Source organism: Hevea brasiliensis, chromosome 4, assembly GCF_030052815.1.
Source record: "Hevea brasiliensis isolate MT/VB/25A 57/8 chromosome 4, ASM3005281v1, whole genome shotgun sequence".
Classification (NCBI taxonomy): Eukaryota; Viridiplantae; Streptophyta; class Magnoliopsida; order Malpighiales; family Euphorbiaceae; genus Hevea; species Hevea brasiliensis.
The window spans coordinates 81,460,106-81,604,284 of record NC_079496.1 but is presented as its reverse complement, the minus strand read 5'-3'; the positions used below and the strand labels follow the sequence as shown (position 1 = coordinate 81,604,284).

General features: G+C 35.6%; 1 protein-coding gene across 5 annotated transcripts; it reads right to left on the bottom strand.

Annotated features, from left to right (window-relative positions):
- Positions 1-31,897: 31,897 nt before the first annotated feature.
- LOC110653494 (uncharacterized) lies at positions 31,898-123,132 on the bottom strand. 5 transcript variants are annotated; one of them, XM_021809167.2, is made up of 17 exons: positions 122,898-123,124; positions 122,344-122,800; positions 122,164-122,249; positions 113,631-113,782; positions 111,346-111,410; positions 110,130-110,315; positions 109,991-110,045; positions 94,326-94,427; positions 64,956-65,198; positions 64,719-64,852; positions 36,914-37,103; positions 36,746-36,805; positions 36,330-36,584; positions 35,633-35,891; positions 35,348-35,553; positions 33,320-33,370; positions 31,898-32,735 (listed from the first exon to the last, which is right to left on the bottom strand). In XM_021809167.2, the coding sequence occupies exons 2-17, from the start codon at positions 122,517-122,519 to the stop codon at positions 32,445-32,447; spliced, it is 2,511 nt and encodes an 836-aa protein (XP_021664859.2). In that variant the 5' UTR covers positions 122,520-122,800; positions 122,898-123,124; the 3' UTR covers positions 31,898-32,444. The 5 variants fall into 5 exon arrangements, with proteins under 5 accessions (XP_021664859.2, XP_058001703.1, XP_021664860.2 ...); XM_058145720.1 differs by lacking the exon at positions 122,344-122,800; XM_021809168.2 differs by lacking the exon at positions 94,326-94,427 and having other exon boundaries at positions 122,898-123,122.
- Positions 123,133-144,179: the final 21,047 nt, after the last annotated feature.

Below are 144,179 nucleotides of genomic sequence, written 5' to 3'. Positions count from 1 at the left end.
TTTAAAAACTTTGCTCTGATACCACTAAAACATGTCACACCCTACCCCTCTGTAAGGCATAACATGATTCCGTAGTATACCTAATGAATTACCAACTTCGTCTACTGATAACCCATTAAATACACTACAAGGGATTTTAAAACTTTTCTTACTTCTTTTTACAGTGGTGAGCACTATTTACAGGTGTTAAAAAATTTTTTGAACTTAAGTGAAAGAGATAACACATTTGAATTATTAGGAATTTCTGTAAAAATTTTGGCGGAGTGCCCTCTGTATTTTGAATAAAACAGTTCTTCAGAAAACCTGTAAAAAGCGCTTCAAATATATTTCTCAATCTCAACTCCACAATAATTTTTCAGTATTTTCAAAGGATGAGATAAAAAAAATATAATACAAAATTTTACAAGTCAAAATAACTCATAATTTATTTTACAACTTCAATGTACAATTTTAATTTACAACTGCTCAAAATTAAGAACAATATATACATACAGTGAACATACATTACAATACAAAATGCAAAATGTGGTATACTCAATATACCTGATGATCTCTCACTGAATACACTGGTAGCCTAGTCTGTTGCCCTGTCCGTCTATCTACCTGCGACAGCAATGAAAAGCTATCGCTGAGACAATGTCTCAGTAGTGCACAACATTAACCAAATACAACTTTAAATCACAAATCATAAGTCATATAAATAGTGGATACTTAAACCATAGTTAAATTCAAGACAATGAATGTCATAAAGAATTTGAACTCCATTTCACAATATCACAATAAATCTCAATAGTCAAAACATGGTTAAATTCAAAAGACAGTGAATGTCAATAAGAATTTAAACTCTTTTTCACAAATTATCAAAGCTCATAATAACACAATTTTGTCAAATAATTTAAGAATACAGTGTTGCCAATTCATACACAACTTAAGCCATGACACAAATTTCCGATCAATGCCGTGTTGTATACCACGACAAAGCAATCTCAACCCCACTAATCGAAATCAATGAGGGAGAAAGCTAGCTATATAATGAGTACTCATCCGATCTCAACCTCAATTGGCAAGCCAGAGAGGGAGGAAATAAACGATCTCAACCGCATAAATGGAGGAGGAATAATGTGATACTATCATGCTAAGTGTGAACACAAAATCAATTCCAAACATTTTATTCAAATGATTCGTGAGAATCCAATAAATTTCGAAAGTCATAATTTCATTCACAAAATGACAACACAATTCATAATTAACTTCAATTTTCACAAATCACACTAAATAATTTTTTCCATAGTTTCAAATCATTTACAATGCTTTTCAAGCAATAAGTATCCATTCAAACACATTTCCATAATTGAAAACAATAATATACAAATAGTCATAATTTATTTCAATTGAAAAATTCAAAAGAAATAACTGTTGTGCACAAACCTTTGATAACTGTCTCCTGGCCTTGAGTCAGTGTTTCCTTCCCTTTCCCTGAGTCTTTCCTAACTGAGAAACACAATTTAAAGTGTTTCAGTACTCATTTAACTGTCTCTAGCGATAATGCTTGATAATTAATTCACTGAATTCTATTATTTGCTTAGTCAACCTAATATGTCGACCCTCGATGCATTCTAGGTAAATTAGGTTTTAATGTTACTAATATGTCACATTTGTAGCCTTTTAGGGTTAGTACATATTACCAAATTTATTTCCATGTATTTTGTATTTTATTGCAATTTGCTGGATTCCGGGATACTAGTTTGACCTAGCCGGACGACCTAGTTCCCTCGGTTTTCGAGTTTCGGTCAAAACTATAAATTTGTAAATCTATGTCTTATTGCACGTGGGCAAAATTTCAGGTCATTCTGAGTTATGTAGACCAAGTTATAGTCATTTTACTATTGCTGGTCAAAATGCATCAAAATTGGTCAGTTTAAGTCATTTTAGGTCATTTTAGGTTCGGCCAGTTTTTGGACCCGAACTTGTGCAAGCTGTTTGACTTGCTTATGGTCATTTCTGGGCTTTAGTGTCTCCATAAGACTTGTAGATATAGGTCTTAGCTATTCATGGTCAAAATTTTAGGTCAATTGGACCTGTTTTGAGTGAGTTATGGCAAAAAAACTAACTGCTGCCCAAATGGTCAATTTTCAGGCCTTAATTGCACTAATCCGGATTTGGTCATTTTTCAAGTTACCCTACAAGCAGAATTTTGGTAAGCTTCCTTCATGAAAGTTGGCACATTTTGTGCCCAGTTTCACCTCCAATTGGTCTCATACCAATTGGAGCCACACTCTTAAGGTTCTAGGCCCAAAACATAAACTGCCCTATTGCATTTTGTTCATTACTCATCAAAGGTCACTTTTAACACTTACCAAACCACAAATTCATGCCAATTCTAGTTTGTCTCCTAACCTAAACACATTTCACAACATATTGTTGGTCATTTTGGTAGCTTATAATCACACTCAACATGTACCATATAGTGCAGAATTTTTCAAGCTCAAATTATAACAATTCAATCACCTAACCTAGCTCATTTACATGTCCAACCTCACACCATCATACATATACCCAAGCTGTCATGACAACTACCACAATTCAAAATTAATATTCCATAAACCAAACATGAAATAACATTTTTATGGTTCACCAAATCAAGCTGCCGATTCATACATCACACTCCATTAGTTTCCAAGCTTCCAAATTCAAGTACACATTTACATATACTTAATATAAATCACCCAAATAAATTCCTATACACATAAACACAAAATCAACCCTTTAATCTACCATTTACAAGCAAGAATAAACTGCCCTTAAGGAGTTTCCATGGCTGCTAAAAATACACCTCTCCCTTTAAACATCAAACCTCAAAAATCTCTCCATAATTCAAGTACTCATAACATTCTTACTAACTTTAATGAAGCACTAACCAAAAACACAAACTTCCTACTTTGGAAACTATTCAAAATCTCTCCAAAACTTGGTCTTCTTGCTGCCTATCTACTGCCCAAGTGGTGTGGAACAGTTTTTGTGAAGGAAGCTAGTGAAAAATATGACTAAATCTTGGTTGCATGGAGCTTGGCCTTGGATGGCCATGGAGGTTCTTCAATGGAGCAATTCGGCTGGTTCTTGGAGAAGTGAGGAAGAAGATGATCTTCTGTCCAAATGAAGTGCTAGTGGTCCACTTAAATGAGTTAGTGGAGCACTATGTCAAAATTAACTATTAGTTTAATCTAAGATTTCATTTTCCCACATTAAGCTTCCCATTTTTGCTATTTACATTAGGTACCACAAATTTATTTTTTCATGACATTTTCCAAATGTAATATCATTTATTTTTAATGGACATTTAGGTGAAAAGACAACTCGAAATGTCAAGTGACCACAATGCCCCTGTTCGGGTTGCATTCCCGATTTTTCGGTAACACCGGGTTTTGTCCGTTTTTCGATTTCTCACTTTTTTTTGTACTAATTAATTTTTTTTTTATATTTCTAATGGTATTTATACTTCAATAGGTGTCTATTTAAGTCCTAAAAATATTTTTCAGGGTTCCTCGCGGTCCAGGACTAGTCAACGGTCCACGCCGCAACTTCCCGGTGTGGTCACCCATCGCTATGGTTCTTAGCTCATTTAACTTGGTTACATTTCTTTGCTATTATTTTCCTTTGTTTTTCTTGTATTTTCTTTTCTTTTATTTCATTATTTTATGTCTCCTCACTCATATCGAAGTGTAGTTCTAGGCATCCTAGTTGTCTGGACAACACTGGTCACCGGAACAGTAGAACGCACTACCGAACTTAGGGGTGTTACAAGAAAACCAAACCAAGTTGACCTAAAAATTGCCCAAATCCGGGTGACTTGCATTCTGCCTGGGCAAAATGACCAAATGAACAGTATCTATTCATTTGGTCATAACTCAATGTAAAAAGGTCCAATTGACCTGAAATGTTACTAGCAAAAAGCTGAGACATATACCTACAACTTTCATGAAGAACACAAATCCAAATTCTGACCATAACTTAGTCAAATTGCTAACCAAGCTTAGGTTACCAAATTTGGCAGAACCAGTTTTGCCCAGAATTTTGGATTCTGTCCAATCCGGCCAGTTATGGTGTTTAGGCCATAACTTGAGCTACAAAACTCCAAATGGAGTGATTCAAAAAAGGAAATCTAACTAAACAAAATAAGGAACAACTTTCATGAAGACAATTTTGCCAAATTCCTACTATACAAATGACCAATGGAACAGAAAATACGAGGCTTGAAATCTGAAAATTTTGGATAACTAATATTAAGCTTAGAAATGGTATTGGCAACCAATACCAACAACTTTAGAATGCAAAATGTGGTATGTTGGGAGTATTAGAATCAATGTACCTATTGTCTATGCAAAAGTCAATATTTTAGTTGACTAATGAAATGAATAGTAACACCTATACTTAAATTTCAAGAATTGTAAAGTTTAAAAGTGTAAAATGCCCTAGTACACCTAGCAAGATTGGTTTGGATAGGTTGGCATGCCAATAGGGTTCAGTTAGCAGTACTGCACATGGCATTATGTCATTTTGTGATTTCATGGCTTTTAGCCATTCTGATATTATGTTGATACTTGGCCTTGTGCCTAATGTTATTACAGCTTATTAGCTGTTCTGTTGCACACCGGGAGATACATATGTGACCGATGGTGTGACAACCCGAGGTACTTGATACCCAGTGCCAGTTTACCCATTTATTGTTAGTAGTATGCCCTAGAGCATATCATTTAGTATGTATCTTGTACATATTTTTATTAATAAAGGCATTTCCACTTTTCCGTTTACATAATATATTTATGTGTAACAGAAAAGGTCCATTGATATTTTGTTAGAAATATTATTCTTAAGTTGTTAAGAATATGAGTGACAATATTTCTAGCACGAAGTATCATAAATAGGTTCACAATCGAGGATACTTCATAATAAGGACATGACTTATCCAGAAAGATTGTATTCATGTTTGTTCCCAAGTTATTTATATGAGATATAAATAAGATGGAATGGTGAGTCTCATGCCATATAACAAACATGATAGGCACTTATAAATGATAAGTAGGCCGAACCAGTGACACTTATGACAAGCACATGGAGTTTACTCTTGTCAATGTTTTGTCATAAATCATATCAGTGCATATAATCTTTAGACCTGAGATAGCACAATTATCCTGTATATAGGTAGTTTGAGTTTGATACTGCTTTCATACTTGTACTATGTATGGGTATATGGGCATGTGTTGGCTCCTACTAGTTATATATGGAGGTAGGTGTTGATCAAGATGGATTCTGTTCCTCTAAGTAAATAGAGATAAAATCCTATGTTCATTTAATTGTTCTTGATGTTTCAAGTTCCTGGCCAGGACAGATAGATTTATTCTTAAAATAGTTTCGATGAGAAAATCTTTTAATGAAGAACTGGAATTAAAAGAGAACATAATATTCATAGCAAATGGAGTTTGACATAAACCATGACTCCAGCTTGAGTTGGGATTTTGTAACAGAGAGATTCTAGTGCATGGTAACATATGATTATAGGTTCATTTAAGGTAAACCTTATTACTTATTGGGTGGCCATGGCATGCTATGCTAGGTGTTAACCATGGTCTATGAGGTGCATAAAATGATTTTGAGAAATCATTTATGGTAAGAAAGAGTTCTGATGATATTAAGAGTTGATATCATGTCTCATTGCCAATTAGTGATGAGCCTAGTAAGTCACACACATACACAAGTTATCACGTAATTAAATATGATTTAATTAATTAATTAAAGAGTTTAATTGATTAATTAAATAGGTTTGGTTTGCAATTAGATTGCAAAGTCCCTAGCATGACTTGAAACCAAATCTAGATTATTGGATGTATAATATAAGTTAAATTTATATTTAAAGTGTTTAAATATGAATTTAATTAATGAGAAATTAATTAATAGAGATTAATTAATTAATTTATATTTGATATAAATTAATTAGAAGAAGAAAAATAATTATTTTGGGTTGAGAACTCAAAATTAAGACACAGGGGCATTTTGGTCATTTTGCAGTGTGACACGTGGCATCATGAGATGGTGACACATGGCATTACACATAAGCTTGCCAAATGTTTTTTAATCATGTAAGATGATTAAAATCAAGATTAAATATAGGTTTGACACTTGGCACAATTTGATTGGGTCACTTAAACCTAGAGCTAATCAAAAGGTGACATGTGGCTAGGGTTTAATGTGTTAACCTAGCTATTTAAGTGTGGTTATGAAAAGAAAAAAGAACCAGCAGCCTCTCCTCTCATTTGTCACGCCACTTTGAGCCTCTCCAGCTATTTGTCTTCATCTCTCATCAATTCAAAGAGATTAGCCATCAATCTCTTGAATTAAGAACACTAGAAATTGTTTCTAGTGTCCTGTTTACATCTCTAATCTCTTAAAAGGCAGAACTTGAATTTCTAATTAATAGAAAAAGCTTTAGAGGCTGTTCAAGGGCTGCCATAGGTGTTCTTGGTGTGGACAAGCTAGAGGGACAACATTTGGTGTCCTGAAGACGAATCTCAAAGGCGCAGACACGTTGCAGTGCATCAAGAGGTTAGTGTAATCGTTCTTGATTTAATCTAGGGTTCTAAAATTAATATGATTAATTTTAAAATTTTAAATGGCAAATACAGATCCAAAAACATATTAAAAGAGTTTTAATATGTTGTTTATCATTGAAATCAAATAGATAAAAATAAATCTTGCATGATGCATGTGACCCTAGGTGAAAATTTTTGAATTCAATGGTATAAACTTGTGTTTTTCACGCCTGCCTTCAATTGGTATCAGAGCCACTATTTGCCATTTAGATTGTTTATTATATGATTTAATTGTGTGATTTGATCATGAGATGATTGATCCATTGCTGGCTGGATCAAGAGGTGTGGCGGCACACATGGTGAAGCCACCATTGGTGGCGGCAACAATGGTTCCATGGGTGGTTCAAGGTTTGGCTTTTAATTCTGCAATTGTTGTATGATCTAAGGCCTATTCTTTGACTAATTAAAGTGTTTAATTAGTTGTTTTAATCACACAATTAAATTATGATTCAAATCAGAATTTTAAAAATTGTTTGAATGTGATTCAAATCTGAATTTTAAAAGTTGTTTGAATGTGATTCAAATCTGAATTTTTAAAGTTGTTTGAATCATATTTAAATCTGATTTTTTAAAATTGATTCAATAAAATTCAGATCTGATTTTTTAAAAAATATTTGAATGTGATTCAAATCTGATTTTTTTAAAAATGTTTGAATGTGATTCAAATCTGAATTTTTGAAGTTGTTTGAATGTGATTCAAATCTGAATTTTTAAATTTGTTTGAATGAGATTCAAATCTGAATTTTTAAATTTGTTTGAATGAGATTCAAATCTGAATTTTTAAATTTATTTGAATCATATTCAAATCTGGATTTTTAAGTTGAATATGAGATATTCAATTTAATTTAAGTATGTATGTTTTATTTAATTGTTAAATAGTGATATGCATGATGGATGATCATGAACTATAAAAGACCAATGTGATTGGATTTATTTCTTTTATATTTCTTTGGGATTGTAAATTAATTAATTTATTTTAATTTATTTTGGGCATGTATTATTAAGTTTGTAATAATTTTTGGGTTGTAATTTCATTTATTTAAGTTCTTGTAAATTCGCCTTGGTATGCCAAGGATTACTATGTAATATTGGATTGCAAGAAGTTCAAGGAGGTCAAGAGCATTGGTGGGACCAGTGGGAGGAATTCAAGATCAAGTGTCGATTATGTACTCCTTCAGCAACTCTTGTAAAATGAATGAATGAAATGCACCTAGGAATGCCCTGATTCAATTCTTGGTGGCTCAGAATTGAATCCCTTAGAAAGTCCATGATCATACCATATTTACTGCTTATCCATGAATGCATGAGATGTATGGGAATGTATGCAATTATATGATATATGCATGCTAAATGGATAATGTGCAAAGTGAGACCTTAATAGTAATTAGAATGACCATAAAATCTTCCAAACAAATGATTAAGTTGGATATGCTATAATTAAAGTAATTATAACATAGGCCCTCCATTGGGGCAATTATTTTAAGAAATTTTAAATAGTTGCATGAGATGCAATTAATTTAAGAGATTTTCTTAAGAATAATTGTTAAGCATGAGATGTTGTAAATATGTAAATGGTTTGGTGGCTAATATTGGATGTACCTGAGGACATTAAAATTATTTACATAATTACTGGCTCAATGGGATCAACTTAACTAATGCAAGATAAGTCAATAATGGATGTACCTGAGATTTTGAGCATTAGGGGCTAGGTAAAGGATTGAACCTCACATGAGATGTGATGGGCAAGGAGTTGCTCACTTATAGTTTATTGTAATTCCAATAATGGATGTACCTGAGGATGATCAATAGAATTATAAGAATTCAATCACCCACTAGAAATCCATCCAACTAGGATTTCCGTTTCCTACTTTGGAAGTGTAAGATTCGCTAAGTTAGTGGGAGGACCAATTTGATTAAAAGACCATAATCATTTTGGTTAATTACATGATACATTTACTAATTAATCTGGTTATTTTCTACAGTTAATTTTCTGATAATAATGAGCACAAAACAACCACCACCATCCAATATCCTTGCAAGCATACTTGATCACAATAGGTTGACAGGACCTAATCTGTCTGATTGGCTAAGAAATTTGAAACTTGTCCTGAACCTTGAACATATAGGATATGTTCTAGATTCAAATGTTCCTGGTCCCTTACCTCCAGAGGCCACACAAGAGGAACATGAAACTTTGGACAAGTGGAAGGAGCATGATATGAGAGCTAAGTGTTACATGCTTGCTTCCATGAGTAATGAGTTACAGAAGCAACATGAGAACATGTAGAGTGCGAGTGAGATCCTCCTTCACCTACAAGAGTTGTATGGTGAGCACAAAGAGAATGCTAGGTATGAGATATCTAGACAGCTATTCCGTATGAGGATGTCCGAGGGATGAATATTGGGGATCATGTCCACAAGATGATTCGATGATTGAGCAGCTTGGAACATCTTGACTTCAACATGGATTTCCAACTACAGCAGATTTGATCCTTCATCCCTTCCTCGAGTCTTTTGGAAATTTTGTGACAAATTTCCATATGACTAAACAGAATGCACCTTAGCCGGTTTACTCAACATGCTGGTTATTGCCCAAAAGAATATGCCGTGCAATAAAGGAAAAGAGGTAGCTTTGTTGCATCTTCTTCACTGGAAAGTCCAACAAGAAGAAGGGCAATAAGAAAAGAAACTTGATTCCTGGTCCTTCCAAGAAAATAGCTAAACGTAAAGGGAAGACCAAAGTCGACAAAGGCAAAGGAAAGTGTTTCCACCGCCAACAGAAAGTGTTTCCATTGCCGAAGAAAGTGTTTCCATCAGCAGAGTATAGCAATCTAAAAGAATGCAATGCCATGGTGAAAACCAACTCAAGTTCAAAATATATTTGGCACTTAAGGTTATGTCATGTTGCTGAAGATAGGATTGCAAAATTGGAGAAAATGGGGATTCTATCCTCATTGGGCTCTGAGCCTGCTCCAACTTGTGAATCTTGCCTTTAGGGCAAAATGACTAGATCACCCTTTGTTGGACAAGGGCTAAGAGCTGAAAATATTTTGGAGCTAATACATAGTGATGTATGTGGTCCATTTAAAGAAATGGCTAGAGGGGGCTTTCATTATTTTATTACCTTTACTGATGATAAATCATGATTTGGGTATTTGTATTTGATGAAATACAAACATGAATCCTTTGAAAAGTTCAAAGAATTTAAATCTAAAGTAGAAAATCAAACAGGAAAGAGTATTAAAGCTCTTCGATCAGATCGTGGAGGTGAATATTTGAGTACTAAATTTGATGAATACTTGAGAGAGCATGGCATTGTTTCTCAGCTGACTCCTCCAGGAATGCCACAACTGAATGGTGTATCTGAAAGGAGAAATCGTACCCTATTGGATATGGTACGTAGTATGATGAGCTATACTGATATGCCAATCTTCTTTTGGGGATTTGCATTAGAATCAGCTTTGTATATTCTGAATAGGATTCCATCAAAATCAGTTTCTTCCACACATTATGAGATATGGCATGGAAGAAAACCAAGTCTTAAGCATGTTAAGATTTGGGGTTGTCCAGCTTATATCAAAAAGCTGAACACTGATAAATTGGAGACCAGATCAGAAAAAGGTCGATTTGTTGGATATTCAAAAGATAGTTTTGGATATTATTTTTATTTGCCTACTTCACAAAAGGTTGTGATAAGTAGAGATGCCACATTTCTTGAACAACAGTTTGTTCAAGAAGGAGGCAAAGGAAGGCAAATAGAGTTAGAATTGGAGAATTCGACCAACCATCGCATCGATGGATATAAATCCATCTAGTCAACCTATACCCATTGATGAAACATCTACAGCTGTTCCTCGTAGAACAACCAGGGTATCTCACCCACCAGTGAGATATGGTTTTCTTCATGAAGAAGAACAAGAGTTGTCTACTCATGAAGAAGTAGATCATGGAGATAATCCACTTACCTATGAAGAAGCTATATCAGATATAGACTCTTCAAAATGGATTGATGCTATGAAATCCGAGATTGATTCCATGTATAAGAATCAAGTTTGGGATCTTGTTGACCCACCTGAAGGTATTGTACCTATAGGGAACAAATGGATTTTCAAGAAGAAAATTGGTTCTGATGGAAAGGTAGAGACCTATAAGGCAAGGCTAGTAGCGAAAGGGTTTCACCAAAGGCAAGGAATAGACTATGAGGAGACTTTCTCGCCTGTTGCCATGCTTAAATCAATTAGGATTTTATTAGCAATAGCTGCATACTATGATTATGAGATTTGGCAGATGGATGTCAAAACAGCTTTTCTCAATGGATACATTGAAGAAAACATTTTCATGGAACAACCTATGGGATTTGAATCCCAAGATGGTTCCAAGGTATGCAAGCTAAAGCGATCCATTTATGGGTTGAAACAAGCTTCGAGGAGTTGGAACATCCGTTTTGATGAAGCCATTAAATCCTTCGGTTTTATCAAAAAATGAGGATGAGCCATGTGTATATAAGAAGGTTAATGACAGTGTTATCACTTTCCTTGTCTTATATGTGGATGACATACTGTTGATGGGTAATGACACAGGTATGTTGACGACTATAAAGGTATGGTTGTCAAATACATTCTCCATGAAAGACTTAGGGGAGGCAACCTATATTCTTGGGATTCGCATCTATAGAGATAGAGCGAAAAGAATAATTGGTTTATCCCAAAGTCTATACTTGGAAAAGGTGTTAAAGAGGTTTAACATGCTTGATTCCAAGAGAAGATTGTTACCAGTGAGACATGGTATCCATCTTTCTAAAGAGATGTCTCCAAAGACACCTGAAGAAAGAGATAAGATGGCCAGGATTCCATATGCTTCGGCTATTGGAAGTTTAATGTATGCAATGTTGTGTACTAGGCCAGATATCGCATATGCTGTTAGTTTGACTAGCAGGTATCAATCCAATCCAGGTTTAGAAAACTGGATAGCAGTCAAGAATATCCTTAAGTACTTGAGAAGAACTAAGGATTTATTCTTGATTTATGGAGGTGGAGACTTGCAATTAGATGGTTATACTGATTCTGACTTCCAATCAAATATCGATGATAGAAAGTCTACCTCTGGATATGTGTTCATTTGTAATGGAGGTGCAGTCAGTTGGAAGAGTTCCAAACAGAGCACGACTGCAGATTCCACTACTGAGGCTGAGTATATTGCTGCATCAGATGCTGCAAAAGAAGTTGTTTGGATAAAGAAGTTCGTGACAGAACTTACAGTAGTTCCTTCCATTGAGTCAGCAGTTCCACTACACTGTGACAATAATGGAGCAGTCATACAGACTAAGGAACTAAGGTCTCACCAAAATCCAAACACATAAAAAGGCACTACCACATTATCAGATATATAGTTGGGCAAGGCGATATAGCCATGCAGAAAAATAACATCAGCTGAAAAATCCAGCTGATCCATTCACTAAGCCTATGTCACAGACTCAGTTAGACCGACATCTTGAGAAGATAGGTCTAAGATATTGTAATGAATGGCTCTAGTGCTAGTGGGAGATTGTTAGTAGTATGCCCTAGAGCATATCATTTAGTATGTATCTTGTACATATTTTTATTAATAAAGGCATTTCCACTTTTCCGTTTACATAATATATTTATGTGTAATAGAAAAGGTCCATTGATATTTTGTTAGAAATATTATTCTTAAGTTGTTAAGAATATGAGTGACAATATTTCTAGCACGAAGTATCATAAATAGGTTCACAATCGAGGATACTTCATAATAAGGACATGACTTATCCAAAAAGTTTGTATTCATGTTTGTTCCCAATTTATTTATATGAGATATAAATAAGATGGAATGGTGAGTCTCATACCATATGACAAACATGATAGGCACTTATAAATGATAAGTAGGTCGAACCAGTGACACTTATGACAACCACATAGAGTTTACTCTTGTCAATGTATTATCATAAATCATATCTGTCCATATAATCTTTAGACCTGAGATAGCACAGATATCCGGTAAATAGGTAGGTTGAGTTTCATACAGCTTTCATACTTGTACTATGTATGGGTATATGGGCATGTGTTGGCTCCTACTAGTTATATATGGAGGTAGGTGTTGATCAAGATGGATTCTGTTCCTCTAAGTAAATAGAGATAAAATCCTATGTTCATTTAATTGTTCTTGATGTTTCAAGTTCCTGGCCAGATGTATAGATTTATTCAGAAAAGAGTTTCTGATGAGAAAATCTTTTTAATCAAGAACTGAAATTAAAAGAGAACATAATATTCATAGCAAATGGAGTTTGACATAAAACATGACTCCAGCTTGAGTTGGGATTTTGTAACAGAGAGATTCTAGTGCATGGTAACATATGATTATAGGTTCATTTAAGGTAAACCTTATTACTTATTGGGTGGCCATGGCATGCTATGCTAGGTGTTAACCATGGTCTATGAGGTGCATAAAATGATTTTGAGAAATCATTTATGGTAAGAAAGAGTTCTGATGATATTAAGAGTTGATATCATGTCTCATTGCCAATTAGTGATGAGCCTAGTAAGTCACACACATACACAAGTTATCACGTAATTAAATATGATTTAATTAATTAATTAAAGAGTTTAATTGATTAATTAAATAGGTTTGGTTTGCAATTAGATTGCAAAGTCCCTAGCATGACTTGAAACCAAATCTAGATTATTGGATGTATAATATAAGTTAAATTTATATTTAAAGTGTTTAAATATGAATTTAATTAATGAGAAATTAATTAATAGAGATTAATTAATTAATTTATATTTGATATAAATTAATTAGAAGAAGAAAAATAATTATTTTGGGTTGAGAACTCAAAATTAAGACACAGGGGCATTTTGGTCATTTTGCAGTGTGACACGTGGCATCATGAGATGGTGACACATGGCATTACACATAAGCTTGCCAAATGTTTTTTAATCATGTAAGATGATTAAAATCAAGATTAAATATAGGTTTGACACTTGGCACAATTTGATTGGGTCACTTAAACCTAGAGCTAATCAAAAGGTGACATGTGGCTAGGGTTTAATGTGTTAACCTAGCTATTTAAGTGTGGTTATGAAAAGAAAAAAGAACCAGCAGCCTCTCCTCTCATTTGTCACGCCACTTTGAGCCTCTCCAGCTATTTGTCTTCATCTCTCATCAATTCAAAGAGATTAGCCATCAATCTCTTGAATTAAGAACACTAGAAATTGTTTCTAGTGTCCTGTTTACATCTCTAATCTCTTAAAAGGCAGAACTTGAATTTCTAATTAATAGAAAAAGCTTTAGAGGCTGGTCAAGGGCTGCCATAGGTGTTCTTGGTGTGGACAAGCTAGAGGGACAACATTTGGTGTCCTGAAGACGAATCTCAAAGGCGCAGACACGCTGCAGTGCATCAAGAGGTTAGTGTAATCGTTCTTGATTTAATCTAGGGTTCTAAAATTAATATGATTAATTTTAAAATCTTAAATGGCAAATACCGATCCAAAAACATATTAAAAGAGTTTTAATATGTTGTTTATCATTGAAATCAAATAGATAAAAATAAATCTTGCATGATGCATGTGACCCTAGGTGAAAATTTTTGAATTCAATGGTATAAACTTGTGTTTTTCACGCTTCCGTTCCTTCATTTATCCAATCCAGTCATCCAGTATAGATTACTTGGGTAACCAAAAATGAAAGTGGATAAATTTAATGAAATAATGAATATAACAAGTACAAAATAAATATGACTACAAATAATTATTGAAAAATTGTCTGCATAAGACATCAGAATATGCACTGCATATTTGCTTTCTATTATTTCTTTTTATTTTATTATTGGCACCACTAAGCATTATTGCTTAGCGCGTTACTTTTTGCCACGCGTAGGTTCTGGAGAGACCGACCGAGAGCCCAGCAAACCACAGACTGGCTGAGGACACAAATCTGCTTACAGTCAGAGTCACCTCTCTTCTACAGTGCATCAGTGGTAGGACCTTTAGGTCCTTTTTGAAATTATATTTTTTGCATTTTGTAATAGGTAGTAGTTTGAGATTTGTGAACTATGAACTCATGTAAACTTATGTAATGATATGTTGATGTACATATTTTGTAAAGATTTTGTTAATTAATATAATTTGAGAATAACTTCAAGAAATTTTAGTTGATTTTGAATTTAAATAAAATTGTGGATTAATGTTGAGAACTTGAGATGATTACTATTATTGAAAAATATTGAGATATTATTGATGAAATGGAGTTTGGGATTGATTGAAAATTTGGAAGTGTTTTTCACAGGTTCCGAAGAACTGTTTTCTCTATTTTTAGACCTCAAATAAATTTATAATTTTAATAAATGACTTAAATGAATTATATTTCACAAATTATGCTTCATAACTATGGAAAAAAAAATAAATTCAGGATGAATAAAAATGATTGGAATAAAATAGGGTGTTCCGGTACACTGTGTGGCATATCTTGCTCGGCTACACTATTGTCGAGTAAGAGGTGTCACAGGTTGAAGATGAATTCATCTTCTGTCCACTTTAGCTTTTAGGTGTCCAAATGTTGAGGTTAGTGGAGCACTAACTTAGATTAATGAATTAATTACTCCAATTTTTCCATAATTTGCATTTATGCCACCATACTTCCACTATTAATGTTATGTACCATAATTAATTTTTTTATGACATTTTCAGAGTTTAATATCATTTTTTTTAATGGATATTTAGGTCAAAAGGCAACTCGGGGTGTCAATTGACCAAAATGCCCCTATTCGGATTGTATTTCTGATTTTTCGGTAACACCGATTTTTATCGGTTTCTCAATTTCTCGTTTTTCTTTGTACTAATTAATTAATTTTTCTTTGACATTTCTAATGTCATTTATACTTCAATAGATGTTTATTTAAGTTTTAAAAATATTTTTCAGGGTTCCCCGCGGTCTACGGCTAGTCAACGGTCCTCGCCGCAACTTCCCGGTGCAATCACCTATCGCTACGGTTTTTGGCTCGTTTAACTTAATTACATTTCATTGCTCTTATTTTTCCTTTGTTTTTCTTGTATTTTCCTCTATTGTATTTCATTATTTCATGTCTTCTCATTAATATTTAAGTGTAGTTCCAGGCATTCTAACTGTCCGGACAAACACTGGTCACCAGAACAGTAGAATGCACTACCGAATATAGGGGTGTTATATGTTTTCATGCTGCTTCTGTAGCTTATTACTCATAGAAGCAAGCATGTAATATTTGGCTCTCATATCATGCTCCTTCCACTTATCCAAAGTATCATGTTCCTCTTGAGTTGCCTCTAGAGTTAAGGGACCAGGAACCTTTAAGTCTAGAACATATCCAATACGTTCTAGGTTCAGGACAAGTTTTAAATTTCTTAGCCAATCAGAAAGATTAGGTCCCGTCAACCTATTGTGATCAAGTATGCTCGCAAGGATATTGGATGGTGGTGGTTATTGTGTGCTCATTATTATTAGAAAATTAACTGCAAAAAATAACCAGATTAATTAGTAAATGTAACAAGTAATTAACCAAAATGATTATGGTCTTTTAATCAAATTGATCCTTCCACTAACTTAGCGAATCCTGCACTTCCAAAGTAGGAAACGAAAATCCTAGTTGGATGGATTTCTAGTAGGTAATTGAATTTTTATAGTCTTATTGATCATCCTCAGGCACATCCATTATTGGAATTACAATAAACTATAAGTGAGCAACTCCTTGCCCATCACATCTCATGTGAGGTTCAATTATTTATCTAGCTCCTAATGCTAAAAATCTCAGGCACATCCATTATTGATTCATCTTGCATTAGTTAAGTTGATCCCATTAAGCTAGTAAACATGCAAATAATTTTAATGTCCTTGGGCACATCCATTATTGGCCATCAACTATTTACATATTTACAACATCTCATGCTTAAAAATTATTCTTAAGAAAATCTCTTAAATTAAATACATCACATGCAAGTATTTAAAATTTCTTAAAATAATTGCCTCAATGGAGGGCCCATGATATAATTACTTTAATTATACCATTTCCAACTTAATTATTTGTTTGTAAGATTTTGTGGTCGACTTAATTACTATTATCGTCTCACTTTGCACATTATCCAATTGGCCTACATATATCATATAGTTGCATACATTCACATACATCTCATGCATACATGGATAAACAAATAATATGGTATGATCATGGACTTTCTAAGGGATTCAATTCTGAGCCACCAAGAATTGAATTAGAGCATTCCTAGGTGTATTTCATTTATTCAATTTACAAGAGTGGCTGAAGAAGTACATAATCAACCATTGATCTTGATTTCCTCCCACTGGTCCCACAAATTCTCTTGACCTCCTTGATCTTCTTATAATCCAATTACATTGTAATCCTTGGCATACCAAGGCAAATTTACAAGAATATGGACTTTAAAGTCCTCAAATAAATGAAATTACAACCCAAATTATTACAACACTTATAATATATGCCACTAAAATAAAATTAATTATTTTACAACCCAAAGAAAAATAAAAGAAATAAATCTAATCATATTGGTCTTTTATTGTCTATGATCATCCATCATGCATATTAAAATTTAACAATTAAATAAAATATACATACTAAAAAATTAAATTGAATATCACATATTCAATCAAAAAATTCAGATTTGAATCTCATTCAAACACATTAAATTTAGAAACCCTTTTCAAATTTAACTCTATGAAAATAATTTTCATAAATTAATTGTGTGATTAAAATTCCTAATAAAATAATTTAATTAGGTATGGGCCTAATTATGGGCCTTAAGATATACAACAATTGTATATAGAAGCCCAAAAACCCAAAACCATGCGCACCCTTGGGGTACTCAACCATGCCGCCACCTCTTAAAGCATAATCAACATACATGCCGCCACACATATGGCAACCAAACAGCTTTAGATCAATCCAAATTTGATCCAATCACACAATTAAATCTCATATTCAATCCTAATGGCAAATATAGTGGCTTTGATACCAATTGAAGGAGTAGAAGCATGATAATTGGTGCATTGGAGCATTTAATTTCAAAAATTTTCTTCTAGGGTTTCATGCATCATGCCACATCTCTTATGTACCTAATTAATTTCAATGCTCAATTGCATATAAAAACACTTTTAATATGTATTAGGATCTTCATTTGCCATTTAAGATTGTGAATTAACAAATTAATTCAATTAAACCCTAGTTTGAAAGAGGAGTTTGGGCACTAACCTCTTTGATGCACTATGGATGCAATTGACACCTTTAGGAAGCTCTTAGGACCCCAAGTGTTGTCCCTCTAGCTTGTCCACACCAAGATCACCAATGGGCAGCCCTTAATTTTGCTTCTCAAGCCTTGCCAACCAATTATAATTTAGGGTTTTCCTTTTAGAGAGGTTATATGTGTGTATAAGACACTAGAAATAATTTCTAGCAATTTTAATTCAAAGGGAATGAATGATTTCTCTTTGAATTGATGAAGAAAGCAAGACAAGAAGATGGGAGAGAGGTGCCACCACCTTTGAGACAAGAGAGAGTTGTGTGTTTCTTTTTTTTCCTTTCCATTTTATAATTAGGTCAAACAATCACTTAAACCCTTTACCACATGTCACCACCACATTACATCTTATTTTTAATTGACTTAATCACACTAAGCCAAGTGTCAAAGTTATACTTAATCTTGACTTTGATCACCTTGCATGATAGGAAGACAAATGGCAAGCTTATATGGTGCCATGTGTCACCATCTCATGCATGTGAAATGACCAAATTACCCTTATGTTTTAATTTTGAGTTCTCAATCCAAAATCATTATTTCTCCTCTTCTAATCAATTTATATCAAATATAAATTAATTAATTAATCTCCATTAATTAATTTCTCACAATTAAATTAATATTTAAACACTTTAAATATAAATTTAACTTATACTATACATCCAATAACCTAGATTTGGTTTCAAGCCATGCTAGGGACTTTGCAATCTTATTGCAAACCAAACTTAATTAATTAATTAATTAAACTCTTTAACTAATCAATTAAATCACATTTTACTTGACTGATTAACTTGTGTATGTGTGTGACTCAGTAGGCTCATCACTAATTGGCAATGAGATATGATATTAACTTTTAATATCATCAGAACTCTTTCTTACCCTAAATGATTTCTCTAAATCATTTTAGGCACCTCATAGACCATGGTTGATACCTAGCATAGCGTGCCATGGCCACCCAATCAGTAACAAGAAATACCTTAAATGAACCTATAATCATATGTTACTATGCACTAGAATCTCTCTGTTACAAAATCCCAATTCGAGCTGGAGTCATGGTTAATGTCAAACCCCATTTGCTATGAATATTATGTTCCCTTTTAATTTCAGTTCTTGATTAATTAGATTTTCTTGTCAGAAACTCTTTTCTGACTAAATCTATCTGTCCTGGTCAAGAACTTGAAACATTAAGAATAATTAAATGAACATTGGATTTTATTCCTGATAAGTGCATAATTTATTAATTTTACTCCCATCACATTTTGTGTTTCTAGTGTGTTTTTATGCCTAATTCAGTTGATTAAAGTATAATTATCAATTAGGCATATTTTTAGAGAGTTGTTGGAATAATTGTGTTAAATGGAGAAATTTTCAGCATTTGCAATAATTTGACTTTTGCTGTATTTTTCAGGTGTTTCTAAAGTTATGGGTTTCGAAATCTAATGTTGTTTAATTCATTGAAAAGCTAAGATAGAGCACTACAAATGACAAAAAGGACCAAAGCCCAAATCAGTCTCCAAGGTTGTTAAAATGAGCTATGGGTTTATTACAAAAGCCCACACATGATGTGTTATAACCAGTTTTGGGAATTATTTGATATCTGGAGCTTCGGAGGTCCAAATGAATCAAACCCAGGCCTAATTGAACCTTAAAAGCCACTTCTACAACTTTTATGAAGGGCTGGAAGAGAGATAAGGCAGTTTTAATGGTCAAAAATGGTAATGAAGTCGTCATTATAGGCTAGATACTCTGTCATAACCAGTCTCAATTTTTGGCCCATAACTTGGGCTGTAGACCTCAGATTTGGGCAAATGAGTACCCGTTGGAAAGCTAAGAAATAGGGCTACAACTTTCTTGAAGAAGGCAGAGACAGATTCAAAAGGGAAGTGGCTGAAAAACGGCTGTGATTGTAGAGTAAAAAATCTATCTTTTGAATTTCAAAACTTTTCCAAGTTTGGCTCTTATTTTTGGATTAGGTTTTTGAGTATAAAGACCATCTTTGGGCATCACCCAAAAGACACCATTCAGACCTCCAAACACCATAGAAGACCCTCATTCTCCATTCTCTTTTTAGATTTCTTTTTTATTTTTCTTCAGTTTTCTTTAAGCTATGAACATGAGTGGCTAAGTTCTAAATTTAGTTCAAGGGATTTAGTTCTTATGCATGATTTGTGAGACTAGGTTCTTAATTTAAATTATGCCTTTTTTAATATCTATTGTTTCCTGATTTAATTATTTTTTATCTATTGAATGATTTGCTAAAAAGGCCTATTAGTTAATTGTTTGATTTGATCAATTGCTAATTCATCTTCATAATCCATAATTATTGTGTAAGATTGAATGTGAGTAGCAATTAGGTTTTATTGATTATGATCCAAGTTTTCGATAATAACCTAAGAAAATAATAGGGTGAATTAAATGATTTATGCTTTATAAATTGTTGTTTAGCTTAACTACTTCCTATTCTTAAATCAGTTATTAGAGTCAACAAGTGTGCTTGGCTCGAATTGATGAGTATAGGGAAGTAAGGGGTTTTACCTCGCTATTTGGTAAATCTACGTTAAGTATTCAATAAGAGATAATTGTATTTCTTTTGTCTATGATCAAGTCATGCATTGGAATGCAAATCACCTTAGACTAAAGTTTGTTTAAATTGAGAGTTTCATATTTAAATTTAGTTCTTTAATTTCTGAACTTGATTTTGTGTTACAACCTCTTCTCCCCCCCCCCCCCCAACCCCCGAACCTTTATTCTTTTTCTGTTACACAAGTGCATGAAATTTAGTAACTCAGTCTCTAGGGTTCGATTGGGATTACCACTTACTGCAGAAAATATTTTATTACTGGTAATTTCAGTTAATTTAATTTTTGGTGGATTCAACAACCATCAATCCCTATTTACTTAGGGTAACATATTCCATCTTGATCAACACCTATCTCCATATATATAACTAGTAGGAGCCAACAAATGCCCATACACAGTACAAGTATGAAAGCAGTATCAAACTCAAACCACCTATATACAAGATAACTGTATTATCTCAAGTCTAAAGATTTTATGCACTGATATGATATAAGACAATGCATTGACAAGAGTAAACTCCATGTGCTTGTCATAAGCGTCACTGCTTCGGCCTACTTATCATGTATAAGTGCCTATCATGTTTGTTATGTGGCATGAGACTCACCACTCCATCTTATTCTTATCTCATATAAATACCTTGGGAACAAACATGATTACAATCTTTCTGGATAAGTCATGTCCTGTGTGAAGTATCCTCGATTTTAAACCAATTTATGATACTTTGTGCTAGAAATAATGTCACTCATATTCTTAACAACTTAAAAATAGAATTTCTAACAAAATATCAATGGACCTTTTCTATTACAACATAAATACATTACGTAAACGAAAAAGTGAAATTGCCTTTTATTAATAAAATATGTACAAGATACATATAAAATGATATGCTCTAGGGCATGCTACTAACAAATAAAACAAGTAAAATAGGAATTGGTTAAATGAGCGTAAGCCCCAGCGATGGGTAACCTCACTAGGAAGTGACTATGAGTCCGGTTGTCATAAATTCAAGTAGAACCCTATAAAACTCTTAATGAAGACTTAATTAAGGGCATTTCTATGAATTAATAAGTCAAGAAAATGAAAAGAAATAAGCATAAAGCAGAGGAAGATAAGGAGTTATCGAGTATTATAGAAAAAATGAACATTAACCGGGTAATAACAAAATTTGGTTAATTAAATTTAAAAGTCCAATATTGATAAAAAATGAGAGTTATTAATTGAATGAAGCTAGATTAATTTAATTAATTGAGATTATGGCAATTTAATATAATTATTAATAAAGTCAAATTTAATGATTATAAACTTCAAAATAATTACAAAATTATCATTCTACTTATTTACAAATTTTCCATTGAACATTAAATTAATATATAAATCAATACTTGAGCAAATTTTCAATAATCTTCTTCCTTTGTTTCCCGTCCATCCTTGCTCTCTCTCTCTCTCTCTTTCTTTCTTATATTTTCTTCCATTAACACACCAAATTAAGCTTGAAACCCTAGGTTTCTTCCATGATTTCTTTAGGAAATCAATTGAAACCACCAAATTCAACATTGAATTGAAGAAAACTCCTAAGAAATCACAAAAATTTGGGAGTTTAGAAAGCAAGGGAATTCAGCCAAGAAGTAGTTCAACAAGGGGAAGTGAAGTTTGAGTTAATTGAAGAGTGATTGAAGGTTGTTGGAACCTAAGGAACAAGGTTAATGCTATGATTTCTTCTTGATTTTGAAGTTCTAAGAAATTTAGCTAGGGTTTGGTATAATTAAGGATTATCTTATTTATGCTCTAATCGATGCAATCGAGTGTATATATAACTCTTGGATGTGTTAATTGTTGGAGTATGTTAAGAGGATATCAAATAGGTTAATGGAAAGGGGAGTTGTGTAGTGATGCAAATTCTGGACAGCTTGAGTCTAGTATGGTTAATTGGCCATAAGTTGAGCTACACGACACCAATTAAAGTGAAATTAAATCAAATTAAAGCTAAGACACATAGCTACAACTTTTGTGTTTTAATCCTAGGGCAAATGGGTCGAATTGCTAGGACAAGTGCTAAACACTAAAACTTGTATTTATTGAGATTCCAGCAAATTGCCATTTGACCTCCGTGTGATATTTAGGGCATAAATTTCAGTATATAACTCTAAATGAGATGATTTAAAATGATATGCAAACCTAAGACATAGGCCTACAACTTTATTCTAGAGACCTTGCTCAAATTCTGGGTGTAAGACACCTGAATATTAAGTGCAAAATTGACCTAAAAACCTAGAAACCTGGAAACTGCAGGAAATTGTATCCGTGAGTAAGGGTTGATCAATCAGCCATAACTCACTCTAAAAAACTGAATATTGAGTGATTCTTGAACTTGTGTAACCTTGAGACACAGGGGAACAATTCATATGAAGAACATGGAGTCAAATTATCACTGTAACCTATCCAAAATGGCTTGACAAACTAGTTCCAGAAACCTGCCATGTTCTAGACAGACTTGAAACCGAAATTGGTCATTGGACCAGTTTTGGTTAAATGGCAATAACTTGAGCTACAAAAATGCAAATTCAGTAATTCCAAAGCCAATTTAAACATAAGACATAAACCTACAACTTTCATGGAAAAAGCATGGCCAAATTGATTCTGCATCTTGGCCAAATTTATGGGGGAAGTTAAAGTACCAATTTTGAAAATTCATGAAACAGTCAAAAGTGACTTGAATTATAATTTATATGTAACATTAATGGTTTGATGAACATGTATACTATGTGAATATGTGATTGGGACTTATGTACCCACTATGATTGGAATGATACATGTGATGAGATAATAAGAACATTGATTGATTTAATATGTTAAATTGTCAATGTATACCTAGACATTTGCTTATGGGTTGGATAGATTGGTATGCCAAGAAGGGATGAGTTTAGCAGTACTGCCTATGGCTTTTAAGCTCGATTTTATTGCATACTTGATAAACATTTATATATCCAATGGTATGACGGCCCGAGGCACCGAGTGTCTAGTGCTTGTTATGAGCTTTCTACATCTGTGATTATTTTGGCTTATATGCCATTATATTGCATACCGGGTAGACACTATGTGACCGATGGTATGACTGCCCGAGGTACCGAGTACCCAGTGCTAGTAAAACTATCATATCCAGTCCAGTTAGTTCTGTTATAGGTTGCTTGTGCATTGAAAAGAGTTAAGAGGGTTGAATGATAAACAAATGAATGGAAAAGATCTCAAACAAAACTATTGCTTCTAAAGAGCAACAAAATGTGAAATAACTCATAATTAATTGAAATTGTATCTCTTTTATGTTACTACAAATATGAAATGTTTACTTTTGTTATATATTCTACTTTCATTATATTATTGCACCACTAAGCAGAAATGCTTAGCGCGATGAATTTTCCTTGCATAGGTACTAGAGATAAAGCACAGTAGAGTTGGACAGAGGTTATTGGAGCCTGATCTGCAGTAGTTGCTGTCACCTCCACTCACTATTTTGGTATAATGCAAGGGCCCTTACCTGCATGATTATGTACTTGTAATTAGATACATAGTTGTAAATTAAATTTTGAGTTGTAAATCAATATGTATTTTTGTAAATGAATTAAATGAATGTTTAATGATATAGATTGTGATGAAAATGGATATGGATGAACAAGAGATTATGAATTGAAATTATAGAAATTGTTGTGTTGAATTTTTAAATAGGTGAATATTTTAGCAGGTTAAATATCAATAAAACAGGAGAAACTCTGACAATTTCTCCGCTTAAAAATAATTTGATTTTAAATCAATGTGAACTTAAAATGGAAAATGAATGGAATAAGTTAAGAAAGGTGCTCCGACACAAAACGTGGCATTCCTTGCTTGACTACACTGTAGATCGGGTAAGGGGTGTTACAACAATACACTAAAAAGTTAATCTATGTTCTTTATTTTTCTTCAATCCACCCATTAGCCATTATTGTGCATCCTGTGACACTCCTTACCCATCTACAGTGTAGCCAAGCAAGACATGTTACACTCAGTGTCGGAGCACCCTATCTTATCTTACTTTATTCTTTTAATAATTTGTTCTCGTTATATTTTAATATTAATTATTTTTCTAAGGAGAAACCAGCGGAGTTTCCCCTGTTTCTATTACCATTTGGCGTATTTTACTATTCACCTGCTTGAAATTTTCGATAATATATTTACAATAATAATCTCATTATTCCATACATCATCTATGCTAAAATCACATAAGCAAAATTTTCAAATTTCATTAATTTACATAATTTATAAAATAATTACATAATTTCATAATTTACATGATATATAAATTAATTACATATTAAAAAGCTAATTTATTAATTTACATCACATTCGTATTAATTACCTGTTCATAATCTATATTATAATACAATATCTAAGTGTTTTATACAAAATACAAAATATGATCTATATGGGCCCTATCTACATGCATTGCTGAGTAGGTAACAACCTTGAACACTCTGCAGATCAGAACTCCAAAATCCCAGTCTAATATCCACTAGATTTTATCATCAGTACCTGCGCGAAGGAAACAATCCATCGCGCTAAGCATTGCTGCTTAGTGGTGCAATAATATAACAAAGAAAATAATATACAACGAAGATAAAACCGAAGCAACATTTGGATGCTCAAGAATTAATTTAATTTCGTGTGAGATTTCTAATATTAATTATCGGTTATCCTAATTTGTCATTCTTTGAAAATTCTTAGTGTATAAACTTTACAGTAATAATATATACAACATTCAATTATTTAACAATATTAAATTTAGTCTTAATTTATTATGAGAGATGCATTTGTAATATTTATTTACGTTCTACTTCTTTTGCAAATCTTCTTATCATTTCACTAATTTATTTCTAGGTATTTTGAATCATTGCATAGTAAATAAAATTTTAAAACTAATTATAGTTTCTTTATTATTCATTCATTTAATTCACATTATTCTTAACAAATTTCACTGCCCAAGTAACCTATGATAGGCTGACTAAACTGGATAAGCGGGTCGTAGGCACTGGGCACCGTGGTGCCTCGGGCTATCATACCATGGGACGTGAAATACGGAACGTCAACAACGTATCCAATTAGTATGGCTAAAAGCCATGATAACATATCAGTATGGCTAAAAGCCATGATAAAAAGTAATCGGGCATAAAAGCCATGAGTGCAAGCATAAAGTCATAAATACAGGCATAAAGCCTTACGCAGTACTGCTAAAATAATACCCTATTGGCATGTCAATCTCTCCAATCTGACACACATATCTAGGCAATACATGGGCACATTAGTACCTTTAAGAGTTCATAAGTATCATTATTTCATTATATGTTCCAATTATAATTTATAACGTTTTAATTTTTATTACTAGCAGAAGTATAAATTTCTAAAATATAATTACACATAAACTATGCATTCATCATAATTTATACATTCATTATATCACTCATATTCATCAAAATTCACAACAATAGTTTTCATAAACCATTATACTCAAAACATTCTTCTTGTTTCTCATATGCCATTAATTATGCAAGGTATTAATTTCCATTATTATTTCTTATGTCTTTGGGGTTACTATTCACACATTACTATTCACTCAAATTGTTGACTTTTTTATAAATAATGTGTATACAAATGTTTGATACATAATTATACCACACTTTGGGTTCTAAATTTGTTGGCATTGATTGCCAATTACAATTCAAAGCCTCCTAAAAGTATTTTCAAAAATTTAGTTTTTGTGTTCTATGTTTACTGTTCTATTGGTCTAAGCTACCGTGAGAATTTGATAAACTTTTCTTCATCAAAGTTGTTCCTTTATGTGTCTTCTTTAATTCTCTTTTTGAATCACTCCATTTGGAGTTTTGTAGGTCAAGTTATGGCCAAATTACCATAACTGGGCGGATTAGTCTCTACCCAGAATTTCTAGGCAAAACTGGTTCTGGCAGGTTAGGGGTCCTGACTTTGGCTAGCATTTCGGATGGGTTATGGTCAAAATTTGGGCTTGTATTCTTCATGAAAGTTGTTCTAAATTGTCTAAGATTTCCATTGATATAAAATTCATGTCAATTGGATATTTCTACACTGAGTTATGGCCAAATGAACAAACAATATTTATTTGGTCACTTTTACCAGGTCCAGAATTGGTTACCCAGATTTGGTCAATATTTAGGTCATTCTAAGTTGGTTTTTTGGGCAGGGTTCCTTCATCAAAGTTGTGCCATTATATGTCTAGTTTCATGTCCAATTAACCTTGCACCAATTGAACCTACACCACTCAAGTTACCGCTGCCCAAGCCTGCTGGACTCACATCTAGCCCTATAGGTCACCTAAGGCAGCATACATAACCTCAATTTCATTGGCATAAATCACTTCAATTCCTCATCAAATATAGCCAAATGGTCACTAATTGACCATTAGGACTTCCATTCATGAACACATAATTAAAACCCTAATTTTTGCCCCCAAACCCTACTCCAAAATTCCAATTTACTCAAACAACATACAATCAAATGTTCTAATCATCAATTTCATGTTCAATTGCCTCAATTCACAACTATAATTTACTTGAATCATTGAAACCCTAAAGTAGCCTAGGCTGTCGAAATTGGGGGTTTTTCATACATACATAATTTGTTTCTTTCTTCCAAATTAACACTCAATTCATAATCTACAAAAAGTAAACTCAAGGATTTATGGAATAAGTAGCACTAACCTTGACTTAGCCAATTCCTAAGGCTTGAAAACTTTACTTTTTCTCTTTCTTGTTGCTGTCCAAGTCTTGCTCTAGGTGTGAGGATAAATTTTTATGAAGGGGAGCTAGGGTTTTGAGGTGGTTTTGGGGGTAGAACACAAGCTTGAAGTGTGCTTCAATGGAGGTTTCTCTCTTCTCTCTCTCTCTTTCTCTTTGGTTCGGCTGCCTATGGTAAAGAAGGCAGCTGATTTATTTATTTTTTTTATCTCATCTTTATTCATTTTTATCCCTTTCTATTAGTTTGTCAAATGGCGATTGGATAGAGCTTTTTAAATGACATCATAGTGATGTCATAAATCCCATTTTAATTTATTTTCTTTTCTTTTCTTTTCTACTCATTTTCAATTTAATTTTCATTAATTTTTGTTCATATTTTATGTCATATAATTCACTTACATAAATGGACAAGTTGGTCAAAAATTCTCTCTGAAGGTGAAATGACCAAATTGCCCTTCGTTTAGCTTAACAGACTAAAATTGTCTGTACCGATAAATAAAATTTTCTTAATATTTTCTTGGCATTCTAATGCCATCGAAACCTCAATGACGCTTCTCTGGAGTCCCAGAAATTATTTCACAAGGTTTCTTCACGGGTGTAAGGTTGACAACTGTCTTTACAGTCGCTTCCCGTTAGGTCACCCATCGCCGGGGCACCGGCTCATTTAACTTTGTTGTATTTCATTTCTAAAATTTTTCCTAAATTTTTCTTACCATTATTTCAATTATTTATTACTCCTTACTCTAGTCTAAATATAGTTCCAAATATTCTAGCTGTCCGGTCAGACATTAGTCACAGAAACAGTAGAATGTACAAACTATCTAAAGTGAGGGCGTTACACATCTAGTGTTCGCCCAATTACTTCTATAATTCTCAATAAGTAAATCATATTCTTTCTTACAATCTCTTAATAAATCAACCCGCATTTCATGATAAGATGGACCTTTAAATCAAAGACCATTGCTACAACAGCATCCAATGTAAGTTAAAAATATGGTGATTGTAATGCATTGAATGGAATACAAGCATCATAAAACCATCTAGCCATAGCCATGTGCACCCTCCATATTGCTTCTTTGCGACAAAACACTTTTAAGACATGGTTGAGAACGTAAAGATGTTTTAGGAGCAAAACATTTATCAACAAATTTTTTTCTTTAATGGTTGTATCTCTTGTACTTCTTCCTCCTCCATGGCTTGTGAAGGATCATTGTCATCGTCCCCATACACTCGCTTGTAAGCCATTTTTTATTCTTTCATTTTACTTAAGATAGTCTTGCATTTTAACACGAACATCATGAGGAACTTTTTTGCATGCAATTATTTGACCTTGAATCCCAGTAATGCAATACTTCATCCTATTAATTCCGCCACCTTAATATGAAGTTTCAAAATAGAGGCAAGAGAAAACCATTTTCCCTTTAGGAGCACAACTTTCAGAAAAATGAGCCCATGTAGGATTCGTCTATCCACGAACAAATGGTGTAGAGTCTATGGATTGCCTTTCTGAAGAATGAGTATTTGTGGTTTCCATTCTACTCGATAACAATCGTAAAATAGTAAATATCAAGATAGAGATTGAAACATTGACAAATCTATATGTAAAGTAATTTCAATTTATATCTAGTTATAATTATAATCTATATGTAAGGAATGCAAGGGACATGTTAATAATAGCCCTAACAATTTTTGTCAAGAAAGTAGTTATAAAGTAATAGATTAAATGGAAACAAAAAAGTTCCATTTAGAATACAGAAAATTCAATTGATTTCCTAATAAGAAAATAGGGATGAAATAATAACTGATTTCTTACTTGGAGATCGCATTTGTAATAATCATGAAAATGAAAAATATGCATGAAATACTAAAACAATGAACCAACATACATGATATAAGTTGAGAAATTGAATAAATGAATATAGCTTAATTAGATCTAATAGGGAATAAATGACTTTTCTTCTAGTTTTCTTATTCATTATAATCGAGAAAAATTAAAGGGCACAAATAAAATCATACTTTCTTAAAGAAATTTTATTTTAGTAAATTTCCCTAGTGCATGAAATAAGTGCATATAACCCATATCTATTTTTTCATTGTAGATCTAAATCAAACATCATTTACAAAATCCTACAAGAATTTAGCCTGTGAAGATACATACCCTTTCCGTGAAACAAAAAAGCGAGCAAACCAAACTAGAAACTTTATACCAATAATGCCCAAAAAGGTACAGTGAAAACCAAAGTAATCTTAAAAAAAAAAGTTTTATTATAATTATAATCTACACACAACTAATCTCAACTGGTAGATGAAATTTTATAAGTCAATTACAAATTTAAAACATGTGATAAATCCATATAGAAACCAAGAATAGAAGAAACCACAAATTCATACAAAAATACTCATCGAAAGAGAATTAGAAAAAGAACAACTCATCCAAATTGAAAAAGATCATCATTCATAAATTATCCAGTCAAAAATCCATTGAAAGAAAAAAAAAAAAAAAACAAAGCAAGAGGGTCTATTGGCTAAAAAAATCTAAAACTTTTAAAATATTCACGATTGTAGCTAAAATTTTTTTGGTGTGCATTATAATCGAATTTTAATTAGTTATCACAATTGCAGTCCAGTTAATGGCAAATTACAATACAGTCTCTGAAATGTTATTTGATTAGTTATTAACTAAAATTGTATATTTAAATATTTTTATTTATTATATAAAATATATTTATAATATAAAAATATTTTATATTTATTATTAATTCAAATTTTATACTAAAAATTTATTTTTATTATTAAAATATGTTTTAATATAATAAACTATTCAAAAATTATATAATAATAAAGTAATCATAAAATAATCACACTATAAAAAATTTTTTCAATTAACAATTATGCAAAATAATTACATTATAATAAAATAACTATTAAAATTACAAAACGAGCATATGCCATACATCAAATCATTAAAATTATATGTAATTTTGTAAACGAAAATAGTGCTTAATCTTTTTAAAATCATATTAATTGTTACCTAATAATAAACTGATGAGTGGAAAAAAAATTTGCATAATTGAGAACGGCAAAAAAGTTTTACAATTTAAATCAATAAACTTTATTATTATATAATAGAAAAAAATATTGTTTTGTGATTACTTTGCGTATTTTACAAAACATGTTACAGTATTATTATTTTGTGATTATTTTATTATTATGCATTTTTCAAATAGTTTATTATATTAAAATATATTTTAATCAATAAATATATTTTAGTATAAAATTTTATTTACAAATAAATATAAAATATAATAAATAATGTTTAAATATGCAGTTTAAATCAATGAACTATTTTGCTAATCAAATAAAACTTCAATAGTCCTGAGTACAATTGTAACAAATAATTAAAATTCGGTTATAATACACAAAATAAAATTTTTGCTATAATTAAGAATATCCTAAAAGTTTTGAATTTTTTTATTGAAACAATTTGAATTAAAGAGAATCAAGCAAATAAATTGAAGATTCAAAGGGCAGAGAGAGCGAGAAAGGGAGATTGTGAGAGAGACAAGTTGTGTTTTTTCCCTTTGCGAAGTACTGCTTTTTTTTTTTTTTAAGAAGTTAGGGTTTAAAAAAACAAAGTCGTTTTTTATAAAATCAACTGAATAAAAAAAAAGTAGTGAAGATTCGCTGGCTCGTTAAACCTGTTGGGTCGAACGGTTAACTAGGTACCCAACCAACTCGACAAGTCTTTACCGGTTCTGGTACTAGACGAGTTTTAAGGGTGAACTGAACCGATCTAAGGGCCAGTCCATGGTTTTTCCGATTCAACCAACTGGATTTCAAAACCATGACTCATCCACCTACATGCGATTCCTATACTTGAAATATTCTAAGTACGAGGAATACACTAGCAGCTTTAAACAAATAACTACCATGAATAAAAAAAAATCAACAAAATTACGATGTTTACCGATACTTTTTGAAAGATAAGACCAACACCGGGACAAATATCATCACCTTCCATTCTATCAAACCAATGACATGTGCACACATTTCATGAAGAATAATTGCTATATAACTAGGTGCATCAGCTGTTTTCTCAACACCAGAACAATGTTTAAGAATAAAAGAATACTCATTAAGAAACTCACCGAGCAAATCTAAAATTCAATTTCTTTTTCAAATATCTCAATGTTTGATTGTCACAAAACAAAACAAACTCGTAGCAACAAATAATACCGACAATGAAGGGATTGGACTATAGCATAAAACTCCCTATCATTAGTAGAATACATTTATATAGCCTCATTGATTTTTTTTCATTAAAGAATACTAGAGGATGACCTTGTTACCCCAAGACACCTCCAATGCCAACATCTTAAGCATCACAAGCAACTTCAACAATATTATTAAATTAGAATGCCCTGAAACAGGTACTTCAATTATTTTCAACTTAATTTCATCAGAAGTTTTAGTAGTTGCTTTAGTCTGATTAAACTCACCTTTCTTAACACAATCAGAAAAATAAGCATGACTAATAATAAATCTGCTTAGAGGAAAAGAGACAGAGAGAAGAATAACCATAGTTTACATAATTGCATTTCCAAGATCAAAGAAAAATTTACAGAGAAATTTTACAAAATAGATTAAAAAAGAGCAAGTAATAAAATTTGTTATGATAAACATTATTATAACATGTAAACTGGATAGCTGCTATATTGAGTTTCTTCACTTCAACTGTTTTCACGCACAATCCTGTTATCTGGCAAACATTGGAACCAAATAGGCAAAGGCCTAATTTTATATAAGCATTCTACCTAACCTAAAATAATTACACTACTGTCCACGAAACCATGAGTCATATTTTACTTATAAACAAATGATGACTTCAAATCTCATTCCCGACCAACTTGCTGTCGAACAGCACGCAAACAACATTGTAGGTCAACAAGAATATGCATGTTGATACGGAAGAGTGCAGCTGCCACAAGTTCGCTACCTGACCTCCCAATCCATTTTTGCCTGTCCCTTGTCAAAAGATAACCAAGTGAATCACCTACAGAAGATACCAGCAACACTGGTAGGGTGGAGATGGTACGTGACTTCCCTGGAAATCAACGAAATAGTTCTGGAAATGACCACATTATGAACTTCACAAAGTTGTCGGACTCCAAAAACTCGATATGGGCGGCCCGCCCAATCAATGAGTTGAAGCTCCTGCCATAGGAGGAGGTATCAAAGTTAACATCACAACGCATGAACAGCCGATTCTCAGCAGTTGGGGCCCGTATTTGATCCAAGCAATTATTCAGCATCTCCAGGAATACAGCACCTTTTTTCGAGTAGTCCAAGGAAGCAGCCTGGCACAGTTCAATTCTGGCAGAATGATGAGGCACATAACCATCCTGAGATGAAATAAACAAATAAGCACAATGGTATTGAGAAGATCTTTCCATTTGTTATATCAATATCCCCCACAGGAATTACTATGTATATTTGGAGCAACAATATATATAAATATATATATATATATATATATATATATATATATATATATATATATATATATATTTCTTCTAGAGATAAATTCCATGAATAAGACTTTTGCCTCAGATATTAATATTTATTTTAAGAAAGTCTAGCATTTTTGCTAGACAAGATAGAACACACTCAAAATTGTTCAAACCAAGCTTTCATTTAGCACTTCTTAGTATTGCATCAACTCTGCACTAAACCTTTCAAAAAGATACAAAGGCCAAATTATCATGCCCCAATTCCAGATGATGTATATCTCCATTACAACAGCAATTTTACTATTACAAGTTCGTATTGTGTAACCTACAGTACAGTGCCACCACAATTCCATTGCGAATGAGAAAAAGTTTCTGTAGTCCCACCAAAATTCTCAACAAGTAATAAAACCTAAAAAATTGCTCTAACTTGAACTGCCAGCTAAAAATGGGCGGGAAATAGCATGATAAGGAAGTACCTGGGGTGAAGATAGCAGTATTGTATGTCTGAAGCTCTCTAATGTCTTGTGCTGAAAGAACAAAAGAAATTGCTTCAGAATCCACAAGCTATAATGCCTGCACGATGCTACATGTATAATTTTTTTGTTCTCAAAATTTTTATGGATAAATTTCAACAACTGTCCTTGAACTTATATAGTTGTAACACTACAGTCCTTTAACTTTAAAATGTAACATAAAACCCCCTAAACTTTCAAATTTTACACAGTAAAATCCCTCTGACTTTCAATTACTAATTTTTTAGTTAGAAATTGGTATAAATAGCTCCCGCATGGCACTTAGTCAACATTTCTCTCTCCTCTCTTATACAAAGTATAAAATTATTCTCTTTACGCATGAAAAATAATTTTCTATAGAGAGAAAAATGATTCAATTTACACATGGCTTGAAAGAGAAAAGAGAAATACTGACTAAACTCAATGCTGGAACTGTCCAGGTCAGCGTCTAACTGAAAAACTAGTAATTAGAGGTTAGAGGGATTTTACTGTGCAAAATTTGAAAGTTAATAGGGTTTTATGTTATATTTTTAAGTTAAGGGACTGTAATGTTACAACTAGCTAAGTTCAGGGACAGTTATCAAAATTTATCCAAATTTTTATATGTATATATTTTAAATAAAATTATTATTTATAATTTATTGCAAAAATTATGCAATTATTTCCATTTCCCACATTCATAAAATACATCCATATATAGTCTAGCAAAAAGAAATAATAGTGCGATGATTTTACAAATTAATAGGCTAAAGAGAACAATTAGGGTTCATCTTAATTCCCATATTCATTATAATATGATATTTTTTTTTTTTTTTGCATATTCTTTTTCCTTTAGCGATAGTCTATAGTGATTTTATCAGTGATTGTGATAAAAGTAATAATTTAATAGTTAAGAACAATTAAAATGACAATTTTACAATTAGATATTGCAATAAAAAAAATCAAAGGTAGAAATTGGGAGGTTCAACCAATTGAAATAAGGGGAAAAACAAGGCATCTAATAAAAGTTTCACAATATTATTGTTGGAATATTAACTCAAGTTTTGATATATATATATATATATATATATATATATATATATATATATATATATATATATATATATATATATTATGCTTTATATCTATTTTTTGATATACTAAATTAATTGTGTAATACTATAATTCATATTATTTTTTTAACGACAATAATATAGATTATTTTTAGTTTATTATCAATTAAGAAATTATATTTTATAAATTCAAATTGTTAGTATTTATTATGAAAAAAGACTTTTACATTCAATTTATAATTTAATTAGATTTCATTTGAATTATATAAAAATATTTAAATAATATTACCTTTTTTATGCAAATATTGAATAAGTTTAATCATATGAAAAAAAAAAAAGCAAATGAAAAAAAAAAAGCAAGACAAAAAGGCCATTGTTCTTAGGAACAATGAAAGTGCCTTCCCTTTTAGTATATTACAGTGATATAGGAGAAAAAAAAAAAAAAAAAAAAAGAATGGTTACCGTTCTAGAACTACCGTTCCAGTGAACAGTATTATAGGGTAGAGTTTATATATATTTATTGTAGTATACTAATATAGGAAGGGAAAAAAAAGAAAAAAAAAATAATGATTACCATTCCAAAATTACCGATCCAATGAACAGTATAGAGTTTTTGTGCATCTATATAATTTTACAAAAAATGGAAAAAAAAAAGAGTAAAATTTGCTTTCCTTTAATAGACACTACACTTAAAAAATAGCGATGACAATATTTCATTGCTTTTTCCAAAATGGCAAATAAGCTCAAAAAAATCACGTCATAGCATGACCACTTGTCATTGGAATGAATCAACTTCTAGCTTCACAGCTATACTGTCTCTCTCAGACCTCTGTCTCTCTCAGACCTCTTGACGGGGAAAAGGGAGGGAGGGAGAGAGAGAGGGAGAAAAATTTAAACTAATGCCAGAAAATATTATGGAAAAGCTTGTTATCTTCAGTACCTCACAAAGTCTGTACAAGAAAGTTTTGCGAAGATCTGGGTCATCAGTGAAAGTAAGCTGATGAATGCATTGTGATCCCTTGAGCTTTTTCAAAAGCCACATTCCAGAGTTAAATAAAGAGTTCGCACTGTAAAGGTACCCCATGTGTGGACCAGATATAGATACATACGTGTAGAGGCATCTTAGGTATGGTTCCATGATGGTCTCTGTTGCAAACAATTCCAGATCAATCATCAAACTATAGACAACCAAAAGATTTGCATCTCCAATTAGATGATTGTATACCTGCTAATGCTGTTCTTATAATGATATTTCCAATAGAATGCCCGACAAAGCTAAGCTTGATACCTCCCAAATTGCAGGACTTAGAAAATTTATCCATTTTCTTTTTAAGAAAAGAGACCACTTCCTGAGCCAGCCTTAGTCCCATTTCTCTGAAGTCTCCAGATGTTTTGTCCTCATTTACCTCAGACATGAGAAACTCTATCTTGGGGTCTATTAAAAGCCATTGATTTCGAACAAGCCGTAAATCCAGATGATGCCCCTAATGCGTTGGTTTTGATACAAATAAAATTAATGCACTAAAACATGCTTAAACTGCAATATAATTCGAGGGACTTTGTAAAAGATTTTCTTGAGAAACAGTAGAGAATAAAGAATGCTTGGCTGACAGCAAAACATGAAAGAAACAAATGAGAAATATATTAACCAAAAGTTCAATGATATTAAATTTCAGGAAATACGACCAATTCAGGGTAAGAGGATTAACACATTTATATAAGAGACTCAAATGGTCAAATAATTTATGCAACCAACCAATAAGAGATGAAGTGATGACAATAGTTCATGTAACAAAAATAAAATAGTAAAACCATTTTTTATTTTAAAGAAAAAGAGAATAACAAACAAAAGTAAGGAATGAAGAGGAAAGTAAAATATAGTAACAGAAATTAGATATCCAAGTGAAGCCATAGAATCTTGCCTGAAATCCATGCACAAAGACAACAACCTTCAACTCACGACCATTCTGCTTCAGGTTGGAACTAGATAGGATTCTTCCAGCTTCAACGCTGGGTGTAGAAAGCAAGACAGGTGAATCTATCAGGTCTACATTTCTAAAGTAAGAATTTTCACTTAGAGCACGCCGGGGTGCATTCATGACACGTTCCACAATTATGATAGGAATTCGAAGAGGATCTCCAAAAATATGCATGTCTTGAATTGACTGATTATTGATCTGCACAGAAATAAAATGTTCTCCAAAGAACTAAAATTTACCAAGATTGATAATACTATGCCGATGGAGATCAGAAAATGTGGATACATAGCTCAGCATGGAAATAAAACATTCTCTGATTAAACTGATAATTAATCAGTAAATATTGATAAATAGCTCACCTTCATTTGTGCAATACTTCGCCGATGAAGCTCAGCACGTGTGGCCAAAGTTTGGGCAGGCTGTACAGAACACCAAAGAAAATGCAAATTTTAGGCGATGGAATGAAGAATTTATCGAGTATATCTTTGGAATTATAATGGTAATGAAGCAAGTAGGAGTGCATTTACATCATCAGGTAACTTCCACAAGCTCGAAACTCTTTTTGGGACAGTCGGGTGGGAAAATTCATCATTTCGACTGCTTATGTAATGATGAGGCATCTCAACCTTTGAGCAAACCATCCATATTGACCATTCAGCTCTTCGATCCTTAGCCCATGTCATACTCAGAAACCCTAATATTTTTGTTTTGTTTATCCTGAACAAAAAATATAAGCAACTGAACAAGTGCATGTAATGTAATTAGATAATAAATAAAGAACAACAGCCAGTTTGATTTAGCTATTTAAACTTTTAATTCTTTTAAAAATATTTAAACGTTTAAATAACTAAATCAAATGTGTAATTAGATAATAATTAGAGGGTAACATAAAAAAAAACAAAAAGAGGGTACAACTTTTGAATGGATAAAAAGGGCAAAAAAATTATGAAAAAACAAAGCCATTTAATAATTTATATTACTAAAATATGATCATACCTCATCTACTAGAACTAAAATATAAAATGAATAATCCTTTTATGACATCATTGAATCATAGTCATTAAAGAGGCACACCTTAATTTCAAGGCTCACCTACAGGAGAAAGGCGGGCAACATTCACTAGGCCCTTGTCTTATGTGCCTAGGCGTGCACCTTGTTTCAAATGAAAGGCTCTAGAAAGGCACACCTTTCTTTTTGTGAGAAGGTGTTTCATTGATTTCTAAAGAGGTTATACACACACAGACACAGTTATCTCCTATATTAATTTGGAGTTCTACATTGGTTAGGAATCCTTTCTTAACAAGTATATCCTACAAACATCTATTTCTATAACACTCCCCCTCAAATTGAAGCATAGATGTTAATTATAACCAACTTGTTACAAATGTAATCAACTTGAGCTCCATTCAAAGTTTTTGTAAACATATCTCCTAATTGCTCTCCAATTTTGATATTGTGTTGAGATGACCCCTTGTTGAAGCTTTTCATAGACAAAATGACAATTAATCTCAATATGCTTGTTCCGTTCATGAAACACAGGGTTATAAGCAATACTGAAAGCAACTTGATTATCACACCACAAATATACAGGCAAAGAGATCTTAACGCCTCCCTCATCTAATAATTGAAGTATCCATATTATCTCAACTGACTGTGCCATAGCTTTGTTTTACTATTTCGCAGTAGATCAAGAGACTACGTTTTGCTTCTTACATTTTCAAGACACTAAATTACCTCCAAAAAAGACACAAATATCCTATAGTTGACCTTCTATCAACCTTAGAACCTGCCCAGTTTGCATCTAAAAAACACTTAACATTCAAATGCCCATGATTACTATATAATAAGCCTCGCTCTGGAGTTCCCTTCAAATAAAACAAGATTTATCCCAAAGCTTCTCAAAGAGCAACAGTTGGAGAAGACATAAACTGACTTACCATACTAACTAGATATGCAATATCAAGACGAGTTACTACAAGACAGTTCAATTAAACTACCAACCTCCTATAATTTTCTGGATCTTCAAACAACTTACCATCCTCTGCGAAAAGTTGTAAATTTGGGGTCATTGGTGCACTACAAGGCTTAGCACCTAATTTCTCCGTTTCTGCCAGTAGATCAAGAACATGCTTCCGCTAAGACAAGAAGATGCGTTTCTTACTGCTCATAACTTCAAACCCAAAAAAATACTTAAGTAGGCCTAAGTCTTTTGTTTGAAAATGGGTGTGAAGGAAGTGTTTAAAAGATGATATACCTACAGAGTCATTCCCAATGATAACAATATCATCAACCTACACTACCAGTAAAATTAGGCCAATCTTAGACTGCATAAAACATTGAATGATTCCACTTACTCGTTTGCACACCAAATTCTTGTACTACTTCACTGAATCTCCCAACCCAAGCACGAGGACTTTGTTTTAGGCCATAAAGAGACTTTCGAAGTCTGCAAACTTTACCCAACTCCCCCTGCACAACAAATCCTAGTAGTTGCTCCATATACATCTTCTACCAAAGATCACCAAGAAGAAAGGCATTCTTGATATCTAATTGGTGTAAAGGCCAATCATATGTAGCTACTAGAGAAATAAACAACCGAATTGAAGTTAGTTTAGCAACAAGAGAAAAAGTATTAGAGTAATCAACTCCGTATGTCTGAGCATATCTTTTAGCTACAAGACGTGCTTTTAATCTAGCTATAGAACCATCATGATATATTTTCACTGTGAACACCTACTTGCAATCAATAGCTTTTTTACTAGTGGGCAAAGGCACCAATTCTCATATACCATTTGTATCTAAGGCCTCAATTTCCTCTTTCATAGCAACACACCAACCACGATGAGATAATGTCTCAACAACAGTTTTGGGGATATTGATAAAATCTAAAGAAGTAACAAATCATCGAGAAAGAGAAGACAGGTGATCATAAGAAAGAAAACAAGAAATAGAGTAAGCACATGTATGTTTACCTTTGCGAAGAGCACATGTATGTTTACCTTTGCCAAGACCGATGGGAAGATCTAAAGTAGGATCACAACCAGTGGCAGTAATCGAATCTTTTAATAAGAACCTAGTGGAGGATCTGAGCTTAGAACCTCCAATCTCCTTGAATAAACATGAACAACAAGAGGTCTAATTGTGACTAGGATAAAAAGAGCAAGAGAAGGAGGATTCTATTTGACAATGTATACCAAAAGATCGTCTTCCTCCCTCTGATTCTCACACATAGTTGTCTGAGGAAATAAAAGAGTGGACTTAAAAAAATAAATCAGCAGAAATAATATAACGATTAAGAGTTGGAAAAAAACACTAATATCCTTTTTGGAGTAAAGAGTATCCAAGGAAAACACATTTAAAAGACTTTAGATCCAATTTAAAAACCTGTAGACGAAAATCTAGCATAAAACAAGTACAACAAAAAATACAAGGTTCAATGGAAAACAAAGATTTAGATGTAAACAAAACAGTATAAGAAATATCCCCATCAAAGGTAGGAGATGGCATACATTAATAAAAAAAAAATGTTGTTGAACTGCATCAGCCAAAAAATGTTTAGAAACCTTCATTTCAAAAAAAAGGGCTCTAACTACTTCAAGGAAATGCCGATTTTTCCTTTCGGCAACACCATTTTGGGATGGTGTATCAACATAGGATGACCGATGAAGAATATCATTGATGCAGAACAAAGGGAAAGAACCAAACACAAAGAAAAATCAAAGACCAATCCTTGAAGAAAAGGGAACTAATTTTCAAAATATTATTAAACTTACAGAAATTATCATAACAAAAACTGTCAACAATGAAAAACCTAGGTCTTATTTATAGGATTAGGAATCCTAATCTCATTAGGATTAGAGAACCCTAATTCAATCATAATTAGGAATTGAAGAATCCCAATTTAATTAGGAACCTAATCTATTTAGGATACACAATCACAAAAACTAGAATTCTTATTAAAATAAAATTCTTATTTTCTATATTTTTCCTTAAATAAGTACTTTAAAATCTTTAGGAGTGTATTTTGCATCATTCCCCCTTGATTGAAAAAAACTCGACTCCGTAGAGTTGACTTGCAAATAAGCATCCAAGAGAGAAGGATCTAGGTTCTGGAATTCCTCTTGTATGATCCAAGTAGCATCAGAATCAAGACGGCTTTGCCACTTGATAAGAAATCTACGAAATCCACCTTGTGAGGACGTAACGAACTCATCATCAAGCACGGTGTCAATGATATCTCTGGCAAAGGAAGTGATGGTGACTTTGACACTGTTATGGAAAGTCAATCATTATATTATTTCTGTGTATATTCTGTATTCTGTATTCCTATTTAGGATTTCTTATTTAGGATTTCTTCCTAATTAGTATAACACAATTATAGGAATCAATTGTATATAAATACCCATGTACAGATTAATTGAAATATATGAGAATCATCTCTTTCTACATGGTATCAGAGCAGGTCATCTATCTAGGGTGATTATTTGTTCTCACCACCACCTCAGAGAGACCTTGGCCGCCGACCACTGCTTCGACTCGATCAACATTGCCGTCGCCTCAATCCCCTCATTCCACCACTGCGTGTCGTTGTTCGATCCAAGACACCATTAAAGGACTTCGAGGTTTGGCTCTCGGATCCTATTTCGGTATTTGCTTGATTTGTGATTTTGGATTATTTTGTTGTCACAAGACTTTGGATTAGCGTTTGGTTAGTTTTCTTTGTCTCAACAAATGGCGCATAATAAGAATGTTATTTGATGTGATTCCGATGATGACTAAGATCACGGAACACAAACCGAATGGTTCGAATTATCCGGAGTGGAGTAAGATCATAGGGTCTATTTGCGTAGCATTGATAAGGATGATCACCTTACTAAAGATCCACTGTGATGATACACAACAAACTTGGCTAAGGGAGGATGCTCGGTTGTTTTTGCAGCTTCGAAACTCGATTCACAGTGAGGTAATTAGATTAATTAATCACTGTGAATTTGTTAAGGAATTGATGGATTACTTAGATTTTCAGATTCGTAAAGGGAATATCTCCGTATTTATGATGTTTGTAAGGCATTCTACTGTCCGAGAAAGAGAATAAGTCTCTCACGGCTTATTTTATGGATTTTAAACGGGTATATGAGGAACTTAATGTATTGTTGCCTTTTAGTTCGATGTGAAAGTTCAAGCAGCCCAACGGAGCAACTGTTATGAGTTTTCTTGCAGGCCTTCCTTCAGAGTATAAGACTGCTACATCTCATATTCTTTCCAGTTCTAAGATTTCCTCTTTGCATGAAACATTCACACGGGTCATTCGTACAGAGAGTACCAAATCTTCACAGCCTGCCAGTAGTGCTCTTATTAGCCGTAATCCAAATGGACAACAGGGTAATAGAAGAGGAAGTAGAGGAGGAAATACAGCAATGTAAGTAATCACAGAATGGAGAGGCTAGTTCTAATCGAGACTCCAGAGGAGTCATTTGTTATTATTGTCATGAGCCTGGCCATACAAAATATAATTGTCCGCAACTTCAGAGGAAAAATCAGCGATCACAGATGGCAAATATGGCAGCAGAGGATTCTACAGTATCTTCCTCTGAGAAAACTGTTTTGTTATCCGCAGAGGATTTTGCACAGTTTTCCCAAGATCGTGCATCTCTAAAGCCTACCAGTTCCCTATCATCGCGATCACGAGTCGTAAATCCACTATATGCCTTGTGTCTTCCTCATCCAAATGGGTTATTGATTACGGTGCAAATGATCACATGACAGTAATTCTAGTCTTCTCTCTACTTTTCAGTCTAATCCCACTTCCTCATCATACTTTAGCCGATGGTTCTACTTCTTGTGTCATGGGTTCTGAATCGCGAATCCGACTTCACAATTTCTTTGTCATCTGCTTTGTGTCTACCAAATTTCTCTTTAATCTACTTTCGTTAGTAAACTTACTCGTACCTTCAATTGTTCTATTTCTTTTTCTCGATCGTGTTTGTTTCAGATCTTACGACGGCGCATTATTGGTAGAGGACGTGAGTCGTGGTCTCTACATTCGAAAATCATGTACCGCGATCGCTTGTTTGCTCCAGCACCTTAACACCTCTTGAAGCTCATTGTAGATTGGGTCATCCTTCTTTGTCTACCATGAAGAAGTTGTGTCCTCGATTTGATCTTTATCAAGACTAGAATGTGAGTCGTGTCGCTTGCAAAACATCATCGCTTGACTTCGTGTCTAGAGTCAATAAACGGGCTTCATCCCCTTTGAGTTAGTTCATTCGATGTTTGGGATCCTTGTTCATACTTCTAAAACTGAATTTTATTATTTTGTTACTTTTGTTGATGATTACTCGTGTTACCTGGTTATATTTAATGAATAATCGTTCTGAGTTGTTTTCTATCTTTTGTGCCTTTTGTAATGAAATCAAAACTCAATTTAATATTTTTGTGCGCATATTAAGAAGTGACAATGCCAAAGAATATTTTTCAAAGACAATTTCATCTTATATGACACAAAATGGCATTCTTCATCGCCTTCCCGTGTGGATACCCCATCCCAAAATGGCGTGGCGAAAGAAAAATCGGCATCTTCTTGAGGTAACTCGTGCTCTTCTTTTTCGCATTTAAAGTTCCTAAACACTTTTGGGCGGATGCAGTTTCTACGGCATGTTTTTTGATCAATCGTATGCCTTCTTCTGTCCTTAATGGGGATATTCCTTATACTGCTTTGTTCCCTACAAAATCTTTGTTTCCCGTTGAACCCCGTATTTTTTGTTGTACTTGTTTTGTACGTGATGTTCGTCCGCAGGTTACTAAATTGGATCCAAAGTCTCTCAAATGTGTCTTCCTTGGGTACTCCCGGATCCAAAAAGGGTACCGTTGTTTCTCTCCTACTCTTAATCGTTATCTTGTTTCTGCAGATGTCACATTTTTTGAGTCCACTCCATTTTTTTCTCAATCATCTGTGTATGAGAGTCAGGGGGAGGAAGATGATATCTTAATATATACTGTCCAACCAATGTCTAGTCCTCTCTCACAGCCTATTTCTTCCGTCTCTAGTTTTTCAGACGAAAGTTCCTAAACACTTTTGGGCGGATGCAGTTTCTACGGCATATTTTTTGATCAATCGTATGCCTTCTTCTGTCCTTAATGGGGATATTCCTTATACTGCTTTGTTCCCTACAAAATCTTTGTTTCCCGTTGAACCCCGTATTTTTGGTTGTACTTGTTTTGTACGTGATGTTCGTCCGCAGGTTACTAAATTGGATCCAAAGTCTCTCAAATGTGTCTTCCTTGGGTACTCCCGGATCCAAAAAGGGTACCGTTGTTTCTCTCCTACTCTTAATCGTTATCTTGTTTCTGCAGATGTCACATTTTTTGAGTCCACTCCATTTTTTTCTCAATCATCTGTGTATGAGAGTCAGGGGGAGGAAGATGATATCTTAATATATACTGTCCAACCAATGTCTAGTCCTCTCTCACAGCCTATTTCTTCCGTCTCTAGACCTACTCGGCCTCCCGTTGTTCATGTTTATTCCAGGAGATTGGAGATTCCTGACTCAGATCCTCCACCAGCTACTTCGTTGGGAGATCCTGTACCTCATACTGATCATGATTCTGATCTAGACTTACCCATTGCTCTTCGTAAAGGTAAACGTTCATGTACTTACCCTATCTCTTCTTTTGTTTCTTATAATCAATTGTCTTCTTGTTCTCGGTGTTTTGTTACTTCTTTAGACTCTATTCCCATCCCTAATACTGTTGGTGAGGCACTGTCTCATCCTGGCTGGTGTGCTGCTATGAAAGAGGAAATGGAGGCTTTAGATGCTAATGGTACATGGGAACTGTTGCCTTTGCCCACTGGTAAGAAAGCTATTGGTTGCAAATGGGTATTTACAGTAAAGGTAAATCCTGATGGTTCTGTGGCTAGATTAAAAGCACGCCTTGTAGCAAAAGGATATGCTCAGACATATGGGGTTGATTTACTCTGACATTTTTTCTCCTGTAGCTAAACTTACTTCTGTTCGCTTGTTTATCTCTTTAGCAGCTACATATGATTGGCCCCTGCACCAATTGGATATCAAGAATGCCTTCCTTCATGGTGATCTTCAGGAGGAGGTGTATATGGAGCAACCACCTGGGTTTGTTGCTCAGGGGGGAGTTGGGTAAAGTTTGTAGGCTTCGGAAGTCTCTTTATGGCTTGAAACAAAGTCCTAGGGCCTGGTTTGGGAGATTCAGTGAAGCAGTACAGGAATTTGGTATGCAAAAGAGTAAATGTGATCACTCAGTATTTTATAAGCAATCTGAGGCTGGTCTAATTCTCCTGCTAGTCTATGTGGATGACATTATCATCACTGGGAGTGACTCTGCAGGTATTTCATCTCTTAAAACCTTCCTCCAAACCCAGTTTCAGACCAAAGACTTGGGATTATTAAGTATTTTTTGGGTATTGAAGTTATGAGAAGTAAGAAGGGTATTTTCTTGTCTCAAAGAAAATATGTCCTTGATCTATTGACAGAGACAGGAAAATTAGGTGCTAAGCCTTGTAGTGCACCAATGACTCCAAATTTACAAATCAAGTAGCGAGGATAGTGAGTTGTTTGAAGATCCGAGAGATACAGGAGATTGGTAGGAAAATTGAACTACCTTATCACACTCGTCCTGACATTGCTTATGCCGTTAGTGTGGTAAGTCAGTTTATGTCTTCCCCAACTGTTGCTCATTGGGAAGCCTTGGGACAAATCTTGTGCTATTTGAAGGGAGCTCCAGGAAGAGGTTTGTTATATGATAATCATGGGCATTTAAATGTTGAATGTTTTTCAGATGCCGACTGGGCTGGATCTAAGGTTGATAGGAGGTCAACTCTGGATATTGCGTTTTGTTGGAGGAAATTTGGTGTCTTGGAAAAGAAAGAAGCGAGTGTAGTTTCTCGATCTAGTGCTGAATCCGAATACAGAGCCATGGCACAATCAAGATGTGAGGTAATGTGGATATTTCAATTACTAGATGAGACAGTTTTAAGACCCCTCTGCGAAATTGTGGTGTGATAATCAAGTCGCTCTCCATATTGCTTCTAATCCGGTATTTCATGAGCGGACCAAACATATTGAGATTGATTGTCACTTTGTTCGTGAAAAGATTCAACAATGATCATCTCAACAGACATATCAAAACCGGAGAGCGATTAGAGATATTTTCACAAAAGCTCTGAATGGAGCTAGGATTGACTACATTTGTAACAAGTTGGGCATGATTAACATCTATGCTCCAACTTGAGGGGGAGTGTTATGGAAAGTCAATCATTATATTATTTCTGTGTATATTCTGTATTCTGTATTCCTATTTAGGATTTCTTATTTAGGATTTCTTCCTAATTAGTATAACACAATTATAGGAATCAATTGTATATAAATACCCATGTACAGATTAATTGAAATATATGAGAATCATCTCTTTCTACAGACACGAGCTGACCTACAGAAATGCTAGAAGGTAAAATAGGAGGCTCAAAAGTGCCCCGATAAAGTGACAAGTCCTCCACATTGAAAACAGGACTAATATTCATATCTTTAAGTAAGTCAAGTATATATGCATTAGATCCAAGTTTTTGCAAAATGGAGAAAGGGCCAATGGTTCGAGCATGAAGTTTCCTTAGAGAATTTTTAGGAAATCTTTTAGGGCAAATACGAACCATGACATAATCACGACCATTGAATTCTTTATTCCTACAATGCACATTAACAATAAGTTTGTAATTTTCATTACTTAAAGCAATCTTTTGCCTAATCTCAGTATGCAATTCATGAACATGTTGAGCAAAAGATTCAGCAGGTTCAAAAACACGAATATCAGGTGGAAGACGAACAAGGTCAACTAGGATATGGGGAGAACAGCCATGAACAATCTCAAAAGGGCTCTTACCTGTGGAACGATTTACTAAATTGTTATAGGCAAACTTTGCAATAGAAAGAACTAAATCCCAATTACCTTGCTTCCCTCCTACAAGTCACCTAAGCAAAATCACTCAAGCTACGATTCACAACTTCAGTTTAACCATCTGTTTGAGGGTGAAAAGCTGAAGAAAATTTCAATGTTGTGCCAAACAACTTCCAAAGTATCTTCCAAAAGTAACTAACAAACTTAACATCTCTATTAGACACTATAGAAGAAGGTGAACCATGCAATTTGACAACTTCCCTAAAGAACAATGCAGCTACATGTGAAGCATCATATGTCTTGTTACATGGAATGAAATGCGCCATTTTTGAAAACCTATCCACTACTACTAAGATAGAATCATGCCCTTGAGCTGTTTTAGGTAACCTAAGAACAAAATCCATGTTCACATTTTTCCAAGAGGTATGTGGAATAGGAAGAGGAGTGTAAAAACCATTGTTATGTTTCTTAGCCTTAGCTAACTGACAAGTGCAACACTATGAGACAATCCTAGCAACATCTCTCTTTAATGAACGCCAATAGAACCTATCCTCAACAAGTGCAACGGTCTTATCTTTTCCAAGATGTCCTGCTAGCCCACCTGCATGTAATTCCCATACTAAAAATTCTCTAAGTGAAATACGAGGAATGCACAATTTAGTGGCCTTAAATAAATAACCATCATGAATAACAAAATCACGACGATTACTTGTATTCACCTCTTGAAAAATAAGACCAAAATCAGGACAAGTATCATAATTATCTTTCATCTTTTCAAATCCGATGACATTTGCACTCATTTCATGAAGAACAATTGCTATACGACTAAGTGCATCAACTGCTTTATTCTCAATACCAGAACGATGTTTAAGAATAAAGGAACACTCATTAAGAAACTCAACCCACCTAGCATGTTTAGAATTTAATTTCTTTTGTGAGTTCAAATACCTCAACGCTTGATGGCCAGAAAACAAAACAAACTCATGGCAATAAATAATATCGCAGATGACGAAGAGACTGGACAATAGCATAAAACTCCCTATCATAAATGGAATACCTTTGTTTAGCCTCATTGAGTTTTTCACTAAAGAATGCTATGGGATGACCTTTTTTACTCAAGACACATCCAATACCAACACCTAAAGCATCACAAGCAACTTCAAAAACTTCATCAAAATTAGGATGCCCTAAAACAAGTGCTTCAGTTATTTTCAACTTAATGTCATCAAAGGCTTTAGCAACAGTCTTATTCCAATTAAACTCACCTTTCTTAAGACAATCAGTAATAGGAGCCATGATTGAACTAAATCCCCTAATGAACCTTCTATAAAAAGTAGTCAATCCATAAAAACTACGTACCTCAGAAATTGTCTTAGGTGTAGGCCACTCTTTAATGACTCTTACCTTTTTAAGATCAACTGCTACACCATGCGCAGACACAATAAAACCTAAGAAAAGCACTTTAGATTACATAAAAGAACACTTCTTAGTGTCAACATATAATTTTGCTTCCTTAAAGGTCCCAAAAACCTATCGAAGATTATCCAAATGCTCTTCTTTAGATTTACTGTAGATCAAAATATCATCAAAATAAACTATCAAAAACTTACCAATGAAAGATTGTAAAACATGATTCATGACACGCATGAAAATACTAGGTGCATTAGATAATCCAAAAGGTATCACTAACCATTCATACAATCCTTCTTGCGTTTTAAAAGTAGATTTCCACTCATCTCCTGGTCCAATCCTAATTTGATGACACCCACTACGTAAGTCAATTTTAGAGAACACACAAGATCCTACAAACAAGTCCAACATATCCTCAAGTCTAGGAATTGAGAACCTATATTTAATAGTGATCTTGTTTATGGCTCTACAATCTACACACATTCTTCAGGAGCCATCTTTCTTAGATGTCAAGAGTGCAGGAACAGCACATGGCCTAAGACTATGCCTAACAAAGCCCTTTGTCAAAAGTTCTTCAACTTGCCTATTTAACACAGCTCGCTCCATAGGGTTCATCCTATAACGAGGAATATTAGATAACTGTGATCCAAGAACTAAGTCAATAGCATGCTGAATGTCTCCCATTGGTGGCAATTCACTAGGCAACTAATTAGGCATAATGTCAGAGAACTCTTTTAACAAGTGTTTTACCTCAGAGGAGGTGTCAGGTCTAGAATCACAAGGGATCTCTTTAGCTATAACAGCTAAGCAATACTTACTTTCCCTTTCTACCTTTTCAAAAGCCACATGATTCAAGATAGTAATTTTCTTTTGAGCCTTAAGTGAAGACATGGGCTTTGGGTTTGAAGATGAGGAGTTCTTTTGGGAAAGTTTGGCAGGTGTCAAAATGATTTTCTTTCCATTAAACTTAAACACATAGGTGTTGTCCTTACCATGGTTAAGCACAACATGATCATAAAGCCAAGGGCAACCTAAAAGAACATGAGCAACATCCATAGGTAAAATATCATAATAAATATCATCTTTATAATGACCCATTTGGATGGGAACAAGAAATCTTTCAGTTACAGGCAAAGTTGTATTATTCACCCAAGCAACTCTAAAAGGTTTAGGATGTGGCTCTACCATAAGGTTAATTCTATCAATGGCTTTCTTAGCTACCACATTCATGGTGCTCCCCCCATCAATTACCAACTTGCATGACCTATCCCCACTTTTAACACAAGTATGAAAAATGTTAGTCCGCTTCCAATAATAATCAACAACAGTTAACAACACACAGCGAACAACATTATACATGCTCATCATCCATATCTAGCTCTTCTTCATCACCAGAGTAATCAATAGCTCCTACAAATTCTTCCTCATAATCAGATGAGTTATGCTCACTTTCATATTCCTCTTCACATGCTTGTTCTAAAGCTAGTGCACGGTGTGGACACTGAGATGCAATATGACCTTTATCATGACAAGTAAAGCATTTAATGGAAGAGCCATTAGCTCGAGACCCACTAGATGTAACAATAGAATGAGAATTAGTAGAAACAGTTGCCTTACCTATGCTTTTTCCTGTGCTATCTGTAGAAAGAAATGATTCTCATTGATTTCAATTAATTTGTACATGGGTATATATATACAATTGATTCCTATAATTGTGTTCTACTAATTAGGAAGAAATCCTAAATAAGAAATCCTAAGTAGGAATACAGAATACAGAATATACAGAGAAATAATATAGTGATTGACTTTCCATAACATAGTGATTGATTTTCCATAATACTCCCCCTCAAGTTGGAGCATAGATGTTAATCATGCCCGACTTGTTACAAATGTAGTCAATCCTAGCCTCATTCAGAGCTTTTGTGAAAATATCTCCTAACTGCTCTCCAGTTTTGGTGTGTCCTGTTGAGATGATCTGTTGTTGAATCTTTTCACGAATAAAGTGACAATCAATCTCAATATGTTTGGTCCGCTCATGAAACACCGGATTAGAAGCAATATGAAGAGCAGCTTGATTATCACACCACAATTTCGCAAGCAGGGAGGTCTTAAAACCTGTCTCATCTAATAATTGAAGTATCCACATTACCTCACATACTGATTGTGCCATGGCTCTGTATTCGGATTCAGCACTAGATCGAGAAACTACACTCTGCTTCTTACTTCTCCAAGACACCAAATTTCCTCCAATAAAAACGCAATATCCAGTAGTTGACCTCCTGTCAACCTTAGATCCAGCCCAGTCGGCATCTGAAAAGCATTCAACATTCAAATGCCCATGATTACCATATAGCAAACATTTTCCTGGAGCGCCCTTCAAATAACACAAGATTTGTTCCAAGGCTTCCCAATGAGCAACAGTTGGGGAAGACATAAACTAACTTACCACACTAACGGCATAAGCAATGTCAGGACGAGTGACTGTAAGGTAGTTCAATTTTTCTACCAATCTCCTGTATCTCTCTGGATCTTCAAACAACTCACTATCCCCTGCTAACAGTTGTAAAGTTGGAGTCATTGGTGCGCTACAAGGCTTAGCACCTAATTTTCCTGTCTCTGTCAATAGATCGAGGACATATTTTCTTTGAGACAAGAAAATACCCTTCTTACTTCTCATAACTTCGATACCCAATAAATACTTTAACAATCCCAAGTCTTTTGTCTGAAACTGAGTTTGGAGGAAGGTTTTAAGAGATGAAATACCTGCAGAGTCACTCCCAGTGATGACAATGTCATCCACATAAACTACCAAGAGAATTAGACCAACCTCAGATTGCCTATAAAATACTGAGTGATCACACTTACTCTTTTGCATACCAAATTCCTGTACTGCTTCACTGAATCTCCCAAACCATGCCTTAGGACTTTCTTTCAAGCCATAAAGAGACTTCCGAAGCCTACGAACTTTACCCAACTCCCCCTGAGCAACAAACCCAGGTGGTTGCCCCATATACACCTCCTCCTGAAGATCACCATGAAGGAAAGCATTCTTGATATCCAATTGATACAGGGGCCAATCATATGTAGCTGCTAAAGAGATAAACAAGCGAATAGAAGTAAGTTTAGCTACAGGAGAAAAAGTATCAGAGTAATCAACCCCATATGTCTGAGCATATCCTTTTGCTACAAGGTGTGCTTTTAACCTAGCCACAGAACCATCAGGATTTACCTTTACTATAAATACCCATTTGCAACCAATATCATTTTTACCAGTGGGCAAAGGCAATAGCTCCCATGTACCATTAGCATCTAAAGGCTCAATTTCCTCTTTCATAGCATCACACCAGCCAGGATGAGACAGTGTCTCATCAACAGTATTAGGGATAGGAACAGAGTCTAAAGAAGTAACAAAACACCGAGAACAAGAAGACAATTGATTATAAGGAACAAAAGAAGAGATAGGATAAGTACATGAACGTTTACCTTTACGAAGAGCAATGGGTAAGTCTAGATCAGAATTATGATCAGTATGAGGTACAGGATCTCCCAACGAAGTAGCTGGTGGAGGATCTGAGTCAGGAATCTCCAATCTCCTGGAATAAACATGAACAACGGGAGGTCGAGTAGGTTTAGAGATAGAAGGAACAGGCTGTGGGAGAGGACTAGACATTGGTTGGACAGTATATATTAAGAGATCATCCTCCTCCCCCTGACTCTCATACACAGATGATGAAGGAAAAAATGGAGTGGACTCAAAAAATGTGACATCTGCAGAAACAAGATAACGATTAAGAGTAGGAGAGAAACAACGGTACCCTTTTTGGAGCCAGGAGTACCCAAGGAAGACACATTTGAGAGATTTTGGATCCAATTTAGTAACCTGTGGACGAACATCACGCACAAAACAGGTACAACCAAAAATACGGGGTTCAATAGAGAACAAAGATTTTGTAGGAAACAAAGTAGTATAAGGAATATCCCCATTAAGGACAAAAGACGGCATACGATTGATCAAAAAACATGCCGTAGAAACTGCATCCGCCCAAAAGTGTTTAAGTACTTTCATCTGAAAAAGAAGAGCACGAGTTACCTCAAGAAGATGATGATTTTTCCTTTCGGCCACGCCATTTTGGGATGGAGTATCCACACAGAAAGACTGATGAAGAATGTCATTTTGTGTCATATAAGGCTGAAATTGTGCTAAAAAGTATTCTTTGGCATTGTCACTTCTTAATATGCGCACAGAAATATTAAATTGAGTTTTGATTTCATTACAAAAGGCACAAAAGATAGAAAACAACTCAGAACGATTTTTCATTAAATATAACCAGGTAACACGAGAGTAATCATCAACAAAAGTAACAAAATAACGAAATCCAGTTTTAGATGTAACAGAACAAGGACCCCAAACATCAGAATGAACTAACTCAAAAGGGGATGAAGCCCGTTTATTGACTCTAGACACAGAAGGCAAACGATGATGTTTTGCAAACTGACACGACTCACATTCTAGTACTGATAAAGACTGAAATTGAGGACACAGCTTCTTCATGGTAGACAAAGAAGGATGACCCAATCTACAATGAGCTTCAAGAGGTGTTAAGGTACTTGAGCAAACAAGCGACCGCGATACATGATTTTTCAGAATATAGAGACCACCTGACTCGCGTCCTCTACCAATAATCTGCTTCGTCGTAAGATCCTTAAACAAACACTGATCAGGAAAAAAGTAAACAGAATAATTTAAGGCACGAGTAAGTTTACTAACAGAAAGTAGATTAAAAGAGAATTTTGGTAGACACAAAACAGAAGACAGAAATTGACGAAATTGGGTTCGCAGTTCCAGAACCCATGACACAAGAAGTAGAACCATCAGCTAAAGTAACAGTAGAGGAAGTGAGATTAGACTGAAAAGCATATAGAAGACTAGAATTACCTGTCATGTGATCTGTCGCACCAGAATCAATAACCCATTTGGATGAAGAAGACACAAGGCATGTAGTGGATTTACCTGACTCAGCGATCGCAGTGACAAGGGAACTGGTAGGCTTTAGAGATGCCTGATACTGGGAAAATTGTGCAAAATCCTCAGCAGATACCAAAATAGTTTTCTCAGAGGAAGATATCAGAGAATTCTCTTCACGCCATATTTGCCATCTGTGATCGCTGATTTTTCTTCTGAAGTTGCAGACAATTATATTTTGTATGGCCAGACTCATGGCAATAATAACAAATGACTCCTCTTGAGTCCTGATTAGAACTAACCTCTTCATTACGCTGATTACTTCTGTTGCCTGTAATTCCTCCTCTACTTCCTCTTCTATTACCCTGTTGTCCATTTGAATTACGGCTAATAAAAGCACTACTGGCAGGCTGTGAAGATTGAGTACTCTCTGTACGAAGGACCCGTGTGAACGTTTCATGCAAAGAGGAAATCTCGTAATCGAGAGAATCAAATTTAGCAGCCTCATACTCAATGAAGGCCTGCAAGAAAACTCATAATAGCCGCTTGCTCTGTTGGGCTCTTTGAACTTTCACATCAGAACTAAAAGGCAACAATACATTAAGTTCCTCATATACCAGTTTAAAATCCATAAAATAAGCCGTGAGAGACTTATCCTCTTTCTCAGCACGGTAGAATGCCTTACAAACATCATAAATACGGGAGATATTCCCTTTACCAAAATATAGAAAATCTAAGTAATCCATTAATTCCTTAACAAATTCACAGTGATTAATTAAACTAATTACCTCACTATGAATCGAGTTCCGAAGCTGCAAAAACAACCAAGCATCCTCCCTTAGCCAAGTTTGTCGTGTATCATCAGTGGGTGAATCTTTAGTAAAGTAATCATCCTTATCAATGCTATGCAAATAGGCCCTAACAGTCTTACTCCACTCCAGGTAATTCGAACCATTAAGTTTGTGTTCCGTGATCTTAGCAATCACCGGAATCACATCAGAAATAACATTCTTATTGTTTGCCATTTGTTGAGACAAAGAAAACTAACTGAAACGCTAATCCAAAGTGCTTATAACGGCAAAATAACCCAAAATCACAAATCAAGCAAATACCGAAATAGGATCTGAGAGCCAAACCTCAGAAGTCCTTTAATGGTATACTGGATCAGGCAACAGCACACAGTGGTGGAATGAGAGGGTTGAGGCAACGCCGGCGATGTTGATCGGGGTTGAAACGGCCGGTCGGCGGCCAAGGTCTCTCCTGAGCTGGGTAGTGAGAACAAATAGTCACCCTAGATTGATTACCTGCTCTGATACCATGTAGAAAGAGATGATTCTCATTGATTTCAATTAATCTGTACATGGGTATATATATACAATTGATTCCTATAATTGTGTTCTACTAATTAGGAAGAAATCCTAAATAAGAAATCCTAAATAGGAATACAGAATACAGAATATACAGAGAAATAATATAGTGATTGACTTTCCATAACATAGTAATTGACTTTCCATAACACTATCTTTAGGATTGAAAGTTGATTTTGACACAGTTTTATATTAACTTGGACCTATGGATTGTGGAGAAGATTTAGATTGATATGATCTAACTGACTGTGAATCAAACCTACGAGAGGTGAGGAATTGGTAATAACTCTCAATCTCTAAAGCCTTGTGATAGGCTTCTTCTATTGTTTCAGGAGAATGCAATTTGAGTTCCTTTTGAATGTCAAGTCTCAATCCATTAATAAACCGATGAAGTACAAGAAAAGGGTTCTCAACTGAAAAACAATATAAATCACATCTAAGCAAAATTTCCTCAAATTTTTCCATGTATTCAGTAACACTAGAGGTTGATTGCTTAAGATTCATCATCTCATGTGCTATATTGTCCTTATAATAGCTAGGTACATACTTCTTCAACTTACTTTTCATGATAGCCCATTGAGTAATTGGAGGCTAATTCAAGCGTTCCATATTGCGTTAAACACTTTGCCAATATTTTCTAGCAGCTCCAGTCAATTTTATTTTCGTGAAACGAACACGCTCCAAATCAGTCATGATAAAAATCACAATACTCCTCTATCCTATCTAACCACTCAATGAAAGCATCAGGGTCCAATTTTCCATCATATTCAGGAGCATTTAGTTTGACCTTCCTAGTGATATCAACATTTTCATTATTAGCATATCTAGGAGGTTGCCTATTGTCTCTATCAAAGAGTCTACCATGAGGATTAGATTGCCTATAGTTTCTATCAAAGGCCCTACCATTATGATCATAATGCTCAAAATGAGGATCTTGTCTAAAATGTATATTTGGTGTTACATCAAGAACATGCTCATCATAACCAATATGTGTCCTTTCTTCAAAGTGCAAAGGCATATTACCAACAGGATTAAACCTTACTTGTTTTGCTGCTACATTACTACCCCTATGCGATGCATTTTGTGTGCTTGGTGTATAAACTGCAGTAGGTGCAAACTCAACAGAATGCGGTGGCCCTACGTGTAGCTTGAACAGACCCTTCTTCCATTATAGTTGGTTTGTCCATAGCTTTTAGATGTTCAACAATTTGTTCCACTTGTCTCTTTTATTCAACAAATTCAAGTTAATCATGAAATGTGGAATTAGGGGGTGGGTATGAGGTAGAAGCATGGTGCTTATCTTTAGTCATAATGGATGCTAAGCGGACTAAAATTATTATAATTAATGCAAATAACAAACTTAATGCAAGCACACACCAATAGGAATACTAAATTCAATTTTAATGATTTATGTCAAGGTTATGGGTGATTGGATTGAATATAAGTAAAAAGACAAATTCAAGGGAAGAAACTATGTAAGGCTAATGTTTAATGGGTAAGCCAAATTATGAAGCAAATTTTTGGATCTAAAATACCTTACAAAACTATCCAATTTATGAATAATAATCAAGTTTCAAGTAGAAAAGCGTACCTCACCGAAAACACAAAATTTAGCCCCTTGGAGTCGTTTTCTGCCAAAACGAATACCAAAATCGAACTCAGAATGTCAAAATCAGTGGATGACATGTTGATGAGGTGGCAGGATGATGTGGCAATGGTTGGCTGACATGTCGATGATGTGGCGACATGATGTGGCACTCAATTGATGATGTGACAATGAGGTGGCAGGATGATGTGGCTGTGGTTGGCTGACGTGGCAGTGATGATGTGGCGCTCAGTTGTTGACGTGGCGATGACATGTCAAGCTAATGTGGCAGGAGTAGGAGCAAATCAGGTGTAACACGGCTCACTAAAGCTGTGTGAGCTCACCTCTTATCCGATGGATCTAATGACCCGACCTGGTCGGATCTTACAACTGAGGAGTCTAATGCAAGTTTCATCAACGCCAAGGGGTAGATTGGTGGTCGGTGAGCAACCGGGGAAGCACTGATGCCAGAAAACTCACTAGTCGTGTTTCGGGTCATCACTTGACTCGATCGAATCTAGAGTTCCAGTGAACGTTCGGTGACCGGAGGGAGACCTTTGGACTCGCCACTGGCTGCCAAGTCTTTTGGCGGTGGCAACGCAACTATTGGGAGGCTGGAAGATGGTGGATAGGAGAAAAGGTGGCGGTAGCTTATGGGTTTCTATATTTCACGATTTTTTTTTTTTTTGAATAAACAGTAAACTAAAAGGCAAAAATTTAATGAAGAAAGTTCAGGGTTTTAGAAGGCAAGAACACTAATTTGAAAGTTTGCGAAAACTAAAGAAATTTGGATTGAACCTGGCTCTGATACCAAAATTGACGTAGAACAAAGGGAAAAAACCAAAGACAAAGAAAAATCAATGACCAATCCTTGAAGAAAAGAGAACTAATTCTTAAAATATTATTAAACTTATAGAAATTGTCATAACAAAAACTGCCAACAATAAAAAACCTAGGTCTTATTTATAGGATTAGGAATCTTAATCTTATTAGGATTAGAGAACCCTAATTCAATCATAATTAGGAATTGAAGAATCCCAATTTAATTAGGAGCCTAATCTATCTAGGATACACAATCATAAAAATTAAAATTCGTATTAAACAAAAATTCTTATTTTCTATATTTTTCCTAAAATAAATACTCCTAAAATCTTTAGGAATCTTTAGGACTATATTCTGCGTCAATCATTTTGAATCATATAGGTCTAAAAGTACTCAGAAAAATATTTTTTAGCATTATCACTTCCTAACATGTGTACAGAAGTATTAAACTGAATTTTAATTTCAATACAAAAGGCTTTAATAGAAAATAACTCATACCGATTCTTCATTAAATATAACCATGTAACACGGAAGTAATCATCCACAAAAGTAACAAAATATCTAAATCTAGGTTTAAAAGTAATAGAATAGGGACCTCAAACATTAAAATGAACTAACTCAAAATGGGATAAAGCTCGTTTATTGACTCTAGACACAAAAGGTAAATGATGATACTTAGCAAGCTGACATGCCTCACATCTAATACTGACAAAGATTGAAACTAAGGATATAATTTCTTCAGGATAGACAAGGAAGGATGGCCCAATCTACAAGAACTTCAAGAGGAGTTAAGGTACTGGAGCAAACAAGAGATCGCGGGTCACGTCTATCAAGGATGTAGAGACCACACAACTCATGCCCTTTACCAATAATATTCTTCATCATAAAATCCTAAAACAAACAATGATCAGGGAAAAAAGAAATAGAACAATTTAAATTTCAAGTGAGTTTACTAACAAAAAGTAAATTAAAGGAGAAATTAGGTATACATAATACAGATGACAAAGATAAGGACAATGTTGGATTCGCAGTTCCAAAACCCATGACAAAAGAATTAATACATCAGCTAAAGTAAATATGGAAGGGAAAGTGAAAGACTAGAAATAAGATAAAAGTTAGAATTACTTGTCATATGATCTATAGCACCAAAATCAATGACCCATTTGGATGAGGACAGAAGGCATGTAGTGGGCTTACCTAACTCAACGATAACAGTGATTGAGGAATTGGTAGACTTTAGAGATGCCTAATACTGAGAGAACTATGCAAATTCTTCTGCAAAGACTGAGAAAATTTTCTCAAAGGGGGAAGACACTGCAGAATCTTCTGCTGCCATATTGCCACCTGTTATGGAAAGTCAATCATTATATTATTTCTGTGTATATTCTGTATTCTGTATTCCTATTTAGGATTTCTTATTTAGGATTTCTTCCTAATTAGTATAACACAATTATAGGAATCAATTGTATATAAATACCCATGCACAGATTAATTGAAATATATGAGAATCATCTCTTTCTACATGGTATCAGAGCAGGTCATCTATCTAGGGTGATTATTTGTTCTCACCACCTAGCTCAGGAGAGACCTTGGCCGCCGACCGGCCGTTTCGTCTCCGATCAACATTGCCAGCGTCGCCTCAATCCCCTCATTCCACCACTGCATGTCGTTGTTCGATCCAAGACACCATTAAAGGACTTCGAGGTTTGGCTCTCGGATCCTATTTCGTATTTGCTTGATTTGTGATTTTGGATTATTTTGTTGTCACAAGACTTTGGATTAGCGTTTCGGTTAGTTTTCTTTGTCTCAACAAATGGCAAACAATAAGAATGTTATTTCTGATGTGATTCCGATGATGACTAAGATCACGGAACACAAACTTAATGGTTCGAATTATCTGGAGTGGAGTAAGACTGTTAGGGTCTATTTGCGTAGCATTGATAAGGATGATCACCTTACTAAAGATCCACCATCGATGATACACAACAAACTTGGCTAAGGGAGGATGCTCGGTTGTTTTTGCAGCTTGAACTCGATTCACAAAGGAGGTAATTAGTTTAATTAATCACTGTGAATTTGTTAAGGAATTGATGGATTACTTAGATTTTCTGTATTCTGGTAAAGGGAATATCTCCCGTATTTATGATGTTTGTAAGGCATTCTACCGTACTGAGAAAGAGAATAAGTCTCTCAACTTATTTTATGGATTTTAAACGGGTATATGAGGAACTTAATGTATTGTTGCCTTTTAGTTCGATGTGAAAGTTCAAAGAGCCCAACGGAGCAACTGGTCATATGAGTTTTCTTGTGCCTTCCTTCGTAATATGAGATCGCTAAATCTCGATTCTTTCCGCTCGAGATTTCCTCTTGCATGAAACATTCACACGGGTCCTTCGCATGCAGAGTACCCAATCTTCACAACACAAGAGTGCTCTTATTAGCCGTAATCCAAATGGACAACAGGTAATAGAAGAGGAAGTAGAGGAGGAATTACAGCAAATGTAAATAATCAGCGTAATGGAGAAGCTAGTTCTAATCAGACTCAAGAGGAGTCATTTGTTATTATTGTCATGAGCACAGCCATACAAAATATAATTGTCCGCAACTTCAGAGGAAAATCAGCGATCACAGATGGCAAATATGACAAAGAAAGGATTCTACAAGATCTTCCTCCGAGAAAACTGCTTTGGTATCCGCAGAGGATTTTGCACGCTTTTCCCAAGATCGTGCATCTCTAAAGCCTATCGGTTCTCTATCATCGCGATCACGAGTCGTAAATCCACTACATGCCTTGTGTCTTCCTCATCCAAATGGGTTATTGATTCGGTGCAATGCATCACATGACAGTAATTCTAGTCTTCTATCTACTTTTCACCTAATCCCACTTCCTCTATCACTTTAGCCGATGGTTCTACTTCTTGTGTCATGGGTTCTGAATCGCGAATCCGACTTCACAATTTCTTTGTCATCTGCTTTGTGTCTACCAAATTTCTCTTTTAATCTACTTTCGTTAGTAAACTTACTCGTACCTTAAATTGTTCTATTTCTTTTTTCTCGATCGTGTTTGTTTCGTGATCTTACGACGGCGCTTTATTGGTAGAGGACGTGAGTCACGTGGTCTCTACATTCTGGAAAATCATGTACCGCGATCACTTGTTTGCTCCAGTACCTTAACACCTCTTGAAGCTCATTCTAGATTGGGACATCCTTCTTTGTATACCAAGAAGAAGTTGTGTCCTCGCCTTGACTTTATCAATACTAGAATGTGAGTCGTGTCAGTTTGCAAAACATCATCGTTTGCCTTCTGTGTCTAGAGTCAATAAACGGGCTTCATCCCCTTTTGAGTTAGTTCATTCTGATGTTTGGGGTCCTTGTTCTGTTACTTCTAAAACTGGATTTCGTTATTTTGTTACTTTTGTTGATGATTACTCGTGTTACCTGGTTATATTTAATGAAGAATCGTTCTGAGTTGTTTTCTATCTTTTGTGCCTTTTGTAATGAAATCAAAACTCAATTTAATATTTCTGTGCGCATATTAAGAAGTGACAATGCTAAAGAATATTTTTCAGCACAATTTCAGTCTTATATGACACAAAATGGCATTCTTCATCAGTCTTCCTGTGTGGATACCCCATCCCAAAATGGCGTGGCCGAAAGAAAAAATCGGCATCTTCTTGAGGTAACTCGTGCTCTTCTTTTTCAGATGAAAGTTCCTAAACACTTTTGGGCGGATGCAGTTTCTACGGCATGTTTTTTGATCAATCGTATGCCTTCTGTTCTTAATGGGGATATTCCTTATACTGCTTTGTTCCCTACAAAATCTTTGTTTCCCGTTGAACCCCGTATTTTTTGTTGTACTTGTTTTGTACGTGATGTTCGTCCGCAGGTTACTAAATTGGATCCAAAGTCTCTCAAATGTGTCTTCCTTGGGTACTCCCGGATCCAAAAAGGGTACCGTTGTTTCTCTCCTACTCTTAATCGTTATCTTGTTTCTGCAGATGTCACATTTTTTGAGTCCACTCCATTTTTTTCTCAATCATCTGTGTATGAGAGTCAGGGGGAGGAAGATGATATCTTAATATATACTGTCCAACCAATGTCTAGTCCTCTCTCACAGCCTATTTCTTCCGTCTCTAGACCTACTCGGCCTCCCGTTGTTCATGTTTATTCCAGGAGATTAGAGATTCCCGACTGCATCCTCCACCGCCTACTTCTGGGAGATCCTCAGACTTCATACTGATCATGATTCTGATCTAGACTTACCCATTGCTCTTCGTAAAGGTAAACGTTCATGTACTTACCCTATCTCTTCTTTTGTTTCTTATAATCAATTGTCTTCTTGTTTTCGGTGTTTTGTTACTTCTTTAGACTCTATTCCCATCCCTAATATCATGGTGAGGCAATTGTCTCATCCTCGCCGGTGTGTCGCTATGAAAGAGGAAATGGAGGCTTTAGATGCTAATGGTACATGGGAACTGGTTTTGCCCACCGGTAAGAAAGCTATTGGTTGCAAATGGGTATTTACAAGAAAGGTAAATCTCGATGGTTCTGTGGCTAGATTAAAAGCACGCCTTGTAGCAAAAGGATATGCTCGCATGTGGGGTTGATTACTCGACACTTTTTCTCCCGTAGCTAAACTTACTGCTCGCTTGTTTATCTCTTTAGCAACTACATATGATTGGCCCTCGCACCAATTGGATATCAAGAATGCCTTCCTTCATGGTGATCTTCAGAGGAGGTGTATATGGAGCAACCACCGGTTTGTTGCTCGGGGAGTTGGGTAAAGTTTGTAGGCTTTAAGTCTCTTTATGGCTTGAAACAAAGTCTTAGGGCCTGGTTTGGGAGATTCAGTGAAGCAAGACAGAATTTGGTATGCAAAAGAGTAAGTGTGATCACTCAAGATTTTATAAGCAACTGAGGTCGGGTCTAATTCTCCCGCTAGTCTATGTGGATGACATTATCATCACCGGGAGTGACTCTGCAGTATTTCATCTCTTAAAACCTTCCTCCAAACCCAGCTGCACCAAAGACTTGGGATTATTAAGTATTTTTGGGTATTGAAGTTATGAGAAGTAAGAAGGGTATTTTCTTGTCTCAAAGAAAATATGTCCTTGATCTATTGACAGAGACAGAAAATTAGGTGCTAAGCCTTGTAGTGCACCAATGACTCCAAATTTACAATCAAGTAGTGGGATAGTGAGTTGTTTGAAGATCCAGAGATACAGGAGATTGGTAGGAAAATTGAATTACCTTATCGTCACTCGCCCCGACATTGCTTATGCCGTTAGTGTGGTAAGTCGCTTTATGTCTTCCCAACCGTTGCTCATTGGGAAGCCTTGGGACAAATCTTGTGCTATTTGAAGGAGCTCCAGAAGAGGTTTGTTATATGGTAATCATGGGCATTTAAATGTTGAATGTTTTTCGATGCCGATCTGGCTGGATCTAAGGTTGATAGGAGGTCAACCATCGGATATTGCGTTTTTGTTGGAGGAAATTTGGTGTCTTGGAAAAGCAAGAAGCGAGTGTAGTTTCGATCTAGTGCTGAATCCGAATACAGAGCCATGGCACAATCGTATGTGAGGTAATGTGGATATTTCAATTACTAGATGAGACAGTTTTAAGACCCTCGCGAAATTGTGGTGTGATAATCAAGTCGCTCTCCATATTGCTTCTAATCCGGTATTTCATGAGCGGACCAAACATATTGAGATTGATTGTCACTTTGTTCGTGAAAAGATTCAACAATGATCATCTCAACAGACATCAAAACCGAGAGCGCTTAGAGATATTTTCACAAAAGCTCTGAATGGAGCTAGGATTGACTACATTTGTAACAAGTTGGGCATGATTAACATCTATGCTCCAACTTGAGGGGGAGTGTTATGGAAAGTCAATCATTATATTATTTCTGTGTATATTCTGTATTCTGTATTCCTATTTAGGATTTCCTATTTAGGATTTCTTCCTAATTAGTATAACACAATTATAGGTATCAATTGTATATAAATACCCATGTACAGATTAATTGAAATATATGAGAATCATCTCTTTCTACACCACCTAATATCGCTGATTTTTCCTCTAAAGTCTCAAATAATAACATTTTGTGTGTCCAGGCTCATGGCAATAATAACAAATGACGACTCCTATGTCCTTACTAGAACTAACCTCTCCATTACGTTGATTATTTCTATTGTTAGTAACCCCTCCTCTATATCATCCTCTATTTCCCTATTGTCCACTCACATTTCAACTAAAAAGAGCACCATTAGTAGATTGTGAAAATTGAGTACCCCCTATACGAAAAACACGTGTGAAGGTATCATGCAAAGACAAAATCTCTAAACTAGAGAGAATCTGAGATTCAGCAATCTCGTATTATGAGAGTAAACCAGAAAAAAACTTATGATAACCACTTGCTCACGTTGAGCTTATTGCACCTTTACATCAGGACTGAATGGTAACAGAACATTAAGCTCTGCAAAAATACGTTTAAATTCCAAAAATATGTTGTAAGAGTCCTATCCTGTTTCTCAGGTCGATAAAATACCTTGCAAATATCATATATGCGAGAAATATTGCCTTGCTATAATACAAAAATTCTAAATAATTCATTAATTCCTTAATGTGATTAATAAGACTAATTACCTCACTATGAATTAAATTCTGAAGCCGTAAGAATAAACGAGCATCTTCCCTTAGCCTTGCTTTCCTAGTATCATCATTCGATGGATCATTTGTGAAATGATCATCCTTATCAATGTTCTGCGAATAAATCCGAACTATCTTGCTCCATTCCAGGTAATTCAAGTCGTTGAGCTTGTGTTCAATGATTTTAGTCATCACTGGAACTTCATCAGGAATCATAAACTTGGCCTCACCCTCAGCTATTGTCCTTTAAATATCCACAGACTGCAACCCTAAATATTCAAGAGACTACCTCCAAGTACTGGAAGTAGCAAATACCCTCTGAAACAGTAATCTGAAAGCACACAGTAGCCAAGTTCTGAAGCACCACCATGAAAGAAGTCCCAAAACCCAACACAGCCTACGAGGTTGAAACCTCCAAGTTGAGGCAATGACGGGAGAGATCCAACCGCCAAAAATTGCCGAAGAACACCACATGCGCCTGCGTATGGACCAAGGGCGCATAACAATGGACGGCGCGTGAGAGCCACACGCTACACGTCCGGTCACCAGAACTTAACTAAATGCCGATCAATGGCTAAGATCTCTAACAAGAAGGGCGGTGATGCAAACAAGACACCCTATATGGATGACTTAGAGAATAGGGTTGTAAGGTAGAGAAACAAGGTCACAAGCCAAAAGGGCCAAGTACAAAGCAAAAATGTAATCTCAAACTAATTATTTCGATCTTTCACTTTTTGCTCTGATACCATTTGAGAAAAGTTGTTTCATTGATGTATACACACGCGCACACACACACACACATACATTGGTTAGGAATTCTACATTTGTTAGGAATTCTTTCTTAATAAGTATATCCTACAACGATCGACTTCTATAACAATTTTCACTTTCAGCAAGCACTTTCATTAACAAAAAGCACTACCACTCAACTCGAAATTTGTCGATCTACCAGAATCCGATATTGACGTACTGGCAACTTTTTAAAATTAGTATCGTTGGTGATAACTAGTTGCCAAAATCTCATCAAACCACCACATCCAATATCACAAACGTCAAATATTTCCATTTTCAACACTACCACTCTCTTATTATATTTTTCAAAAGAAAAAATTTTGCATCTATACCTATTTGAAGATCTATCCAAAAGGAAGGGAAAACATCATCCACTAACTTGAAAACTAAATAATATTCCTTTAGTTCTTCAAGATTAGAAAGATGATGAAGATATTGATTTAGAAGACAAGTATCAAGAGGATGAAGATTATGATGCTACTCTTTATGAAGATTGAAGAGTAGTTATTTTATAATTGCTCGACTTTAATTTTAAAACGTTAAAAGACTATTTAAGTTTTAATATATTAGTACTATTAGTTATCATTATTTTTAGTTTTATGAAATTTGAAGTTTGATCGAATATTCACATTTATTTAAAGGCAAACCTGTGAAACTGCAGAAAAGTGTGAAGAAGTTAATGCCCGGTTTACATTTTAATGGTGTTCAACTTTGATGCATCTAAACAAAGAGGCAAAGCTACAACTTACGCTTTTCAACTTGTTAAAAGGAAATACAGCAAAGCTCAGTTCATTGTGACAATTTAGTTTAAGGCAAACCTGTGAAACTGCAGAAAAGTGTTCCATAAGTACGATAATTGAGCACCCAGGGAATGGAAAATGTTAACAACAGTATCCTCTGATAAAGTGCAGGGCAACACATCATTTCGACAATCTGCAATGCTGCTTGACTTCTGTTTCAAGAAAAGAGCATAAAGTCAGTAACTAATAAAAAAAATTAAAATAAAATATAAAATAAAATAAAGAATTATCTGTTATACAAAACAAAGAAAGGACCTCAAGAACATTTTGTGGCTTGCCTTGTCCTGAAACTTCACCATCAGCAGTGCTCAGATTTGGTCGCAAGATGCAATCAAACATCCCCTCATCATTCATTTTGGAAAAATCAGTTAAATCAATAGCTTGGTCAATGGCTTTGCTAAGTTTTTGTAGCCCTTCAAGCAATGTGTCACGAGCAACTAATAATGTTTTAACAAGCGTGATCTGCTTCATGTCTACAGAAACCACTTGACCTATTGACTGCATCCACCACAAAGTAAAATTTCAATACGTAAAAGAACAGGTGCTATAAAACAGATAACTAAAAATTATTATAAAAGCTAAATAAAAATAAAATCACAAGTAAAACTTCTGTACTAGTAAACTGCATGTTCAAGGGAATGCTTGTTCAGTAATTGAGAGCAAAGGCTACCTGTTCATGCCCAAACCAACAACTGCAGAACCAAAACATCTTTGGTAACAGCTATTAGTTTTATACGGGTCAAAACCAGCTTTTTCTTCCATTAGCTAGTAGTTGTTGGGGATTTTATTTTTATTTTTATTTTTATTTTTATTTTTTGTTATAACAGGACTAAATTATCCGAGCTCAAATTACTGAGTATATTCTTGCATTCTATTTTAACTAAATAGGTTAAAATATCACACTTTTTATAACTGATGTCAATGGTCCATCATTAATATATTATGTATGATACTTGAATTAATAACCATATTTACATTTTTATGCAAGGACAGACTACATACAAATAAAACTCTAATACTGACTTCATTACATTTTTTATAACAAAAAGTAAAGAAATACCAAATAGCATACATTTTTAGAAAATAGGGTTAATGAACAAAAAAATTCCAAATTTTTGCTCAAATATGCAATTATGACCAATCTTTTAATTTTATCAACTTTCATTTCTAATTAGTGTTGTAGCCAGGTTTGAAAAAGCGTGTATTCAAACTCTCAAATTACTAAAATGGCAAATATTTTATTAAAAAATCTTTTCAAGTAATCATATGATGTGATATATTTGAATGTTAGACCTTGAAAAGAATTATTAGTAATTAAGAAACTTTTAAAAAAATCTGAATTTTTTCATTGCATTCTCTTGTCTCCCTTCCATATCTCCCCTTGATTAAAACTATCATACAATCACAATTGGTTGGTGCGTAAGTTCAACTATCTTCCAATCACAAGACCAAACATTTCCTTTACTGTAAGCATGTTTAGTCAGTTTATTCAGGCTCCAAGTGATTGTCACTGGAATGCAGTATTCGCATTCTTAGATATATCAAAGGAGCATGTTACATAGCAGAATCTCAGAACACCATAACACTAGAATTAGAAGAAGAGAGAGAGAGAGAGGAGAATTAGAGAGAATAATTGTTGTATTATTGATTTGATGAATGCCTATCAATTACAATGCAAATGACTATTTATATCATTTACTAACTGCTTAATCATAACATTCCCCACCTCCTTAAAATCATTCTTGTCCTCAAAAATGAAGAAAGGAACTACAATCAGCAAAAACATATTGTAATTACAGACCACCTGCTACAATTAAGTCCTATAATGAATTATAATGTTTAAAATTAATATATTAAAATTGGACTTTCTTTCCTCATATTTCCCTTTCTTTCTCTGCCTTCTCTATCTTTCATGTTATGAATATCATCCTGATAGAGCCCTATATAGCGAGGTTACCTCATCTTATAAGAATTCCTATTAATATATGTTTCCTAATTAGTGTAGAATTCCTAATATGTAGAATTCCTAATTAGTGTAGGACAATTTTGTATATAAATACCTATGTATATGCTCAATTAAAATTAATAAAAAATTCCTTAACATACATGGTATCAGAGCAATGGGCTATTAGTTCCAGATTAGAGAAAGGTTTTCTGTCCCCTTTTCTTCAAAGCCTCTTTGGTGTGAGGTTACCTAGTTAAGGTAACATTGGATCTCACCGCCCACCTAGGAAGGATGATAGACCACCGGCAACCCTACCCACAAAGTCCCGTGACCGGATTTTGAAGCGTGTGACCGCACACACCAATTTCGTCATTCGCCATTATCTCATGCACCGACGCGTGTGTCACCCCATTTTTGTTGCCCCGAGAAGTCCAATGAATTTTGTGCTGGAAGCTGCCCGAGTGAAGCCGACCGAGTGAAGCCGGAATTGTGTGCATGGCCGAATTATTGTGGGAAGTTGGGACATGAGCTGCATGGTATTTTGCATGGGGGAATTTCACGTGAGACTTGTGCATGGGGTTCCTTTAAATGGACGTGAGCTTGCATGGCATGGTCCACATGAGAATTGTCATGATGCATGGGAAAGCTACGTGAATTGCATGGGCAATTGGAGTGGCGCACTAAATGGCATGAGGTGCATTAGTGGATAGCATGTGAAGTGTGAGTGGGAAATCACATGCATGTGCATGTTGCATGGGCATGGCTTACGTGAGGAACATGCATGGTAATTGTGGTAGTGGAGTTCCACGTGAAGCCTAATATGTTTGTGCATGGTGAGCCACTAATGGGCGGCACATGGGGTAAGATAATGGGGCGCACAATTGATGGCCCAAGTCAACCATCCACGGGACATGTGGAATTAATGGCCATGTGCCACGCCTAAATGGAGCCAAGAAACATGCAAGGTGGCGTGAGGAACCAAAATGAAATCCATGCAATGTGAGAGAACATGCCATGTAGCGTGAAGCCAAGTAAGTGGCGCACTATGGTAAAATGCAACGTGAATTGGTAAGTGAAGCATGCATGGGCCATGAAGAATTTACGTGGGGAAATTAACATGGTGCAGCCCACATGGCCTTGACAAGTGATTGGTTGCATGAAGCGCTAGGTGGCTTGTTCATGAAGAGGCAAGCGGATGGATGGCCTACGTGCATGGCCATCTTGAATCCATGCAGCGTGAGTTGGAAGCCCAACATGCAGCGTGAATGGCCAACAGCCCATGTGGGGCGCAAGGAGTGGCCAGCCCACTTGGGGGCCAATGGTGAGGCGCCAAAGTTTCCCTCCTTTGGCCATTTGAAATGCCACGGCTGTTTGAGGTGTCAAACGCAGCCAGCCCTTGTTGTCCTTCCCATATTATTTTATGTGTACAATTTATAGTGTTTTAAATTGGGCCACACAATGGCCATCATGAGTGGGCAGCCGGCATGTAAATATAAGGGGTTTGTTCCCTCATTTGTGTAGAGATAGAGAGTGCGTGAGATTGAGTGAGCGGGAGCACACTTTGAGAGCTTTGAGAGTTCTTTGTTTTCCTTTGGCAAATGTATAGTTATTTGTAAAGGAATAAGAGAAGTAGTTTCTACTTTGGTTACTCTTGCTCTTCTACCTTTCTTTGGCATGTTGATGCGCATGGTTTGTATGGTTTGTGTATGCCTTGCGTATGGGTTGTTGAATGGTTGTCTTTGTGGCTTGGTCATGCGCATTGTGGGACTTGTTGCCGTGTGACCTTGGTTGCCTTGCGTAGGATTCCATTATTGGTTGCTTGAAGCGCATGGTATTGAGGTGTGGCTTACTTGTTGATGTGCACTATTGGGATTGCTTGCTGCCTTGTGTGTCATTGCCATGAGGTTAGTTACTTTTGGTTTATTGTAACTTCTTGCTTGAGTTGATTGAGTGTTGCTTGCGTGAGGTTACTTGTGGTAGTTTGTGGTTGCCGTGAGTATCATTGTTGTTGCTTGTGATTGTGGATTCGGCCATTGATAAGTTTGGTGTAAACTTGGTTGCCGTATGACTCTTGCTTGGGTTGGTGTTGAGTTTCGGCCATTGAGACCCTTGTTAGTTGAAAGTGTTGCCGTTAGCACCATTGTTGCTTGTTGTTGAGTGTTTCGGCTATTATTGTGTTTGGGGTGTAACCTTGTTGCCGTGGGACACTTGGGTTGTTGGGATTGCCAACTTTGTGAACGTGAGGTTCATTGTGATCTTTGGTGACTTAGTGGCCGTAAGCTTCCTTGGAACACTTGGTATTTGGGGATTCTTGCAAGTTGCCGTGAACCTTGGGGAGGTTTATATTGGGTCATTGCCGTGGACATCCTTGTGACTTGTGTGTGAGATTGGTTGCTTGGTTGCTGGGGTAACGGTTGGCCATTGTAATTCCATTGTGGGTGTGGACTTTATAGCCGCGAGGTTCTTTGGGTGGCTTGTGCAAGAATTGTTACCGTGAGGTTCCTTGGCTTGGACATTGTTGTCTGTGGATTGGTTGCCGTGTATCTTGGTGTAAGATTGGTAGCCGAGAGATCCGTGGGACTTTTGAGGAGGCTGACTTGTTGGAGGAACAAGTGCCGCACGGGTTTGGGAGGTTTTTGGATGCGAAAAATATACCCCCGTGACAGTTGGTATCAGAGCCCTAGTTTGAGGAGTGTTCGGTAATTATGGCTGAAACAAGCAACAAGATGCAAGAAGACAGTAGCAAGGTGCAAGTTGTGCAAGGTAGTTCTTCATTGGTGGGACAGTCAGCTGGTGAGAAGAGTAAGGTGCTGCCCAAGTTTATGAGCTCTTCTAGGATGAGAGAGGAGTTAGGGAGCATTGAAATGAGGCTGGACAAGGTAGAAGATCACTTGAGCCGTGAGGAGGCGATAGTGGACAGGATAGAAGACCACTTGATCCGCGGGGATGACAGATTTGAGGAGCTGGAGAGCCGAGTAAGTGAACTTGGTGAGGGGTTAGAGGAGACCCGAGGTAAAGTCCAAGCTGCACTCAAGGAAACCCGAGACAAGTTGGTGAGTGAAAACGAAGCCTTGAAGATTGCTCATGCCAAAGAGATGTCCACCGTGAAGGAAGACAACCGTGTGTTGCAAGATGTAGAAAGAGATGTAGAAAGAGATGATTCTCATTGATTTCAATTAATCTGTACATGGGTATTTATATACAATTGATTCCTATAATTGTGTTATACTAATTAGGAAGAAATCCTAAATAAGAAATCCTAAATAGGAATACAGAATACAGAATATACACAGAAATAATATAATGATTGACTTTCCATAACACTCCCCCTCAAGTTGGAGCATAGATGTTAATCATGCCCAACTTGTTACAAATGTAGTCAATCCTAGCTCCATTCAGAGCTTTTGTGAAAATATCTCCTAACTGCTCTCCAGTTTTGATATGTCCTGTTGAGATGATCTGTTGTTGAATCTTTTCACGAACAAAGTGACAATCAATCTCAATATGTTTGGTCCGCTCATGAAATACCGGATTAGAAGCAATATGGAGAGCAGCTTGATTATCACACCACAATTTCGCAGGCAGGGGGATCTTAAAACCTGTCTCATCTAGTAATTGAAATATCCACATTACCTCACATACTGATTGTGCCATGGCTCAGATTCGATTCAGCACTAGATCGAGAAACTACACTCGCTTCTTGCTTTTCCAAGACACCAAATTTCCTCCAACAAAACGCAATATCCAGAGTTGACCTCCTATCAACCTTAGATCCAGCCTCGGCATCTCAAAAACATTCAACATTCAAATGCCCATGATTACCATATAACAAACCTCTTCCCGAGCTCCTTCAGATAGCACAAGATTTGTCCCAAGGCTTCCCAATGAGCAACGGTTGGGAAGACATAAACCGACTTACCACACTAACGGCATAAGCAATGTCGGGACGAGTGACAAGAAGGTAGTTCAATTTTCCTACCAATCTCCCGTATCTCTCTGGATCTTCAAACAACTCACTATCCTCGCTAACGCTTGTAAATTTGGAGTCATTGGTGCACTACAAGGCTTAGCACCTAATTTTCTGTCTCTGTCAATAGATCGATGACATATTTTCTTTGAGACAAGAAAATACCCTTCTTACTTCTCATAACTTCAATACCCAAAAATACTTTAATAATCCCAAGTCTTTGGTCCAAACTGGTTTGGAGGAAGGTTTTAAGAGATGAAATACCTGCAGAGTCACTCCCGGTGATGATAATGTCATCCACATAGACTACCAGAGAATTAGACCAGCCTCAGATTGCTTATAAAATACTGAGTGATCACACTTACTCTTTTGCATACCAAATTCCTGTACTGTTTCACTGAATCTCCCAAACCAGGCCCTAGGACTTTGTTTCAAGCCATAAAGAGACTTCCGAAGCCTACAAACTTTACCCAACTCCCGAGCAACAAACCTGTGGTTGCTCCATATACACCTCCTCCCGAAGATCACCATGAAGGAAAGCATTCTTGATATTCAATTGGTGCAGGGGCCAATCATATGTAGCTGCTAAAGAGATAAATAAGCGAACAGAAGTAAGTTTAGCTACAGGAGAAAAAGTGTCAGAGTAATCAACCCCATATGTCTGAGCATATCCTTTTGCTACAAGGCGTGCTTTTAATCTAGCCACAGAACCATCGTGATTTACCTCATCAGAATACCCATTTGCAACCAATTGCTTTCTTACCAAGGGCAAAGGCAACAGCTCCCATGTACCATTAGCATCTAAAGCCTCCATTTCTTCTTTCATAGCAAGACACCACCAGATGAGACAAAGGCCTCACCAATGATTAGGGATAGGAACAGAGTCTAAAGAAGTAACAAAACACCGAGAACAAGAAGACAATTGATTATAAGAAACAAAAGAAGAGATAGGGTAAGTACATGAACGCTTACCTTACGAAGAGCAATGGGTAAATCTAGATCGTAATCATGATCGATGAGGTACAGGATCTCCCAACGAAGTAGCCGTGGAGGATCCGAGTCGAATCTCCAATCTCCCGGAATAAACATGAACAACGGAGGCCGAGTAGGTCTAGAGACGTAAGAAACAGCCGTGAGAGAGGACTAGACATTGATTGGGCAAGATATATTAAGATATCATCCTCCTCCCCGACTCTCATACACGGATGATTGAGAAAAAATGAAGTGGACTCAAAAATGTGACATCTGCAGTAAACAAGATAACGATTAAGAGTAGGAGAGAAACAATGTACCCTTTTTGAATCCGGAGTACCCAAGGAAGACACATTTGAGAGACTTTGGATCCAATTTAGTAACTCATGACGAACATCACGTACAAAACAAGTACAACCAAAAATACGAGGTTCAACAGAAACAAAGATTTTGTAGGAACAAAGCGGTATAAGGAATATCCCCATTAAGGACGTAAGACGGCATACGATTGATCAAAAACATGCCGAGAAACCGTGATCCGCCAAAAGTGTTTAGGTACTTTCATCTAAAAAGAAGAGCACGAGTTACCTCAAGAAGATGCCGATTTTTCTTTCGCCACGCCATTTTGGGATGGGGTATCCACAGAAGACGATGAAGAATGCCATTTTGTGTCATGTAAGATCGAAATTGTCTGAAAAATATTCTTTAGCATTGTCACTTCTTAATATGCGCATTTAAATATTAAATTGAGTTTTGATTTCATTACAAAAGGCACAAAAGATAGAAAACAACTCGTAACGATTTTTCATTAAATATAACCAAGTAACACGAGTAATCATCAACAAAAGTAACAAAATAACGAAATCCAGCTTTAGAAGTAATGAACAAGGACCCCAAACATCGAATGAACTAACTCAAAAGGGGATGAAGCCCGCTTATTGACTCTAGACACGTAAGGCAAACGATGATGTTTTGCAACCGACATGACTCACATTCTAAGATCGATAAAGATCAAATCGAGGACACAACTTCTTCATGGTAGAAAAGAAGGATGACCCAATCTACAATGAGCTTCAAGAGGTGTTACAGATCGAGCAAACAAGCGACCGCGGTACATGATTTTCCGTAATGTAGAGACCACCGACTCACGCCCTCTACCAATAATCTGCCGTCGTAAGATCCTCAAACAAACACCGATCGTAAAAAAGGAAATAGAACAATTTAAGGTACGAGTAAGTTTACTAACAAAGTAGATTAAAAGAGAAATTTGGTAGACACAAAACAGATGACAAAGAAATTGACGGTCGGATTCGCAGCCTAACCCATGACACAAGAAGTAGAACCATCGGCATAAAGTAATGAGAGGAAGTGGATTAGACCAAAAGCGGATAGAAGACTAGAATTACTCATGTGATCTGTTGCACCGTAATCAATAACCCATTTGGATGAGGAAGACACAAGGCATGTAGTGGATTTACTCGACTCATGATCGCAGTTGATAGGGAACCGTAGGCTTTAGAGATGCCTGACATCGGGAAAATCGTGCAAAATCTTCCGCAGATACCAAAACAGCTTTTCTCAGAGGAAGATACCGTAGAATCCTCACGCCATATTTGCCTTATGTGATCGCTGATTTTTCCTCTGTCGTCTTGACAATTATATTTTGTATGGCTGTGCTCATGACAATAATAACAAATGACTCCTCTTGAGTCCCGATTAGAACTAGCCTCTCCATTACGCTGATTACTTTCTGTAATTCCTCCTCTACTTCCTCTTCTATTACCCTGTTGTCCATTTGGATTACGGCTAATAAGAGCACTACCGCAGTGTGAAGATTGGGTACTCTGCACGAAGGACCCGTGTGAATGTTTCATGCAAAGAGGAAATCTCAATCGAAAGAATCGAGATTTAGCGCCTCATACTCAAGGAAGGCCTCAAGAAAACTCATAACAGTTGCTCCCGTTGGGCTCGCGAACTTTCACATCGTAACTAAAAGGCAACAATACATTAAGTTCCTCATATACCCGCTTAAAATCCATAAAATAAGCCGTGAGAGACTTATTCTCTTTCTCAAGACGGTAGAATGCCTTACAAACATCATAAATACAGAGATATTCCCTTTACTGAATACGTAAAATCTAAGTAATCCATCAATTCTTTAACAAATTCACAATGATTAATTAAACTAATTACCTCACCGTGAATCGAGTTCAAGCCGCAAAAACAACCGAGCCCTCCCTTAGCCAAGTTTGTTGTGTATCATCGAGGTGGATCTTTAGTAAGGTGATCATCCTTATCAATGCTACGCAAATAGACCCTAATGATCTTACTCCACCTGTAATTTGAACCATTAAGTTTGTGTTCCGTGATCTTAGTCATCATCGGAATCACATCGTAAATAACATTCTTATTGTCCGCCATTTGTTGAGACAAAGAAACTAACCAAAACGCTAATCCAAAGTCTTGCCGACAACAAAATAATCCAAAATCACAAATCAAGTAAATACCAAATAGGATCCGAGAGCCAAACCTCGAAGTCCTTTAATGGTGTAATCGATCGTGCAACAAAGACACGCTGGTGGAATGAGGGGATTGAGGCGACACCGCAATGTTGATCGGAATCAAACGGTAGGCGGCCAAGGTCTCTCCTGAGCTGGGTGGTGAGAACAAATAGTCACCCTAGATGGCCTGCTCTGATACCATGTAGAAAGAGATGTAGAAAGAGATGATTCTCATTGATTTCAATTAATCTGTACATGGGTATTTATATACAATTGATTCCTATAATTGTGTTATACTAATTAGGAAGAAATCCTAAATAAGAAATCCTAAATAGGAATACAGAATACAGAATATACACAGAAATAATATAATGATTGACTTTCCATAACACAAGAAAGGGTAGAGAAGTTGCAAGAGGAAATGCAGAGTATGCGGGAAGAAATGGTGTTGCTCAAGAGATTGGTGACCCGAGAGAATGGGACCAGTCCTCACTCTACACTCTCAGTCCCTATGGCAAGGGTGGTGAGACCCAAGCCAGGCGCATCCAAGGGAGAAGGAAGCGCAGGGAAGAAAGACTTCCACAGGCCGGGAGAAGACCGAAGAGGTTCAAGGGCAGTGTTGAAGTGCTTTCGGTGCAGGGGACCGCACAAGAAGAGAGATTGTCCGAAGAGGGCAGTGGTTTTGGCCAAGGGTAAAGAGCCGGAACTACCTACTCCACCATTGGAGCCAGCAGGCGTGGAGTGCTTGCCGTGTTGTTCACTGGGTTCCATGAGGTTAATTGGACCGAGTGAGGTTCCTAGCAGTGATGGGGAGCGGGACAGTGGCATGGAGGATGCCAAGATTGTGTTTGTGTTGCCGAGGGAGCTACCACTCAAGGAAGAGGTGGGCTGTGTGAGTGAGCCAGTAGCCGAATGTCCGAGAGATGTGGTATTGCCAAAGCAAGAGAGGCCGAGGCAACGACGCTCAAGGAGGAGCAGGAATAGGTGCAAGGCCGAGAGGAAGGCGAAGTCACCTAGCCACGAGGACAGGAAAGGCACTGAAGCACAGAAAAAGGCAGAAGGCAACGGGTCGCATGGACAAGAGAAAGGTCCTAGGCGACAAGGGAAATTCCGAGGGAGTTTCAACCGAGGAGCTCATTCATGGCAATTGACGGACTGGGTATGTCAATTAGCCGGTTTGGTGGCAAATGGGCTGAGTTTGCTGGATGGAAAGCAAGCCGATCGACTGAGGAAGATTGGCCAGTCGGGAAATGCCACGGGCTCGAGGGGCAAGAGGCGAGGTTCACTGCCTAGGTGGAGGCAGCGTGAAGAGCCATTGAGGAGCCGTCGACTTGAGGCAACGGGGGCGTTGCCGAGTTGAGTGGGGGAGAGTGTCACCCCATTTTTGTTGCCCCGAGAAGTCCAATGAATTTTGTGCTGGAAGCTGCCCGAGTGAAGCCGGAATTGTGTGCATGGCCGAATTATTGTGGGAAGTTGGGACATGAGCTGCATGGTATTTTGCATGGGGGAATTTCACGTGAGACTTGTGCATGGGGTTCCTTCAAATGGACGTGAGCTTGCATGGCATGGTCCACATGAGAATTGTCCTGGTGCATGGGAAAGCTACATGAATTGCATGGGCAATTGGAGTGGCGGACTAAATGGCATGAGGTGCATTAGTGGATAGCATGTGAAGTGTGAGTGGGAAATCACATGCATGTGCATGTTGCATGGGCATGGCTTACGTGAGGAACATGCATGGTAATTGTGGTAGTGGAGTTCCACGTGAAGCCTAATATGTTTGTGCATGGTGAGCCACTAATGGGCGGCACATGGGGTAAGATAATGGGGCGCACAATTGATGGCCCAAGTCAACCATCCACGGGACATGTGGAATTAATGGCCATGTGCCATGCCTAAATGGAGCCAAGAAACATGCAAGGTGGCGTGAGGAACCAAAATGAAATCCATGCAATGTGAGAGAACATGCCATGTAGCGTGAAGCCAAGTAAGTGGCGCACTATGGTAAAATGCAACGTGAATTGGTAAGTGAAGCATGCATGGGCCATGAAGAATTTACGTGGGGAAATTAACATGGTGCAGCCCACATGGCCTTGACAAGTGATTGGTTGCATGAAGCGCTAGGTGGCTTGTTCATGAAGAGGCAAGCGGATGGATGGCCTACGTGCATGGCCATCTTGAATCCATGCAGCGTGAGTTGGAAGCCCAACATGCAGCGTGAATGATGAACAGCCCATGTGGGGCGCAAGGAGTGGCCACCACTTGGGGCCAATGGTGAGGCGCCAAAGTTTCCCTCCTTTGGCCATTTGAAATGCCACGGCTGTTTGAGGTGTCAAACGCAGCCAGCCCTTGTTGTCCTTCCCATATTATTTTATGTGTACAATTTATAGTGTTTTAAATTGGGCCACACAATGGCCATCATGAGTGGGCAGCCGGCATGTAAATATAAGGGGTTTGTTCTCTCATTTGTGTAGAGATAGAGAGTGCGTGAGATTGAGTGAGCGGGAGCACACTTTGAGAGCTTTGAGAGTTCTTTGTTTTCCTTTGGCAAATGTATAGTTATTTGTAAAGGAATAAGAGAAGTAGTTTCTACTTTGGTTACTCTTGCTCTTCTACCTTTCTTTGGCTTGTTGATGCGCATTGTTTGTATGGTTTGTGTATGCCTTGCGTATGGGTTGTTGAATGGTTTTCTTTGTGGCTTGGTCATGCGCATTGTGGGACTTGTTGTCGTGTGACCTTGGTTGCCTTGCGTAGGATTCCATTATTGGTTGCTTGAAGCGCATGGTATTGAGGCGTGGCTTACTTGTTGATGTGCACTATTGGGATTGCTTGCTGCCTTGTGTGTCCTTGCCATGAGGTTAGTTACTTTTGGTTTATTGTAACTTCTTGCTTGAGTTGATTGAGTGTTGCTTGCGTGAGGTTACTTGTGGTAGTTTGTGGTTGCCGTGAGTATCATTGTTGTTGCTTGTGATTGTGGATTCGGCCATTGATAAGTTTGGTGTAAACTTGGTTGCCGTATGACTCTTGCTTGGGTTGGTGTTGAGTTTCGGCCATTGAGACCTGTTATGGAAAGTCAATCATTATATTATTTCTGTGTATATTATGTATTCTGTATTCCTATTTAGGATTTCTTCCTAATTAGTATAACACAATTATAGGAATCAATTGTATATAAATACCCATGTACAGATTAATTGAAATCAACGAGAATCATCTCTTTCTACATGGTATCAGAGCAAGTCATCTAGCGTGACTATTTGTTCTCACCACCCAGCTCAGGAGAGACCTTGGCCGCCGACCGGCCGTTTCGACTCCAATCAACATTGCCAACGTCGCCTCAATCCCCTCATTCCACCACTGTGTGCTGTTGCCTGATCCAGTACACCATTAAAGGACTTCTGAGGTTTGGCTCTCAGATCCTATTTCGGTATTTGCTTGATTTGTGATTTTGGATTATTTTGTTGCTGTCAGCACTTTGGATTAGCGTTTCGGTTAGTTTTCTTTGTCTCAACAAATGGCAGACAATAAGAATGTTATTTCTGATGTGATTCCGATGATGACTAAGATCACGGAACACAAACTTAATGGTTCGAATTACAGAGTGGAGTAAGATCATAGGGTCTATTTGCGTAGCATTGATAAGGATGATCACCTTACTAAAGATCCACCTATAGATGATACACAACAAATTTGGCTAAGGGAGGATGCTCGATTGTTTTTGCAGTTTCGGAACTCGATTCACAGTGAGGTAATTAGTTTAATTAATCACTGTGAATTTGTCAAGGAATTGATGGATTACTTAGATTTTCTCAGATTCTCGTAAAGGAATATCTCCGTATTTATGATGTTTGTAAGGCATTCTACCTGTCGAGAAAGAGAATAAGTCTCTCACGGCTTATTTTATGGATTTTAAACGTATATGAGGAACTTAATGTATTGTTGCCTTTTAGTTCGATGTGAAAGTTCAAAGAGCCCAACGGAGCAATGGTGTTATGAGTTTTCTTGCAGGCCTTCCTTCAGAATATGAGACTGCTAAATCTCAGATTCTTTCCAGTTCTAAGATTTCCTCTTTGCATGAAACATTCACACGGGTCCTTCGTACAGAGAGTACCCAATCTTCACAGCCTGCCAGTAGTGCTCTTATTAGCCGTAATCCAAATGGACAACAGGGTAATAGACATATGGGGTTGATTACTCTGACACTTTTTCTCCTGTAGCTAAACTTACTTCTGTTCGCTTGTTTATCTCTTTAGCAGCTACATATGATTGGCCCCTGTACCAATTGGATATCAAGAATGTTTTCCTTCATGGTGATCTTCAGGAGGAGGTGTATATGGAGCAACCACCTGGGTTTGTTGCTCAGGGGGAGTTGGGTAAAGTTTGTAGACTTCGGAAGTCTCTTTATGGCTTGAAACAAAGTCCTAGGGCCTGGTTTGGGAGATTCAGTGAAGCAGTACAGGAATTTGGTATGCAAAAGAGTAAGTGTGATCACTCAGTATTTTATAAGCAATCTGAGGCTAGTCTAATTCTCCTGCTAGTCTATGTGGATGACATTATCATCACTGGGAGTGACTCTGCAGGTATTTCATCTCTTAAAACCTTCCTCCAAACCCAGTTTCAGACCAAAGTTGGGATTATTAAAGTATTTTTTGGGTATTGAAGTTATGAGAAGTAAGAAGGGTATTTTCTTGTCTCAAAGAAAATATGTCCTCGATCTATTGACAGAGACAGGAAAATTAGGTGCTAAGCCTTGTAGTGCACCAATGACTCCAAATTTACAAATCAAGTGTGGGATAGTGAGTTGTTTGAAGATCCAGAGAGATACAGAGATTGGTAGGAAAATTGAACTACCTTTATCACACTCGTCCTGACATTGCTTATGCCATTAGTGTGGTAAGTCAGTTTATGTCTTCCCCAACTGTTGCTCATTGGGAAGCCTTGGGACAAATCTTGTGCTATCTGAAGGGAGCTCCAGGAAGAGGTTTGTTATATGGTAATCATGGGCATTTGAATGTTGAATGTTTTTCAGATGCCGACTGGGCTGGATCTAAGGTTGATAGGAGGTCAACTACTGGATATTGCGTTTTTGTTGGAGGAAATTTGGTGTCTTGGAAAAGCAAGAAGCAGAGTGTAGTTTCTCGATCTAGTGCTGAATCCGAATACAGAGCCATGGCACAATCAGTATGTGAGGTAATGTGGATATTTCAATTACTAGATGAGACAGGTTTTAAGATCCCCCTGCCTGCGAAATTGTGGTGTGATAATCAAGCTACTCTCCATATTGCTTCTAATCCGGTATTTCATGAGCGGACCAAACATAATGAGATTGATTGTCACTTTGTTCGTGAAAAGATTCAACAACAGATCATCTCAACAGGACATATCAAAACTGGAGAGCAGTTAGGAGATATTTTCACAAAAGCTCTGAATGGAGCTAGGATTGACTACATTTGTAACAAGTTGGGCATGATTAACATCTATGCTCCAACTTGAGGGGGAGTGTTATGGAAAGTCAATCATTATATTATTTCTGTGTATATTATGTATTCTGTATTCCTATTTAGGATTTCTTATTTAGGATTTCTTCCTAATTAGTATAACACAATTATAGGAATCAATTGTATATAAATACCCATGTACAGATTAATTGAAATCAACGAGAATCATCTCTTTCTACAAGACCCTTGTTAGTTGAAAGTGTTGCCGTTAGCACCATTGTTGCTTGTTGTTGAGTGTTTCGGCTATTATTGTGTTTGGGGTGTAACCTTGTTGCCGTGGGACACTTGGGTTGTTGGGATTGCCAACTTTGTGGACGTGAGGTTCATTGTGATCTTTGGTGACTTAGTGGCCTTAAGCTTCCTAGGAACACTTGGTATTTGGGGATTCTTGCAAGTTGCTGTGAACCTTGGGGAGGTTTATATTGGGTCATTGCCGTGGACATCCTTGTGACTTGTGCGTGAGATTGGTTGCTTGGTTGCCGGGGTAACGGTTGGCCATTGTAATTCCATTGTGGGTGTGGACTTTTTAGCCGTGAGGTTCTTTGGGTAGCTTGTGCAAGAATTGTTACCTTGAGGTTCCTTGGCTTGGACATTGTTGTCTGTGGATTGGTTGCCGTGTATCTTGGTGTAAGATTGGTAGCCGAGAGATCCGTGGGACTTTTGAGGAGGCTGACTTGTTGGAGGAACAAGTGCCGCACGGGTTTGGGAGGTTTTTGGATGCGAAAAATCTACCCCCGTGACACGTGGCACCGCATCTACTGGCTTTTGCCTCTCCGCCCTCTCTCCCCGCGTTGACCTAACATCCTCAATTTAGCCAAGGAGTTTGTTGTTTGGTTTGGGGTATCCTTCAAGGTGCTCTAGAGTTTTGAATCACTGCTTCTTCGAACAGTGAACAACTTCAGGTTCTGTTTCTATAACTCTCTAGGTATTTGTTGAGTTGATTTTCCTTGCTAAAGGTTGGGCAATGATATCGAGTTTTAGTGATTGTGGGTATTTGATTTTGTGAATTTATTAATTTCATTCAAATGGCGGATAATAAAGTCATTGTTTCTGATGTGATTTCAATGATGACAAAAATTACGGAACACAAACGTAATGGTTCAAATTACTTAGAGTTGAGTAAGACTGTTAAGGTCTATTTACGAAGTATTGATAAGGATGATCAGCTGATTAATGATCCACCCACTGATGATACAAGGTAAGCTTGGCTCAGGGAGGATGCCTGGTTGCTTTTGCAACTTCGGAATTCAATTCATAGTTAGGTAATCAGTTTAATTAATCACTGTGAATTTGTTAAGGAATTGATAGATTACTTAGATTTTCCGTATTCTGGTAAAGGAAATATTTTTTGTATTTATGATGTGTGCAAAGCATTCTATCATACTGAGAAACAGGATAAGTCTCTTACGGCTTATTTTATGGAGTTTAAGAGGGTATATGAAAAGCTTAATGTTCTTTTGCCTTTTAACCCTGATGTGAAAGTCCAACAGGCTCAACATGAGCAGATGGTTGTTATAAGTTTTCTTGCAGGTCTTCCTTCAGAATATGAGACTATTAAATCTCAAATCCTATCTAGCGCTGAAATTTCCTCTCTGCACGATACATTCACGCGTGTCCTCCGTACAAAAAGTACCCAACTTCCACAAACTACTAGTGGTGCTCTTATTAGTCGGAATACGAATGGACAATCAAGAAATAGAGGAAATTCGAGCAATAGAAGTAATCAGCGTAATGGGAAAACCAGTTATAATCTGGACTCAGAGAGTCATTTGTTATTACTGCCATAATCCTGGTCATACAAAATACAATTGTCTAAAACTTCAAAGGAAGAATCAGTGGTCTCAGATGGCAAACATGACAATAGATGAGTCTACAGTTTCTCCATCCTCTAAGAAAACTGTCTTAATATCTGCAGAGAAATATGCACAATTTTCCCAATATTAAGCATCTCTAAAGCCCTCCAATTCCCGTCACTGTTATTGTTGAGTCAAGTAAATCCACTACATGCCTTGTGTTTTCCTCATCAAAATGAGTCATTGATTCTGGTGCTATAGATCATATGACAAGCAATTCTAGTCTTTTATCTTCTTTTCGGTCTCATCCCACCTCCTCCACTGTTACTTTAGCTGATGGTTCTACTTTTTGTGTCATGGGTTCTGGTACTGTAAACCCAACATTATCTATTTTTTTGTCATCTGTTTTATGTCTACCTAAATTTTCTTTTAATTTGCTTTCAATTAGTAAACTTACTCGTGCCTTGCATTGTTCAATTTCTTTTTTTCCTAATTATTGTTTGTTTCAGGATCTTACTACGAAGCAGATTATTGGTAGAAAATATAAGTATGGTGATCTATACATCCTGGATAAACATGTACCGTGATCTCTTACTTGCTCCAGCACCTTAACTCCTCTCGAAATTCATTGTCATTTGAGCCATCCCTCTCTAGCTACCTTGAAGAAGTTATGTCCTCAATTTCAATCTTTGTTAGTCTTAGAGTGTGAGTTATGTTAGTTTGCTAAGCACCATCGTTTACCTTCTATACCTAGAGTCAATAAACGAGCTTTGTCCCCTTCTGAGTTAGTTCATTCTGATATTTGTGGTCCTTATTTTATTACTTCTAAAATTGGTTTTAGATAATTTATCACTTTTATTAATGATTACTCTCGTGTTACTTGGTTATATTTTATGGAAAATCGTTTTGAATTATTTTCTATTTTTTGTGCTTTCTATACTGAAATGAAAACCCAGTTTAATGTCTATATGTATGTTGAGGAGTGATAATGTTAAAGAGTAGTTTTCATAAAGCTTTCAGTCTTATACGACACAAAATGGCATTCTTCATCAATCCTCATATGTGGATACACCATTTCAAAATGGTGTTACTGAAAGAAAAAATCAGCATCTTCTTGAGACAACTCGAGCTCTTCTTTTCCAAATGAAAGTCCCTAAACAATTTTGGGCTGATACAATTTCTACGGCATGTTTTTTGATCAATCGTATACCATCTTCTGTTATTGATGGAGACATTCCCTATATTATTTTATTTTCCTCTTAACTCTTTGTTTCCTATTGAATCTCATATTTTAAGCTGTATTTGTTTTGTGCATTATGTCTGAACACAAGTAACCAAATTAGATCCAAAATCTCTTAAGTGTATCTTTCTTGGGTACTCTCAGTTCCAAAAGGGGTACAAGTGTTTTTCTCCAACTCTTAATTGTCATGTTGTATATGCAGATGTTACATTTTTTGAGTCTACTCTATTTTTCCCACAAACTTCTGTGTATGGAGATCAGGCGAAGGAGGATGATCAATTAATATACACTATTCAACCAACGTCCATCTCTCCTCAATCTCCCCAGTCTCATGTGCCTTATGCACTAACAACAGTTAGAGCTCCTACTATTTATGTTTATTCTAAGAGAAAGGAGAATATTGACCCAGACCCTCAACCAACTTCTTTGTCTGAAGATCCTATTCCCACCACTCATCCTAAATCTGACTTAGATCTTCCTATTGCTCTTCGTAAAGGTAAACCTACATGCACCTACCCTATTTCCTCTTTGATTTCTTATGATCATTTATCTTCTTCTTCTCAATGCTTTATTAGCCATTTAGACTATCTCTATTCCTAAAACTGTTGTTGAGGCATTAACTCATCCTGGCTGGTGTGCTGCTATGAAAAAGAAAATGAAAGCTTTAGATACTAATGGTACACGGAAACTGGTGCCTTTGCCCACTAGGAAGAAAGCTATTGGTTGCAAATGGGTGTTTACAGTGAAAGTAAATCATGATTGTTCTGTAGCTAAATTAAAAGCCCGCCTTGTTGTCAAAGGATATGCTCAGACATATGGGGTTAATTACTCTGACATTTTTTCTCCTGTACCTAAATTGGCTTCTGTTCGGCTATTTATCTCTCTAGCAACTACATATGATTGGCCTTTGTACCAGTTAGATATGAAGAATGCTTTTCTTCATGATGACCTTCAGGAGGAGGTGTATATAGAGTAACCACCTGGGTTTGTTGCTCAGAGAGAGTTGGGTAAAGTCTGCAGACTTCGGAAGTCTCTTTATGGCTTGAAACAAAATCCTCGAGCTTAGTTTGGGAGATTTAGTGAAGCAGTATAGGAGTATGGTATGCAAAAGAGTAAGTGTGATCATTCAGTATTCTATAGATAATCTAATGCTGGCCTAATTTTACTGGTAATATATGTGGATGATATTGTTATCACTGGAAGCGACTCTGCAAATATTTCATCCATTAAAAACTTTCTTCAGACGCAGTTTCAGACAAAAGACTTGGGCCTACTAAAGTATTTATTGGGTATTGAAGTTATGAGAAGTAACAAGGGCATCTTCCTGTCTCAGCGAAAATATACCCTTGATCTTTTGGCAGAAGCTGGAAAATTAGGTGCTAAGCCCGACAATGCACCAATGGCCCCAAATTTGTAACTTGTAGCAGAGGATGGTAAGTTGTTTGAAAATCCAGAAAAGTATAAGAGGCTAGTAGGTAAATTAAATTACCTTACAGTAACTCGTCCTAACATTGCATACTCAGTCAATGTGTTGAGTCGATTTATGTCTTCCCCAACTGTTGCTCATTGAAAAGCTTTAGGACAAATCTTGTGTTATTTGAAGAGAGCTCCAAAGCAAGGCATATTATATAGTAATCATGGGCATTTGAATATAGAGTATTTTTCAGATGCAGACTGGGCAAGATCTAAAACTGATAGAAGATCAACTACCGGATATTGTGTCTTTGTTGGAGGAAATTTGATATCATGGAGAAGTAAAATGCAGAGTTTAGTTCCTCAATCTAGTGTTGAATCCAAGTATAAAGCTATGACCCAATCAGTGCATGAGATAATGAGGATACTTCAGTTATTAGATGAGATTAGCCTTACGATCTCTCTACCTGCACGACTATGGTGTGATAATCAAGCTACACTCCATATTGCATCTAATCCTATGTTTCATGAACAGACTAAACATATTAAAATCGATTGCTACTTTATTTTGTGAAAAAATTCAACAAAAGATCATCTCAACAGGACATGTCAAAATTGGAGAGCAGTTAGGAGATATTTTTACAAAAGCTCTGAGTGGAACTTGAGTTGACTACATTTGTAACAATTTGAGCATGATTAATATCTATGCTCCAACTTGAGGGGAAGTGTTATAAATATCATCTTGATAGAGTCCTATATGGTAAGGTTACCTCCTCTTATAAGGATTCCTATTAATATAGGTTTCCTAATTAGTGTAGAATTCCTAATATGTAGAATTTCCAATTAGTGTAGGACAATTTTGTATATAAATACCTATGTATATACTCAATTAAAATCAATGAAAAATGCCTTAACTTACATTTCAAATTTATTACATTTCAAATTTATCTTCTTTAAGAATTACGAATGCAGCCCCCTTCAAGATTAATTTCTTCTTCAACCTTCTTGATTTCTCCCATTTATCCTCCATGGAAATTAGGAATACACAAGAACAGAACTTATAATCATGGTCCTTTTGAATTGGTAAGATCAATTCATCCCCATTGAACTAAGAAATGGCCTTTTCCAGCAAAGTTTTCCTGTGACGAGCAATTTTTCATGAACTAAAAAAGGCAAATCAATAGCATCCCACTCCATTTCTTGAACTCCAACAACAAGAACCTCATTCTGGTTGTTTAACATATACTGAAGGCCATGATAGAAATTTTGGACTTCCTTCACAACACAATGCTCAAGAGATTATGAATTTCTTGATTCAAAATCTGTTCCTGAACATCTTTAATCCTAGAATCAATGTCAATTGCTTCTTGGATTTGAGAAAACATTCCACAATCATCCTCAAGAAATTCCTCTATTTCTTCCTCTATCTTTTGCTGAAATTTTCCTTGGTGATCTATCATGTCTCATCAGCTCCAAGGGTTTTGGATTCTGCACCCAAAAGTTCTTCAACAGTAGCAATATTATCAATACTGCTTTGATACTTCATTTGTGCATTAGGCAAATCCTTTGGAACTGATAGCAAACTTGTACTTTCAGCTCCCCCAATTCCAATATCTTCAATGGAGAACTCCTTTCCTTTTTCCTTTACAATCCTCTAAAGATCTCAAATCCTCTCTCAATGCATAGTTATCAACAAAGGCTCAATCCATTTTATCCACAGTACAGACCTCCTTCCCAATCTCTTTTGCAAATGTTATCATGAAAGATCTCAAATCCTCCATTAATGCATTGCTATCAGCAGAAAATCGATCCAATTTCCCTTCCAGCACATTAAATCTTTCCTCTATTGAATTAAATTTTTCATCCACATTCTCCTACATAACCCTACTTCTTTCTTCCATCCCAGCAACCCTAACCAAATCGAAAATAACCACCACAAGCTCCATAGACCTAGTCTTTATTGCGACAATAATGCAGTGAAACCCAAGAACTTCAAGAATAGAGTTTCAGTATAATCTAGACTTTCAAGAACTTCAAGAAACAAAGAAAATCAAGAACAGAGATACGATTCTTGGAAAGCAGAAATTTTGAGGAAGAAAGAAGATTTCAAGAAATTGAAGAAAATACGAATTCCCAGCAAAAACCTAACAGGAAGGGAAGAATTCTCGTGGGAAAAAGGGAGAAGAATTAGAGAAAGAAAGAAGAAAAAGAAGAAGAAGAAGAAGAAGAAGAAGAAGGCAGAGATCTTAGAGAAGAAAAAGGTGAATTAGAGCGAAGAAGAGAGGAATAGAGAAGAACAGAAGAAACTCAGCATTTGGGAAGAGTAATCTGCCATAAACGTTGCCTAGTGATCTAACAGCTCTAATACCAATTTGTTACATAGCAGAATCTCATAACACCATAACACCAGAATTAGAAGAAGAGAGAAAGAGAGAGGAAATAATTGTTGCATTATTGATTTGATGAATGCCTATCAATTATAATGCAAAGAACTATTTATATCATTCACTAACTGCTTAGTCATAACAGAGCACTAGGATAAGGCCTGTTATGAAGATAGGGAACACACAATTGTTGGATATTTTGATGCAGGCAAGTTCTCCTTCAAATAGATGATCCACATAGGGGTTTTGTGTACCAATTGGAGGAAATCTAATATCTTGAAAATGCAAAAAGTAAGATGCAGTGGCTAGATCAAGTGTAGAAGCTTAATACCAAGCCATGGCCTTAGCAACTTGTAAACTAGTCTAGCTAAAACAACTTCTTCAAGAGTTGAGAAGTAGTGACATCAAACAAATGAAGTTGATTTATGACAATCAAGCAGCATTGCATTCCGACTAAACCCAATTTTTCACGAAAGGACAAAGCATATAGAGGTAAATTGTCATTTTATCAGCCAAAAGATCGAGTCAAGATGTATTGTGAGCTCAAATGATCACCGGTAGATAACCTCAATAAATCTCTCTATTAGAATTGATGAGATTTTCTTGAAGAGGTGACTGGAAATCAGGGTCATATTCCCTAAATGTGACATCCATGCTCATAAAATATTTCCTTAAAGGAGAATGATAACACTTATGCCCTTTTTGAGTTCCAAAATAACCCCCAGATACACATTTCAGAATGCTAGGTTCTAATTTCCCAACATGAGACTTATGAACAAAACAAACACAACCAAAGGCTTTTGAAGGAACTATATAAGAATTCTTACCCTGAAGAGCTTCTAAAGGACTCTTAAAGTTCAGGGTGTGAAGAGGCATTCGATTTATAAGATATGTTGAATAAAGAACAGCATCCCCTCAATAATGTAGGAAGATTCATAGTGAGCATAAGAGACCGAGCTACTTCAAGTAAATGTCTATTTTTCCTCTCAGACATCATATTTTGTGCACCAGTGTTAACACAGCTAATCTGATGTCAAATCCCATGTAAACCAATGTAACACTGAAACATTCCATTCATGCATTCTGTACCACTATCAATTCTTAGAATTTTCACCTAAGCATCAAAATTGCGTACAAATCCGTGAAAAACAGAACAGAAGAAGAATATTGAGAATTATAGAAGAGCTTGATTATTCCCTCAAGTCAATGGTGTCAATTTATAATCTGTACAAGACAGCTAAATAGGAATTACAATCCTAATTAAATACGTAATTATAGCCATGATTCTAGCACTTAAATATATTCACACAATTACTACAGATACACATATCCTAGCTTTTTATGGTACATATCTTAACACTCCCCCTCAAGCTGGAGCGTACAAATCATATGCTCCAAGCTTGTTACAAATATATTCAATCTGAGAGCCTCTAAGAGACTTTGTCAGGATATTTGCTAATAGGTCATTTGAGCTAACAAAGCTAGTGGCAAAACACCCAAATTCAATATTTTGTCTATTGAAATGACAGTCCACCTCTATATGTTTCGTTCTCTCATGAAACATTGGATTAGAGGCAATGTGAAGTGCAGCTTGATTGTCACAGATCAACTACATTTGTTTAAGTTCCCCATATTTCAACTCTTGGAGAAGTTGTTTCAACCTGTTATAGAAAGTCAATTCTATAATTATGTACATAATATTCTTTATTAATTAGTTAGCATAATTATTGGGATCTCCTCCCAATTAGAATACTTAATTATAGGGTTCTTTGTATATAAATACCTTGTATCTCATTCAAGAAAATAAAAAGAAAATATTTTCTTCATGGTATCAGAGCCTAGGTTCCCTAGCCTGAAATTTTTTTGAAATATATATATATATATATTTTTTTTTTTTTCTCTGGTTCTTCTCCTCCGACAAGTGTTGTCTTCTAGGAGAACTCAATAGAGTTATCACAGTGTTTCACCACCCATCTTAAGAGAAGGCCCAGGTGCCGATCGGTCACCCTTGGAAGTCCGTTGACTGGACTTGAAGCGCGTAGCCTTCATGCGCCATTCTTAAGTTCTAATCCCTATTCCACCCGCCGGCATGTGAACACTCGTGTGCCCTCCTCCGGTGACGTCCGACAGTCGCGCTTCTTGTCCCAAGGTCACCTCAACTTTGTGATTCTAGTTCCGTGATTTGTTTTTCAGTTTGGGGCATTTCTTTTGGATCTCAAATATTTCTCTCCTTCGGGCAGTTCACTGTTGAGCAATTTCAGGTTCTATTTTCACAAAATTCTGTTGTTTCTAAGTTTTATTAAGTTTGTTTGAAGATTGGGACAGAGTTGGTTATTAATCTGTGTTAGAATTTTATTAATTTCATCTAATGGCGGACAATAAGGCTATTATTTCTGACGTGATTCCAATGATGACTAAAATCACGGAACATAAACTTAATGGTTCAAATTACCTAGAGTGGAGTATGATCGTCAAGGTTTATTTACGAAGTATTGACAAGGATAATCATCTGACTAAAGATCCACCCACTGATGATACAAAGCAAGCTTGGCTTAGGGAAGATGCTAGGTTGTATTTGCAACTTCGGAATTCGATTCATAGTGAGGTAATTAGTTTAATTAATCACTGAGAAGCAGGATAAGTCTCTCACGGCTTATTTTATGGAATATAAGAGAATATATGAGAACTTAATGTCTTGTTGCCTTTTAACCCTAATGTGAAAGCACAGCAGCCTTAACGAGAGCAAATAGCTGTTATGAGTTTTCTTGCAGGTCTTCCTTCAGAATATGAGACTGCTAAATCTCAAATCTTATCTAGCTCTGAAATTTCCTCTCTACATGATACATTCACACTTGTCCTTCGTACAGAAAGTACCCAACTTCCACAAACTACTAGTGGTGCTCTTGTTAGTCGAAATATGAATGGACAACAGAGAAATAAAGGAGGAAATTAAGCAATAGAAGTAATCAACGTAATGGGGAAACCAATTCTAATCTGGACTCAAAAGGAGTTATTTGTTATTATTGTCATGAGCCTGATCATACAAAATACAATTGTCTAAAGCTTCAGAGGAAGAATTAGCGGTCTCAGATTGCAAACATGGCAATAGATGAGTCTACAGTTGCACCCTCATCTGAGAAAACTGTCTTAATATCTGCAGAGGAATATGCACAATTTTCCCAATATCAAGCATCTCTAAAAGCCTCTAATTCCCCTGTCATTGCCATTGCTGAGTCAGGTAAATCCACTACATGCCTTGTATCTTCCTCATCCAAATAGGTCATTGATTCTGGTGCTACAGATCATATGACAGGTAATTCTAGTCTTTTATCATCTTTTCAATCTCATCCTATCTCCTCTAAAGTTACTTTAGCTGATGGTTCTACTTCTTGTGTCATGAGTTCTGGTACTGCAAACCCAACATCATCTATTTCTTTATCATCTGTTTTATGTCTACCTAAATTTTCATTTAATTTACTTTCAGTTAGTAAACTTACTCGTGCCTCACATTGTTCGGTTTCCTTTTTTCCTTATTATTGTTTGTTTTATGATCTTACGACGAAGCAGATTATTGGTAGAGGATATAAGTCCGATGGTCTCTACATCCTGAATAAATATGTACCGCGATCTTTTACTTGCTCCAACACCTTAACTCCGCTCAAAATTCATTGTCGTTTGGGCCACCCTCCTTGTCTACCTTGAAGAAATTATATCCTCAATTTCAGTCTTTGTCTGTCTTAGAGTGTGAGTCATGTCAGTTTGCTAAGCACCATCGTTTACCTTCTACACCTAGAGTCAATAAACGGGCTTCATCCCCTTTTGAGTTAGTTCATTATGATATTTGGGGCCCTTGTTTTATTACTTCTAAAACTGATTTCAAGTATTTTGTTACATTTGTTGATGATTATTCCCGTGTTACTTGGTTGTTTTTAATGAAGAATCGTTCAGAATTGTTTTCTATTTTTTGTGCCTTTTGTGCTGAGATTCAAACTCAATTTAATACTTCTGTGAGTATATTGAGAAGTGATAATGCTAAGGAATATATTTCTGGCAATTTTCAAGCCTATATGTCACAAAAGGGCATTCTTCATCAAACATCTTGTGTTGATACTCCATTCCATAATGGAGTTGCTGAAAGAAAAAATAGACATCTTCTTGAGGTAGCACGGGCACTCCTTTTTCAAATGAAGGTCCCTTAACAATTTTGGGATGATGCAGTTTCTACAGCTTGTTTCCTGATTAAACGTATGCCATCATCTGTGCTTAATGGTGAAATTCCTTATACCATTTTGTTTCCTTCTAAATTTTTGTTTCCTATTGAACCTCATATCTTTGGTAGTACTTGTTTTGTGAGAGATGTTCGTCCACAGGTTACTAAACTGGATCCCAAGTCTCTTAAGTGTCTCTTCCTTGGCTATTCTTGACTTCAAAAACAGTACAAATGTTTTTCTCCAACCCTTAATCATTATATTGTGTCTGCTGATGTTACCTTTTTTGAATCTACTCCATTCTTTCCTCCCTCTCCTAGTTATGAGAGTCAAGAGGAGGAAGATGATCTCTTAGTCTATTATGTCCATCCAGTGTCAAGTCCTCAGCCAAGTCCTCAGAATCCTCCTGCACCAGCACCTGCTCGACCTCATCGCCCACCTGTTGTTCATGTTTATTCCTGGAGACTCTTGACTAAGATCCTCCATCAGCTTCTTCGTCAGAAGATCCAGTTTCATCCACTGCTCCTCAGTCTGACTTAGATCTTCCCATTGCTCTTCGCAAAGGTAAGCATCAATGTACTTATCCTATCTCTTCCTTCGTATGTTATGATCAATTGTCTCCGACATCTCGTTGTTTTGTTAGTTCTCTAGACACTATTTCCATTCCTAAAACTATTGCTGAGGCATTGTCCCATTCTGGCTGACGTGCCGCAATGGAAGAGGAAATGGTGACTTTAGATACTAATGGTACTTGGGAATTGATGCATCTGCCTCCAGATAAGAAAGCTATTGGATGTAAATGGGTTTTTACAGTGAAAATAAACCCCAATGGTAATGTGGCTCGTCTCAAGGCTCGCCTTACAGCTAAAGGATATGCTCAGACTTATGGGACTGACTACTCTGACACTTTTTCACCTGTTGCTAAATTAGCTTCTGTTTGCTTATTCGTTTCCTTGGCAGCTAGATATGATTGGCCTTTACATCAATTGGATATCAAAAATGCTTTCCTTCATGGTTATCTCCAGGAGGAAGTTTATATGGAGCAACCACCAGGATTTGTTGCTCAGGGGGAGTTAGCCAAAGTTTGTAGACTTCGAAAATCCCTTTATGGCTTGAAACAGAGTCCTCGAGCTTGGTTTGGCAGGTTCAGTGAGGAAGTTCATCAGTTTGATATGCAAAAGAGCAAATCTAATCATTCAGTGTTTTTTAGACATTCTAAAGCTGGACTAATCCTACTTATAGTATATGTTGATGATATTGCCATCATTAGAAATGACTCTGCAGGCATTTCTTCACTCAAGTTATTCCTTCAGACTCAGTTTCAAACAAAAGATTTTAGGCATTGAAGTTTCAAGGTGTGAGAAAGGCATCTTCTTATCTCAGAGGAAGTATGTCCTTGATTTATTGGCGGAAACAAGTAAATTAGGTGCCAAACCATGTAGTGCACCAATAACTCCCAATCTTCAGCTCACAGCAGGAGATGGTGAACTATTTGAGGACCCTGAGATGTATAGAAGATTAGTTGGCAAACTTAATTATCTCACAGTAACTCATCCAGATATTGCATATTCAGTTAGTATTGTAAGTCAATTTATGTCCTCTCCAACTGTTACCCATTAGAAAACTTTGGGGCAAATTTTATGTTACTTGAAGGGTGCTTCATGTAGTGATCTCTTATATAACAATCATGGGCACTTAAATATTGAGTGCTTTTCAGATGCAGATTGGGCAGGTTCAAAGACTGATAGAAGATCCATTACAGGATATTGTATCTTTGTTGGAGGAAACTTAGTATCTTGGAAAAGCAAGAAACAGACTGTAGTTTCTCATTCGAGTATTGAATTAGAATATCGAGCTATTGCCCAAGCTGTGTGTGAAGTTATGTGGACACATCAGTTATTGGAAGAAGTGGATCTTGAGACCTCATCTCCTGTCAAACTATGGTGTGACAATCAAGCCGCTCTTCATATCGCCTCAAATCCAGTGTTTCATGAGCGTACTAAGCATATTGAAATTGATTGTCATTTCCTTCGAGAAAAGATTCAACAGAAGATCTCAACAGGACATGTCAAAACCGAAGAGCAATTAGAAGATATCTTCACAAAGCTTTGAATAGGGCTCGGGTTGACTATATTTGTAACAAGTTGGACATAATTAATACCTATGCTCCAACTTGAGGGGAAGTGTTATAGAAAGTCAATTCTATAATTATGTACATAATATTCTTTATTAATTAGGTAGCATAATTATTGGAATCTCTTCCCAATTAGAATACTTAATTATAGGATTCTTTGTATATAAATACCTTGTATCTCATTCAAGAAAATAAAAAGAAAATATTCTCTTCACAACCATATAAGTTCACAAGTTGCCAAAGCCACAGCTCGATATTCTGCTTCTACACTTAACCTAGCAACCACATCTTGCTTCTTTACTTTTCCAAGATATCAAATCACCTCCAATCATAATGCAATATCCAGAAGTAGACCGTCTGTCTGAAGGAGAACCTGCCCAATCTGCATCTGAGTAACCAATAATCTGTGAATGACCCCTGTCTTCATATAATAGGCCTTGTCCTGAAGCTCCTTTAATATATCTGAGTATCCGAATAACTGCATCCCAATGACTACTACATGGTGCTTGAAGGAACTGACTGACCACACTTACAGCAAATGAGATGTCTAGGCATGTGATTGTGAGATAATTGAGTTTTCCAACTAATCTCCGGCATCTACCAGGATCTTCCAATGGCTCTCCCTGTCCAGGAACAAGTTTGACATTTGGATCCATAGGAGTATCTGCGTGTCTACAGTCTAACATGCCCGTCTCTGTCAGTATATCCAAAGCATATTTCCTCTGAGAAATAGCGATATCTATCTTGGATTGTGCCACTTCAATCCCCAAGAAATACTTTAGCATCCCAGGATCCTTAGTCTGAAAATGACTGAACAAGTGTTGTTTGAGTTTTGAGATCCCAACATGATCATTTCCAGTAATAACAATGTCATCAACATAAACAACGAGATAAATGCACTTATCATGGCCATTATGGTGGAAAAATACTGAATAATCAGCTTCACTCCGAGACATTCCAAATTGTTGGACTACAGTACTGAATGGTCCAAACCATGCTATTGGAGATTGTTTCAAGCCATATAAAGAACGCCGTAGGCGACACACCAAACCAGACTCCCCCTGAGCAACAAACCCTAGTGGTTGCTCCACATAAGCTTCCTCAGCTAGCTCTCTATGTAAAAAGGCATTTTTGATATCCAGTTGATGAAGTGGCCAGTGATGGATGGCAGCTAAGAAAATAAGAAGGCGAACTGAGGTAATCTTAGCCACAGGAGAGAAGGTATCACTGTAATCAAGGCCAAAGATCTGAGTATAGCCCTTTGTAACAAGGCAAGCTTTAAGTCTATAAATCTGGCCATCAGGCCCCACCTTGACTATATAAACCCATCGACAGCCAACAATAGATTTGCCCCTCGATAGTGACTCCAAATCCCAAGTGTCATTGTTATGCAGAGCAATCATCTCTTCAACCATTGCATTACACCATCCTGGATGTTCCAAAGCTTCTCTAACAGTCTTAGGTATAGAGACATTAGACAAAGTGGTGACAAAAGCATAGTAGGAAGGAGACAAATGATAATAACTCACAAAATTATAAATAAGATGAGGATTTGGAGACGAACAAATACCTTTTCAAATGGCAATGGGAGGAGTAGTATCGTCTGTTGAAGGCGAGACCGGAATAGGTGAAGATGAGGGAGGGCGAGAGTCATCAAGAGCCGGTGTTGCACCTGTATCAAGCAAAGGAGCATCAATGGTGTTGGTGGAAGGATGAGGACAACGTGAGTAGACGTGTAGAGGTGGTGGACTAACTAATGGTGGAGGAAGAGTAGGAACTGGTAAGACGATGAAAATAAAAACCTTGGATGCGGTGTTGGAGGAAAAATAGGAAGATATTTCAAAGAATGTTACATCAGTTGACACAACGTATTTATTTGTAAGTGGATTGTAGCATTTATAACCTTTTTGAAGCCTAGAATATCCCAAAAAGACACATTTTATTGATTTGGGCTGAAGTTTGTCCTTGCCAGGAGTGTGATTGTGAACAAACAAATACAACCAAATATACGCAGGGACAACTGATGGACATCTTGGTTGGAAAACAAAATGGAATTAGGACTCTGATTCTACAAAACAGAAAAAGGCATTTGGTTAATTAAGTAACAAGCAGTAAGAATAGCATCTCCCCAAAAACAAAGAGGAACATTATGGTGAATGAGTAAAGTGCGGGCAGTCTCAACTAGATGACGATTCCTTCATTCTGCAACCCCATTTTGTTGAGGAGTATAAGTTCATGAAGCTTGGTGAGTAATACCCCAAGAAGATAACAAATAAGTAAAGGGAGTAGACAAATATTCTTTTGCATTGTCACTATGAAGTATTTTAATAGAAACACCAAATTGATTACGTATTTCAATAGAGAAATTTTGAAATATAGAGAATAATTCAGAACGAGTCTTCATTAAAAATAACCAAGTGCAACGAGAATAATCATCAACAAAAGTAATAAAACAATGAAATCCCAAAGTTGTACCGACACGACTTCGACCCCAAATGTCTGAATGGACAATGTCAAATATGGACTTAGCCCTATTATTGACTCGCTTGGGAAAGGAAACACGACTTTGTTTCCCAAGTTGACATGACTCACATTCAAAAGAAGATAAACTAGAAAGACTAGGAACTAATTTTTGCAATTTGGCAAAACTCGGATGACCCAGACGATTGTGAAGAAGATCAGTGTAAGTGGTAGAGGCAAGAACAACTGGAGAATTTGAAATAGAAAGATGATACATCCCTTGTGACTCACGTCCTACTCCAATCATCTTCCCCGTACTCCAGTCCTGCACAACAACAGAGTTAGCTGTAAAGGTGACAAAATAATTGAGATTTTTAGTCAATTTACTAATGGAGATTAAATTATATGGGCATTCTAGAGTGAACAAAACTGTAGTTAAAGGAATAGATGGAATGATTTTGACTTCTCCTATACCCTTAACTAAAGTTTGTGAACCATTAGCCAAAGTAACTTTAAACAAAACCGGAGGAGAAACTAAAGATAAGAAAAGACTTTTGTTACCAGATATATGATAAGAAGTACCAGAGTCTAGGATTCATGGACCAGTGAGCGAAGACTGTGTTAGACAAGTAAAGGAATTACCAGAATGAGCACTGCTAGAAGATTGTTGTTTGGGTGTTTAATATTGCAAATTCTCTTTGTAATCAACTCCAGTTAATAGGATAGAATCTGACACCTAATCCTTTCCATTAGGTAATGGAAGAATACCATTTTCACCGGATTGAGCCATATAAGCAGTTGATCAGCCCACATTATTTGACAAAATGGGGCGTGGTGGTTTACCATAAAGGGCCCAACAAGTATCTCGAGTGTGATTACTCTTATCACAATAAGTGCAATAGAGCCTTTTACCCTTGCCTCTCTGATAAGTACCTTGTCTCGGTTGGTTTCCACTTTATGCATTTAAAACTAAAGATTCAATTCCGAAGAAATTATTCTTATTGAGTGAGATGCATAAAAGCCTAGCAAACACATCCTCTAAAGTAGGAACAATTGGACTAGTTAATATCTGGTCTCTAACAGAATCAAGGCCAAGTTTTAGCCCAATCAATGCCAAAACCAGCTGACACATCCTCTAAAGTGGGAACAACCGGACTAGTTAATATCTGGTCTCTAACAGAATCAAGGTCAAGTTTTAGCCCAATCAATGCCAAAACCATGAAGAACCTGTCCCGTTGTTACTCAGAAACATTATCAGCACATGGCATGATAGAATTAAATTCATCTTTCAGTGATTCTACCTGTCCCAAAAAACTAGACATATCTTGTTGATTTTGCTGCAGATGAACCATATCTGATACTACCTTATAAATAAGTTGCACATCATTTGTATATAAGGTTTTCGCCTTAGTCCAGACTTTGCAACAGGTTTTACAAGACTGAAAAATATTAAGTAGTTTTGGGTCTAGACAATACCACAAGAGACTACATAATTGAGCATCAATCTTAGTCCAATTAGCTCTATTTATTAAAGCTATATCTATGGCATTTTTAACCAAGTGGTCATCATACCCCTGCCTCATAAACCATAATTCCACTGATGCAACCCAAGACATATAATTTTGACTTCTTACTAACTTAATAATAGTAATAGCTGGTAAATTACCAATGGAAGAAAATATGGGTTTGAAAATCTCAGAACCTGTGTTGGAGGATGTATTGGAGAACTCCTCAATCTCAGACATGTTGGCAAGAGAAGCACACTAAAATGTTGCTCAAAAATACGTCAGAAAAGCCTACTGTATGAAGAGGCAGTGACAAAAAAGTGAGAAACAGGTGACGGGACCAGCGTAGCTGAGGTCGCCTGAGGGCGGCAGGTCAACTGCAAGAAGCGCCGGCAAGAGACGGTCGCCAAAGAGGGTTCACGCGCCGGCACGCCACAGCGGGCTGGCGACGCATGATAGTGCGTGTGCCGGAGTTTTTCACAGACGGTAAGTGGAGAGGCCAATCTTGGGTTGGGTAATCCACTAAGCTAGGCTGTGACAGCCACGGACTCCCAGAAAATGGCTGGAAAAAGAGGGAAAGTTCCTCCTTGTGAGGATTTTGTTTCAAATTTCAAATCAGACCCACCGAGGGCTCTGATACCATGTGAAAAACAGAACAGAAGAAGAATATTGAGAATGAATGAAGAGCTTGATTATTCACTCAAGCCAATGGTGTCAATTTATAATCTGTATAGGACAGCTAAATAGGAATTACAATCCCAATTAAATACATAATTATAGCCATGATTCTACCACCTAAATATATTCACACAATCACTACAAATACACATATCCTAATTTTTTATGATACATATCTTAACAAATCATTTTGTGAAACTGTTGAAAACAAGAAAATGCTTAACTTTTTGCTCTCATCAAATAAATCTAAGTTATCCTAGTGCAACAATCAATGAAGATAAAAATCATCTATAACCAGATAAAGAGACTATTTGAGTGAGATCCCCATACATCAGAGTGAATAGTCATTAAAGGAATCAAAGTTCTATTATTTCTTTAAGGATCAAAATATCTTGTGTGTTTGGCAAGTTCACAAGCATACAAACTAGTAAATCTAATTTGCATTGTCTATAACCAAAATAGGATATAAAATCTCTAAAGTAGAAAAATAAGAATGTCTTAATCTCCGATGTCACTGAATGATCTCTTGATTAGCACTCGTAAAATGTCCTAACAAAGCTTGGTTTGTTTTAGGATTGAAGAGACTGTTAATGTCATCCAGTAGATACAAGTCATCTTGTACTCTACTACTGCCAATCGTTCTCCCTATGTTCAATTTCTAAAATATGCAACGGATAGGAAAAAATTCAATTTTACATTTAAGAGCTTGGGTAATAAAACTAACAAATAAAAGGTTAATAGAAAAGCTAAGTACATGTAAAACTGAAGTTATGTTTATAATAGGAGTGCATTCAACTGAATATTAGCTAAGGATCTATTCGCTATGCGAACTTTTTCTTTTCGTAAACATGGGAAATAGGTTGTACACTTATTTGAAGAGCCTGTCATGTACTGGTCTGCTCCAGAATCTATAACCCAAAAAGATTTTTCAAAATTGGCCAAAAGAGCATTACCTGATTTAACAAAATTAGAAGAGGCAACTGCAGTAGTTTAAGATTCCAGCTGTGACAACAAATCCCTTAGAGACTACACTTCTTCATTGGAGAGGATCCCAATGGTATTTGTTTCTTCAGAACAATCCACGGTCTCAGATATATCTACTTGAGGTCTTGTTGATCCCATATGTTTACCACCCCATCCTTTATTTGCACGACCATGTAGTTTCCAGCAATACTCCTTTATATGCATGGATTTTCTACAATAGTCACAGTGTAAATGATCCTTGTCTGATGGACTATTATTGGAGTTATGTGACTATTTTCGAGCAGAAGCAGCTACTAACCCAGCCTTGTCAGTAGATTTATAATGGATCATGGCACTTCTACAACTCTCTTCCTATTGTACATAAGAATAGGTTTGCCTTAAGCAAGGCATCAGATCCTTACCAAGCACTTAGATCCGGATCTAATCATACTCTATGTTCAACCCAACAAGAAAGTCATAAATCCTCTCCTTTTCAATCAGTTTCTTTGGAACTTGAAAGCATCAGCAGTACACATGGCCTAAAAATCCTAATAGTAGTCCAATTCTTGCCATAAACCACTCAATTCGGTAAAGTACAGAGCAATGGTCAATTCACCTTATTTCGTACTATGAACCTAGTTTCGAAACTCATAAATCTATACATCATTGCCCATCTGAAAGAAAGTTTGAGAAACTGCATTCCAAATAACTATTGCATAGTTCAACAGTAAATATCCACGAGCTAAATGAGATTGCATCAAATTAAAAAGCCAAGACATCACAAGGAAATTCTCCGATTCACATTAACTATAAGTGGTATTCTCAGCTTCCAGTTTTGTTTTATCTCCAATTACACGTTCTTGTAGTCCTTTAGCCTAAATAAAAGACAAATAAGATCTTGACTATGCAAGATAATCAGTACCATCAAGCTTTATGGGACTGATTTGTAAAGAAGGATTGTCAATCATAATACTCATCTTAGTCTTTGAAATTTCCCTTTCTCCTTTAGCAATTTTTAATATCAAACCAACAAGGTGGCAAGGGACAAAAAAACACTTGTAAAGAAAAAGTGCAATAGCAGATTGCAGAAAAAACCAAAAAAAGTCCAAGAACCAAAAAATGCAAACCAGATGGGAAGATCAAGTGGACAGAGGTGCAACACTATGGGAAGATTGCTGGAAGAAGGATCTGCCCAAAAAAACTCAAAAGTAGCTCAATGCACCCGAGCATGGGATCAGCAGCAAAGCTTGAAATGGCGCGTGTGATCACGTGCGACACCGGATGATAGAAAAATTCCAAGGAGAGGCGGGTTGGCACCTCTCTTCCTTCTAGGACTGGCAGTGTAGGTTAACTCCCTCTGAGTTATGCCTAAAAGCTTAACCCTAGCAACCCTAACTCTATTTGAGAGTAAACTCATGCCAATAATGAATAGCACAACTTTAACACCATGTTGAAATAATTATTTTTGGGAGAAAAACTATTTGTGTCTAAGATAAGAGTTGCGGAGATGAGAATGTTAAGGTGGATGAATGGCCATACTAGACTAATAAAGTCCGTAATGAGAGTATTAGAGAAAAGGTAGAAGTGGTACCAATTGAGAATAAGTTGACAGAAGGGAGATTAAGGTGATTTGGTCATGTGAAGCGTAGGCATACGGAGGCTCCAATTAGACAAGTAGAGCACATTAGGGTAGAGCATAAAAAGAAAAGAAGGGGAGAGCATAGAAAGAAAAGAAGGGGTAGACCTAAACTGACTTGGAGGAGAGTAGTACAACATATCCTAAAAGCATTACACATTTTCGAGGATTTAACCCAAAATCGTTTAGAGTGGAAAAAGATAATCCATATAGCCGACCCCAAATTTTTGGGATAAAAGCTTAGTTAAGTTGAGTATATTCAATCTGTATACATAGGTTGTATTTATATACAAAAGATGTCACCTAAAGAAGGAATCCTAAATACTCAAGAAAAGGGAATTCCATCGAAAATGGAAGACTAACATAAATAGGAAAGAATAAAAATCCTTATAATTCAATAATACAGCACTACAAAGTAGCTATATACACATAAATAACGTGATTCCAACATTAACAATTCATGTAATTGCCATCGCAGTATTAGAAATTAAAACATAAAGAAGCAGTAAAGAGAATTTGAGAGATTGAAAAGATTGTTGCGGAGCAAAAAGGAGGCATGGTAGGGTATTTGTAGGTTGACAAAAATTTTATCTTCACAAATTGCTCCTCAAAGTAGTCCTCATATAGTTGTTGGGAAGGGTATTTGGGTCTTTTCTATTAAAAAATTGAAAAGCAAATAAAAAAAAAAATAGCCTATATTAGGAGGGTGTGAGGAATCCCACATGTAATAAAAACACCACGTGTACAGGGAATATAAGGGTGAAAGACCAACTAATTAGTTAATTCTAACATTTTAGCAATGATCAATCCAAGTCCAACTAAGCCCAAATTTTATACTTCTTTGATTCTAGCCTCCAATCTAGTTCTTCCCATCCACCCTTCAATTTAGAATTCTAAGATGGTATCAGAGCAAGTCAGGCCCAATTTCATTTAAATTTCATGGTGTCACTGCTGCATTCCAGTTGCAAGTTTGTATGGATGTTCAGTCCCAGCGAGACGCAATTTCGTTTGGTTTCAAGGGGAGGATTTCAAATTTCAATTTTCAAATGCCAATCAGATGTTCAATCCCGGTTGCCACTTGATAGACAGCGTTAAGAATCTCACATCTAATAAAAACATTAAGTGTAAAGGGTAGACAAGGGTGAAAGACCAACCAATTGATTAGTTCTAACCTTTTAGCAACAGTTGGTCCAAGCCCAAGTAAGCCTAAATTTCATACTTTATTGATTCTAATACATTTCCGAGAATTTAACCAAAAATCGTTTAGGCTTACTTGGGCAATGGTCATAAGACCAACTAAGCCTTTACACATTTCCGAGGATTTACCCAAAATCGTTTAGAGTGGAGAAAGAGAATCCATATAGCCGACCACAATAAATTTTTAGAATAAAGGCTTAGTTGAGTTCAGATGAGTATTGATTCTAACCTCCGATCCAATTATTCACCTCCATCCTTGAATTCAAAATTCTAAGAGGACAATGGTCAAAATGATCACTATTAGTAGAGGCAACGGTCATATGACTATTAAAAACATAATTCAAATTTTCCTCTTCCTTTTATTTTTTTAGTTCAACTAGGATTGGACTGTTGATCTCAAGTCGGTTCATACAAGGGAGGTGACCAAGACCAAGAGGGTTGTAGACAATTTTGGTATGATTTGGAGCCGATGAAACATTTATCGATTTTGGACTCAAGTTTGACATGATCGAGTCGGTTCTAATATGATTTCAGTTCCAAACCAAACCATGGCCAAGACTACAATTTAATTCAATATGAAAAATTAGCAATTGCGTGTGCACACATGCAATAATGTGCAAAAGCATATAATTGACTTTTTTTTCTCTTTTACATGTCCTTTCACAATGCATATAACAATTGCTAATTTGCCCAAATTAAACATAATTGTTTGATAAATTTGGTCAAAATAGAAGGTCCTAATGACAATATGTGTGTGTGTGTGTGTGTGTGTGTGTGTGTGTGTGACCAAAAATAATAAATTATATTTTATATTGTCATTTGTGTTGGAATAGGAATGTGCATATATATTGATGTAAATTAAGAGACTGAATCCTTGTCATTAAGGGATTCCTTGATTAGGGCCATTTTGTATATTTTCCTTTTAGGATGACCAAAAATGTGTACGTATACACACCCCATAGCTTAAGGGGATAATCAAGCAATTATTCCCCAAAATTCTCATCTCTCTTCCATTTTTCATGGTATCAGAGTATAAAAAGGCCTAATTTTTCTTTTCTTCCACTACACTTCGACACTATTCAAAATTGCCCTATCATTGTTTGTTGACCATCTGTCAAAACAAGGTGGACTATAACACTAGTCCAAAACACTTCATCAACCGACGACGAGTCAGAACCCAGAAAGCCTGCACCAAAATCCAAACCGTTAGTCTCCACGTTTCACCACAGCCATACCAACAGCATCACATGCACCGGCTCGTGGAGTGTTTCCCAACGTCCCCTTTTGTCAAATCTTGCACCAAACGACTCGCCTAAGGCCGGGGAGACATCCCAACCCTGACCCAACCTCTGGGTTTCTTCTTCTCCCCTGTCAAAAGGCCAACAGTAGCCCTCAGTGTTATTTTTTTGTCTCCAAAACCTTGGGTATCTTCACAGCAGCCTGTCTCTCTATCTCTCCATTTCATTTATAGTTAGCTATTTAAAAAAATAATAAAAAAAAAAGTGCAAAAAAGGTGCTACTTCACTGTACTCTATTATTCTAAGTGGAACTGATTACAATGATGTACATACAGTACCAAGCAGCAAAACAATAAGCATACTCATCCATTGCTTCTACAGTCCAACCTGGTAATTCATCTGCTTATTTCAACACAGTCTTTATTTAATGAGTCATGGATTCTTGATTGTGCCTTAGATCACATTTCTGATAACCAAACTCCTTTCTCTATTATATATTCTTCTTCAATCTTTTTTTATGTTACCGTAGCTAAGGAATCAACAACTATGGTCAAAGGAATAGGTAAAGCATACACCCTTCCTTCCTTACCATTCAATTTAGTTTTATTTGCACTTGAATGTCCACATAATTCGGTATCCATTACTAAATTAACTAAACATCTAAAGTATTTTGTAACCTTTTTTGCTGACTTCATTCTTATGCAAGACCAGGATACGAGAAAGATGATTGCAATAAGCCGTGAGTCACAAGAACGGTACCATCTCTTCAACCTAAAGTCCCTAGTTGCCTTTGTTCTAATGTTTCACCTGATCTTCATCATGGTAGTCTAAGTCACACAAATATCTTCAAACTCCAGAAATTGGCTCCTTCTCTTTCTAACTTGTCCTCTTTATATTGTGAGTCATGTCAACTTGGCAAACAAACCCATTCTTCTTTTCCCAAAAGAATTAATAATCAGGTTGCATTCCTGTTTGACATTGTTCATTCAAATATATGGGGTCAATGTCGAGCTGGTTCAACTTTGGATTTTTATTATTTTGTTACCTTTATTAATGACTATTCTTGTTGCATTTAGTTATTTTTAATGAAGAATCATTTTGAATTTTCAAAAATTTTGTGCTAAGACATATGCTCAATTTGGTGTTTCTATTAAAGTGTTACGTTGTGACTTGTAATAATGCACCAAAATATTTTTCCCTTCCATTTCAAACTTTTATGTCCTCTCAAGTACATTAAATAACCAACACATAAAAGTTATTAGTTATCCACAAATAGAAGTTCATGATAAAATTTTTTATTAAGCATTTTTTATTGCTAGTAACTGCCAAAACACAATAAAAGTTATCCACATTCAATTGTGAATTTTCCTAATTCCAAGATACATTATAAGAAATGTTAGAGCTTCGTATTTATTTGATAAATCTTAAGTTCATGATACAATTGAAATAACCAATAAAATTCACAACTTTTTTTGTCATTAGGCCAAATATAAGTTGAGAATATTTTTTTTCCGCTTAAAGTTCAACGGCTTAAGTCTAGGTTTTAATGGCTATATAATATATCAACAATGATAGGTAACAATTAAACAAGCAACATATATCGACAATTAGCTACTAGTCTACTACTAACAACTAAACCAAAAAACATGAAAAAACCTACTAATTATCAGGTTTCTACTGTAGTGTAGATCTTTCTACTTTCAAGGCTATGCTCTTTACAACATAGGTGTTATGGGAAAAAAAAAGTTGAGAAATAAATAATTTCATGGTTTATTGACTTAACAAATATATGTCACATGCCAAAATATTAAAAGTCAGCCAAATCAGTGTTCTAAGATTCTAAGCATTGTTTCTATCTTGGCACGAGTAGCATAAATAAAATTGTAGAATATCTAAAATAAATATCATCAAGTACCACTTGAAGTTGGCTCAATTTGTACTTGCACATAATTGCAAGCAAGGGTCATGGGATAATGACCCTCACTATCATAATTACACATAATGACAAATATTTTCACAAGTTAATGACTTGACAGTTATGGAAAGTCAATCACTATATTATTTTTCTGTATATTTTGTATTCTGTATTCCTATTTAAGATTTCTTATTTATGATTTCTTCCTAATTAGTAGAACACAATTATAGGAATCAATTGTATATATATACCCATGTACAGATTAATTGAAATCAATGAGAATCATCTCTTTCTACATGGTATCAGAGCAGGTCATCAATCTAGGGTGACTATTTGTTCTCACTACCCAGCTCAGGAGAGACCTTGGTCGCCGACCGGCCGTTTCAACCCCGATCAACATTGCCGGCGTCATCTCAACCCCCTCATTCCACCACCATGTGCTGTTGCCTGATCCAGTATAACCATTAAAGGACTTCTGATGTTTGGCTCTCAGATCCTATTTCGGTATTTGCTTAATTTGTGATTTTGGGTTATTTTGCTGCTATAATCACTTTGGATTAGCGTTTCGGTTAGTTTTCTTTGTCTCAACAAATGGCAGACAATAAGAATATTATTTCTGATGTGATTCCGGTGATGACTAAGATCACGGAACACAAACTTAATGGTTCAAATTACCTGGAGTAGAGTAAGACTGTTAGAGTCTATTTGCGTAGCATTGATAAAGATGATCACCTTACTAAAGATCCACCCACTGATGATACACGACAAACTTGGCTAAGGGAGGATGCTCGATTGTTTTTGCAGCTTCGGAACTCGATTCATAGTGAGGTAATTAGTTTAATTAATCACTGTGAATTTGTTAAGGAATTGATGGATTACTTAGATTTTCTGTATTCTGGTAAAGGGAATATCTCCCGTATTTATTATGTTTGTAAGGCATTCTACCGTGCTGAGAAAGAGGATAAGTCTCTCACGGCTTATTTTATGGATTTTAAACGGGTATATGAGGAACTTAATGTATTGTTGCCTTTTAGTCCTGATGTGAAAGTTCAAAGAGCCCAACGAGAACAAGCTGTTATGAGTTTTCTTGCAGGCCTTCCTTCAGAGTATGAGACTGCTAAATCTCATATTCTCTCCGGTACTGAGATTTCCTCTTTGCATGAAACGTTCACACGGGTCCTTCGTACAGAGAGTACTCAATCTTCACAACCTGTCAGTAGTGCTCTTATTAGCCGTAATCCAAATGGACAACAGGGTAATAGAAGAGGAAGTAGAGGAGGAATTACGAAGCAAATGTCAGCGTAATGGAGAGGCTAGTTCTAATCGGGACTCAAGAGGAGTCATTTGTTATTATTGCCATGAGCACAGCCATACAAAATATAATTGTCCGCAACTTCGGAGAAAAATCAGCGATCACGGATGGCAAATATAGCGCAAAGAATTCTCTGATATCTTCCTCTGAGAAAACTATTTTGGTATCTGCAGAGGATTTTGCACAATTTTCCCAGTATCAGGCATCTCTAAAGCCTACCAGTTCCCCTGTCACTGCGATCGCTGAGTCAGGTAAATCTACTACATGCCTTGTGTCTTCTTCATCCAAATGGGTTATTGATTCTGGTGCGACAGATCACATGACAGGTAATTCTAGTCTTCTATCTGCTTTTCAGTCTAATCTCACTTCCTCTCATTACTTTAGGTGATGGTTCTACTTCTTGTGTCATGGGTTCAGGCTGCGAACCCGACTTCGTCAATTTCTTTGTCTTCTGTTTTGTGTCTACCAAAATTCTCTTTTAATCTACTTTCTGTTAGTAAACTTACTCGTACCTTAAATTGTTCTATTTCCTTTTTTCCTGACCAGTGTTTGTTTCAGGATCTTACAAAGAAGCAGATTATTGGTAGAGGACGCGAGTCAGGTGGTCTCTACATTCTGGAAAATCATGTACCGCGGTCGCTTGTTTGCTCCAGTACCTTAACACCTCTTGAAGCTCATTGTAGATTGGGTCATCCTTCTTTGTCTACCATGAAGAAGCTGTGTCCTCAATTTCAGTCTTTATCAGTACTAGAATGTTAGTCGTGTCAGTTTGCAAAACATTATCGTTTGCCTTCTGTGTCTAGAGTAAATAAACGGGCTTCATCTCCTTTTGAGGTAGTTCATTCTGATGTTTGGGGTCCTTGTTCTGTTACATCTAAAACTGGATTTCGTTATTTTATTACTTTTGTTGATGATTACTCTCGTGTTACCTGGTTATATTTAATGAAAAATCGTTCTGAGTTGTTTTCTATCTTTTGTGCCTTTTGTAATGAAATCAAAACTCAATTTAATATTTCTGTGCGCATATTAAGAAGTGACAATGCCAAAGAATACTTTTCAGCACAATTTCAGCCTTATATGACACAAAATGGCATTCTTCATCAGTCTTCCTGTGTGGACACCCCATCCCAAAATGGCGTGGCCGAAAGAAAAAATCATCTTCTTGAGGTAACTCGTGCTCTTCTTTTTCAGATAAAAGTACCTAAACACTTTTGGGCGGATGCAGTTTCCACGGCATGTTTTTTGATCAATCGTATGCCATCTTCTGTCCTTAATGGGGATATTCCTTATACTACTTTGTTTCCTACAAAATCTTTGTTCCCTATTGAACCCCGTATTTTTTGTTGTACCTGTTTTGTGCGTGATGTTCGTCCACAGGTTACTAAATTGGATCCAAAATCTCTCAAATGTGTCTTCCTTGGGTACTCCCGGCTCCAAAAAGGGTACCGTTGTTTCTCTCCTACTCTTAATCGTTATCTTGTTTCTGCAGATGTCACATTTTTTGAGTCCACTCCATTTTTTCCTCCATCATCTGTGTATGAGAGTCAGGGGGAGGAGGATGATCTCTTAATATATACTGTCCAACCAATGTCTAGTACTCTCCCACAGCCTGTTCCTTCTGTCTCTAGACCTACTCGACCTCCCGTTGTTCATGTTTATTCCAGGAGATTGGAGATTCCTGACTCAGATCCTCCACCAGCTACTTCGTTGGGAGATCCTCACCTCATCGATCATGATTCTGATCTAGACTTACCCATTGCTCTTCGTAAAGGTAAACGTTCATGTACTTACCCTATCTCTTCTTTTGTTTCTTATAATCAATTGTCTTCTTGTTCTCGGTGTTTTGTTACTTCTTTAGACTCTGTTACTATCCCTAATACTGTTAATGAGGCACTGTCTCATCCTGGCTGGTGTGATGCTATGAAAGAGGAAATAGAGGCTTTAGATGCTAATGGTACATGGGAACTATTGCCTTTACCCACTGGTAAGAAAGCTATTGGTAGTAAATTGTTATATCTGATGAGGTAAATCTGATGGTTACGTGGCTAGGTTAAAAGCACGCCTTGTAGCAAAAGGATATGCTCAGACATATGGGGTTGATTACTCTGATACTTTTTCTCCTATAGCTAAACTTACTTCTATTCGCTTGTTTATCTCTTTAGCAGCTACATATGATTGGCCCCTACATCAATTGGATATCAAGAATGCTTTCCTTCATGGTGATCTTCAGGAGGAGGTGTATATGTAGCAACCACCTGGGTTTGTTGCTCAGGGGGAGTTGGGTAAAGTTTGTAGGCTTCGAAAGTCTCTTTATGGCTTGAAACAAAGTCCTAGGGTATGGTTTGGGAGATTCAGTGAAGCAGTACAGGAATTTGGTATGCAAAAGAGTAAGTGTGATCACTCAGTATTTTATAGGCAATCTGAGGCTGGTCTAATTCTCTTGGTAGTCTATGTGGATGACATTGTCATCACTGGGAGTGACTCTGCAGGTATTTCATCTCTTAAAACCTTCCTCCAAACTCAGTTTCAGACCAAAACTTGGGATTGTTAAAGCATTTCTTGGGTATCGAAGTTATGAGAAGTAAGAAGGGTATTTTCTTGTCTCAAAGAAAATATGTCTTCGATCTATTGACAGAGACAGGAAAATTAGGTGCTAAGCCTTGTAGCGCACCAATAACTCCAACTTTACAACTGTTAGCAGAGGATAGTGAGTTGTTTGAAGATCCAAAGAGATACAGGAGATTGGTAGGAAAATTGAACTACCTTACAGTCACTCGTCCTGACATTGCTTATGCCGTTAGTGTGGTAAGTTAGTTTATGTCTTCCCCAACTGTTGCTCATTGGGAAGCCTTAGAACAAATCTTGTGTTATTTGAAGGGCGCTCTAGGAAGAGGTTTGCTATATGGTAATCATGGGCATTTGAATGTTGAATGTTTTTCAGATGCCGACTGGGCTGGATCTAAGGTTGACAGGAGGTCAACTACTGGATATTGCGTTTTTATTGGAGGAAATTTGGTGTCTTGGAGAAGCAAGAAGCAGAGTGTAGTTTCTCGATCTAGTGCTGAATCCGAATACAGAGCCATGGCACAATCAGTATGTGAGGTAATGTGGATACTTCAATTACTAGATGAGACAGGTTTTAAGACCTCCCTGCCTGTGAAATTGTGGTGTGATAATCAAGCTGCTCTTCATATTGCTTCTAATCCGGTGTTTCATGAGCGAACCAAACATATTGAGATTGATTGTCACTTTATTCGTGAAAAGATTCAACAACAGATCATCTCAACAGGACACATCAAAACTGGAGAGCAGTTAGGAGATATTTTCACAAAAGCTCTGAATGGAGCTAGGATTGACTACATTTGTAACAAGTTGGGCATGATTAACATCTATGCTCCAACTTGAGGGGGAGTGTTATGGAAAGTCAATCACTATGTTATGGAAAGTCAATCACTATATTATTTTTCTGTATATTTTGTATTATGTATTCCTATTTAGGATTTCTTCCTAATTAGTAGAACACAATTATAGGAATCAATTGTATATATATACCCATGTACAGATTAATTGAAATCAATAAGAATCATCTCTTTCTACAACAAATATGTGTCACATGCAAACATGCCAAAAGTCGGTCACATCAATGTTCTAAGATTTAAGCATTGTTTCTATCTTGGCAATAGTAGCACTAAATTGTAAAAATATCTATAGAATATCATCAACTTCCACTTGAAGTTGGCTCAATTGGTACTTGCACATAACTACAATCGAAGGTCATGGATTTAATACACAGAACCTTCCAAGATATATAGAAACTTGCACTATACAATACAACCATACATGGCCCATCAGATTGCATTCCATCTTATGTGGAGTGAATCATTAGAGTTCCTTCCTTGTAATATTCTAAAACTGTAACCTTTATAAAGACACTAAACATGAGAAATGATCAATAAAAACTTCATAGGAAGCTTGAAAAGGAAGTTCACACAGCCCAACTATTGCTTCTGTACTTTTTGCATTATGTTAGTGCTACTAACAGTGCGAAAGTCATGGCCGAGTTAACCTCCAAGTCTTGTGCACAACTGCATGCAAATTCAGACATCATGCACATGAATGAACAAACAACAAAACAGACACACCCACAGATACACACATGTTCAGGCAATAGTATAAGCAGTAAGTGTGTTTGGTCATCATGAAGCAGGTACAAGAGAAGCAAAGGACAGTCGGTGAAAGCAATAGTGCGAACATATTATTGAGAACAAGAGTGCATGAAACCTTATTAACCTAAAAGCATCCAAAAGTTTATTCTGTGTGTAAGAGCATACTTGATTGAACCTATCAATCCGTTTGCCAGCAACATCTTCATGGGTGCAAGAATCACTGTAATAAACAACTAAGAGAGTTAAGTTTAGCAAAGCATAATCAAAATGTGATAAGGACTAGACTATTAGAAAGGTAACAGACCTGGATACCTTCATGTAAGAGCTGGCCTTCAATAGACTGGTATGAACGCTTATATCAACTAGCACAGCATGAAATGCATCAAAATGGACAGGACAATATGAATGCAATCCCAAAAGAGCTTTCGGAGGAATTCGAAATTCATGGACCGCAACAGTGGAAGCATCTAGATAAGCAAGCAACTCAAGCCTGCTCAGTTCACAATATCAAATTTAAGCGGTTAACTACCAAAAAATCCTTTAGACTTTTTTATTTTCTAATTTGCAATTATTGCCTTTGAAAATGACCAATTTCAATACTGCATACTTTACTTTTTGGTGCAATCATGGACATGGACCCTGGCCAATACACAGAATCCCTTTTAGTTACAAGCAATATTAACTTATAAAAGGGGAGAAAAAAAAAAATACAGGCCTGTAGCTTTGGTAGCCTATATCGATCAGGTTTCAAGTAATGGCTCTTACATGATGCAATGCCATTATTTCATGATATTTCTGAGGCCCATAATTTTCTCTCTATTTTTTTTTTTTTTTACTACATATGGTAACAGGCCCTTTTTTGGGAGCAATCAATGTAAAAGGCTAGATTTTTGGATTTCAGCAAAAGGTTACATACTCACCCAGCAAAAATTTTCACAAAGTTTAGGTTGATTCATGCTCCTACTATATAAATATATAAATTCAATGCACATTTAAGTTAAATCATGGACTAGTAATAATAATAATAATAATAATAATAATAATAATAATAATAATAATAATAATAATAATAATAATGTCATGTAATCAATCTCTTTCTTAGATGTATTTATGCTCGTCAGTATGTTGTATTTGTTACTTTCAGTCAAATCGTATATTTTAAGTTTTTACAAACAGATTTGCATGATGATAATCCCATTTTAATTATGTGGGACCATGAATCGTGATTTAAACCTAAGCCATCAAATAGGTACTTCCTTTTGCAATGGTCATATTAGAAGCTGATTTTAAATATAATTAAATGGATTCTGTGGCTTGGGCTTGGCCACTACTACAGCTCCTAATTGAAGTGCAGGCAAAAACTTATCATTTTTCATATTATAAGCCACAACCGCAAATTGGGAAAAGTTTATAACCTTTATTCTGATTAATCCAAATTTAAATTTGCAAATTTCAACATAGAAATGAGGGTAACTTCTTTAACTGCACAATTATTGACCAAAAGTTTCTCCCTAACTTACCCATCCTCCGATGCAGGGGCTTGCAAAAGCTCAAACTTCAAAATAACAGCAGATGTAGATGGACACTGTAAATCAGCGTAAAAAATATAGGAAATCATTAACAATAAATTCTAAGCCCAGCAACAAAAGATGCGACAAATTTCTATACGCAAAAATATTCATTAAATCCAATTTTCTGGGACTATTATGATGTAGGACAGCTTGCAAGGCTGCCTTTTAAAGCTAGATTTGCGGTTATATGAAAGCTAGAAGTAGGGCTGCACAAAAAACATTCGAAACCAACAAAACCGACCAAATCCAAATACGCAGGTTTTAATTATAGTTTGGTCATTTAAGGTTTCATAAAAAATTACAAAACCAAATCTTCAGATTTTATTATTTTAAACCACTCACACCAAACCGAACATTTTTATATTTTATACTTTTCACTTCTAAATTTTTAATATTTATAATTTTATATTTCAAACTTAAATTATGGTTTCTACTTAATATCTTATAAAATTGTTTACAAAGGAATAATGTTAAACCGTGAAGGATTGTGTTTTTAAGAGTAATTTTATTTTGGTCATTTAAATCTTGTAATGTAGTTACAAATTTTAAATGATTTTAAATTTTAATAATGCACAAACTACTCACACTAACTCAAACCAAATTTTAATGGTTTGCTTTGAGTGGATATTGAAGTTTCATGGTCAGTTGTGGTTCGACTTCAACATAAACCTACCATGTTAGTTTGGTTTGAAAAATTTCCCTCAAACCACCCAACCCAAACCGTCTGTAACCCCAGCCTAAACAACAACAACAACTAAGCCTTAATTCCAAACTAGTTAGAGTCAGCTATATGGATTATTTTTCGCCATTCAGCTCTATTAGACACTAGGTCTACATCAAACCCGTCTAAAATGATTTGGAATTTAGGTGAACAATTAGGTTTTGTATTACATGATGTAACAATTTCAACATCATGTATGCCAGCAAAGGATTTTGCAATTGCAAGTCATTTAGCCTCAATGCCTTATATGGTTATTAAAGGCTCAAGGCAAACTAAGGCGCCAAAGGGTCCTAGAGCCTAGGGGCAGGCACAAAAGTAAAAAATTAAAAAAAAAATCCATAAAAGTTAAATAAATGTGATTCTTTTCCTTTTTCCTTTTGGCATATATTTAAAATAGGTGTAGATGAAACATTTAAAAAAAAAAAAAAGATAATAACGGAGTGATAGTGTTGAAAATGGAAATATGGGAGGCTAGTTTAATGAGATTTTAATGACTAGTTATCACCAGCGATACTAATTCCAAAAACCTCCTAGTGCATCAATGCAGGATTTTTATAGATTGATAAATATCAAGTTTAAGTGGTAGTGCTTTTTGCCAATGAAAGTGCTAAGTAAAAGTGAAAATAAATAAGGCATGCCTTTCTAGAACCTTATGCCTAAAACAAAGGTGCACACCTAAGCGCATAAGGCGCTAGGTTTCAAGCCTAGTGAGCCTTGAGCCTGAGTTGTACTTGATATGCGCCTTTAATAACTATAATGCCTTATATACAAAGACAATTTTTGTAGAAAAGGGCTTCCTGTTTCATTAGAGCCTCTTCACATTGGCCAGGGTAATTATTATACACGGTCACTTATTTGAGTACTTTCATAAAAGTTACTGAATTTTAATTTCTTTCATAAAACTCACTGAACTTCAATTTGATTTTATAAAAGTCATTGTAATCAGAAATTAAAAGCTTTCAAGTTAACCTGTTTTTAAGTTAACCTGCTGACCTGTCACCTATTTTACAAATAAAATTACCTAACTAGTAGTTGTTGATGGAAAAGAAATAAAGAGGGGGGAATGGTTTGACAGCGAGAGGGGTAGCTGGATGCATTTTATGCATCCTATTTTCTTTTTCTTTTTCTTTTTTTAAGAAATTAATAAAATAAGGTAATTTTGTTTATAAATAGTTGACAGGTCAGCAGGTTAATCTGGAAACCTTTAATTTCCTGTTACAATGATTTTAATGAAATCAAATTGAAATTTAGTGAGTGTTATGAAAGAAATTAAAGTTTGACAACTTTTATGAAAACACTCATAAAGTTAAGTGACCGTGGATAATATTTACCCCTTTGGCTGATGTATTAGAAATTGTACGTTATTTTGTGTCATACGCTGTGCCTATTTTAGAGCTATTTGTTTCTGCAATTATATTTTGTTTCAACTGAAGTGGCAACACATTACTACAATTACTTCTTGCATTTTATAGTTTGTAATATTAAAAATTTAGGCACAGAGAGAGATTATTACCTTATCACCAAGAGGTAGATTGAAAGAGATCATAATAGATAAAAGAATATCCTGCCTGGCATATTTAATTCGAAAAGGCTGCGTTGAGAAACTGTTGTCAGCATCATTAATCCTCCATACTCCATATGTGTTATCAAAACCCAAATCAGGAGCTGCAACACACAAATGTCATGAGAATTTTTACTTTTCTGCAATCCCAGAAACACCACGCATGAGAAGATTACTACAAATCCATCAATTAAGTAGAGCAAATTGTATCCATATGCATAAAGAATTAAAAATAAAAAGAGAAATAAATAAAAAGAAAGAAAAGAGAAGCAAAAAATGCCCCATGCATTTTATGAAAAATAGTTCCCCCAAAAACTTTTTTTTCAATTTTCTGGTGTTCAAGAAGCAGCAAAAAAAAAAAGGGATTAATGGAAACTATTTTCCCAAACAAAGGGAAAACTGCAAGATCAAAATGAGAAGTCATTTTCCAAAATCCCATAATCTCATTAAAAAAAAAAGGAAAAAACTTATAAGATAATAACACAGACGCATAAACATTGAAAGAGATTTTTTCCCCCTCATATATATTCCAAATGCCAAAATATAATTTTTGGTTATTTTAGCTATAAGATTAAACAACATAGAATAATTCTTTTTTCCAAAAATGCTGTAAAGAAGAAGAAGAAGAGAATTGCTTGATTATTCCCTCAAGCATCTTGCGGTATGCATACACTTCAGATTAAGTATAATAGCATAATTACAGCACACAATCACTCGCATGATTATCGCACACAATCACTCGCATGATTACAATAATCATACAGCTAGCATTCTAATAAATGTTACCTACAAACAATATATCCATATACAAGGAGCCATATATAGAAACAATTGATCATATCACAAACGCTTTAGACAAGCCATAAAAATTTACAAGGTGCCATTGTACTTGATCACGCTAGCAAAATTGGAACAAGTACACTTCTAAGAGTCCAAATGATAATTAATCCCAATTTTTACTATAACCATTTAACCATATCCTGTTCAGAATTTTCTTTCAAATCTTTTTAACTTTGACAAAAAATGTTCTCCAAATCATAGAAGTAACTACCATTAATCAAAGAAATAATGCATTGAAACCACACCTCGTACTCATGCTTGAAATGAGCTGAGCTTCTTACATGCTACTTAAAGCTCAATTTTAGGCTTTCTTGAGCTTCCTATTAAGGGAAGCAAACCAAATGCAAAACCATTTTTGAAATCCATCCAATAAACTATTATGACTAAGCAGTTAGTGAGCTGAGTTGGATAAAGTAGTTACATATTGAAGTAGGAAATGTTAGTGATTGGTATAAATAACCCTTGCATTGTAATTGATAGGCATTCATCAAAACAATAATACAACAGTATTTCCTCTCTCTCTCTCTCTCTCTCTCTCTCTCTCTCTCTCTCTCTCTCTCATATATATATCTCGCTCTCTTCTAATTGTGGCGTTATGGTGTTCTGAGATTCTGCTACGTAACAAATTGGTATTAAAGCTGTTAGATCAGTGGGCAATTACTAGAAATTGTTTCATGGGAGTTGCGTCTATGGCAGATCACTCTTCCCAAGTACCAGGTTTCTTCTTCTCTCTTCCTCTCTTTCCTCTAATTCTTCTTTTCTGAGATTTCTTCCTTTCTTCTCTCTATTCTTCTTCTTCTTCTTCTTCTTCTTCTTCTTCTTCCTTTTCTTCCTTTCTCTAAATTCTTCTCCCTTCGTCCCTGAGAATTCTTCCCTTCTTCCTCTACTTCTTCCTTCCTTCCCTGAAATTTCTTCCCTTTCTTTACTCTATTTCCTCTTCCTTCTTTCTTCTTTCTTCTTTTAATCAATTCTTTTCTTCAAGGTATAAACCCATTAGGGTTTTGCTGGAAATTCATATTTTCCTTCTTCAACTTCTTGAAATCTTCTTTCTTCCTCAAAGTTTCTACTTTCCAAGAATCAAATCTCTATTCTTTCTTCATTTTCTTGTTTCTTAAAGTACTTGAAACTAGAGATTATACAAAAATCCTATTGAAGTTCTTTGGGCTTTCACTGCATTGCTATCGTGATAATGACTGTCTATGGGGTCTGTGGTGGTTAGTTCAGAGATGGTAGGGTTGCTGAATTGGAATAAATAATTAGGGTTAGGCAGGAGAATGTGGATGGGCAATTTAATTCAATAGAGGAAAGATTTAATGTGTTGGAAGGGAAATTGGATTAACTTTGGTAATAACAATGCATTGAGAGAGGATTTGAGATCTTTCATGAGTATATTTGCAAAGGAAAATGGAAAGGAAGTCTCTACTGAGGATACATTGAAGGAGGATTTGAGATCTTTCTTGTGTATATTTGCAAAGAAAAATGAAAAGGAAGTCTCTACTGAGGATATTGGAGTCAGGGGAGCCGAAAATAGAGGTTTGCTGCCAGTTTCAAAGGATCTAACTAATCCACAAATGAAGGATCAAAGCAGTATTGATAAATATTGTTACTACTGAAGAAATTCTGGGTGCAGAATCCACAACCCTAGGAACTAATGAAGACATGATAGATCAACAAAGAAAATTTCAGCAAAAGATAAAGAAAAAAACAGAGAAATTTCTTGAGAATGATTGTGGAATGTTTCTCAAATTCAAGAAGCAATTGATATTGATTTTGCAATTAAAGATGCTGATGAATAGAATTTTGAAGAAAGACATTCATAATCTCTTAAGAATTGTGTTTTGAAGAAAGTCCAAAATTTATGTCGCCTTCAGCATATGTTAACCAGCTAGAATGAGTTTCTTGTTGCTAGAGTTTGAGAAATGGAGTGGAATGCTATTGAATTGCCTTTTCAGTTCATGAAAAATTGCTTGTCACAGTAAAACTTTGCTGGACAATGCAATTTCTTGGAGCAATGGGGATGAATTGATCTTACCAATTCAAGAGGACCATCATTATAAGTTATGTTATTATGTATTCCTAATTTCCATGGAGGATAAATAGGAGAAATCAAGAAGGCTGAAGAACAAAATTAATCTTGAAGGGAGTTGCATCTGAAATTCCTAAAGAAGATGAATTTGAAAGATGGAGAAGGTAGAGAAATAAAGGCAAATATGAAGAAAGAAAGTCCAATTTCAGTATATTAGTTTTGAACATTACAATTCATTATAAGACTTAGTAGTAGAAGGTGGTCTATAATTGCAATATGTTATTGCTAATTGTTGTTCCTTTCTTCATTCTTAAGAAGAATGATTTCGAGAGGTGGGCAATGTTATAATTAAGTAGTTATTGATCAGAGTTGGATTATGTAGTTACATATTGAAGTGGGAAATGAGAGTGAATGGTATAAATAGCCCTTGCATTGTTATTGATAGGCATTCATCAAATCAATAATACAACAGTATTTCCTCTCTCTATTTCTTCTTCTAATATTGGTGTTATGGTGATTAGAGATTATGTTATGTAACATAAGCACACTGAAATCAAGCTAGGTTATGCTTGGCACATTTAAACATGAGAATAGTTTTATTAAGTGACATATCTATGGATGGTTTTAAATAGCAACCGTCACATTATATAACGGCCGTTATTTATAGGTTTTTAAAAGTCTCGTTAACTGTTAGACCGTTATTTAAAAGTATATCCTGGTTTGCATGGGTAGCTGTTACCAATGTTACGTAACGGCAACCGCCGTTACCCATGCAAACTAGGATATGCCTTTAAGTAACAACCTAACGGTTAACGAGGCCTCTAAATAACATTAAATATCGATTAATGTTATTTGCCGTTAAGTAACAATAATAGCCGTTACCCCCAATAACGCAGCAACTTAAAAAGGACAGCAGATAGGCTTTCTTCATTTTTTTTTTTTTTTCATTCTTTGCATATTGTAGCTTCCCAACCAGGGCTCCGATCACATTTTCTCTCAAAATTTCACTCAAATTTCTCTTTCTTTCTACAACAAATCTCTCCCTTCTTCTTTTTTAAGCTACAATTATCATAAATATTTCTATTCTCTACAACTACTTGCAAAAGGTGAGTATTATTTGCTATTTTTTGCTTTATTTTGGCATATTTGTTAAAGAAAATTAGGTTTGATGTTAGATTTGTTGTTAAATTTATAGTATAAAACATTAGTTTGCTTGATCTATAGGTTTATGTTTTTTTTTTTCTAATTTGAGCTTTTTGCATAATTAATTTTACTAAAATGCATTATTAATTACAAACTAATATCTAATTTAATGTATTTATACTTATTATATAGTTGTGTATCTTAGTTTTACTGTCTGATACTCGGACTCGCCATTCTCCCTTGCCACACCCGTGTTGACACGACACGACACTACACTGGATAAGACACGGAATGTGTCCGATACACATCCATGAAATTCAATACGCAGGCGTAAATGATTCCTTGGGAAATTGGACTGTTTTTTGCTTGTCTCTGTTTCATAGGGGTTACATGGCAGGTATACACTAGGGTTCACATGTGGACAAAACTCTGCATATTCTTTCTCTATTTTTAAATGGGTCAAGATACTTTGACTTTTCCTTTTTTTTTTTTTGGTTTTAATGTGTAAGTGGCTGCCGATATTTTGGAAAATATGCAAGAAATAATTAATTTATTCATAAATAGATGTGAACTATTAGAAAATATAAATATCATTAATTTTAATTATTTAAAATTATATTATTTTATTAAATCTTAAATAATATGTATATTACTTCTAATCTTTATTTTGGAAAATATGTAATAAATAATTAACTTATTCATAAAAAGATGAGAACTATTAGAAAATATAAATATCATTAATTTTAAATATTTAAAACTATATTATTTTATTACATCTTAAATAACATGTATGTTATATTAAAAAATTATCATATTAATTATTTTTTACATATTAATCTATCTAGATTTATTTTATTTCAGTAGCACCCGTGTCCAAATTTTGATTCATATCCTTGTATTTTCTATTTAAGAATTTTACAAGTCTTAACACATGGATATGTATCCTTTTCTGACACCCGTACTCGAGTCCAAGAAACATAGATTTTACTTGTATATATCCACATCTACTCATTTCATAAACTTAGCAAATTTTTCAAAAAAAGTATATGCAATGCCAAGCCGCTGCCATTACCGTTATGCTATGATCATTACAGGCCTGTTTCCGTTACGCGTAACCATGATTTAAAGGCTCGCCTTACATGCTTTTGAGTAGGCATGTACGGATTGGAAGCTTGTAAATACACTGGTATATACTCACTAATAGCATTTGAAGTTGAAGGTTATATGCTTGCATATAGTTAATAAACAAAAATTACGATATCCAAATTTGCAATTTTGGCTGATGCCTGATGCAAGGGCTTTACAAGCTTAATATAGTTATAATATTAGTTATAACGAAATTTTTGTAATTGCAATCATTCAATTTAGCTTTCATTTCCTTCAATTTTAAGTATTCCTACTGCTTTTAGGCTTCTTAAATTAGTAAAGTTGTCCGAGTATAAGTAGGACTTGTACTATTATAATAGATATTTCATCTACTACATAGAGTAGATAGATAACTTAAAATAAGCTCGCAATTTTTAGTTCTTTATTATCTAGTAAACTCGGATTAATTTCACTTATAGTGCCTCAACTTAGCTAGTCGTATCAGTAATATCTCTCAACTTCAATTTGCATCATAAAAATCCATAAACTTCAATTTGAGTATCATTAAAATCCATGTGACCTACTATTATAGGTTTCTATGTTAACTTATGGCTAAATTTTATTTATTGTCCCTCAACTTCGATAAATATACCACACACATCCCTCAACTTTAATTTATCCCACAAAAATCTTTAAACTTTAATTTAATATATAAATAATTTTAATACAAAATGTGTTAAATAATTTAGTATTCCTTAGTGCATGATGTTTGCGGATGATATTGTTCTAATAGATGAGACACGAGAAGGAGTCAATAGAAAGCTAGAACTTTGGAGAAGTACTCTAGAGTCAAAGGGTTTTAAGTTACGCAGAACGAAGACAGAATACATGCATTGCAAGTTCAGTGAAAGCCAAACTGGTGATAGGGAAGGAGTTAGTTTGAATGGAGTGATACTGCCCCAAAGTAATCACTTTAAATATCTAGGCTCAGTCCTTCAAGTAGATGGGGGATGTGAGGAGGATGTTAGTCATAGGATTAAAGCTGGATGGTTGAAATGGAGACGTGCCACGGGAGTTTTATGTGATCGTAAGATTCCCAATAAATTGAAAGGAAAATTTTACCGTACAGCCATACCACCGGCTATGTTATATGGTAGTGAGTGTTGGGCACTGAAAGAGTCGTATGCATCTAAGATAAGAGTTGCATAGATGAGAATGTTAAGGTAGATGAGTGGCCATACTAGACTAGATAAAGTCCGTAATGAGAGTATTAGAGAAAAGGTAGGAGTGGTGTCAATTGAAAATAAGTTGAGAGAAGGGAGATTGAGGTGGAGGATATAAAGAAAAAAGGGGTAGACCTAAATTGACTTGGAGGAGAGTAGTACAACATGACCTAGAAGCATTACACATTTCTGAGGATTTAACCCAAAATCGTTCGGAGTGGACAAAGCGAATCCATATAGCCACCCCAAATTTTTGGGATAAAGGCTTAGTTGAGTTGAGTTGAGAAAGACAAAAGCTATGTACAATATCAACCTATATTAAAAAAAATAATATTTAATTAGTGTTTAAATATTTACAAAATAAAGTAAAATAATTACATATTATTACTTTTTTTACATTAAAAAAACCAAAGGAATTAAGATAAATTAAACATAAATCTTTTAAATATTAACCAAAAATTGAAGTAAAAAATATATGTAAAATAATTTTTTTAATGATAAATTAAATAATTAATTAATTGTAAATATTTTTATAAATATTAAACTATTTCTAAAAGTATGATTTTATTTTAAATAAATCGAAAATAAATGAAGACTTAAAATTTTAAATTGACTATAAAGTTAAAGGACAACTATGATAAATCTATTTAAGTTAAAAGGCAATGAGTGAATCTTAGCTACAAGTTAACCTGGAAACCCACAATAACAGGTCACAGGGATTTTAATGATATTCAAATTGAAATTCGGAGTTTTTATGATACAAATTGAAATTAATCACTTAAGTTAAGGGACTATGCGTGAAATTAACCCAGTGAACTCCATAATTATTCTTCCTTGTGATTCAAGGAAGTTGGCATAGACATGATCTAGCCTTGTTTATCATTTTTCTATCCTGTGTCAATTGGCATCAAAGTAAGGTTTCTCTAGGCTTTTTGATGGCATGCCATGAAATTCAAAGCAATCTCTTTGTTCATGAAGTTTGCAATGGAACATTCTTTTAAATTGCACTAAAGATTTCACTCACAATCAAACCATCTATAAACATGTTCCTAATATTGAACACATTTTATTGTAATAATGATTCTTATAAGAAAGACTGTATCAAGAGGTTATTTGATCTTGAAACTTATCTTCATTTTCATGAGATTGATGGATAAGAGAAGGTAGAATTGGCTTCTTTGAAGTTGAAAGAATATGATACTGATTGGTGAATTGAATTTCACTATAAATATGGTAAAATTCATCATGATCAAGAATGAAAAAATTATTAATGAGACAATTTTATTATGATCATTGTGAGGTTTCATTTTATTGTTTAACTAAATGAATAGATATATATTATGAAAGATTGAAAGGGGATTTTTATGCTCAACTCCTTAAAAAATGAATCTTGCTCAAAATCTGTGGGTGAAAATTTTATTACTCAAGCCCAAGAGAACTCGTTGTGTCAAATAATTAATGACTTAGTTAGGAGACATGCAACAATTTGATAAAGGAAACAATGAAATATAGATTAACCAGTGGCCTTTGGTTTTAAGCAAAATACTGAGGGGGAAGGCACAAGATGAATCTGTTGAGATGAAGTCATTCACATTAATGGGGCTACTTAGAAAGAGCTTAATAAAATACAAATTAGTGGAGTTCATGTCAATGAGGAAGTTATAGAGAAAGACAGAGATATTACAGAGGTTGAAATTAATATTATAAAAAAAAACTACTGACCAAGAAATTCAAGCAAAGGTGTTTGCAGTGAATTACTTGGAGAAATTGTATCCACTAATATACTCAAAATGCTTGTTTCTTGAGCATGGGAGATTATAAAGTCATAAACTTGAGGGCATGCAAGTGGAAGAGTCTGACGTTGGAGTGTGGGTTCATTATTTCATTGATTCATAAAGATTTTAGCAGTAGGATAGACATTGGACTCTAGGTTAATTGTTCCATGGGTATACGATTTATCAAATTAAACTGAATGTGGGAATTGTGGTTAGTTAATTAGCTACATGGGAAAATGCCGTGCTATAGATCAATCCCCGAATTTTATAAAGTCCATGGTTAGGGGTCAAGTCTCTAAAAAAACTGTTCTATGATTTAAAAAATAGAAAAAAAAAATTGCATGCACAAACAATTATAAAGGAATTAAGAGGATTATAATTCAATTACTCACGTTCACATTGAACAACCCTTGCAGGACTTCCCAAAGAAGTATACGCACTGTCTTCCCATCTCACGCTGATCTTAATTTGATACCACCTAACGTACAAAATAAACCATTATAGAACCATAAAAGTCAGAAAAATGAAATGAAAATGAAGTCACAACAAATGATGAGCTAAAACATGCATACCCTTGCTGAAAAAGGTCAAGGTTGTGAAACCTATGTATGTAAATGGCAATTTCTTGCACAGTATCCAACATGTCAATCGGTTTAATTTTAGTTTGGCATGGCTTCGAACTTGGCAACCTCTTCTGTGTCCCAATCTTAGGATTAATACCAATTAAGCACCCTAAATGCTGAAACATATGTAATCCTAAATCCACAAAACTTGCTTCTCTTTGCTTTTTGAAGCCAAGGTATTCAAATCCAAAACACTCTGACTATTGAAATATCCACTTTGCAACCCATAACAATTCGTAGTAGCATGAAACCAATTCTCCCAAAATCCGATTCCATTGAGAAGGGCAATAACCACATGGCAACCCACAAAACCCCTGTGGCTATTGCTCTCTCAAGGAGCTCCTTTCTCTCTCTCTCTCTCACTCTCTCTCTCTCTCTAAAAATATTTCCCTATTGACCTCCAAAGCTGCAGACATATATACAATTAAAAGAAAATGAAAACCTGAAAAACCAAATTAGGGCATAAAGAGAAAAAAGGAATTGAGAGAAGCGATGATAAAGACCTTGAGATGATCTGAGACACGATTTGTGGAGAGCCTTCTAGGGTTTGTAGGCTTTTGTTTTAATTTTGTAATTTTGGGCGAACGATTCAAGAATCAGAACGAGGATAAAGTCTAGAGAGAGAGAGAGAAACATTAGTCTTGCAGGTAGCATGATGATATGGACTTCGAGTTGTCGTTTTGTAGCTATTGTCTTCCATAATCGGATTAGGAGCGGTGCTTACTAAAGTTTGAATATCTGTTGAAAATAATTTAAAGTTTGAATTTGGGTGATGAAAAATATTTTTTTATGCTAAGCAAAATAATTAATTATTTTTATACATTTCAACCATATATCCTTTTCAATTGAAAAAAAAAAAAAAAACCATATATTCTTTCCAATTGAAAAAAAAAAATTTAACCATATCCGATGCATATAACTTTGATTAAAAGGGGGATATGGCTTTGTTGACCAAAAATGATATTAACAAGTTATATGATTAAAAAAATGAAGGAAAAAAAAGTATAAGTGTCTTCTATAATTAATTGGCTTCATAAGAAGTATAATCACTTTATTACAAAAAATAAACTCATTTAACATATCTCATGAAATTTTGTAGAATAATTTTTTTTCGAAATAATTAATTATGAAAAATTTATTAACTTAATAAGAAAAATTTCTCACTTAAAAAATGCATAATATTTTTCATAATATGAAAAAATATATTAATTATAGATAATGCCAAATAATCCTTTCCGTTAAGTTAATAAAGTTTCCGTAATTACCTATTTTATGGAAAAAAGTAGTTTATAAAAATTATATAAGTTCAATTATAAAATTTTATTAAATTATTTTATTTTTCTGTAATTAAGTAATATTACTTTGTAATAAAAATAAGTAATTATAGAACATATTAAAAGTATAATTTAATAATTTTTTTCAATTTTTGAATTTAATTTTTTGGTTAAAAATTAATATATGTGATGCTACTAATAGTAAATTTAGGACAAAATCACTAACATTATCCGAATTTTGCTTACATATCATTATAGTTCTTATAAAGACCAAGAGTATGACTCAAGCCCATTCTCTCTTTCCTCTAATTGGATTTTTCTATTGCACACAAACTCAAAGGTGCCGATATAACTCTAATCAGTAGCCAACACTTGGCCTCGGAATAGTTGCTCTAGAGTGCGCCTAATTGTGACGAGGTTAGCGTCAGTGTCAGTCTCAAAAAGCCAGCATGGCGTTATAATTCTAGAACTCCTACCGATCGCATCAGGAGCAAAAAGAAGCAATCCCCAACACAAAATCATAGTCCCTCAAGTCAAAATCAGAGCAATCACCATAATACATGTTTTTTTATTTTTCAACAATGCTTTCTTTCTTGAGTCGGTAATTATCTGAAAGTGAATATTAGTATAATAAATTTTATACTTGTACGCGTGTGTGTTTAAGAGAGAAAAAACAATGCTTTCTTTCTTTCCAAAATTTTTTCTCAAACAAAGCAAAACCCATTTTCAATGTAAAATTTAATATTGTTAGCAAGATTATGAATCTCTTAAATAATAATCATTCTCATATCAAATTAGAAACTAGAAAGTGTCAAATTGCAAAAGGAGTAGGATTTTCATCCTTTACAAGTTCATAGCCTTCATGTACATTTGTGCCCTCTTCTAAAATTGGGATATTCAAGAGATTTCAAATTTGGTAATAGTGAGCATTTTTTTTTTATCTTGCTTGACGATGGCATGAAGACCACTTTGGATTTGATTATCGATTCTAAAATTCTTAATTTGCTATACTCTAGCATTGTAACTGCATTTTCTAGCTGATGTTAAATAAGAGAATTTTATCCCAAAATGTCACACCTTACCCCTCCGTAAAGTATAACATGATCCCGTAGAATACTTAATGAACTACCGAACTTCACCTACCGATAATTCATTAAGTACCCTACAAGGGATTTTAAAACAATTTTCTTACATTTTGGAGGTGGTTAGCATTTTGGTAGGAATTAAAAACCATTTATTCAAAGTTTAAATACTAGTAAAAAATTTTGTCCATTTAAATTTTGCCGCAAATTTTATAAAAATTTTGACAGAGTTCCATTTGTAATTGGAGAAAACAGTTCTTCAAATACCTGAGAAAAACACTTCCAAAAATTTTTCACAACTCCCAACCTCTAATAAATCTCAATCATCTCAATTCAAATCACTTCAAAGTAATTCCACAATACAAATCAAAATTCATCATCTCAAAATATTTGATACTTCATTCACAAGGCATAAAACATGAAATTCACATGTACAAATAATAAATTTACAGAAGGAAATCCAAAATAATATTATTACAATTTATTTACAACTGCTCAACTTTCATTGATACATACAACATTTCTATATTTACATCAAAATTATCTACAAGGGTATAAAATAATACCCGTACAAAATGATTGATGTGATCCACAATTCGATAGCAGCTCACTCTGCTGCTTTCTCCTTGCTCTTATCTGCGACAGCAAAATAAACTATCGTTGAATATAAAAATACTCAGTGGTGCACAATAAAAATTTAAAATGCAATTCATAAATCATTCATTGGTGAAACACAATTTAAATATTTCTCAAATTATCAAAGCTCGTAATAACATAATTTAGTCAAACAATTTCATAAACACAGTGTTGTCAAAGTCATACACAACTTAAGCCATGACACAAAATTTCCGATCAATGCCGTGTTGTGCACTACGACAAAGCAATCTACAACCCCATTAATCGAAATCAATGAGGGAGGTGGCTAGCTAGCTAATGAGTACTCATCCGATCTCAACCTCAATCGGCAAGCGGAGAGGAGGAAAATAAACGATCTCAACCCCATAAATGGAGGAGGAATAATGTGATACTGTCATGCTAAGTGTGAACATAAAATCAATTCAAAACAATTTATTCAAATAATTTACTGGAAATCTGGTAAATTTTCAAAGTCATATTCACAATCATAAGTGGCAACACAATTCATAATTAACTCAAAGAAAATCAAATTTTCAAGAGTCATATATTTAAACAACAATTACTGTGCACAGACCTGACGTGAGTCGCCTCTAGGCCTTGACTCAGTCTCTTAGAGCTTCCAAGTCTTATTCAGCTGAAACACACAATTTCACAGTGTTTCAGTACCATACTTAGCATAAATCCAAAAATAAATTTCACTTCATTTTTACCTAGTTTTAATGTGTTAATTTCGACGTTCTCGAATTTTTTGTGTTTCGGGTTACTATTCACTACACTATTCAAGTTAAATTGTTGACTTTTTAAGGCTTAATAGGTATGGGAACTCCAACTTCACCCACATACCACATTTTGGTCATTAAATTTGTTGGTTTTGGTCATTTTCTCAAAGCTTAAATCTTTTTGGCCAAATTGTCAAATTTTCAGTTTTGGTGCTCCTAGTTGCACTGTTCCATTAGTCAATCTAATGTTAGAATTTGGCAAACCTTCCTTCATAGAAAATGTTCCTTATTATCTTAAGTTTATTCTCATTTTTGGATCACCCCAATTGGAGTTTTGTAGCTCAAGTTATGGCCATTTGAACTAGGGCTGCCGGATTAGAAACAACCCAGATTTTCTGGGCAAATTTTGGTGCTGGCAGATTTGGGTCACCAAATTGGGGTGGCCAAATGGCTTGGCTGCTGGCAGAATTTGGACTTGTGTTCTTCATGAAAGTTTTAGGTCTATATCTCATCTAACCACTGGTAAACTTTCAGGTCAATTTGACCTACCTAGCTCGAGTTATGACCTAATGAACAAACACTGTTCATTTGGTCAGTTTGTACAGTGGTAGACTACTGTTATTCAACTTTGGTCAATTTGTTCACTAGGTTTTGGTCACTTTTTAGGCATGGTTCCTAAATGAAAATTGTGTCATTTTATGTCTATTTTCATCCTCAATTGGTACCATATCAATTGGACTTGTAAAATTTTAGTTTTGGTCCTTCAAAGTTGACTTGGTCATGCTGCCAGCATCATGACCATATACCCTCCGAATTTGGCTTCAATTCCAACAATTCAAACACAACTCATTTGGTCACAATTGATCATTTTTCACTTCACAATAGGTCAAACATGCCATTTACTCATTTCTTACATTTTTGTTTCACAAACCCTAAGTCCCAAAACCCTAACTCACTTAATTGTTGCAATTAACTAAATTCAAAGCTCTCAACCATAATCAATCAACTAATGGAGGTCCATAAACTCATTTAAATCCATCAAACCATACAAAATCATGCTCCCCTTCAAGCTGGCCGAAAATTCAGTTTGGTCCTCCCCCCATATTTTTATTTCATTTCATTAGTTTCTAAGCTCATTTCAACAACTAATGATGCATTTAATTAACTAATTGATAGTTAAGAGACTAACCTTTGCTTAGATCCTCAAATCTCAATCTTTTGTTCTCCTTTCTTCTTTCAATCTTCTTCTTAAGTTGAGATTACAAGCTCTAGTAAGGTTTTTAGGGGAGTTATTAAGATTAAGTGGAGAAATTAAAGCTTGAGTGCAAGCTTTAATGGAGAAATTTTCATGGAGATTTATGGAGAAAGTGGGGCGGCAAGAATGGGAAGAAGAGAGCTTTCTAAATTTTTTTTTTCTTTTCTTTTCTTTAATAAATTTGGCTTATGGAAGACCACAAAATCTAATTTAATAAATAAATAAATTAATTTTTTTATGGCATCATGCATGAGGTCATGCATGATGTCATCACCTTTGCTTTTTCATTTTCCCTTTTTTTTTATTTTTTTATTAGTTCTTTAATTTAATTCTCGATTCCGAAATTTTATTTTCTCCGATTTTATTTGACAGTTAGGTCAGGAGTCAGCTCTCGGGGTCAATTGACCAAATTGCCCCTGGCCGGTTCATCCCGGTTTGCAAATAATTCCATATTTCTTCCGGCTCCCTGACCTAATTATTTGATTGGCTTAAAAGTTCTTTTTCGTGATTTTCTCTTTTCCACTGTGTTCATAAGGGTCCTAAGGACCGCAGTGTCACATTTTACGGTTCAAAATTTGAGTTTAAAATGACTTCGCAGTCATTCCCGAGGAGGTCACCCATCGCTGTGACTCTCGGCTCGTTTAACTTCTTATGTTCTGTTTTTCTTATTTATACTTAACTAATTGAACATTACTAATTATTTGTGTTTATGGTTTCTCTAGTTGTCTTAAGGATGGTTCTAATCCCCTTAATTGTCCGGACCGACTCCGGTCATTGGAACAGTGAAATATACCAGGCTATATAAATAGGGTTGTTACAATTCTCCCCCCCCCCCCCTTAATTAAATTTTGTCTCGAAATTTTACCTGGTATCAATCTCTGAACAGCTGTGGGTGTTGTCTCCTCATGTCCTCCTCTCGTTCCCAAGTAGCCTCCTGGCTCGAATGATGATTCCACAGCACTTTTACCGATGGTATCTGCTTATTCCGTAGCTGCTTCACTTCATAAGCCAGAATCTTTATGGGTTCTTCTTCATATGTGAGGTTTGGATTCACTTCAATTTCTTCTACTGGTAGTACATGAGATGGGTCTTATCGATATCTCCTCAACATAGACACATGGAAGACGTTATGTATCTTCTCCAACTCTGGAGGTAGTGCCAAACGATAAGCCAAAGGACCCATTCTTTCCAATACCTCATATGGCCCGATAAAACGAGGACTTAGTTTCCCCTTCCTGCCGAATCTCATTATCCTCTTCCAAGGAGAAACCTTGAGGAAAACTTTCTCACCCACTGCATACTCAATATCCCTTCTTTTCAAATCAATATAGGACTTCTGACGGTCTAATGCAGCTTTAAGTCGATCTCTGATCACCCTGATTTTCTCTTCAGTCTGTTGAACAATTTCGGGTCCAATCATTTTTCTTTCACCCACGTCATCCCAACACAACGGGGTTCTACATTTTCTGCCATACAAAGCTCATATGGAGGCATCCCAATGCTTGATTGGTAGCTGTTACTGTAAGCAAACTCAATCAAAGGCAAATGTGTATCCCAACTACCCTCAAACTCAATCACACAAGCCCGTAGCATGTCCTCCAAGATCTGAATTACCCTCTCGGGTGGCCATGCATGCGTGGGTGGAATGCGATCTTGAAGTTCAATCTAGTTCCTAGGGCTCTCTGAAGACTACCCCAGAATCTAGAAGTGAACCTAGGATCTCTGTCTGATACAATGGATACTGGCACTCCATGAAGTCTCACAATCTCATCAATGTACAACCTGGCCAATCTATCTAAACTGTAGTCCATTCAGACTGGCAGAAAATGAGCAGATTTAGTCAGTCTGTCGATAATGACCCACACTACATCATGACTCTTCTGTGTCTTTGGAAGTCCCATCACAAAATCCATTGTTATTCTCTCCCATTTCCATTCTGGCACTGGTACTGGATGTAATAACCCAGTTGGTACTTGATGCTCTGCCTTTACTTGCTGACAAGTCAGGCATTTGGATACAAACTCTGCCACATCTCTTTTTAAACCCATCCACCAGTAATGCTCCTTTAGCCCTCTATACATTTTTGTACCACCAAGGTGCATGGCAAAAGGAGACTCGTGTGCTTCCTTCAAAATGATCTGCCTCAAATCAACATCATTAGGAACACATATTCTACCCTGGTGTAGCAGTAGACCATCATTTTTTATTGAGAACTCCGGTTTCTTGCCCTGCCGAACTTCTTCCAATAGCTTATGATACCTTTCATTATTCTGAGCAGTCATTCTGATCTGATCAATTAACACTAGCTGTACATGCCATGCAACTGCTGTCTGCCCCTCATCATTAATCTCTAAAATGGCATGTAATGATCTCAACTCATGTACCAAAGACAAAGGGGTAACCTGTAGACTTGCCATAGTCTTGCGACTTAGGGCGTCAGCCACAACATTAGCTTTCCTTGGCTGATAGTCTATTAGACAATCATAGTCTTTTATCAACTCTAACCATCTCCTCTGTCTCAAATTAAGCTCTTTTTGGGTACCCAAATACTTCAAACTCTTATGATCTGTGTAGATGTAGCACTTCTCCCCATACAAATAATGTTTCCAGATCTTAAGAGCAAACACAATGGCTGCAAGCTCCAAGTCATGTGTCGGATAATTCCTCTCATGCTGTTTCAGCTGGCGTGATGCATAGGCAATAACATTTCGATCTTGCATCAACACACAACCTAATCTATTGTGAGAAGCATCACTGTAAACTGTATATTCTTTACCCGGTGTAGGTAAAGTCAGGACTGGAGCCTCTGTCAAGCATCTCTTCAATTCATCAAAACTTTGCTGGCATTTGTCCGTCCACTAAAATTTCACATCCTTTCTAAGTAGCTTGGTCAATGGAGATGCCAACATGGAGAATCCCTTCACAAATCGACGGTAGTATCCAGCTAACCCTAAAATCGAATCTCGTGACAATGCGGTGGCTTCCAATTAAGGACAGCTTCAATCTTACTTGGATCTACCTTGATGCCCTCTTCTGATACTACATGCCCCAAGAAAGATATCTCCTTCAACCAAAATTCACACTTCGATAATTTGGCATATAGTTGTTTCTCTCTCAAAGTCTGCAGTACAATCCGCAGATGTCTATCATGCTCTTCTGCATTCCTCGAATAGACCAATATATCATCTATGAATACCACAACAAATTGGTCGAGGTATGGTCTGAAGATAGTGTTCATTAGATCCATAAAAGCAGCCGGAGCATTAGTTAACCCGAATGGCATGACCAAGAACTCATAATGACCATAGCGGGTTCTAAAGGCAGTTTTAGGTATACTCTGCTCTTGTACTTTCAGCTGATAATAACCTGATCTCAGGTCAATTTTGGAGAACACAGCTGCACCTCTTAACTGATCAAATAAGTCATCAATGCGGGGCAATGGGTATCTGTTCTTTATTGTCACCTTATTCAACTGCCGATAGTCAATGCATAATCGGAGAGTGCCATCTTTCTTCTTAACAAATTGTAACACCCCGTTTGCATAGCCTGGTAGATTTCACTGCTCCGGTGACCGGTATCGGTCCGGACAATTAAGGGGATTAGAACCATACTTAAGACAATTAGATAAACCATAAACACAAATAATTAGTAATGTTCAAGTAGTTAAGTATAAATAAGAAAAACAGAACATAAGAAGTTAAACGAGCCGAGAGTCACAGCGATGGGTGATCTCTTCGGGAACGAATGCGAAGTCATTTTAAACTCAAATTTCGAATCGTAAAAAGTGACGCTACGGTCCTTAGGACCCTTATGGACACAGTGAAAAAGAGAAAATCACGAAAAAGAACTATTAAGTCAGTCAAATAATTAGGTCAGGGAACCGAAAGAAATATAGAATTATTTGCAAACCGGGATGAACCGGCGAGGGGCAATTGACCCCGAGAGCTGACTCCTGACCTAACTGTCAAATAAAATTGGAGAAAAGAAAATTTCGGAATCGAGAATTAAATTAAAGAACTAATAGAAAAAAAAAAAGAAAAGAGAAGAAGAAGATGGAAAAGTCAAAGGTGATGTCATAAAAGAATTAATTAAATTATTTATTAAATTACATTTTGTGGTCTTCCATAAGCCAAGTTTATAAAATAAAAGAAAAGAAAAAAATAATTAAAAGTCATCTTTTTCATAAAAAAAAAAAATGTGACTCTCTCTTTCCCTCTCCCAAAGCTCACTCTCAAACCTCCATTAGAACTCTTAGCTCAAGCTTTATACACCCTAAATTAACCATAAGTTCCCCTAAAATTCTCTACTAAACCTCATCCTTGCATCTTGAAGAGTATAGAGGAGCAAGAAAAAGAAAGAAAATTGGTGAAAAGGAGAGTTAGAAATTGCTACACAAAGGTTGGTATTCTAACTCTTAATTTTCTGTTTTAAGTGCATGTTTAGTGACTTAAATGAACTTAGAAACTAAGGAAATGAAGAGAAATCAATTGTTGAAGGACTAAACTGAATTTCGGCCTGTTGAAGGGGAGTATGATTTTGTATGGTTTGATGGAGTTAAATGAGTTTAGAAGCTTTATTTAGTTGATTGATTAGCTTTAAAACCATTAAGGGGGTGTTTGGTTTACCTGTTGGGTGTAGCTGATAGCTGATAGACACCCAAACAGATAAATTGTGGTGTTTGGCAAGCTTAAAAAAATAGAGCTGATAGCTGATGGGCAACTGATATAATACCCATCAGCTGCAGTTTGTATCAGCTCTATTTTTAGAGCTGTTTCTCATCAGCTGATAGCTGATATGATTTTATTTTTTATTTTGACCATATTATCCTTTTTTATTTAACTTGAAAATTAATATTATTAATATTTTTATTTTTTTATTTATAATTTTAATTAACGTATTTCAACTTTGTTAAAATATTTTTTATTAATAACATAAAATATAAAATATTTATTTATATCCAAAAACTTAAAATTAATTATAAATTTTTCTATTAACAATAATAATTATTTTATTATTTTATCTATATTTTTAAAATTATTTAATTATCTTAAAAAAATAATTATTTTCTTATTTCAATACTAAAATAAATTATATAATATAAAAGATTAATAATTATATATTTATTTAAATAATATAATATATTAATTTAATAATTATATATTTAATTTAATAATAAAATAAATAATATAATATAATAAATTTATAATTTTATATTTATTTAAATAATAAAATAAATTATATGATATATACTCTTATTAGTCATTTCACATATTAACAGCAACAACTAAATATAATTTTACCAAACACTTAATATAAAACAGCTATCATCAGCTATCAGTTATCAGTTATCAGTTATCAGCTAACAGTAACAACTATCAGCTAATAGCTATCAGTTGTATTAAACAGTTAATCCAAACAGGCCCTAAATGTAGTTAAATGCATGAGATGAATGAGTTAGGGTTTGAATATTAGGGTTTGGAGATCTAGGGTTTTGAGGCAATTTTTGGTGAAATGCTTAAATGATGACTTTGGTCTATTGTGAGATGAAAAATGGTCAATAATGACCAAAAGAGATGTGTGGAAATTGTGAGAATGAAAGTTAAATTCGTAGGGCAAACGGTCATGCTGCTGGCAGCATGACTAAGCCAACTTTGAAGGACCAAAATGAAAATTTTACAAGTCCAATTGATATGCCACCAATTGGGGATGAAAATAGACATAAAATAGCATAATTTTCATTAAGGAACCATGGCAAAAAACTGACCAAAACTTAGTGAACCAATTGACCAAAGTGAAATGAGAGCAGGCTGCCACTGCATAAACTGATTAATTGTTCATTTGGTCATAACTCGAGCTAGGAAGGTCAAAATGACCTGAAATTTTACCAGTAATTAGATAAGATATAGATCTAAAACTTTTATGAAGAACACCAACCCAAATTATTCCATTAACCTAATCAAATGATTGAGCAAAGTTGAGTTACTGAACCTGCAAATCTGCAGATTTCCATTTGAATAGTAAAGTTCCAATGGCTATAACTTTCTCTAGAAAACTCCGATTTAGGCGATTCTTGAACCGATGGAAACCTAAGACATAGTAAAAAATTTCGTATGAAGGAAATTAGACCAAATTATGGACTTAAAATTGATCAAATTATTGAATGAATTTGGATAAAAAATCTGCCAAAACCTAAATTGCAGCATGAACTGTGCACGTGAACATTAATTGTATTTTTGCTATAACTTGAGCTACAAAACTCCAATTGGGGTGATCCAAAAATGAGAATACACTTAAGACAATAAGGAACATTTTCTATGAAGGAAGTTTTGCCAAATTCCAACAGTAAAAGGGCCAATGAAACAGTGCAACTTAGGACTCCAAAATCGAAAATTGGCAATTTTGCCTTAAAGACCTAAGTTTTGAGAAAATGACCAAAGCCAACAAGTTTAGTGACCAAAATGTGGTATGTGGGTGAATTTGGAATTCCCATACCTATTAAGCCTTAGAAAGTCAATTATTTGACTTGAATAGTATAGTGAATAGTAACCCGAAACACAAAAATTTCGAGAACGTCGAATTTAACATGTTAGAACTAGGTAAATGTGAAGCTAAATTTATTTTAGATTTGTGTTAAGTTCTAGTACTGAAACATTGTAAAATTGTGTGTTTCAGTTGAAAAGAATATCGGGAAGGAACCTGAGGAACCGAGTCGAGGCTAAGGGACGACTCGCTTGAGGTTTGTGCACAACATCTCCATGCTTTAAAATTCATTGATAAAGTGAACGAAATATGTATTTTACTTGTGCTTTAGAATTGTTGAAAGTTTATTTGTGACATTATTTATGATGTTTTGTTTTAAACTGTGAAAGTTATTGTGTATATTTGAAATAGCAATGTTTAGCAAATTGTTAAGATAAGTTTTGAAACCACAGTGTCATGACCATATATTTGAACACCTCACTAGCACGACTAGTGGGGGTAATTAGTTTCGAATTTTGATTCCTTCTCTGGAGAAGTGTTGAGATGTGCCATTAGAAGAGGATGTGAATGGATATCCATATATTTGAGCTAGCTAGCCTTGTGATGTGATTTCTCTTTAGCCTCTGGCTATTGAGATTCTATTTGTTTCGAATGGCATGATCTAACTGTGGGTTTTATGAAATGTGTTTTGATACTTCGAAATGAATTTGGTTTGTATTAAAATTTCATAATTCATGTTTTGTGTTTAATGCTTATGTTTAGTCAAATTTTTGAATAAATGTGATTTAAATTTTGCATAAAGATTATTTTAGTATGTTGTGCACCACTGAGCCCTAGTACTCAGCGATAGCTTTTATTGCTGTCGCAGATACAGAGACTAGAGGAACAGCAGACTGAGCTGCTAAAGATTGAGGAGCATTCAGCCTAAAGTCTTCGGGTATAATTTATACCCTAATTGTAAATATTTCTTTTGATGTATATATTGCACATAAATGTATGGACATGTAAAAATGGGTCTTGAGCAGTTATATAAAATTTGTATAATGTTGTAATATATATTGTGGTTTGAAATTCTATTAGTGTGAATTTTGTAATGATTATTGGATACTGGATTTGAAATTGAAAGTTGATAATTGTGTTGAGAACTTAATTGAGATTGCGTATGAAATTGAAGTAGTTGTTGAGAAAATTTTTAGAAGTGCTTTTTACAGGTATTTGAAGAACTGTTTTCTCAAAATACAGAGGGAACTCTGTCAAAATTTTTATAAAATTTGCGGAAAAATAAAATGGGCTAAAATTTCCAACTAGCTTTCAACTTAATTACATGTTTAAAATACTTATTAGAAATGCCCACCACTTATCAAAAATAAGAAAATTGTTTTAAAATCCCTTGTAGGGTACTTAATGAGTTATCGGTAGGTGAAGTTCGGTAGTTCATTAGGTATTCTACGGGATTATGTTATGCCTTACAGAGGGGTAAGGTGTGACACAAACAACACCGGCGCTCCCCAAGGTGACACACTAGGGTGGATGAAGCCCTTGTCAAGCAGTTCTTGCAACTGTACTTTCAATTCTTTTAGTTCTGCTGGTGCCATTCTGTATGGCGTTATGGAGATTGGTTCCACACTAGGCATAACATCAATTTCAAACTGCACTTCTCTTTCTGGAGGTAATCTTGGCAATTCATCAGGAAACACATCCGGAAAGTCACATATAGTAGGAATGTCCCTCAGTGCTGGACTCCCCACTTGGGTGTCTATCACATGTGCCAAGTACGCCTCACACCCTTTCCTAATCATTTTTCTGGCCAGTGCAGCTGAAATGATGTTTGAAGGCAATAACTGCCTCTCCCCGTGTATTACTACATTACCATACTAAGGAAGACCAAAAGTGACTGTCTTCAGTCTACAGTCAATCATCGCATGATGCCTGGCTAACCAATCCATGCCCAAGATAATGTCATAATCTCTGAAGGGCATTTCAATTAAATCAGATAGAAATGTATGTCCTTGGATCACCAAAGGACATTCCCTATATAACCTATTTACCCTGACCTCCTGGCCTAATGGACTAGTTACTAGCACATCATAGTCCATTGGTACACACGGAATAGCAGTAGAACACATCACACTAGCACTAACATATGAATGTGTGGAGCCAGGATTAAATAACACATACACATCTTGGTCAAGGATGGAGAAATTACCAGCTACAACGTCTGATGTTTCGGCTTCTTCCCTCTGACACATGGTATACACTCTGACTGGTGTGCCACTGGGTACTGGCTGATTAACAGTGCTTTGACTTCCAGGAGTGCTACCAGGACCCCTACCTCTGCCTCTACCTCTAGCAGCTGACTGTGACCCTCTAGGTGCAGAGACTTGGGCTGATCCTTCAGATGTAGCAAAAGATCCAGACCGGCGCGGATTAGTGCAATCCTTAGCGAAATGTCCGCTCCCTCCACAATTAAAACATGCACCGGTGGCCTTGAAACAAACCCCACCATGAGTTCTACCACAAGTTTCACACTGCCGGACTGATAGAGATCCTCGAGAAGCTTGTTGGGTCGGCTGACTAGACCGGGGTGGTCTTTGGCCAGAAAATCTGCCTCTGCCGGATCTACGGGAGCTGGATCCCCCAAACTGTTTCCTCTTTCCAGAACCACTCTCAGATGCTTGTCCCATAATCTTTTCAATCTTCTCTTTTTCTTGTGCACCCTTCTTCACTGCCCCTTCTGATTCTATCCTTTCCAGTTCCAGGGCCTGTGAGATCAATTCAGAGAAATTCTGATGTCGAAAACCCACGACTTGCATTCTCAAATTCGGCCTTAATCCGGACTCAAACCTCTTACATCTGTCTTTGGGGGTGGAGACTAAGCTTCCAGCATAGTGGCTTAGCCTTGAGAAGTCTCTCTCATACTCTGCTATGGTTCGGTCCCCTTGTTTCAAACTCAAAAATTCTTGTAATTTCATATCTACATATGCATCAGGAACCCATTTCTGCCTGAATTCTCTCAGGAAATCTGTCCATGTCAGCACAGGTGGCTCAACCAGGCTATGGGGGATAGTCTTCCACCATTCATATGCATCCCCTTGTAACAAGGAAATAGAATACTCGAACTTCATCTCTTCCGTACATTGCAGTTTTATGAAAACTCGTTCCATTCTTTCCAACCACTGTTCTGCCTCCAGTGGATCCACAGTGCCTTTAAACTCGGTGGCCCCAAATTTCATCAATTTTTCATACTGCTGAGCTGAGGACTGTGGTTGTGTTACAGGTACTGGCATTTGAGCTTGGGGTGGCACATTACTCGCCATTTCTGGAAGAACGCAGCTATCTGTTGTACAAATTGAGCAGGGAACTGCGGTGCTGGAGCAGGAGCTGGAGTGGCTGACCCACTCACGTTCTGGAGTGTTGGGGCTTCCCCTTGAACCTCAGCCTCAATAGATTGTTCTTCGGAATGATCTCCTCCTTCCATTCCGTTTTCCAATATTTTCTACTTCCTGAGATCAAACACAAGGAGGTTGACCTCCATTAGTGCATATTCATGATGTAAATATGTCATATGTATTAATTAAAGACACTTGAGCAGTTGTACTTATCAATAAAATGTTCATACACATAGTCAAAATTTATTGAAAAACCATGCTCTGATACCACTAAAACATGTCACACCTTACCCCTCCGTAAGGCATAACATGATCCCGTAGAATACTTAATGAACTACCGAACTTCACCTACCGATAACTCATTAAGTACCCTACAAGGGATTTTAAAATAATTTTCTTACATTTTGGAGGTGGTTAGCATTTTGGTAGAAATTAAAAATCATTTATTCAAAGTTTAAATACTAGTAAAAAATTTTGTCCATTTAAATTTTGCCGCAAATTTTATAAAAATTTTGATAGAGTTCCATTTGTAATTGGAGAAAACAGTTCTTCAAATACTTGAGAAAAACCCTTCTAAAAATTTTTCACAACTCCCAACCTCCAATAAATCTCAATCATCTCAATTCAAATCACTTTAAAGTAATTCCACAATACAAATCAAAATTCATCATCTCAAAATATTTGATACTCCATTCACGAGGCATAAAACATGAAATTCACATGTACAAATAATAAATTTACAGAAGGAAATCTAAAATAATATTATTACAATTTATTTACAACTGCTTAACTTTCATTGATACATACAACATTTCTATATTTACATCAAAATTATCTACAAGGGTATAAAATAATACCCGTACAAAATGATTGATGTGATCCACAATTCGATAGCAGCTCACTCTGCTGCTTTCTCCTTGCTCTTATCTCATGACAAAGAAATAAGCTATCGCTGAGTATAAAAATACTCAGTGGTGCACAATAAAAATTTAAAATGCAATACATAAATCATTCATTGGTGAAACACAATTTAAATATTTCTCAAATTATCAAAGCTCATAATAACACAATTTAGTCAAACAATTTAATAAACACAGTGTTGCTAAAGTCATACACAACTTAAGCCATGACACAAAATTTCCGATCAATGCCGTGTTGTACACTATGACAAAGCAATCTACAACCCCATTAATCAAAATCAATGAGGGAGGTGGCTAGCTAGCTAATAAGTACTCATCCGATCTCAACCTCAACTGGCAAGCCAGAGAGGGAGGAAAATAAACGATCTCAACCCCATAAATGGAGGAGGAATAATGTGATACTGTCATGCTAAGTGTGAACATAAAATCAATTCAAAACAATTTATTCAAATAATTTACTGGAAATCTGGTAAATTTTCAAAGTCATATTCACAATCATAAGTGGCAACACAATTCATAATTAACTCAAAGAAAATCAAATTTTCAAGAATCATATATTTAAAAAACAATTACTGTGCACAGACCTGACGTGAGTCGCCTCTAGGCCTTGAGTCAGTCTCTCAGAGCTTCCAAGTCTTGTTCAGCTGAAACACATAATTTCACAGTGTTTCAGTACCATACTTAGCATAAATCCAAAAATAAAATTCACTTCATTTTTACCTAGCTTTAATGTGCTAATTTCGACGTTCTCGAATTTTTTGTGTTTCGGGTTACTATTCACTACACTATTCAAGTCAAATTGTTGACTTTTTAAGGCTTAATAGGTATGGGAACTCCAAATTCACCCTCACACCACATTTTGGTCATTAAATTTGTTGGTTTTGGTCATTTTCTCAAAGCTTAAATCCTTTTGGCCAAATTGTCAAATTTTCAGTTTTGGTGCTTCTAGTTGCACTATTCCATTGGTCAATCTACTGTTAGAATTTGGCAAACCTTCCTTCATAGAAAATGTTTCTTATTGTCTTAAGTTTATTCTCATTTTTGGATCACCCCAATTGGAGTTTTGTAGCTCAAGTTATGGCCATTTGAACAGGGCTGCCAAATTGGAAACAACCCAGATTTTCTGGTCAAATTTTGGTGCTGGCAGATTTGGGTCACCAACTTGGGGTGGCCAAATGGCTTGGTTGCTGGCAGAATTTGGACTTGTGTTCTTCATAAAAGTTTTAGGTCTATATCTCATCTAACCACTGGTAAACTTTCATGTCAATTTGACCTGCCTAGCTCGAGTTATGACCTAATGAACAAAAACTGTTCATTTGGTCAGTTTGTACAGTGGCAAACTGCTCTTATTCAACTTTGGTCAATTTGTTCACTAGGTTTTGGTCACTTTTTGGGCATGGTTCCTAAATGAAAATTGTGTCATTTTATGTCTAGTTTCATCCCCAATTGGTACCATATCAATTGGACTTGTAAAATTTTAGTTTTGGTCCTTCAAAGTTGACTTGGTCATGCTGCCAGCAGCATGACCATATACCCTCTGAATTTGGCTTCAATTCCAACAATTCAAACACAACTCATTTGGTCACAATTGACCATTTTTCACTTCACAATAGGTCAAACATGCCATTTACTCATTTCTTACATTTTTTGTTCACAAACCCTAAGTCCCAAAACCCTAACTCTCTTAATTATTGCAATTAACTAAATTCAAAGCTCTCAACCATAATCAATCAACTAATGGAGGTCCATAAACTCATTTAAATCCATCAAACCATACAAAATCATGCTCCCCTTCAAGCTGGCCGAAAATTCAGTTTGGTCCTCCCCCCATATTTTTATTTCATTTCATTAGTTTCTAAGCTCATTTCAACAACTAATGATGCATTTAATTAACTAATTGATAGTTAAGAGACTAACCTTTGCTTAGATCCTCAAATCTCAATCTTTTGTTCTCCTTTCTTCTTTCAATCTTCTTCTTAAGTTGAGATTACAAGCTCTAGTAAGGTTTTTAGGGGAGTTATTAAGATTAAGTGGAGAAATTAAAGCTTGAGTGCAAGCTTTAATGGAGAAATTTTCATGGAGATTTATGGAGAAAGTGGGGCGGCAAGAATGGGAAGAAGAGAGCTTTCTAAATTTCTTTTTCTTTTCTTTTCTTTAATAAAGTTAGCTTATGGAAGACCACAAAATCTAATTTAATAAATAAATAAACTAATTTTTTTATGGCATCATGCATGAGGTCATGCATGATGTCATCACCTTTACTTTTTCATTTTCTCTTTTTTTTTTTCTTTTTTTTCTATTAGTTATTTAATTTAATTCTCGATTCCGAAATTTTCTTTTCTCCGATTTTATTTGACAGTTAGGTCAGGAGTCAGCTCTCGGGGTCAATTAACCAAATTGCCCCTCGCCGTTTCATCCCGGTTTGCAAATAATTCTATATTTCTTCCGGCTCCTTGACCTAATTATTTGATTGGCTTAACAGTTCTTTTTCCTGATTTTCTCTTTTCCACTGTGTTCATAAGGGTCCTAAGGACCGCAGCGTCACATTTTACGGTTCAAAATTTGAGTTTAAAACGACTTCGCAGTCGTTCCGAGGAGGTCACCCATCACTGTGACTCTTAGCTCGTTTAACTTCTTATGTTCTGTTTTTCTTATTTATACTTAACTAATTGAACATTACTAATTATTTGTGTTTATGGTTTCTCTAGTTGTCTTAAGTATGGTTCTAATCCCTTTAATGGTCCGGACCGACTCCGGTCACCGGAACAGTGAAATATACCATGCTATACAAATAGGGGTGTTACACAAAATGTCGCTACTAGCTAGAGAAAGAGAGTTGGAAGAGGTCCTTTTTTTTTAAAAAATGAAAAATCTTATTTAAGTAGGCATCACATCTTAATAGATGCAATTTTTTAATATTAAAAAATTGTCATGTTATCAAAAACTAGATGCCATTAGTGATTTGTCTTGAATTTATTAATGGCGACGATCACATGTATCTATTTGTCATGAAAAGTCACATCCCAAAGTTAAACACACACCCACACCCACATATATATATATATATATATATATATATATATATATATATATATATATATATATATATATATATCTTCTTTATACTAATTATTATTTAATTTTTTATTTATATATATATAAAATAGATCGTATAAATATATGCACATAAAAATAATAATTAAAGTAGTATTGTAAATAATAATGATAATTAAACAAGAAATAAAAAATTAAATAATAATTAATATAAAGAAGAGTATTTATGATTGATTATGAGATCACAAATTAATAGTCAATTTTCTTCAAACTAATTACTATCAATAACTTATTATTATTATTATTATTATTATTATTATTATTATTATTATTATTATTATTATTATTATTATTATTATTATTACCGGCCGCCGGAACAGTAGAATGTACGGAATGGATACAGTGAGGGTGTTACAGCTTCGGCTAGCCTTTTAGTCCAGTAGCCACTATGGTTGTTAAAGTCTTGGACTTTGGTTGCTGAAATCATGATTTTCGGTAGTCGAACCTGAGAATTTTCCTAAATTCCCAAGTCGAAAACCTGTAGAATTTATCTCCCAACAACACCCAAACCCACCGTAGGTTACCAAAACACAATCCAAACATATAGACACAAGTCTAGGGCAAAAAATAACTTGGAATCAAGCTCCAAACACACATGCAAAAAAAAAAAAAAAAAAAAAAAAACTTGAATTCAAGATTCAACCAAACTTCAACATAACATCATCAAGAAATTCTTAAATCCATCAAAAGAGACTTGCCATTTAAGGCCTAAGGAAACTTGAAATTAAGTTTAAACTCACGTGTAACCACTAAAAGCTAAAATTCAAAGTTCCATTAGCTTCTTCACACGTCACATATAACCATAAAAACATCAAGAACTCACATGCAACCCCACTCTCAACCTAGTCATGCTCCAAACTCCTCTAAACATACATGCGTTCAAAAACCAACAATCTAATACAACTAGACTTTCTTAGATTCTTCTAAAAGATCAAAAGAAAAAGGAATTTACCTCTTTCCCTTGAATTGGAAAAGGAAGTGAATTGACGATCCCAACTTCAATCTACTTTCACGAACTTCTCGTAGAAGAATCAAACTTCAAAGCATGAAATAGCCAAGTAAAACTCTTCAAACCCAAACTTGCATGTCACAGTAGCTTGGAGAGAGAGAGAAAAGATAGTTTAAGTTGCTTTTTGGCAGAAAAGTAGGCTGTTGGCCATTTATACCCTCACTAATGAGGGACTTTTGGCCGCCCAAAATCATAATTCCAACTGTCAAATTCTATTATGTCTAAAAAGGAATTTGAATTATAACACTCCTATATTCATCAGTTCTGTACAGCCTACTGTTTCAGTGACTAATGTCTGTCCGGACAGTCAGGATATTTAGAACCATGTTTAAATCATCTAGAAAAGTCATAAATGAAAATTAATAGAAATTATATGAAGTTAAAATGGAAATAAGAAAAACAAAGCATAATCAATTAAATGAGCTGATGTTTCAGTGATGGGTGACTGAACCGGAAAGTGACTGCGAACTCAGTCGTTATCCTGATTTCGTGTGGGACCCTATGACACCCCAGGCCTATGAATAATTACAAAGCTAGTGGTAATGTGAAAATCACAGAAAAGAATAGAGAACTAGTTCAAAAAATTAAATCAGAGTTCCAGAAGTAATCTAGTGTTATTGAAAAAATGGATCAGACCGATAAGGAGCAGAATGGTCAATTCACCCTTAGAGGTGACTTTTGGCCAAAAGATCCATTAAAATGTAGGAAATTAAAATTGTAAAAAATAATTAAAAATATGAATAGTTGTGGTAGGGAAAGGAAAAATAAAAGAAATGAAAATTCAAATTAAAGTGAATTATGACATCACCCCCTATGTAAGTATGACCTAATTAATAATATAATTTTAAAATATGAAAAATTGAGGATAAATATTACAAAAATGCGACAAAAATTAAAAAGTAAAATTTGGTCTTCTTCCACCTTCATATGCCGCCCCACTCTTTCTCACCTCTGTCTCAAAATTCCACCATTTTCACACCATAAAAAGCTTGATAAACCCACCTTTTCTCCCATGATTTTTCCAAATTATCATTTAAAACCTTTAAATTAAGCTTCAAGGTGAAGATTCAAAGAGAAAGAAAGAAGAAAATTGAAGAAATTAAGAAGATTGAAAAGCTTCACATAGGTGAGTTAACTCTCTCCACTTGATTAAGTATCCATGTATGACACTAGAGTAAAATTGATGAATTTATGTAGAGAAACATAAAAAAATTCATGCATGTATGGAATCCCATGTATTCAACCAACCTAGGAAGAAGTTGGTTATGATGAAAATTTATGGAATTAAATGTGTATGTGAACTCAATTGAGAAGGTAGATGTGGTTTGCACACTTGAAATTCATGAATTGTGATACTTAGAGCATTAGGGTTCTTGATGAATTAGAGTTTTAGTAGCATTTGGGGATTTTTGAGAATTGGTGACCAATTAGTATTATTGATGCTTAAATTGGTCAATTAGGATAATTATAAGTGCAATTGAATGCATGGAATTGAAATGAGAATGAGTGTGGTGTTGTTGCATTCTGGACAGATTGACCCTTGTCCACTTAGGTGGCCATAAGTTGAATTCTATTGCTCCAATTGGTGTGAGACCAATTGAAGATAAACATTAAGACCCAAAGCAACAATTTTCATGTAGAAACCTTGCCCTAAAACTAATCACAAGTTGGTGTAAAATTTGGTTAAATCCGGATTTGGTACCCTATTACTGGGCATAACTGACTATATGAATAGTACATATTCAAAAGGTCATAACTTTGTGTAGAGAGTTTCAAATGACCTGATTTTTAAACCATTGGAAAGCTTAGACATATTAGAACAACTTCTATGGAGAACACAAACCCAAATTCGGACCATAACCTATCCAACTTGTTAACCAAAATTAAGTTATTAAAACTGCCAGAAC

Bases quoted from the DNA above. Each gene is read 5' to 3' on its own strand.
- LOC110653494 (XM_021809167.2), bottom strand. From the start codon at position 122,519: ATGTTTCAGCATTTAGGGTGCTTAATTGGTATTAATCCTAAGATTGGG. The intron at 94,428-109,990 runs GTATGCTCTTAC...TGCTTGATACAG, and splicing joins GGATTGATAGGTTCAATCAA to GTGCAACACCGGCTCTTGAT. The intron at 35,554-35,632 runs GTATACAATCAT...TGTTTGCAACAG, and splicing joins TATAAGAACAGCATTAGCAG to AGACCATCATGGAACCATAC.